Genomic DNA, 144,179 nt, shown 5'->3' on the forward strand with positions numbered 1-144,179 from the left:
ACACAGGTACTAATACACGAGGATACATTTATTAATACATAGAATATGCATGTAAACCTAACAGATCTTATCGTGAGGGTTATCAGAATACAAAAGATATATATTCATTCAGTTACGAAGAGTTACACATTCCAAGAGGACATACGTTCAGTATATCATTCATTTAGACCGTTTTGTAATTGAACTTGGTTACAACTTCTACATTAGATACTCAAAACAAGTACATAACTCTTAGGAATTAAATTGATATCAACTGGTTGGGATTACAATTGAATTCTTGAGCAGTAATGCAGTGAAGTTGAATACTCATCCAATCTCTGGGGATTCAGATCTCCTGCGGGCACAAAGAAACAGTTGCAGGCTTGTTGCTGTCCACTCCGTGCTCTCTGGCTCCCTGCCAGGCTGTGCTGTTGCAGCTTGGTGGAGACTCCTGTGATGCTCTGCTCTCTGAAGACCGGCTAGTTAGTGTTGGCTTTGACTAGCGAAGTTTGTGCACAGGAGCAAAGTTACTGTGGGTCCCAGCAGGTCAGGAAGAAGACCGGTTCGTTCCTGATGATGCGCTAGTTCTGAATACTGATTCAGCTGTCCACCGTTTCGACCAGTTCACGAGGCTTGCTGCTGGTGCTAACCTCGGGTGGATCTTTTGGTTACTCTCTGGCAACCTCCGCTGGCAAACTCCACAAAGTTCTGGCACTCGGACACACTGGCCGTTACGTGATTGTCTGGGCTGAGTCTCAGGATGGTCAGGAGGCGCGCTGCGAGAATGTCCTGCCCTTGGGAGCCTTTCTGCTCCTGGGCCGTCCTGCCATGGAATTGTTCTTCCCCTGGAATTCTCCTTTGAATTCCCTTTAGAATAGTCTCTCAGGCCCTCTGTGTTGCCTGTTTTTACCTGGAGGAACTTCAGCTCGTTCATTGGCTGAAAGTTTCATGGGCATCAGAAACCCACGTGGGGTACTCGGCCCTACCAGTCCCTGATTGGTTGATCAAGGTGAGATATGAGTCACTCACTCCTGACACCTAGGAATGCAGTCCAGATGTCCATCTGGCACTCCCTAGACAGATAGGCGCCAATGGATGACCATTGATCATGATAGCCAGGCTTAGCTAAGTGCACCCCCATTTGGGAGCTGTCCCTTATCAAAAGAAAACATCTTTAAATCAGCCTGCATGAATAGTTTCTCTGTGGCTGCACCACAGAGATGAAGAGAGAGATGGGGCCTCATTTGGGAAAGCACAGCAACACTTTATTCTGTCTTATTAACAAGCATTGCCGCTACAAGTGCTATATATCGATATTTGTTGTAACTGAAGAATGAAAATGTTAGTTTACATACTGTAGGTGGGGCCAAACCAAACAAGGCTTTTTGTGCCACCTGGCGGCTATTTGAAAATTTATTTATCTCAAAGATGCATAACATTTATCCAGTTCTTCAGAGCTGAGCTTGTCCTTCCTGGTGAAGTCAAACTAAAGATCATTGAGTTTTCTTATAGTCAAATGAGAGAGGGCATGATACCAGCTCCAGTGGCATCTCTATCTTTTGAAAGTCAGAGAATTGCTGAAAAACAAATCACTGTGTAAAGCATTACAAATGTGCTGTATGTATCTGCATTCTATTGTGTGGACTTTCAAGTACCTGAGCTTTGAAAAATGAGTGAACACTGCTCTTCATTTGAACTGAAAATAAAACACTAAGTTTGACTTTGAAAGCTTTGCTGCTCATATAGTTTGTGTACAGACGCATCTTTGTCTTGCAGTTCATATTTAGTTCATTCAGATATGCCAAGATATCCACATCAAAAGCAAAGTCATACATGGATCTTAAAATGCTTCATTCAGGAAAATCATTTTTTGTCCCCTGCACTTCAAGAAAAACACAAACTTTTTCTCTTATCTGCCACTCTTGTTGCAAAATCTTTCCTAAACTGAGTCAACTGACATTTGTAGGATAAAAGTAAATCCTGGTGCTCAGTGTCTTCAAGAAGGGAAATTACTGAATTATGTTCACCTCCTCCTTTGGACTTTGCACATATTTTTTTTTACAATATGAAATGTATTTAATTGGGAATTTTTGCCATTGAGCAACACAAAATTTAATGCCAAAGGGAAAACAATTTTACGGATACTTCTGAATTAATTATAAATATGAAACAGAAAATAACTGAATACATAAGTTTTCATGCCCTTGCGTCACTATTTGGTAGAGGCAGTTTGGCAAAAATTAGAGCTTTAAGTCTTCTTGGATAAGCAACTTGCAACTTATTCCCATCTCTGCAAAATTTCTCAAGCTCCCTTATGTGCGATGGGGACCATTGGTGAACATCAATTTTTTACTCCTGCCACAGATTCTCGATTGGATTGAGGTTCGGGCTTTGACTTGCCCACTCCAGAACATTGAGTTTTGTGTTTTTAAGCCACTCCAGTGTGGTTTTGGCTGTATGTTCTGAGTCATTGTCCTGCTGGAAGACTAAACTTCTCCCTAAGTCCCCAGACACATTTCAGCAGGTTGTCCTCTATGACTTCTCTGTACTTTGCAGCCTTGCCTCATTTTGCCTTCTAGCTTCACAAGTCTTCCAGGTCCTGATGCAGTGAAGCATCCCCATAGCATGATGCTGCCACCACCATGCTTCCTGTTGAGGAAACATTGCATTTAGCCTCATCAGCCCAATCTTCTTCCACTTGGTCTCAGAGTCTCCTACATGCCTTCTAGCAAACTGTAGTCATGATCTGATGTGAGCCGTTTTCAACAATGGCCTTAGTTTTGCCACTCTCTCATTGAGCCCACATTTGTGAAGCACGAGCAATTGTTTGTCACATGCATAGTTTCTCCCACCTCAGTTATGGAAGACTGTAATTCCTCTAGGGTTGTCACAGGCCTCTTGGCGGATTCCCTGACTAGTTCTCTCTCCCAGGATACTTGGTTTCAGAGGACACCCTGTCTCTAGAGTTTATAGAGAATGGTACGATAAACAAAAAACATCCAGTGAGTGGCTATTCTGTGAGCAAAAAGAGGTCAGAGGAGAATAGCCAGATTCGATTTCTGCTGCGACATGCAGATGGTAGGTCAGAATTTGGCGTAAACAGCATGAATCCATCCTGCCTTGTGTCAATGGTACAGGCTGGTTGTGGTGGTGTGGGGAATGTTTTCTTGGCACACATTAGTGCCCTTAATACCAATTGAGTATTATTTGAATGCCACAGCGTACCTAAGCATTGTTGCTGACCATGTGCATTCCTTTATGGCCACTGACTACCTGTTTTCAAATGGATAGTTCCAGCAGGAAAATGCGCCATATCACAAAGCACGTATCATCTCAAGCTGGTTCCACGAACATGACAGTGACTTCAGTTTACTCCAGTGGCCTGCACAGTCCCCAGATCTCATTCCAGTACCTTTGGGAAGAGGTGGAATGGGACGTTCGCAGCATGAATGTGTGGCCGACAAAATCTGGAGACACTGCTTGATGCTATCAAGTCAGCATGGACCAAAATCCCTAAGGAATGTTTCCAGCACCTTGTTGAATCCATGCCACGAAGAATTCAGGCTGTTCTGGAGGCAAAAGGGGGTCCTACCCGGTACTAGATAGGTGTACCTAATAAAGTGGCCACTGAGTGTACTTCTAATCAATTCTAATATGCATGAAGATATATACCTATAATTGTGGAAAATAATTAAAAAAAATAAAAAGTTTAATCTTTTGATATTTTTAGTAATTGGCTATTTAACCAAGTGTTACAATTTCAAATAGCTGGTGCTGGAGGATGAAAAAATTACACAGGCCAGATGTGGTCCTGGGGCTGTAGTTTTCCCAGCTCTCCTTTAGATTGTGAACATGTACATATAAGTCTAATATTCTCAGAATTCCATCTGTTTCTCAGGGTGATGAAGCTGCACTAATGAGTCATATATTACAGTAAATGCTTGTAATCATCATAGGACCATTACAAAATGATTAAAATGACATTTGAATGAATACTTTTCTTTTATGAAGAATAGTTACAGTTGTAGGAATACAGGCCTCAATAGTTTCTTCACTTGTCAAATGAGTATATAAGTAAACAACTAATACATCCTGTTTTACTTTTGGGTAATGAACATATTTTAACAAAAGCATTCACGTTGTGCACAATATCGGACAACAAGGCTGGTCAGGGATTCATTCATGCTTTCTGACATGGACTTTCTGTTATTGTTGAAGCATTCTATCCATCTAACTGGCGATGCAGGATGACTCATGATAAGAATTACTTCTGCAGGCATCTACTGCATTTCGATGTGGCAGGTGTGTTCATTAACACATCCTCATGTAAGGGGGCAAGACATACAATTAATGCCCTACTGTAAGTCAACACACTCCTTCTGTACCCTCTGACTAGTGACAGTATTTCTTGTCTGTACAGAAGAAAAGTAGGGTTAGTATAAGTTTAGTGTGTGATGAAGTTCAGAGGTGTCCTCCACATGTCCTCCATTGTACCAGTACATGTACCGGTTACATATGACAATAAAGTTCAAGTTCAAGTTCAAGGTACCCAACAAATTACAGGGGACTTTCTTTAACAGTAAACTGGGAATACCCCCTGACTGAAACCCATCCAACTTAGGAGAAAACTTAGTTCTACTTTTTTTAAACTACTTTTAAAAAGCAATCAACAACTAAAACGATTTTTTCCAACTTCGTATTTAGAAATGTAATCCTTTACACAAGTTGTAAATATAATTAATTCAGTTAAGAATCCCTCTCACAGTCAACTAATGACACATTATAGTCAATGCTTAAACAAAATATACAGTTTGGGCACCGTATAGATTAAGCTCCATTTCCAACAAACATATTTAATGCTTTGAGGAGTCCTTCTTTGATACGTATTGCTACATAGACATATAATACAGTTCTTTAATCCCCCCCCCCCCCATTATTCTATGATTTAATTTTCTTTTTCTCTATTTAAACCATATGCACACAAACACTCACATCCAACATTTTGAGTTCCCTCCACCTCCCTCCTCCTCTTTCTTTAGCGTTGCCTTTGCATTCAGGTTCCCCCCTGTGGGGTAAGTGAAGCTCCCTTCCCCGACCTAAGGTTGGCATCACCACCTTAACCCCTTCTGGAGAGGTTCTCACAGGATGAGCCAGAGGGGACCCCTGACCTCACTGTTCTCAAGCCACTCTAACTTGCTAATTCTCCTCCTCTCAGTGCCCTGAGGGCCTAGCCCAGTTGCCAGACAGCACCTCCAAAGTGACTCTCATCGAATCAGGGGGGCTTCTTTCACTTCCTTCTCAAGCAGCCTTTTCTCTTCATTCTCCACCCCTGGGGCAGCACCTCTCAAAGTGATTCCTCCAGTCAAAGGGGTCTCTTTCTCTTTCCTTCTCGACTGGGAATGAATCCCTCAAGAGGCAGTGCCTGAAAGCGACTCTCAGTGAGTTAATGGGTCTATCTCCTCCTTTCTATCCTCTGAAGGCCGAGCTCCCAGTCACGAGGCAGCCCCTCTTGAGTGATTGTCAGTGAGTCAGGGGTGTTAATGTTTTCATGACCCAGAGGCTTCTGACCAACCACCCTATTAGGACCACTTGGGTTCCCAGCATACCCAGCACAGTTCCAGGAGCTACTTTTCTGCACTTTACTATCCCCTGCTACCCATTACAAAAATGTAAGTGAAATGCAGCAGCTCTTCATCAGAAAATGTCCTAAAAGAAGTACTGTATTTTTAATGTCATCCAGAGCACAGATGACCTCCAAAAGGACAAGTTGTTTTCATGGATTTTACATTTAATATTAATCAAACTTGTTGCTTGCCAAGAGAGTTGGCTTCTGAATTGAGGAACCCCTTAAAACCCTGTTTTTGCAAGGTGTAAAAACAGCAACTAATAATGCTAAGTAACAAAAACAGATCTAATCTTTGAAATAATGTATGAAGTTAACTCTTTGGTTCATTTTGGTCCTGAAACTTATTTGTTCAAAAACTCTAAATTACAGCAACAGATTCTAATACTTAAGTATCAAAGGCATATTCAAGAATTTTGATTTCAATGAATTTTAGTTCAATTTAGAAATGCCATGTTCATAGTGTCTTAATGATGAGAGGGAACATGCTAGTGTTCATATTTTTAAATTATTCCTTGAATTACAATTCCATGATATGTCAGAAAATCAAAATCATGGCAGCTTCATGGTACTACTGTATATATTGTCCATACTGTGGGATTCCGGCAAGTGGGTTAAGTTTTTTTTAGCATAAACATTTCAAACTTTAAGTGATGTCTGTGTAGTTAGGCACAGCACGGGACCTCCCTTCCATCAGACTACCATTGTGAGCCTGCAAGACTAGGATGAGAAAGCGATTACCCCCAAAGGGAAAGCAAAGTCAGTAAATGACTAAAAGAGACAGAACTACAGAGGAAATGAAAATAATTGTGAATGCATTAAGGTAAACAGCATAGTGGCTGCATAAAACTAAACAAAAACAGCATAAATCCATCTATCATTTTTCTAACCGTATCATCCAATTGAGAGTCATGGGGGAGCCTGAACCTACCCCAGTAAGCAACAGGCACAAGGCAGGGAACAGGCCTGGATGGGACACCACTTCATACAGGACAGACAGACACAATCAGACAATCACACTTGGGCAAATTTTTCCAGAAAATAATTAACCTACAGTATCATTATGCCTTTGGAATGCGAGACAAAACTGGAGCACCTAGCAAAATAGCAGATAGCAGACACCCCAAAGCCAATAGCACCCCAAGTCAATAACCTGGTAATTAATTCAGAGATCAAAACTAAAAAACAATTATTAACCTTCTAAACCTTCTTTTTTTCTTATACAGGCATCTTCCTCTATATGTCAATGAGGACATTATTCATATAATTACAAATTCTTGTCATTACATACAGTATGTCTTTTACACATTAAGTAGCTTACTTATGCTCCTGAAAAGAGATGAGATACTGTACATTTTTTTTTCTTTTCTTAAAACATTACTTACATATAGACTGTTCTTGAAGGTCTACTTGGAAAAGTAATTACTTTATCATTTTAAATGTAGGTGTTTTGGTTTGAATTCATATACCAGTACATTTAATTATCATTTTTAAATTAATTTGAAATTAAAATGCTTCTCATCTAGTCTTTATTAAGTCACTGTAATTTAGAAATCTTTTTTCATATTTTTGGTATTTGTTTATTTAGGTGTTTTTTTAGTAGAAAATGAGTGCTTATGCCACTTTAAAATTTAAGGTTGTAGAAAATAGTTGAATTTGTGGGAATATTGTATAATTATGGTAAAGTCTTTCATTTGCACTGGGTATATAGTCAAAAGTGAAGTGGGGCTAAAATTCAAAAAGTTTTGGGTACAATATTTTTCAGTTCATTAAAAATGTTATTATTCCTAAACATTCTAGACAAATACCATCTTGCCTGACAACAAAATGCCCAAGAATATTTCAAATTCAAAACATTCTCCAGTGATTTTCTAGTGAACGTATCAAATTCAAATCAAATCAAAGCCTAAAGCATAAAGATAATTTTAACAAAGAAGATGAGATGCCTGCCTATTTTTTCTATCAAGTGACATAATTTATTTGTATTCTTTGATTCATTGCATTGTATTCTAAAGATTGTTGTCTAGAGACTGTAACTGCATGATACAGTATAAGATTACACTGTTTTGATACCATAATTTCCAGTTGCTTAATAACCCCCGAGAAGAAAAAAATATTTAGCTTGCTTCACTTGTATTATGCAAGCACAGTACATGTACATATTACGTATGAGTACTGGACTTTTCTATTTGTGAGTAACCTTTTTATAATCTTAATTTAGGACATTCAGTATGTCATCAGTAATATTAACAAGTATCAATTTGAACAAAGAAATTCCTAAATAAGGAAGACTAATAAAAAACTTTATTAATACTCTTAATTTTAGGCACAGTTAATTTGTTAGCATTCAATTAATGTGATTCACTGGACTTCCTGCATAAACTGAGATGGTTGTATGAACAGAATTCCAACTCACTTTGTCTTGGGAACCTCTTTACTTTAATGAATTAAGATTTTCACTAGTAACCAAAACAAAGCTTCTGGTTTGCACTTCACAAGTTGCAACAATTTTTATCACTAACAATATTTCAAACCCCGTTTGGCTAATTTTATCTCAAGGTTGGTATCATTTCAGTGACAATACAGTTAATATGTAATGAAATGGTGTCCCCGTATAAGCACAATGGCCGCCTGATCACCTTTTTGCTCATTAATTTCAAACTGCCTTTGTCCTGGGAACTTACAGTATACGTTCATTCAATTAAAACTTCCCAGATTTTTTCATTCTTAAACCTGCTTCAGATTTGCAGAAGTGTATCCCATATCACACAATAGTCCTATACAAAAAATGATTTGCCCAGTCAACCCCAAACATAGGTAGATTGGTGCTTGCTTGTAAACCTGCCTTCCAAACTGACTTGGAGGTTTAGAATGACCTTTTATATATTTTTTTTAGATTTAAAAACTCCTTAATTCTGAGGAAGGAGGCTTTTTTTTAACATAGCTTGCCACTTCATCTCTTGAATGTACAAGGTGGAATTAAGAACTTGTGCATGCTCATGCATGCACTGCTGAAACACACACAGATGGCCACTTGCCATCTGCCAGACTCCACAGTTCATTACAGGAGCAAGGAGAGCTGTTTTGTATTAATAGTTCTGCAAGTGTGCAGGAACCTGGCAGGTTTCAGGGTTTGCTTTGGTAGAACAAATTCACCCAACATGTGCTAGATTGACAATGTCCAATAGGTACTCCCATTCACAGCTGGCTTATTACATACAGTAATGTACTATAGTCTTCAATCCCCCATTATCTGGAATTATGGAGTTAAACCTGCACTCTAAATTAGTTGCTCCTGGTTGAAGCCTTTAACAGACTTGTATTATAACCTCAGCTAGAGAAAGTGCTACTTTATCTCCACTGGTGTTGGTTTTGTTTGGCTATCTTCAGCTAGCTACAGTATGTTGCAGTGGTCACTGTGCTTCATGAAGTACCTGTGAGTTTGCAGGTTATCTGTTACTGTATATCCATCCTTTAGCACGGTTAAGTACAGAACCATGTATAGAAACCATTTATTACAAAATACAGATACAAAAAAAGCCCTAAGCAACTGCACTGTGAAAACAATTGATTATTATTTTCTTCATCATTATTATTACAAATAAGTACAAATTACAATTTACTTGAGATTGTCTGCCTTCAGAAACTAAATGCACATTTGTTTTTCTCAGTTATTTTCCCTCAATGGTTATTAACTAACCTTATCTTTTTTGAAGATTTAACTACTATTACCTCCAAAGAATTAAATCTTCACAGTTACATTTACAAGATGGTCAATATGAAAAAGTCTCTTCAAATACCAATAAATGTATTTAAAAGTTGCCAGTATCTGCAAATTGCAGAGTGGCTCTTACCCACTTATTCTCATGTAGAGATTTGACATTACTTGAAGCGAAGGCAGCTGTCTTCTTAAATATCAGATTGGCCTATAGAGCTTCATAAAATAAAATGGTGGTACACGGACTAGCTGCACTTGAGGGTGTTCAAAAAAGTGTTTTTTGAAATGTTATAAATATTTAATTCCAGTATTTTCTTTTTTCCATCTGGTTGCTGATTCCACTATATTTTCACATACTGTACCATTAGAGGAGACAAAGGTTTTATGTATCAAAATCATACTGTAATGGGAAAGGCCATTTCTTTGTGCAGCAAATTTCTCTTGTGTAGCAAATCACTCACCCCCCAATTATACCAATTATATAAGAATTGGCATGGATTTATATGTCATAAATTCTATCATGGTATGCCTTATGCAACTTCTGCAAGCACTCTTAAGATAAATACTTAATGGACTGTTGCTATGGTGATTTTTTGCTGTGATGATCAGTTTTGTTTTTCCTCATTTTTTGCAATTCACATTTGCCATTATGGAAAAATCAAACCGTTTTCTTAAGTGCTAAATGTATTTGGTTTGGTAGAGCTTCTGAAATAATTAAAAAAAACAACAATGAATTGTTCCTAAGACTACATAGTTACATTTGTCTTACAAGGAAATAAAGCTTGTGGACAGAATTGATTAGCATTGTTAATACATTTGAGAATAGCTGCATTTGGATTTGTTTTACAAAGCTGTACATCATGTACAAGTGGCATTAGTACATCTGTCTGTTCCAGTCAAGAATGATTAAGATGAGGGCTGAAGAGAATCTTCTGAGTGAGTAGTGACTTCATGTACTTATTCACTTTGTCCAATACAAGGTCATGGGGGACCTCGAGCCTATCCTGGCAAGCAGTAGGCACAAGGCGGAATATGCGCTGGACAAGACGCCAGTCCATCGCAGGGCACACACAGACACACACACTCACACCAGGGCCAATTTTACCAGAATCTAATTAACCTCCCAGTAAGTCTTCAGACTGTGGGAGGAATCTTGAGAAATATTTGCACTGAGTAACTGGGCAGCCAGATTTGTTAGGTGAAAAGAGGGTGGAACCTTCAAAAGGTGGTGATGAGACATTCTATATGCAGCATTCTCATGAACAAATTCAGGAACTAGTTGCATTTGTGAATGCAGACAGGAAGGGGGTTGCTGTCAGACCCTCACAAGTCGTCCTGACAGTGACACACCAATATCTCAGGGTGAGACCACTTGCAACATTGGTAAGAAAGATCTAATACTTACAGTTTAAGTTAAAATAATGATCTCTTTGTAATCTTAGTAACAGCCTAGGTCGTAGCCATGTTAACCATTGGTTAAGAAGGAAGATGGTTAATGGGGGGACTGACCAAACGGATTTGACCAAGTGAGGAATTTTTCCATTGTTTCTGTCAGGTCAAAAGGGGAAACTAGGCGTGCCTTCATTGGGACTCACATTGAAGTGGAAAGGCAGCATGATAATAGAGCGGTCCGTTTGCCATATAGGGACGAATATGTGCAGATTTCCCCTCTGCGCTACCAATCAGAGGGGATCTGTTACACAGGGATAATAACATACTCTATAATTTTAATCCAACTTTTGTCCTAAAGCACAGCATGATTTAATTTATTGCAGATTGTACAGCATATAGAATTTCTGCATTATGAAAACACTTCAGGATATTCAGTTCAGAAACAGAATATTTGTACTGTATTGTACAGTACCACCTTACCCAAAAGCAATCTCTGTACACTTTGTTCTTCTACTGTACACTACATGGACTAATCTTATTTGTAGCCCACACTCTACTTCTGAGCTGATCACATTGTCTTTGGGATATGGTGGCCTGAAAGAAATATAGTAAATGTGAGCATTCACGGGCCTAGCTCAAGTAGTTGCTGCAGAAACCCATAAACTTGAACCATTTCAAACTATAACATTTCCACCCACTGTGTTTCACATATTGCAGATTTTATTCTATTGAACCATCAACCAACACATATTGTTGTCTGTTGTTTCGAAAACTGTTCACATTTTTCCGATAGTATAATAATATTTAACATTCAATTTTCAGTGCACAATTTCAGTGTGGTCTTCGTCTATCCTCCAGCAACTGCTAGTATCCACGAAGGTGTAGTGATACAAAGCCCCACACCTGAAGAAGGCTCCACAGTCAAGTCATTGTGTTTCTTTTCTTTTCCTTTCAGCATGGAGTAAACCTTTTTGATTTTACTGGTGCATGCAAAAATGATTCTACTGCAAACACCCATAACCTTATTGGACAATACAGTTGCTTTAACTGAAGTGTTTTGAGTCCCCAACCATAAAAACTGCTCCAGTCATAAGGAATCTACAGTAAGGTCTTCTTTTAACACTTAGCAATGACTAGCAGTACAGAAACAGTAATGGATACAAATAGAGTATGTAATAAAGCATATTTAGATTTTCATAAGGCTTTTGTTACAGTTCATCATAAAAGATATATTCTCAAACACTTCAGGTGGTAAGCATTCATGGAGATGTTTATTTGGATTGAGAATGTAATAAACAGATGTATGCTCAGATCTGGGTTATGTAACTAGTAGATACCACACAGAACTGTACTAAGCCCACAACTATTCCTACTTTATCAATGATCCAGATTCTGGTCTAGTTAATAAACTAGTCAGATTTGCAAGTGTTGCCTATAGTGTAGAAGCAGCAAATCAAATTTGTGGTTTTTATGACATAATGTCACTTGAGCTCATGATTCTGTTATCCCAAGAAACAGTGCTATTCAAACAATCAAAGCTTATCTGCACAATATCTGTCCATCCATTAGCAGAAAGCTGCTTATTCCGTTTAAGGGACATGACAACCTGGAATCATTGGGCAACACAATGGGACACATCCATTGCAGCACACACATACTGTAGACATGCACACAAGGACAAAGCTGGAGGAGAACAGAACATCTGGAAAAATTCCATTTGAACACGGGGAAACTCCACCCAGAGGTCACCCCACTTTGGATCTGAACCCAGAACACTTCATCCTGCATCAGTGTAAAAACAGATATATTTTACTGTCATTATACAAAGATATCTGCTGTTTTTAACTACTTGTACCTGTCTCATTTATCCTGTTCTCAATTACATGGCATCAGACTCTTCCAATTTGAACTAACTGACAATAGATCCAATTTGGAAGAACCCAGTTATCAATTGTAGTTTGTTTAAATTAACAAAATTTAAAAAGATAGTGGAGACGTGTATGGTTAAGATATAATAATTAATCAATAATCATGCTACACAAGAGCACCACTTATGCAGCTCATAACTAAGTGTTAAGCACTTTTGTTCCATCATCTAATATCTGCTCAAAGTAAAGTATAAATGATCCATGTGTATAGTTGAGCTGAAAAAATTCCTGGTAACTAGCACAGCCAATGATGTGGTGCATGAATGTATTTTGTCTGGAGCTGCATGCCACAGTGTGTGGTCTATTAGAGGGAGAAAAGTAAAACGGTCTCCGTTGAAGCCAGGTGGCTGAGCATGGGCATGATTTCCTTGGGTCAGTTCTTTGCATCTGACCACTGTCAATTACTTTCTTTCTATGGGTTTTGGTATGCATTAACTGCAATTTCCATTAACTGATTAATACAAGGTGATTATAACAAATTTACATTTATCTTATAAAACTGTAAAATAATAGAATAAAATCAATGACTCACTGATTAGATTCTTGGGTGACGTGGGTAGGTTTTCCTCTAGGAATCCAGTTTTCCTTCAACTCTAACCAACTTCACAGTCCGTGCTCTTGAGAAGCATGCATGTAGCATGATGCTACCAAAGCTTCCACCAGCACGCTTGATAATTTCCAAGATATTGTTTCATTTTCAAAAAGAAAAATACATCGTCATCAGACTGCCAAACTTTCACCCTGTCACAGAGAGTAAGCCCAATTGCCCAATGAAGAAACTTAATTTCTGTCTCTTGTTCTTATCCTTATTCTCTTGGCCTCTTACCATTGGTGAGGAGAATGCAGATTGACTGGAAAACCAAGATCTTTGTCTAAGAACCCAGCTCCTGCTTCATCAACGTGTTTTGGTAAAGCGTCAGCATTACTGTAGCTGCTGTGCCAATCCAAACTCCGCCTGTGGGTAACTAAAGCCGGTCCAAAGCCTGGATAAAGGAGGGGGGTCAGTCCACTGCCAAGATGCCTTGGTGCCGGCGGAAAACCGGGGCCAAGGCACCAATGAAAAGTATACAACTGGCCGGGACAACGATGACGACACACCAACTCGTCAACCCAAAACGCTAGCTAAAGCTGGCAACATGGAATGTTCGAACTGGACACCACATAGGACAAAAAGAAATAATCATCCGCGAGCTCCTATGATGTGACATATTGATTGTGACATTAACTGGATTGAGGCTAACTGGATCAGGAAACATGCGCATGCGAGTCCTGGATAGTGATGATTGGATGCTCCTATCTTACTCTGGTAGTGACCAATGCATCGAAGGTGTTGGTTTCGCGGTCGATCCCAAAGCAGTCAACAGTATCCTCTCGTTCCAGCCAATGACGTCAAAGAATCATTCTACTCACAGCTCCGGAAACCCCTGGATTCGCTACCAAATAGAGACTTAGTCATAATCGCCCGAGACCATAATGCCCATGTGGGCCACAATCGTCAAGGCCAAGAACACCCTGGGCGACATTCTACCATTCGATAACTCTGGAGGGAAAGGTTTGCCAGAACTTCTTCAAGGACTCCTGACAGTCATTTTCCATGGCTTCTCCGAACTCCTCCCTTATCCATGCCTTCACTTCAGCGACCACCACCACTGCAGCCCTCCTTGCCTGTCGAAACCTTTCAGCCAAATCTGGAGACCCCCCCCCACACACACACACACACACACACACACACACACACACACACACACACACACACACACACACAAGCAATGCACAGAAGGCTTTCCTTCGTCTGTGTGGGTCCTCGAGTTCCCACCATAACAGGCACCAAGCATGGGTCAGTTAACTTTCACAAGATAAGGGATCAATGTTCATTATCACACTGTAACTGTTAAAGGAGATTCTAAGTAGTTGGTTACATTCTAGGAATTGACAGTTAAAATGTTCTTACTATAATTTCTCTAAAGGAAAAAGCTTATAACCTTAATCTGAATTAAATGTATGAGTGACCTTTTAGTCAGTACAAGGCAGAGTCTTCATCAGACATACGCACAAACACAAGTAGATAAACTATTCCTCAGCTCTGAGGAGAGTTCTGGTTTTGATTAAATTTGTCTCTTTTGTAAGAAATATAATTAAATGCAGATTTTGTGGTTACTGCTTCATTTGTATAATATGCTGTTTCTTTTTGCAGTATGAATATCTTTACTCCTTGGAATATAGTTGTCCTCTGTTATAATGTCCTCTTATGAGTGCTTAGATGTTGTACACATTAAATTCATGACAAAAATTAATAAATATTAAAAACATTATTTTGAACCTATACTGTAAATTATAAACAAATATGAAAATATTTGCTTATTAAAGATTTCAAACTAGACACATGATGTAAAATTACAGAAATAAATCCAGGTAAAGGTTTTCGTAATACAGTATGAACTTTTAAATTGTATTTTAGTAAAAAAATGAAAATAGATGTTTACTGGTTAAAATAATTTCTGTTGTAGTTTTGATTTCAATAATGTGTTACAACAGAGGTATGCATTATGGGGTATGGAGTGATGCATTAGCCGTAATGCAGCCATTATTCTCTTATAAGATATTATAAAAAACTTCTCCAATAGAATTAAGAAGCAACAGATATGCAAGACAGGGGTGTAATTTAGAAAGAAAACCATGCTAAACACATTTTTCTAAAAAGCATCTCATCTGCCATTACTGGACAATGCTGGGATGGAAACACTACCAACACCACTAGTAGTAATAACCTGGACCTCTGGAGGTGTCCAACCCCAGTACTGACCAGGCTCAGCCTTGCTTATCTTCTGAGACCAGGCTGCAAGGCAGCAATGTTACTACTGTGTAGCAGATTTTAAAGCAGCTTGTACAATTATAATTTTGTTTTGAAAACAGCTTAACTTCAATCAGCAATTATAGCCCAATTACAGTCATACCGTTTGTTGTTTTTCCGATATGAAAGATTTATTTTCACCATTTTCCGCAGCAGTTTTCTCATTTTGCAAAGATATGTTACTTTAAACTACAGAAATATGTAAATAAGAAAAGATTCAGAGTTTAAAGTATATGAGTTTAGGTCTGATTAAAAAATTCTGCACGTCCCTTAAGGTCTTGATAGGTAATTATTGTGGAGTATAGTACAACAACAATAATAATAATAAACCTCACATGGTTTACATTAAGAATTTGCATTGTTTTAATTGCTTCTTAAATGAATAGATGCATATTTTGGGACTAATTACCTGTTTTGTAGTAATATAGCTCAATTTTTCTTAAAAGGCAAAAAATAATGCAAATGATTCCCAGTTTTCAAATGTTCATTAAGGATTTAGAGATAACATTTAAAACTTTATTTGGAAGCCAATTAAATTTAATATTAAACCATCTTTCTTGCAAAATTGCTTGTACAGTATGTACCTATTAATCACATAAATAACTGCACATATTAATTGTATAATGGAACAAGAAATAGGTGTATTCCTTTTTTGCTGAAAAAAGAAGAGAGAAAACAACGTTTCAGCTGTGAAGCCTTCAATGTACTGTATCATGTGAAATCACTTCACAGGGTAAATTTGCATACTACAGTATACCTTGTGATATCTGACCAAACATATTATAACCTTGCCTTTTAATAGGCAATTTTATTATATTATCAGGAGGCTTGCAATGTAAAAGCATTTGTTATCTTTCCATACCAAAAATTAACATGGAATTAAAACATATTTGATATAGAACCCTGGATGCAAGTTATTCACTTTTAACAGAGCAATTCATTTTTAAAATAAAACACTATTTAAATTACTCAGATTCTTGGAATCAGTAAAGACTCAGGTTATGATATAGAACTCTTTGTGAATCATACAGTCGTGGGCGTTCTTTTCCCCTTTACACTGTCTTTTTAATTTAAACACTTTTTGAATTACAGCACAATGTATTCCACCCAATCATGTCTGGACATGATGGGCGAGTATCTATGCAGTGTCTCCACATTTGTCTTGTAGCAAAAAAACAGTTTTTTGGAAGAAAGCCAAGTTTGATCTCTCTGTTCCCTTAATAAATTACATTAACCTTCAAATAACACTTTTAATCGAATTGTTTTATTTGTAATGAATATTTGAAAACTAGGAATCATCTGCATGATTTCTATGCTTTTGATCCTTCCAGTTTCTTAGGTTTTAATCTGTAATTTACTGCAGGTCTTGAAAAAGCCACCATTGATGCATGTAGAAAAATGGTATAAAGACAGCTTATTGTTTTTCTTCATCTAATGTCTTGTTCCTAGTAAATGGTATGTGTTATATCACCAGTATAGTCAATTAATTTCATGAAGAAGCATACTTAAAATTCATACAGAAATAAAAAGATGATGAACGTCACAGTGGTGAAGTGGTTAACATTGCTGCTAGGCAAAAGTCAGGCCCTGGGTTCATTTCTAGACCTACAGTAGGTTGCTATCTACTTGGGAGTTTATATCGTCTACCTGTGTTCTTTTGTAGGCTTTTGTTGGGTGCTCGTTTACTCAATCAATCCAAAAATACATCAGTAAGTTAATGGCTTCTGGGAAAATTGGCCCTGGTATGTGCGTGTTTGTATGTGTCGGTGTGAGCCCTGTGATGGCCTGGGGTCTCATTCAGAGTGAAATAATAAACTATTTTACACAGTGCCTTTGAAAGTCGCTTCTCAAAGTGCTTTACAGGAAAAGCAAACAGTTAACAAAGGTAGGAGATAAAATTAGCACAAATAAACACCTGGGATTAGAAATGCAGTAGAAGATGCAAGCAATTGACAGTCACCAATTAAATTAAAATTAAAAAGCCTTTAAGAGGAAGATTATTTTGAGTCTGGATTTGAATGTGCTTAGTGTAGTCGGCTCTCAGATATCCTTGGGGATAGCATTCCAGAGCTTTAGGGCATAACAAGAGAAGGCCTAGTCACTCATTGAATGTACATTAGCTTGGCGGATGGAATGGTTCAAAGAGGTTATTTGCAAAGAGATCATTGTTTAATTGAATTGCAACAGCATGTTCCAAGATTTGTGCAACAAAAGGTAGGTTGGATATAGGGCAAAAATAGTTTAGGTCGTCCAGAGCCATATTTGTTTCTTTAGGCACAGGAGTAACTGCAGCCATTTTAAACACTATTGGTAACACTCCAGTGCTCAAGGACTAATTTAATAATGTTGAGAACAGCAGAGCAGGTAAACAAGATTGAAATAAAGCAGTAGGAATGAGATCTAATAAACAGGTGGTGGATTTAGGATGCAATAACGATTTACTAGGGCATGCAGTGTCAAGCTGAGAGAAACTAGAAAGAGGAGAACCAGCAAAAATGGGCATGTAAGGAGGAGGTGTAGTAGTACAATGCGTGGTGGAGAGAATGTGATGCCAGATGTTGTCAATCTTAGAAGTCAATAAAAAACTAAGAAAGTACTGCAAAGTTGGGATTAAGCAGGTAATGTATTAGGGCAGTTAGGCTTTAGCAATCAATTGGTGATAGAGAACAGGTATTCAGGGTTGTTTTGGTTATTCTCAATGATATGGGAGAAATAGCTGGATCTAGCAAACCCTAATGCATTCTTGTTTTCAATCAAGTGCTTCTTATAAGACTAAAGATGTACATGCAGGCCAGAAAGAAGCCACCTATGTTCTAGTTTGTGGGACATTGCCTTCATTGAGTGCAACTGATCAGTATACCATGGGGCAGAATGAGTAGAGAAGACGGTTTGAGTTTTTAAGAGGAGCTAAGGTATCAAGATTAGTTAAAAGAGAGCTATTGAACACTTACACCTTGTGTTCTAGAGTAACAGAATTAGAAGAAAATGAAGGCATTGATGAATCAGCAAACCTCCAGTATATGGTCAACTGAGCACTAGTTGAAAAAAGCAAAAGGGTGAAGAGTATGCGACAGGGAATTCTATAACAAAGAGAACAGCCAAATTATTACAAAGGCCTGGTTCAAAATGAGTGGGGAAACAAGAGTCACTTGCGATGACTTAGTCCAATGTGTGACTTTTACTGTGAATTGGATTGAGTGCAAGCTGTTTGAGACAAAAACATTCAAACAAAGCTAGAAAGTGCTTTGCTAAATTGGAAGCTGTGAATCAAAATGAAAATTAAAATCACCAAGAAAAATCTTATTAAATCTGAACTAATACAAAGAAAGTAAATTAGCATACTGACCTAAAAAGGTTTCTTTATGCTTGGTAGAATCTGTAAACATTTACGATTGATTGTAGAATGGGGAACAGAGATTTAAAGGGAAACTGCAATGTTATTTTTATACTTCAGGGTGCAGCAGCTAAGACTGTAACACAGACCTGTTATTTTCAGTTGAACGTCTTTTTAGTGAGAACTTTTCAAAAATGCAATTATTGGTTGTCAAAACAGTTAATTTGATGTTTTGTGTAATAGGAGTTACAGAAGCCTATTAGAGCCACACAATTAAACAGTGTTTATTGCATTGAAGCAAGATAACATGACGTTAAAATGAGATCGTGCTGCTACCACATAGCCAGTTACAGGACACTTTTCATAAATGTATTACTCTGTTGCCTACGTCTTGTGTGCGGTCCTTTAATTGTTTTTTGTTTTGCATTCCTATATCTCTTAACAATCATGTCTGTGAAAACCGACACAGAAATACTATTTCTACTCCCTTCAGATGACATGTTTCCTGCATTTTATTGTGTAATTTCAAGTTCAAATGTATTTGAAGCAAGCATAGGCTAAAAGCATTTTTGTGCTTAAATACTCAAAGATCCACCAACAGTAACAGTAAGGCAACACTATATATAAGTCTTGTAAGTCATCATAAATGTATTATTTTCAGTGTTTAAAGATCAGGCAAAAGACTGTCTAGAGTACATGTTTCTGCGGTTTCACATAAAGAAAAATATGTTTGTAAAGCAGTGTTATTCCTGCTTTTGAAAATGGTGAAATGTTGAAAATCCAGGAATGCTTAGTCACAGTATACAGTTCTACATGTATACAAAAGGCATTATGTGTGTGACTGGAGACTCCGTTTCCAGGTCACCTGGCACACAGGAGGTATCCACGTGTACACACACATACGCAGACATTTCACTATCTAAACAAAGGCTGTAAATCTGGGTTCAAACGTAAAAAAAATACCGGGAACAGCTTGTTTGCTCTGTGGTCAAAACTAAACATTAACTCAAACCAAACACCTGTTTTTCTTTGTTTAATAAGTGAAATAAACTAAATTAGTGTTTAACTCGCGTGCTTCAAATAAATACCTTATTTTGATTTCTTACCGGCAAAATGGTTTCTCCCTCCACTTGTAGGACCCAAACCTTGGCCTGGCAACAGGGGCTGGCTTAGTAGTGCCTGTTCCAGGGTTGCGCATGTGTGGATCGATTTGTAAGACGATACCATTAAGAGGGTATAGTATTTTCTTTAAAATATTAATGTCCATAAAAGGAGTAATGACATTTTATTTTTGTTAATAATATGTTAATTATTTAATGGAGTACTCAGTGGAGAAAGTTTTAACACTGTCGGCTGTCCCCCTTGGTTAGTTGTATTTTTCACTTTGTTTTTTGGGGGTGTGGATTATGGGAACACAGTTCCTCAAAATAAACACCATTGCACTTCTTTGCAATTGTGGCTGTGTCATCATTAGTGCTGCATTCCATCTATGCCTCAAAAATTTTGAAGGATGTGACTGTGACAATATGCTTCTTTTGACTAATTTGCTCAAAGAGAAGTAAGGAGATATTTTTTTGTTGTTAAAGATAATTCTACTTTAAGTGAGACAATATCATTACATGAGATATACAGTATATACAGTATGGCAAGATATTGATACATTAGGCAATATTGTTTACATAGTAATTATCTAATTTTAAAGCAATGTTATCTCAATTAATCTCAATATTAAATGCTATAAGTATTGAGTTTAAATGTAATATCATGTGTAAATGCAATTGGTATCTTGATTAAACACAATATAATCTTGTTTAAAATGCAATAAATGTTTTCTCTGTCGTGCTAATAGGCTTCCGTAGACCTTTATGAAAAAGGTTGTTAAAAATGACTAATACTGTGATGAATAAATACCGTTATAGGTGATACGAGTCTTGTGAAAGGCTTAACTTTAGGTTGTTTCAGTAGATTAAATATGTTCATATGTGTCTGTGTACAGTATATGTAGACTTTAATTTAACTGACAATAAGAGAACATAGCATATACAGTAAATCTTTAAAATATTCACATAAATGCAGACTATTACAGAAAACAAACTACTACTGTTCTCACTTAGGTTCTGAAGGCACTCTTTATGTGTCTGTATCAATTATCAAAGAAAATTAAAATAAGTGTTACTGTATATACTGTACACTTGTACAAATTCAAACCCAGGACCCCCAACTCAAAAACAAATAAGACTTGGTGCTGCTATTTGCCATGCTATTACTATTAAGATTAGTATATAACATTTTGTACCCTTTTAAGCAAGAAAAGACATCTAATTTGTCAATCATTGGATAGATACTGATCCTATTTTGTCCTAGCCTGTTGCAAGATTCCACTTTTTTATGGAAGCCCTCTTTGGGGAGTGACTGGGATATTATTGACCCATCGACAGTTTCTTCCATCTTGGCCACTGAACTATATGTACACTTTTCTTCTTGTTCTTCTGGTCTGTTTGAAGGGATGGCCTGCTTCAGTCAGTGTCTGGGTGGTAAAATGCACCATTTCTTGATGATTGAGTATACTGTGCTCACAGTGATGTTCACAGATCAGATCTCCTGGCCTGTGTTTGTCAATTACGTTATCCCTGATGTGGTTTGAATGCTTATTGGACCTTATGATAGATCTTTGCTTGAAATGATCTGCAATTTCCCTCACGGGATCAATAAAGTATCTATCTATCTACTGTACCTAACCAAGGAACATTACCGAAAAAGTGTGCATGTTATACTGATTCCATTAATCACGAACTCCTCTCACCATAGCAACCAGTGGAAACATAAATTGATCATGCTGTTGTACTAAAGCTGCAACTGCCAAAAACCCTGAAGCACTAGGAACATAACAGTTGTTTTTATTCTGAAATCATGAGAACCTCTCTTGCTTATAGCCAGAGACCATAGACTAATTGTGTGGCTCGTTACGGTAATTATAAACACATGAATTAATTTAAGTCAGCCACAGAAAATGGTCTGAATATTTACAGAGCGGTGAAAACATCCCCTCCTTCCCAAAAGATTTGATTATTTAATAGACATATTATATTCGAGTAGTCCTTACAAAGTCCTAATAGTTAATGAAGCTAACCTTATTTGACAAATAACAGTTACTTTTTCAATTAAATAATATTTATTTTAAAAAGCTCAAAATATCATGAATGCAGCAAAAAGCAGCAAAGCAGCAAAATATGAGTCTGAATATTTTTGCAATGCACTGTACATGTGACAAAGTCTTACAAATATGTATACAATAAAAACATATTACTACAACTTATTATAGAGAGGGCCAAAACTTTAAAGTAATAGCTCATACCATTGTAAAATAAAATTATAAAAATATTCTGATCCAAAGTCCAGTTCATGTTTGTTAGAAATAACAACAATGCTTGCAGCTTTGAACAGGTTTAGCCGGTTTCCAACTTTGCTCTGCAGGTTCTTCTGTTGCACTTGAGCTGAGGGTGATCTGGAGATAATGCCATACACGCTAGCATGGAGCTTAATAAGCAGTTCCATACCAACTCAATTGACCCAAATAGCCTCAAATTAGCACACAGGGCACAACACACACAGTGTTTTTCTGGATAGCACCTGCCAGGGAGCAGATTGCACAGTCAGGGTGGCACATTGCACAGAGAGAGACAGGGTGACGCCATACGAAGACAGAAACAGCAGGAGAGGCACAGAGAGACAAAGACAGGAGACTTTAAACTTGTTATATAGAACAATTATATAAAAGACTTTATACAACAAACATTATTCCTCAAGTACATACAGTATACAGGGTTACAATGTCTATCCCCTCATATTCACTGTGGAACATGTAATGTAGCAGCATGTAATATACTGTGAACAGCAATGAGGTGAAGTTTGAAAGGACTTGTTCTGTCACAGAGCTACTTTGGTTACTGTGAAGGCCTGTTAATATTCTTGCCTCCTACATACACAGATCTCTGGCATCCAAGGTCTCAGTGGCAGAAAAGGTGAAAAAATATGTACCACCAAGAATGATCTCAACCTTTGTTCTGGAAGACAGGTTGAAGAAAGGTTGTAGCACAAGGAGACGTCCAATTGTCTTGGTCTTCATGTTATTATATTACTGTATGTCAAGATGTGTGTAGCAGCTGCTCCACAAAGATTTTTGTACAATAAAATGTGCTACACACAGGTATCTCTACCTCCTTCAGCAAAAGTCCAAATATATCTGGAATCTCCACTTTATGATCTGTCATGGAGTAGTCATTTACAGCTGGTTGTGAAGCACCTGTGTAGAAGCAAAAGTGCATTTTGGCAGATGTAAAATGTCACCGGGAGCCATGGTAGCTCAGACAGGAAGAGCATCTAGCTCCTGACTGGAAGGTCCTGGGTTTAATCCCAGGTACAGGCAAATTATGTAGCTTGCTCTAATTCCTTCCAGATGGCTCCCAGGTCCACTCAGCCTGCTTTCCAAATGAGTACCAGGGGTTAATCCTTCTGGGGGTAATAGGCTGACCGGAGCATGATGCTGACCACATCACCTCCACCTATAGTGTTGGATGGTTGAGAAAAATGGTGGCCCTTGCTCCCCATTCCCCCATGGGCCTTTATGGCCTGAAAAGGGGACCTAACCTACCTATCTATGATGTGAGGCTCTTTTTAGGATCTGTTCTGTTCCACTCTTTTGGTAACTCTGAACAGTATTTAATAAATAAAATTACTTCAGGTATAAATTACAATTCAGAACAATTTTTGTAGCAGAATAGAATTTTATGTCACAGAAACCTCTGCTATGAAGTGTGACTCCATCCTCATCTTTGATCAAAATCACTGTCTATCACAGAAGTTATAAACACAGTTTATAACAGAAGTTCAGGATAGATCCTAATCTTGTACATTTCCTCTCACCTGCATATACTGGAAAGGTCTTGCATCTAGGACTTCCTTTCGCATATCTCTCTCACATCCTCCCTGCCTCCCCATATACAGTACACCCTTGCAGCAAACTCCCTAGCTCAATCCTCTCAATAGTGAGGATGGGAAGGGAGGGTTTGGGCAGCCTATCCTCATTTACTGTAGGTATGTCATACCAAATCCTTTATACATATCCGTCTCTCTCATTCATTAGAACCTAAGCACACTACTGAAATAGATGTTTTTTAGGTTTCGGTAGACCTCTGATGCTCTTTTTTAAGCATATTCACCTGAGGTTCACTCTGAGTTGAACCTTGTCTAATTTTAAGGAAATAATTAGAAAACAGAAATAATTAATCACCTTCACTAAATCCCTTAAGTTGTATTAGAAACATTTAAGCTTTCATAACATTAATGGATAAAACTGATTTTTTTATGATAATTTAGATTATTTTATGCAAACACACAAATCTCCACTTACAGGATACAGTGTCACGCCACAAAGTGGTTCATGGACATTAAAGAGGATATGGTGTGGGGGTTGTGCTTTCCAAAAAATTTTACTTTATTACAAGAAGCAGAAAACAATAAGGCACAACACTGACAAGAGGGCACAACTTGAAACTAAACATACACGGATTCTTTATTGAAGATGAAACATCTCCACTGTAGCATATTGGGTTTTTGAGAAAGATTAAAGATAATGTTGGAGATTATTAATAATATACAGTATATATGTTTCAAAAAGTCAGTGTAGTAATAATAAGAACAATATTGTTCATTACCTTTCTAATAATAGCGCTTCTGTAACTTATTTTTAAATTTAATTGCACTGGTAAGGAAAATACATGCTATGTAAGTTCACTCATATTATTATCTTCTATCATCTTTATAGCAGATGATCAGTCTTTGTAGAGCAGAAGGGATAACAAAACTGCAAATTTGTCAGACGTAGTTGTTGGGTTAACTTACCGGAAAAACTGAAAAGTTCTTTACAAAAACAATTTCCTTTTATCTCCTTTTTTCATGGTTTTGAAAGTTAATAACCAATGAGTTCAAAACAGGCAATATTAAGTTGTTGGTCTATTGCTTTAAGTCTAGAATGAAGAAATAAATAAGGGTATGGATTGCAGAGATTGAGGAACAGCCTGCTGCTCAGGCATTAATTGCACCATTATCAGTTTTTCACAGCTGTATGCTTAATGAATCCTTGCATGCTTTTGTAGTTTTTGTTGGTAGTATCTAGATATTATCATTTACAGCAATCTGTTTGGAGGCTGAGTGGCAGCATACTTATTACATTTTTACCAGTGGGTCTAGAATTTACAATCAACACCATGACAGTGGAGATAAAATGGTCTGGTTACAACCTATTAGGATTAAGGGTGCACAATGATGTCCTGTATATCTTTAAAGCATATCGTTTTCATTCAGCAAAAGGCTGAAAGAAATGGAAAACAAAATGAAATTGAATACCTAATAAACTGCATGCTTGTAAAATAAAAAAAATGTTGACAGGTATACATTGGCACAGGAGATAAAATATACAAAATAGTTGTACAGGGTAAATGCAGTGTATTTAATCTGTTCGTGATCGATTGTTTATACAATTATATTGTGATATACCTACTTACACTAAAAACACAGTTGACTGTTTTTATACCTAATATGCACATATAGAATTTTAACATTGTACATTTGACAAAGGAGTTACCCTTTTTTTTCATTCATAGACTCATTAATTAAGGTGTCCTGTCCGATATCTTTTCTATATATGGTAAAGAAAAGTAAAAAGGACTTGCATTTAAAGTTCTGTAAATAATGAACAATTTGAAATGTTTTTCATAAAGGGTTCCTGTTTTAAACTGAGAATAAGCATGTATCCATCACACTCAATTTTTGCTTCTTTATCCTTCAGCTATGTGCCTCAAGGAGTACTCAGGACTATAAATAGCAACTGTCTTCAGGTTGCTGAGGAAAAGCTTTTTGACTTGCAAAGTTAATAAATAGACTGACACTTGTGCTGGTGCACCTGCAACAATGGAGCATAAGTCTAATGGTGAAATTGCCATTGTAATTCAAACAATCTTTGTACTTTTGACCAGTGTGCGCTGCCTGTACTAACAAGACACATAGATGTGTATGCAATACACATTTAGAACAATTATTGTTTCCAAACGAAAACCAGAAATGTGAAGTATAAAGGAGAGACTAAAAACGGTTTCTCCACCAGTGCCAGCTCCCTGTGTAAAACCATGACAAGCTAATAATACAAAAAAAGATTGGAGTGAAATAGAAATGAAAAAGCAAAGAAGAGTTTGTGATAGTTTTGGAAAAGTGAAGAACTGAATTGAAGAATGGCAATAAGTTAGACACACAGCAAGAAGAATTGATCAATGGCAGACAAAAGAAATTCTAAACTGGATCCCAAGAGAAAAATATTAGACCATGAAGAAGGCCTCAGGGAAGATAAAAAATGTATGTTTCACTGAACTGACGTGCATGCAAAGAGATGAATAGAGAGCCCTGTAGAGGGATCTTGGGGGCTTCAGCTAGCAGTGGATTGAAAAGGACTGATATTGAGAGAGCAGCAAATATTTTGTTAACATGAAAAAATACATTTTACTGCAATTTAACCTTAGAAAGATGTGTTTTTGATTGAACCCTAAAATTATGATGAAAATGATATACAGGGGTTCGTAACCATAGTGTTGTTTTTTAAGTCTGTAGGAGGATCATTGAATAATCACGCACATCCGCCTCCACAGAGAATATAAAAGATAATTAATAACAATAGTGTTATAATGACACTGACATTTTTCACTTCTCATTTCTGTGGTGACTGAATGTGGGAGCGGAAAATAACTCATAATGCCTTCACAACAACTAGGTTGTATCACCAAATTGTAGATGAAAAATGATAATAATCTCAGAAATGTATACCAGAGGTAATGCATAACAGATCTTTTTTTGATTAAAAAGATTCTTTAAAAAAATACTACGGTATATACTTGATATCTACAGTACGGTCTCAGTCTGAAACATGCTAGTGTAGCTGATCATTTGAATAATGACAACAAAGTTAACTGTTAATTTTTAGCAACTGTTTTTTTTTAAAACAAGAATGGAATTAATAGTTGGATGCAATTTAGAGTTCAAACTGCATTATACCTGAGTTTGTTTCATGTCGTAATTAGATTTAGTGCTATACTCTGAGGATCTTCAACATTCTCCTGTTAAGCTTTCATCCACATACATATATTAATGTGTCTGAAACAGATGTTGTGTCCAAATTTGAAATGATTTTTTGAAGTTCAAGCTTCTTTTGAGGATCACATTAGTAAAGTGAAGAATTTCTTTTCTTTACTTTTCATTTTGTGTTGAAAGTTTGAAAGTTAATTATCTGCGTACTTGATAGAAAATTAAGATCACTTTTATCTAACACAGAATATGCCATTTGGTGGTATGATGTAGAAGTATTTTTGTGATATGCCCAGTCACTTTTGTTCACATTAAAATCAAGAAATACTTTTGCACTGTCTGCAATCTGTTCACTTTTTAAAAGGAAAGCCTCAAAACATCTGAGGTGTACAACTAAATTGGTAATCAAAGACTGTGTAAGAAACGTCTTGATGACGTTAAAGGATCAGCTACTAGCAAATAGACAAATAAAGTCGACCAAATGGCTTGCTAATGGTTACTGCCATATGTTATTAAAGCATTTCTCAGTTTTGTCAGTACCACATAAATTAATGCACATAATTCACACAGACATGACTTAATGCAATTGGCTCCCCTGGGTTTAAACAAACAGCTTCTTTTTTATGGGAATAGGTACGATATAAAAATCAAAAGTGAAATATTTTAACTTTTATTTCCTGCCCCATGATTACTGAGTTCTAGTACAGAGTTCCAGTGATATATTAGATCTCTATATGATTGTCACTATACGTTGCCCTAGTCCTTTCTGAATTTATAGAACTGAGACAGAACACATTGTATAAGATAAAAAAACAAAAATATAATACTACTGTATAAATGATAAATAAATAGTACAGATTGAATAGCATAGACAGTTTTATTGTAGTGCTGCTTAGCTTCTGATGTGGGTTCTGAGGAAAAAGACTTAATGTAGGATTATGCTTCTGCTATTCAGAAGGTACAGTACTTTCTTTAGAACAGTGTGTGCCCTTTATGTTACAGAACAAGAAAGTATACTACAGATAAAGATGAGGCAAAACTCCAAGCACACCAACAATATCCCCATTAAATACCCACAGCGCTAATTAAATGAGTCCAGGAAACACCCCCTGCAAATACCCCCCCCCCCATAGACTAAGACGGTTTTATAACTAGTTGGTCACATAATTTTAAAAAATATATTTTGTATCTGGAATCAATCCAGAAAAGAGCGAACAGATATATTTTGGGGCTTAAAGGAATCTTCTACACTGACAGGGTGAAAGAATTATACTTTTTAAATCTTGAACGAGATTACAAGGGTAACTGACCCTTGGGTTTAAAATTTTCAAAGGAAAGTATGAACAGTGAAACATAACACCAGAGAAAGTGGAAACTAGGATTTCGAAACCAAAAAGAGACACTTCTTCATGCAATGGTGGTGGGAGCATGGAACAAATCACCCAATCATGAAGCCAATACTTTTGCTTTTTTCAAGACATGTCTGGATGAGATCCTTGGTTTAACGGGAGCCGGTCCAGGCTCCCGCAAAGCGTAGTTCAGGACCCTATGCAGATGGTATAATCCGGAAATAAGTGGAGAAGGACATCCAGGGAAGGTACAGTAGGTTTGTGCGTGTAGACAGACAAGGAGGGTATGACGACGGTGATCCGGTGCTTGGGGGGCATGGCAAGGGCAAACAGGTCCAGACAGTCTGAAAGGGGGAATCTGGGGCGCAGTCCGAAGTCCAAAACCGGGGGATCCATCCAAGACAAGACACAATTAAAATCCAGAACGGGATCCGGAACAGGGACAGGGAATAAAACAAGGTAACAAGGCCAGGTGCTCCGAGCCCCGGACTCAGATGGTCAGGACGCCGTGATGAAGCCTATGCTGTCAGGTCTATCCTGGACCCGCTGGTAGGTGGGCTTCCGGGCGTCCATCTCCCAATGCTGGTCCAGGAATAGCGAGAGCGCCAAGCTTAAATAGTGAAACAAAACAGAAGGCAGGTGCACATAATCAACTAAAATATGAAAGGGTCGGAGCGCCCTTAAGAGGAGGAATGCCAATTGTGACACTTGGATCAATTACCTACTAGCTATGAAATAGCCTACATGGGCTGAAGGGCCTCCTATCATTTGTAACTGTTCTTATACTGTATGCAAAAGTAGTACGGGGGGCCTCTGGAGTGAATCAGCATGTCATCTTTCAAAAAGCAGGATCAAGTAAAGCTTATTTCTGTTAATAGGTGCTCTAATTCCCCCAGATAAAGCTGCTCCAACCCCTGTGACACAGCCCCAGCACTTGTTCTTGTGGTGTTTAAAGTATCTGCAGATCACCTTTACAATAAAAAGCCAAACAAAAACATTAGATAATTTTTAATATGTGCAGTATAGTGGATAGACTCCTAAAGTTAACTAAATTTCCAGCTTGCTCTGATGCTTGTGCTCAGACTGGAGGAATCAAATCACACATGAGTACACATCTACCAAAACATGCATTGTTGAGTTGCCTACCTCTTTTTACAATGCTAGGCCCATTTCGCTTCAAGTTAAGTTAAGAATCCTTAAGACTTGCCAGACATGTGAGAGCTAACAAGATAAAAACACTTAAAGCAGAATGCACTGTCTGAAGCGCACCCCTTATTTTACAGAGCAAGTAAGGAGAGATTCAGGAAAGAGCTCAAAAAAGGGAAAACTACATGTACAGCAACAGCATATTCCTTACATACTTCCCTTAAATACTGTCCCTTATATACTTACAGATCAAGCAATAGGAATCACTGCCAACAAGTGAATCATACCAAAGGTGGCTCAAATCCAGATGGCTTTGGTGGTGATTGTTCAATTGTACAGTATGCTGCTGCTTCAGGAATCTTGGTCACTGTCAGCTAATGACATAGTTTGAACTTCACTATAGGACCACTGGACTTGCACTCTGCACGATCACGTTTACTGATTGAACAAACTGTGTATCCTGCATAGCAAACTGTAAATAATCAACACTGAAACAATTGGGAATCCACACAACAACTTCTGGCTTCTTCAGAGAATGAACTAGTATACATACTGTACTGTATATTAAAGTGGGGAGCTGTGTAAAGGTTAATTTCACACTAAAACAATAGAAAATCGGAACATTTGAGCTTGAGCTTTGTTCAGGTGTGGTACTGTAACTTGTTCCCAAATATCTTATGTATGGTACAGCAGCACAGAGGTCAGAAGTTTATTCTCAATACAGTATACAGGTATATCTTTTTGTTTCAGGAAGGCATTCCAGGTATGAAAAGTAACTATTTTCATAGTTTAGTGTATATGTTCTCTGAATTTGGAAGATCTCCAAAGAAAGAGAGATGTGTCTCTCACTAATGACACTGTAAGCTCATAGGTGCCCAGCCAGCCAGGAATACTGTGGTTGATTCAAGTTGAAACAAACCTGGCAGTGCTCTACCTCTTGTACACCACTGCTTTGTGGATCCTAGTCACACTCATCCAATGGCATCATTCATTGATGTCTGGACATCAACTATTTTAACTAGTACATGTATTAGCTGAGTCACCTGAGAAACACAGAGATTTATCCTTAAAAATACAGGAGCCCTGAGGTAACAGGTACAGTACATGTCTTGTTGCATTACTTAATATTTTTCTGTAAGTCTTACTGTATTGCACCTTGTCAACTTTCTTCACAAGCCTGTGTACTAACTAACTGGGTGAATTGACCAATCCCGGTATTCTGGTTACTACAGTACTTGCTTTTTTGATCTCAAAGCTTCATCAATATGTTACTTAAATTGTATCTGCATCGACAGCCTTGTGCAGTGTTGTGTTTATTGTAGCAATAATATTATCTACATTATTGTTAAATCCTGTGCAGTATAATACCACTACCTCTTTTTATATTTATCACCATTGTTTCCTCCTGAACAGTTTTGTACCTATTTATAATTGTACCTCTATATCCTGTTCCCATTGCTTGGCAGTTAACAGTAAGAACAACTGATAGAACCTTGAAAAGCTTGAATTGATACACTTGTGATAGTGCTCACTTGTAAACTGCATAATTTCATTGTTATACTTGCAATTTAATGTGGTGTACCCAGGGAAATTATTTTTTGGGTTCTAAAATGACTCATTCGACTGCCTTGTCAAAAATTGTGAAATGTGTTGAGCGTTCAGATATTTTTTTTTATTTTCACCACAGTCTTTCCAAAAGTAAATCAACACTTGGAAAAGATGGTGTGAATGAAATACCCTTTAAAACCTATTCCAAGATTCAATCTATCCTCCTAAATCGTATTATTTTATGGAGATTACTGCAGTGTTTCTGGGGACTGAGGGTGCAGAATGTGTTACTTTATCTACTTTTCATTACATGGCAATGCAAGCCTATCAATATTCCCTTTAGATAGTGATTTACAAACTGTAACTATTTATAGCTTTAGAACAGCTATCCTTCCTTCTCATTATTAAACATAGGCAGAGTGTGTCCCATCAGATTATTTGAAGGCAATTTCAAAAATGAATTTTGGGTCTAGGTTAAACACTTTTGGAGAGGGCATGTCATGATCATCATCTTCAGGGACGAGGCTGTTAATATAAATCTTCAATTTGTTATATCTGCAAAAGACAGGCAATTTCAAAGTATCCTTCTATTACTTTTTGAGTAAAGAAGGTTTTTGCAAAATGTAATACGCAATCTGGCTTTTCTTTTTAAGAAACTCTAGATTATTCCATACAGTTCCCACAGTTTAACTTTATTTGGCACCAGTTCCATTGTAGTACATCCCAGTAAAACAGATTTAATTTTGTTCTTAAATTTTCGCTCATACTCATGAAAGATTGCCTTCAAGTGAGTCAAAACTGAATACTGAAAGATTGCCTTCAAGAGAGTCGTAACTGAATACTGTACTTAAATGTTTAAATGATGTTTTCTCTTGCCTTTCAGGTATAATTCTCACCACAACGTTGTTTGGTCCGCTTCTGGGATTCTTAATGGGTGCTATGTTTACCAAGGTTTATGTTGATGCAATATTCATTGATACTGGTTCGTATGACACATTTTGATTCTCACATCTCTACATTTTTGGTTGTCTCTCTGTTTCTGTACATACCATCACAAGAAAAATGTATATATTGACTACAAAGAGCTAATGCGTACTTTTATCATGTTTGACTCATTTCCATATTTGACTCAAATAATATTAATATGAATACAAATATTAATTTAAAGCCAGAAGCTATATCACTCTGCAACTCACAATTGGCAACCCATTGAAGCTAAGCAGGTGTGAGCCTAGTCAGTACCTGAAGGGGAGACCTCCTGGAAAAAACTAAGGTTGCTGCTGGAAGAGGTGTTAGTGGGGCCAGCAGGGGGTGCTCACCCTGCTGTCTGTGTGGGTCCTAATGCCCCAGTATAGTAATGGGGACACTATACTGTAAAAAGGAGCCATCCTTCAGATGAGATGTAAAACTGAGGTCCTGACTCTCTGTGGTCATTTAAAAATCCCAGGGAGTTTCTCGAAAAGAGTATATGATTTATAATGAATACTGACTTTTGTATGAAAAGGTCTCTTATTTAAAGGGTTTAAAAGGTTATTTAAAGGACCCTGCCATTCCTGTTTTGTGTCACGCCCTGTACACCTAGAGGGTCCTGTTCCTAGTTCCCTGTGATTATTCATGTCCTTCCGGTGTGTCCTGTTGTGTAGCCTATTTACTTCCTGTGTCTGCTCTGCTCCTGGCTCAGCATTGAGGGTACGGATGTCTTGAGACCTGCCTAGTACCAGGTCGCCTCTTCCGAGGCCTGAGGGCATATGTTTCTACCCCGACATCGTCCGACCCCCTGAGCTCAGGCTAACCTCCGTGTTGCTCGTTTTGCCGCTACGCATAGGGTCTCTACTGCTCTCCCTGTCATTCCACTGCATGCCCTTTCGACATCTGTGACATTTTGTTCATTCTTATGAATGTATGGTACAGCAGCACAGAGGTCAGATGTTTATTCAGCCAAACGGGGAACCAAAGTTACTGTATTGTACTTTGTTAAATAAAGTGTTTTGATCAATAACTATATTGTGAACACCCACACACACATTATATTCAAGTAATTAAAGAAAACAGTTTTCATATACTGTATATTCACATCTGTTTTTATATGTTGCTTGATTTAGGCAGAAATAAACTGATAGGTACAGTAAGTTGGTTGACTAGCTGTTGATGGAGTTAAAGTGTTAATGCTTTCCATTTGAATGAAAAACAGGGAAATATCTTAGACGGTGTATTATGTTATGGAAAATAACATTCATGTAAAGGCTTACTGGGAGTTTATCTCTTGATGAGGGTGTGGGGGCTATACATGTAAGAATTTGTCTCATTTTAATTCTATCCCTATTCTTGTAGAGAAGCTCGACATCACGACGGATGATCCCCGATGGATAGGTGCCTGGTGGGCGGGCTTCCTGGTCTGTGCTGCCCTGCTGTTCTTCTCTTCCTTGCTGATGTTCGGCTTCCCCCGAGCCATGCCCCTGAAGCACTACCCAGAGACAAGGCTCTCCAAGCTTCTGCTTCCCAGCATGGGGCCCCAGCAACCAGGAAACCCTGTGTCTGAACACAACAGGCCGAAGGAGAACAGAGAAAGTCAAGCCTGCTGTCACCATTCCATCGGTACAATATTTGTCTTATAGTAAACCAAATTACTGAATATATTCAAATGAATAGCCTTATACAGTTAAGCAATAGAACTATCTTTATTAAAATTCTCCAATACCTTTGTTTACCATGTTTCCTGTTGATACAGTCTGATCTACAGAATACTCGCATACCTCTGGGTTTCACATGGTAAGACTATCGTACGCAGCTGCATCCACCAGGTGGGGATAAAGGTGTGGACTAGGAAATGTAATCTACAGTACATACTGTCATTCAGACAGTCTTCATCTTCATCAGTCATTTGTATACCTGGCTCTCATTATTCAAGGAAATTGTCCATCTATATGGAATCCAGACACTGGTACCTTTTACTGCATATTACCTGGAGGGTATTAATATAAAATATTATTATATTTAAAATATTATGTTATCGGAATAACTTCACTGTAAATGATAATAATTATTACTCTTATTATTACAGTGAATGTAACATAGTGATTGCAAATGTAATTATCTTAAATAGTTAATGTATAATAATTATATTGTAATATATATATGAGTGCCTAATTATATATAGTCATTTATAATTTATCTACAATAATAATATTAATTTTAATTAAATAAAATAATGTCATCCATCCATTTTCTAACGTGTTCCTCCAGTTCGGGGTGTGAGGGGAGCCAGGGCCTATCTTCGCAAGCAATAGGCACAAGGCAGGGCACACCCTGGATGGGATGCCAGTCCATCGCAGGGCACACAAAGACACAAAAACAAATACACACACACTCACACCCGGGCCAATTTTCTCTGAAACAAATTACCCTACCAGTATTTATTTTTTAACTTTAAGCGGAAACTGGAGCATCTGGAGGAAACCCGCGCAAACACAGGAAGAACATACAAACTAAACACAGATAGCACCCCAGGTCAGGAAATGAACACAGGGCCCCAGTGCTGTGAGGCAACAATGCTTACTACTGCACCACTGTGCCACATAAGCATAAATAATTAATAATATAATAATAGTATTGTCTCAAAAATGTTCAGCTGTTACATTTTTCATCTTAGGAATTTTGGGGGATTGTCAGTGGATACATATCCCATTGGTCTTTTGATGGAGAGATGTATGAAATTCAACTTTCAGATGTATACTGTACATTAGCTCTACTGTATGTTGTACTCTACATTTTGTTTTTTTTTATTTTGTTAAAAACAAAGTTGTTCAAGCAATGTAAAATGATAAAATCATCAGTTTAATATCATTTTTAAAGTGGAATTGAAATTCAATAAAACAGTTATCAGAAAAACAAAAAAAGCAAAGCAAAATAGTTTTTTCAAGTTCTAAAGAGTTTATTTATTTATTAATTTAAGCAGACTCTTCGATATTTTGCAGAACTATAATTAATCATGATTTACTTAGCTGAAGATGGATCACAGGATACAGTGAGAACAAACAATTTCTTGAATTGTTAGAAAGAATAGTAAAGCTATTGCTGATGAAACTATGGAGACCATAGTTCAGAAAATGTGTAGCAGAGGTGTTTTATGAAGGAATCTCCACTGCAAAGGTGTAGTTTCTCTAAGGTTACATTACATTTTGTTTTGGTCCAGTGTAGCATTACATGAATCTGGAAAGCTTGTTAGGGTCCAAAGATACTTGTAAATGATTGTGATCAAAAGGTGAATTCAACAACTAAATATGTAGAGATGAGGTAGCCAACATTAATCTTCTATGTGGGAGTAAAATTATCCTAGTTGAAAACATTCCTTCTCTTGCGATGCACACAATTTACTTTTCAGATGTTAGAATATGGAGTAGAATTTTACAGTTACTTCACAGTGATAACACGTGGTTCCTAGTCTTGTAATGTTAAATATCTTGGTAAATTGCAGCTTTTCTGTATGTACATTTATGTACTACATGGAAAATTTCAAGTTTGTACCATGATGCCACCTTCTGGTATAACATAAGCACTTACAGTGTACTTCACAGAATGTGAGCAATACTGTATGTTTGTATTTGGTAAGACTTAATCTCTGTAAGCAGAAAAACAAAATGCTTCCTTAACATTTAAATATGAGATTAATATTTATGTTTACAATGTTCAAAGTCAATTTGTTTCCATAACTTGTTAGTTTTACTGTTAAAATACATGCTTAGATTTCTAAAAAAAAAGGTACAATCAAGTGTTTAAGCACACACAGAAGTAAGACAGGATTTATTTTGATAAATGCATTGTAGCATGTCATGATTCTAAGAACTAAGCTACACATCATTTCATTGAAATATACCTAGGTCATATTTCAACAGTTTTGACATTTTTCATGTACATGATGTCTTTTTCAGAAGATGAGAGCCAGTTTTAACATCTCAATATTGATTTTTTCTTTGTATAATATAAACTATATATATACAAATATAAATGTGTATATTTGTATATTGTATACAATATGTATATTATATTAGTAAGTAAACTAGTATACATCCAGAGAACCTTAGTTAAAACTTAGTTCCACTTCTGATTGTTTCCTCACTTTTAATGTGTTTCTCATTTCAGTTTCCCTTTTATCTTTTGGGACAAATGAATGAAACAATCTCTCCAAATGCAATAAAATACAATAAAAAGTTTCCTCTGTTGTAAGTCATTGTCCAGCAAGAGTATTGTTAAGTGAATGTGAATAGATAATAGATACTGTTTAGAATAACACACAAAAAGGAAGAGATTTTTTTCTAGAACTTTACAAACACTGTACACTCCCGAAATATATAAAAAGGTGACCACTTTAAATCTGTGAATCATCAACATGTGTGCAAAAATACTTCAAGTATTCAAGTTTGTGAGTACCAATTGAGGCAAGAATGGCAGCAATAAATAAGAAAATGTAATATTAATTATAGAGTATATTAACATTCAATTATTGAAAAACAAGTATAATTGATATATTGTTTGTCATAAAACAGTTCATTAGCATTAATTTTTATGTCCATATAATCTATTTTATATTAAAATTAGCTGTAGCATATTTATCAGTGCTGTGATATTTATCCCCTGTAGAATTCAGCTTAACTGCACTCATTTGATTTATATGTTTTACTTAACTCCTCCAAAACTAGTAGTACATAAGGCTCATGAATAAATGCTCAGAACCAACTGCTAATGCTGAAAATTGTTTTCCTAATGGTAAATAGTTGTGCTAGGCTTTAATTTATTTGCATTTAAACATACATTACTGTAGTCCTGTCTTTGCTCAAACATAGAGCATAAATCTGACTTATTGATGAACACCACTGTATATTCCAGCAATTGACTGTGTGTAATGTAGCAGCATTGCAATGGGAATTGCTCCAGGCAAGCACTAGTTGAAAGAATGTTGATGCTCTTTCATGCTTCTTTATTTTCTGTGAGCATTCAATTTCTATATTTCCAAAGACTATATGGGTATGCAATTCATAAATTAAAACAATTTCAGTTCTTCAACAGCCCAGCAACCTAAATGGCAGTAAGCAAATCTAAATTTACCAACTTAAAATGGTTCTACAAAACTTACAGCTGTTATTGAAATTTTAAAGGATCTCAGACACAAATTATAGAAAGAAGTACAAATAACTAACACCTAATGGAAATTTAATATTGCTTTGTGACATACCTTTCTTCTTCTCCTCAGCCATATTGAATGTAACTAAGCAGCTGTTCAAGAACCCAGTATTCACATGTATTGTACTGGCTGCCTGTATGGGACTTGCGGCCATTGGAGGGATGTCAGCATTTCTGGGAAAATATCTGGAGTCTCAGTTTGGATTAAATGCCTCTTATGCTAATCAACTCATAGGTATGCTAAAAACTTTCTTTTTGATCTATGATGTGTGCAGTCGGCTTGTGTATTATTTTACTGTGCATTCCCCTTGACAGATACAGTGCATACTGTATCTCATTGTGTGAGGTGAATAAGTGATGTGTCACCAGGGAGCTGAATTCGCACTGTACCAACCTTGCATGCTTTCAGTCTTATCCACCGAACTGTTTTCTTCTTTGTTGAATCATGCTGTTATGTAAGGAGGAACACTTTTCTGCATTACTTTTTTATTAAACTCTGCCTCAATGTTGACACACTCCCGTAGTTCAATGTCAGCTACTGTACAGTATATACTTTATTAATGAACAAATTTCAAAATGTCATTACAATAGGTAGCAGATAGATTATCGCTTTGCAAAGAGAAAGCATCAATAAAAATGTGATACTGTATATTTCCATCTACACATGTCGATCATTATCCTCATTACGCAATGACATTTTTTCAGTATGATGAAAGGCATATACTTTTTGTCTTTAGCTCTTTTTTAGAGGTCAGTGGAAATATCCATGTATCTCCATATGTATTATATTTTACAGAACAGCATTTGAGGATAAATTTATACATTTCAGATATGACCTCAGGAAAAGCTGGTTTTAAATGGGTCTGCACTGGTAATTGATTTGCAAATTGATTTGAAAAAATCTAGTCTGATTAAGATGGCACATGGTCATGATATTTTTAAAAGGTTTTGTTTTATTAATGTATAACTTGTGGAACATTGAGAACATTTTCTGACAATTCTTTAGGAAATTATAATTCTAATATTTAAAAATGATACAAAGTTTTTTCGATGATCCCATTAGTTTCAGTTCATTGAAATTCTTCAGTACTGTAGCTATAAAGTTTACCAATTAACAAAAATGAGTAAACATAAATGAGAATCACAAATGTAACAAAGTAACATGATCACTATGATTTACTTAAAACATTTTAATTAAAAACATTAATTCTGATACAGAACAGTAGTAAAGCATAAATTATGTCTAATTTAGTGAATACTGTACCATCTTAGTTCATCTCTTTTTTCTCTACATAATTATTTGTAGTTTTCAGAATATTAAAATATACTGTGATGAGAATGACTTGTCAGTAAAATTCCAGCAAAATGTCCTCAATAGTATTTTCTTTAGGGATGAAAGTTTAATTTCCATAAAGTAATAATGTTATTCTGATTCTTGTTTTCTTAATAATGTCCAGCTGTTCTCATAGTTATGACTGAATTTGTGTGAAATATCCCTTTTAAAGCTTTTATATCATCATAAAAATAGAGTAAAGCATGGTGACATCATGGGTAAGGAACAGGCTAATAGGAATGAGACAGTGAGACAATAAATCATGGTAAAACAATGGGATCAATTGCTAATAAAGACATGATCTATGCTTGTTAAAACCACAGAAAAATTGCTGGAGGGCTCCTGTTGAAAATGTGCTGTAAAGAGAACAGATTTGTTAGAGGCATGAGAGACTCATTTGTTATATTTATCCCTTTCTGTAAAGGAATTGCAGCCATTCCCTGTGTGTGCCTAGGGATGCTCCTTGGTGGATACTTGGTGAAAAAGTATAACCTTACCCCTGTGGGGATTGTTAAGCTTGGAATGACTGCCAACATACTGTGCTCTGCTGCATTTGTGTTCTTGCTCTTTCTTGGGTGTGAAACTGGACCAGTGGCAGGAGTAACTGCTGGCTACAGCAATGGGTAAATAACACAGTGTTTAATGCATGTAATGTATGTCGTTTAGGAAAAGCCAGGCCCAGGTCCTCTTTACCTTATTACTTTTCAATTTTGTTATGCCCTGTGTGTCACATTGACTCTTAAGGCATATTCTTTTCAGTCCCTCAAAAAAAAATGTGCGAGAGGGGAAGGTGCACAGAACTGTTACAGAAAAAAAATTGAAACAATGAATAGCACAGGTCAGATTCACTATTTTTTGTGCAATTCTGGTTAGGAGTTTGTTCCTCCTTAAGTTGACAGCACTGCTACCATCTTGTAACCTGATTTCACTTGCTCCGAGAAGCTAAGCAAGGCTGGTATTTCTACATACTGGGATGAGAGACTTCTAAGGAAAACTAGGTTGATGCTGGTAACAGATTTCATTGACCAGTAGATGGCACTCTTCCCTCTGCACCAGAATTTCCAAATTGATGCCCAAATAAGCTGTAACTGTAGAACTTGCCATTCTTCAAAGGGGAGAATAAACTGAGGTCCTGAGTAAAGTAGAGTTTATCATATGTACACGTACATTGGAATTCTTAATCACATTGATCTCTTGGTACATACACATACACACAATGTAGACAACAGGAACAGTAAATATGCTGTGGAACAATAAATATGTAGTAGTGAAACAAAAAAAAAAACATGGTAGACCATGCAAAAAGTGCGTAGTGCAGATATATATTTTAGGCACTGCAGTTAGTGCAGTATGAGGATGCATACTGCAGTGGGATAGAAGCTGTTCTTGAGTCAGTGGTCCTTGCTTTAACAGTGCGGTACCACTTGCCAGAGCGCAGGTGGCAGAATTGTTTGTGGCCAGGACGGCTGGGATCCTGAATGATGGATTGGGTTTTATTGCAGCAGCGGATGGTGTGGATCTCACCATTGATGGTAAATCACATTCTATAATCCACTGTGCCGTTGCCACAAACCTTTTGTAGTGCATCTCTGTCATGCATTGTACTATTGCTGTACCACATTAATGAGGACACTTTCTATGGTGCTGCAGTAAAAGTTCCTGAGGAATTGCTTTCTCATACAGCATTTCTTTAAGCATTGCAGAAAGTGCAAGTGCTGTTGTGCCTTTTTCAGACTGGCTACAGTGTTGTGAGTCAAGTCAGTGGAGATCTGCAGGCCGAGGAACCTGAAGCAGCTTACAGTTTCCACTGCTGTGTCACTTGATGCTGATTGGGGCACAGCTCCCTCTGGGCCTCTGGGTGTCGTTTTGACATTCAGGGCCAGATTGTTGTCAAGGCACCATCTTGCTCCACCTCATTCCTGCATGTTGACTCATCGTTGTTGATCAGCCCAATAATAGTGGTGTCATCTGCAAACATAATGATGTGGTTGTTGCTGTAAGTGGCTGTACAGTTGTAGGTGAACAAGAGTACAACCTAGGACTGAGACAGCAGCCTTGGGGAGCTTCAGTGTTTAGGATCGCTGTAGAGGAGTTATTGTTGCCTGAGGTCTGCCCATCAGGAAATCCAGTATCCAGTTGCAGAAAGAGTTACTTAAGCCCAGATTCCTTGGAACCAGCTTAGCGGGAACAATTGTGTTGAAGGCCGAGCTGTAATTTATAAACAGTATCCTAACATAGGTGCCCCGCTTGTCTACATGTTCTAGGGCAGTATGTAGTGCTAGAGATAGGGCATCATCACCTAACCTATTCGGGCAGGAAGCAAGCTGAAGTGGGTCAAGGCAGTTTGGGATAGAGCAATTTATATATGACAAGTTACCTTGGTCTTTTTGGGCAGTGGCACATTTGTGGTTTTCTTAAAGCACTCTGGTACAACTGACATGGACAGAGATAGGTAACACATATCTGTATACACAGAAGATACTGTAACTGGTCTGCATTGGGTTTTAAGGACCATCTGGGCCTGCTGCTTTAGAGGTTTTCACTCTCTTAAAGGCTCTACGCACCTCATGTTTAGAGAGCTGAAACACAAAGTCCCCTGATTCACTGGGAGCCCTGATAGCGGGCTCGGTGTTCTGACCCTCAAAACGGGAGTAAAAGGTGTTCAGCTTATCTGGTAGAGATGCTTCAGTGAAGGAAATACAGCTGGTGTTGCCTTTTTAGTTTGTGACAGCCTGAAAGGCTTGCCACATGCGCCTTGAGTCACGAAGGAACACGGGGGCGTGGTCAGACTTCCCGAAATACGGCAGTGAAATGGGGCGGTATGCTCCTTTAATGGTGGTGTAATAGTGATCCACTGTGTTATTGCCTCTAGACTAGACTACATGATTATTAAAGATCCTCAATGGCTCTACTTGTAAAAATAAGGTGTTAACTTTGGCAATATTGTTAAATTCCACTTTGGATTTGCTCATCCTGACCTGCATCAGTTTATTATTTATTATTTGCTTGGCTGACGTCTTTAATTCAGTGATGAAGTAATGTCTTGTTTCTCCTTCTGATCAATTGTATAGTGGTGCTGCTGGAGCAGGTTCATTGCCATGAACTGCCCAGGTGGGTGTTTCAGTTCAGTGTTGGATTAAGTACTTAAATACTTAAGCACAAAACACTTGCTTAAATTCATGATTGTATTGTACTACTTGGGAAAGATATTTTGTACTATGTGTAGTGTGCTCTCATGAGGCACCAGTTCTGTAGGGTTTTGGGCATTTACTGGGACAATTATTAATTGTAGCAGTAAGTCACAAAATGATTATTTTAGTGGCTTTAGAATCCAACCATGCGGTATAACTCAAACAACGCACACACACAGGTGCTAATACACGAGGATACATTTATTAATACATAGAATGTGCATCTAAATATAACAGATCTTATCGTGAGGGTTATCAGAATACAAAAGATATATATTCATTCAGTTACAAAGAGTTACATATATCAAATGGACATACGTTCAGTATATCATTCATTTAGACTGTTTCGTAAATGAACTTGGTTATAACTTCTACATTGGATACTCAAAACAAGTACATAACTCTTAGGAATTAAATTGATATCAACTGGTTGGGATAACAGTTGAATTCTCAAGCTGTAATGCATTGAAGTTGAATACTCATCCAATCTCTGGGGATTCAGATCTCCTGCGGGCTCTCTGGCTCCATGCCAGGTTGTGCTGTGCGGCTTGCGACGGTGCGCTGCTGATGCTCACTGACCGGCTAGTTAGTGTTGGCTTTAACTAGCAAAGTTTGTGCACAGGAGAAAAGATGACTGTGGGTCCCAGCAAGTCAGGAAGAGGACTGGTTCGTTCCTGATGAAGTGCTAGTTCTGAATAGTGATTCAGCTGTCCACAGTTCCGACCTGTTCACGAGGCTTGCTGCTGATGCTAACCTCGGGTAGATCCTCTGGTTACTCTCTGGCAACCTCCGCTCTAGACTCTTAGAACAGAGGAAAGTTCTGGCACTCGGACACACTGGCCGTTCCGTGGTTGTCCGGGCTGAGTCTCAGGATGGTCAGGAGGCGCGCTGCGAGAATGTCCTGCCCTTGGGAGCCTTTCTGCTCCTGGGCCGTCCTGCCCTGGAATTGTCTCGCACCCCTGGAATTCTCCTTAGAATTCTCTTTAGAATAGTCTCCAGAATTTCTCCTACAGGCTCTCTGTGTTGCCTGTTTTTACCTGGAGGAACTTCAGCTCGTTCATTGGCTGAAAGTTTCATGGGCATCAGAGTCCCACGTGGGTTACTCAGCCCTACCAGTCCCTGATTGGTTGATCAAGGTGAGATATGAATCACTTACTCCTGACACTTAGGAATGCAGTCCAGATGTCCATCTGGCACTCCCTAGACAGATAGGCGCCAATGGATGACCATTGATCATGATAGCCAGGCTTAGCTAAGTGCACCCCCATTTGGGAGCTGTCCCTTATCAAAAGAAAACATCTTTAAATCAGCCTGCATGAATAGTTTCTCTGTGGCTGCACCACAGAGATGAAGAGAGAGATGGGGCCTCATTTAGGAAAGCATAGCAACACTTAATTCTGTCTTATTAATAAGCCTCGCCGCTACATATGTATGAAAGTTATGAAAATCTATAGTACACGATTTGACAAAAAATGTTTCATAAAAATATGTTTTTATTTTGCTAAAAAATGGCAAAATAAACCCCTTGTATTTTCACATCTTTCATTTTATGGATTCTTACTGGGAATAACCATATGTAACAGCAACTGCAAAGTGAAGGCTGCTAACTGAATGTTGCTTGTATTATTTTTAACATTTTCATCAGACATCAAATGTGAAAATTTTACACAGTTTTGTAAGACGAGAAGAAAACACTTTTAATGAGACATGAGAAGCCTGTTATCCCCACTTTGTGTTCAGTTTGCTTGAATTGTCTCTCAGGCAGAGGTGGGGGCATCATTGTTATTTACAATCTTCTTTTCAATTTAAGTCCCATTACTGTACCTCTTCTTTTGAGTGTCTTGTTTTAAATGTCTCTGTTCACCTCTCTACTATCATTGCCACAGTTTATAGACCACCCAAACCTAACGAAACCTTTTTTGTTGAGTTTGTTGATTTACTTTCATTTTTACGCCTCTGATTTAAGAGGATCTTTATTCTTGGGGTCTATAATATACACATTGATTCAAGGTCTTCCAGTTTGGCTAAGGATTTTCTAGCTCTGTTGGGATGTTTTGATCTAACTCAGGTTTTTGCGTAACCCTACACATAACAAAAGACACACCCTAGACTAAATCGTTGCAACTGACTCTTTTGTTTCCCACTTCTCTTCCCTTGATCTAGGCCTCTCTGACCACTTAGCTATTCTTTTCAATCTGGAATTACCTGTTTCTAACACTTCCCCCTCACGCTCTGTAAATTTCCACAACTGGCGATCAATTGATCAGCCTAGGTTTGCAAATTCTGTTCTGTCCTCCTTATCTTGTTTCTCTTCCTCTGATCCTCTATCTAGAGGACATCTTTTATCTACCCTTGACACCTTTGCTTCTCTAAAAACTCGCACCATCTCTTTTTCTCGCTCCACCCCCTGGTACACTGACCACCTGCGATCCATGAAGGCACTCTTCCAGAAACCTGAGTGTAGGTGGCATCTTTCTGGCCTTTACATTATCAGGCTAAGAAAGATTACTTGTCTGAATATAAGGATATGATAGAGTCTACCAGATCCACCTTCTCTCACGTCATTGAAAATAACCATAACAACCCCAGACATCTTTTCTCCACTATCAAGAGACTGCTAAAGCCTAACTGCCCCGCCACATTACCTCCCTCATCGCAACTTTGCAACACATTTTTAGATTTCTTTAGCCCCAAGATCGACAATAACTCTCTCCATAACGCATATCATTCCCCTTCCTCCCGGCTTGTCTTACTTTTCTGGTTCCCTTCTCTCCAACTTCTCTCTTCTTGACTCTGCATCCCTCAGTAAACTAGTTTCACACATGAAATACACCACCTTTATATTAGATCCCGTTCCCACCACTTTATTTCAGTCCTGTTTCACTTCTCTCTGCTCCCTTGTCCTGAATATAATAAATGAATCCTTGAGCACTGGTGTTGTAGCAATGGTCCTCAAAACTGCTGCCATTACCCCCATGCCAAAAAAGCCTAACATGGCTTTGGACAAGCTAAATAATTTCTGCCCCATCTCCAACTTCTAGAACGTGCTGTCACATTTCAATTACATGACCAACTCATTGTAAATAACCTTTTCGAACTCCTCCAATCTGGCTTCCGTCAACTTCACAGCACAGAAACTGCCCTGGTCAAAGTCACTAATGATCTTATAATAGCTTCTGATTCTGGTTCTCCCTCTATCCTCATTCTGTCACTTTGTCTCTCTTGCTGGATTTCGGTCTGAAATTGGTCTTGTTATGTCTGGTGTTCATCAGGGCTCAATACTGGGTCCCCTACTTTTCAGCATTTACATGGTTCCACTTGGTTAGCTTTTAAGATCATAAGGCCTCAGCTATCATTCTATGCTGATGATACTAAAATATACATCCATACCAAACCTGACACTGACGTGGCTGTCCCTATTCTATTTTATTGCATCTTTGACATAAAAACTTGTATGACTCAAAATTTCCTTCATCTTAACTGTGAAAAGACTGAAGTCATGCTCATTGGCACACCTGATCAACTTTGTAAAGCCAATCCTGTAACCCTGTCTATGGATGGTACTGTACTTGAGCTTCAGTCTAAATTGAAAAACACCTGAAGAAGGCTCCACGGCCGAAACGTTGTGTTTTCTTTCTTCTCTTTTCAGCATGGAATAAACCTATTACTTGTTCCTTTGCAGCCTACACATGCTGACGCAGCTACCCACCTGAACTAAATTGAAAAACCTTGGGGTGATATTTGATTCAGGCTTAACATTCGACCCACATGTTCAGCATATTGTTAAAACATCCTTCTTTCACCTCAGAAACATCGCTAGACTACGCCCTATGTTATCACTAACTGTGGCTGAAAAGCTGATCAACACATTTGTCTTCTCCCGAATTGACTACTGTAATGCTCTACTGGCTGGGGTATCTAAATCCACATTGAACAACCTCCAGTATGTCCAAAATTCGGCAGCCAGAATCTTGACCAGGTCTAGTGCAAGTGATCACATTACTTGTATCCTGGAGTCCTTGCACTGGCTTTCTGTCGAGTTTCGTGTCAACTTCAAAATCCTCATACTCACCTAAAAGGCCCTACTCTCCGTCTCGCAATCTTTGCTCCTCTGATTCTGGTCTCCTAACTGTCCCCAAAGCCCGTCTACACTCTATAGGTGACAGGGCCTTCTCCTGTTATGCCCCTAAGCTCTGGAACTCTCTCCCCAAGGATATCAGAGAGTCACCTTTTCTAAACTCTTCCAGATACAGACTCAAAACCTTCTTCTTTAGAAGAGCCTTTATTTAACTGGTTCCATTCTTTACCCCTCTGCTCTGACTGTATTTAGTACCACCATCTACTGTCTCCTCTGTGTATTCACATCGTGTTTATCTTGTGTATTTTTATTGTTTATTTTTAATTGTTGCTGCTGTTGTCATTCTGTAAAGCGCTTTGAGAAGCCACCTTTAAAGGTGCTATATAACATAAAGTTTATTATTATTATCACTGTCACTTTTTTGAGCTTCTGGAAAAATAAATCGTTCCACAAACTGTCACATTAGACTCAGAAGGCTATTTATATTACCAAAATCTGTGCTTCTTTAGAATTATACTGTATATTTTAGTGTAAGCATCTTTTTTAACATTGCAGTCTTTCTGGCAACAGAATCCATACCATGTTCTTATAACCTTCTCATCCATTTTTGCTGCTTCACCTCTATTGATACACATTTTGCACACATTAAACTTGAATTGATTCAAAAGTTATGGAATGGGTCCAAATTTCTACTTCTTAATTCTGACTCATGGTATTGTATCTGTTGTGCCTATTTTCATAATAATCCTCTGGAAAAAAATTGTCCTAAACTATTAACACAAATTAAAACCTGACATGTTGCTTTGTTAATTATTTTCTTAACAAATACTTTTAAACAAATAAACAAATAATGTTTAATATCACCTGGGAAGTGTCAAAGTATATTTTAACTCTCCATATTCATTCATTTCTATACTTTGTTTTAGAACTGCAATGAATTTCTGCTTGCAAGTAAACTAAACTTTCCTGTAGGTGGTGTTGTGTTCTTGTATGGGATGTGGTAAAGTAAAGCATTAAGGCACAATGATGATAGGAATTCAAACAACTGCAAATGAAAAGGTGAAATGTGTTACACAAACCATACAAAATAATTTGTTATGGTATTACACATGGCCAATATAGTACCATGAATGTAAGTAATGTATCTATAGGCAAAAAACTATAAAGTCAAAGGTTTCATTACTTGCACAACACTTGATTGCAACTAAAATAAGGTTCCAATTGAATCTAAAATTGTTACCAGACTATTTAATGTACAAAGGTTTCATTATGTATTATGTGTATGTGTCTACAGGGCTCTGCTCTGGATATGTACAAGCAGCACATATCAGCAAAACATGGTTAAACGTGGTTAAAGTTTTAAATATTTTTTTTCTGTTTTGTTTCTCTTTTGCAATTGAGTGTATATTACTACTTGGATAACTGATTGCCAAATTTGCAGCTGAATCACTTGCTTTCTCAATCATGCAGCTGGACTTTGCACTCTGATATTTGTCTTTATCAGCAAATTTAAACAATTTCAGTTTTGAATCCCATTGTTCTCTCACTTTGTTGGGAATTATGTAAATATTATTTCTATAAAATATACTTACATTATTATTATTAGTAGTAGTAGTAGTAGTTGCTATTGAGCCAGGGAGCTGCTCTAAGGGTAAAAATGGTGTGGAGAGATAGAAGTGAAAATGAACTGATAGTAAACAATCTAAGGATTTCATGTAGTTGTTTCTTGAAAGAAGGCAGGGTCTCAGATTCAATTCTTCGATGATTTACTCTTAGCTAAAATCTGCTCGGTGCTTCAAGCAAAAAATCTTTTAAACTGTCACAATCCACTCTTCTCTACTGCTACCACATCTATATTTTCCCATGCCATTTCCCTTAAGTTCTCTTTCAGTAGTTTGGACTAATTAAGACAGAGAAAAGGCGTGATTCAAATTAGTAAGCTCTTGCAGGGTAAAGGAGAATGACAGCTGATCCATAAGGATGGGGTTCTTGGAATTCCCCTCTTTAATTAAGGATGATAATTAAGGATAAAGCAGGGAACTGCTGCAAGGGTGAAGATGTGGTGAAGAGAGGGATGGGATGTGAAAATGAAACACGCAAGCGAGTAAGCAAGAAGTGTGATATTTATTTGAAGGTGTGATATTTAGATGTGGGGGAGATTAGGGTTTGATGTTCTCCAGATTCTTTGTTTAAACCTCCATATTCCATTATTAGTTTTGTTAATCATAAGGAGTTATAGAAGAGATATTTAACTAATAGACTTTTTAACATGGGGAGGGTGGTGTCACACCCTCTGCAGCCTGAGGGCGCTCCTACTCTGTCCTGTCCCTAGTTTCCTGCCTGCTGCCCTTCCAGTCCCTCTCTTTCCCTTGGGCTATATATCTCCGGGTCTTGCACACTGCCCTCGCTCAGCATTGACGTTCAGATGTCCTGAGACCCGCCTAGCACCAGGTCGCCCCACGTCCGCTACCTGACGGCATAGGTTTCTATACGGCACTCCTGAACTCTTTGCACTAATGAGCCCGGGCCTTTTTCCCGTTCCGCCGCTACGCAGATGGGTCTTTATCTGCTCTCCTGCTCCTTTGGACGTCCGTGACAGGTGGAGGGCCAACTCCAAATTTGTACTCATTTCTGTTCACCTACACCAGTATCACCTACAGTATACACTTCTATTTTGTGTTCTTGCTGCACATCCCTCCTGCTCTGCAGTCTCCGTCTGTGCAGCAGTTCCTTCATTCATACTAGTTAGAGGTGCATTCAGAAGGGCTCATCGTTATAGCAATGTGGTAGTTTCCCAAGTGACATGAGTTCAGCCACACAAAAATCAGAATGACTTACGTCTTTTTTATGCATCTAAATTGGGATTGTCCAAGCTCTTGAAATATCTTAAAGGGTTCATATGTACCTGCTGATGTGATATTAAATGCATTCTCTTATGTTCCACGATCCTCAAATTATTTAATGACGTGTAGTGTTCCTTTAAGGAAATTTACTTTTCCACACTGAAATGACAATTGTTTTCAAATTGGTCAAATCATACTAATTCATTTGGGGAACTTGAGAAGTATATAAAGGTATTTAATAATTTATTTATATGTGTACCTGTATACTATTGGAACTCTTTTAATCTTTGTTCTGTCAAATAAAAGCCTTTTGTATTGTAAATCAATAGTATCCAATTTCCTATTTTCTTTAAAAATGGTTCCTGTTGTTATTTTTCATTAGGGTATATTTTCCCTATTAATTCCACAGTAAATTATTGATTACTTAATCTTTCTTTAGGAGAAGTCCATGGAGTAGTTTAGTTGATATCTTGATGTTTCTGACAGAAAAGTAGGAAGGACAGGTCAGACTTATTAACATGTGGTTTCAGGTGGGCTTTACTTCAGCTGAGAAAAATCTGACCACAATTGGGCTTCAATGACCGTAGAGAGAGTTTTCATTTTCAAGATCAGTTCCTGGTAGATAATGTAAAAAAATAAAGTCTGAGCCATTAAAGGCACTCACTTGAGCATGCTGATCCCTTTTAGCCTGTGCATCTAACTACTCTGGCTCAGATGGAACCCTGCAGCCCACATAGTCTTTAATCTGCCAAAACACTAATGTTCCCACCTTCCTCATCTCTCTACATTGGTTTCCCAATAGCAGCCCATGCCAGATTTAAAACTTTAAGGTAACTGCACCTGTATACCTCCAGACCATGTAGAGGCTGTAGTTTCCCACAAGGGACTGAGATTGGGTACCTCAAGCCAGTGCTGATATGCTGCATGTCCTGGGCCTAACTGTTCTCTGTGCAGGAATGACCTAGTTGCCACAGTCAGAACTTTCTGACTCACTCATCATCTTCCATAAGAAGCTGAAAACTCATCTATTCAGGAAGCCCAGAAACCCATTACTAACCCTTACTGACTGTACCCCTATATCACTACTTCTGTCTATCAAGCTGCTCTGAAACTCCTTAGAACAGTGCAACATGTTAGTACTTAATTAATGCCACACTTACAGTGGTTGTAGTTTTATCATTGTGTTATGCTACTGCTTGACCCTTTGCATCCTGACCCTTTGCATCTTGACTGGATGTGATTGTAAGTAACTGGATAAAAGTCTCTGACAAATGATAAAAGTCAACTTAAATGATAAAAGTAAAAATAACCTAAAGTCTCTGACAAACATAATGTAATGCATTGCAGCTGTAAGCTCAGATATGAAAAACACACAACTTCAGTATTTCAAATCATGTGGATAGAACAAAAAGTATTGATAAGTTTGCATTGATATAAAAATAGGAGAATTGAGTTACACAAGGCCCGGATATACACCTAGGTGTTCTCACTGCCATATTTATTCAAGTGGTAAACTACTAAGTTACAAAATATCCTACAGTATATATACCTAAAATACTTTAACAAAACTACTCTCATATCTGAGGCTGATTCCAGAACTAATTTTATTTTAAACTGAGAATTTACATTAAATTGATATTTTAAATTATTTACAAAAACTCTAACCAAAGAAATAAGAAGGAAATGGTTATGTATAGTGTCAGAAGTAAGATAAGATGTGGAGAAACAGCATTATTTTTTTTACAGATTAAAGTGAGAAGGGCATCTTAACTATCTGACCTTTAAAGCATATGGCAGAGCTTTGTGTTGTCCAATTTTCCACTCCACTGACAGATTCAGTGACTCATACAATATTCAGAAAGATTTTCTAGAATAAGGTATACATTATACATTCACAGTCGTTCTTATGTAAATGATTTCTTCAGTACCTATGAATTAACACAATGCCTTTGCAGTATACTGTATATCTGTCCATAATATTCCATTGAGATTTAGCCTTGGAATGGCAAGTACAGCAGATTTTAAAGATCATTTGGTTGTTTTCAATGACTAAATGTGTTATGATTTTAAATTAATTATATCCAATGACATGCAGTTTTGTCATTTGCAGCTTATTAAGGCTTAGTGAAAGCAAATTCTAAATGGTTGAAGCACATTAGTACCTACTTGTTATGGATTGATTGCATCTACTGTATATAGCACTCTTCATCACAAAGCATTTTACATACTGTATAAGTGGGAACCCACTTCATCCACTACTGAACTGCAGCACCAACATGGATGGTGCATGGCAGAATTCATGTGGCAGCAGCACCAATACTCAGGAGCTCGGGTACAAAGGGGAGAAATTACTTCACCAATGCAATTAAGGGGGGAATTAGGGGAGGCCAAATTGAGCAATGTTCAGTATAAGTGGAATTTTAACTTATAGGACAACAGACTACAGTTATTAACAGTGCTGTAGGACTTTTAATGCCCAAACATTCAGGACCTCTGTTTAATTTCTCGTTTGAAGGATGGCACCTCCTACAGCACAATGTCCTAGTCAAAGTAAATGGGGTGTTGTATTGGAACTTCTGATCCAGAGAGAAGTGTTGCACATCCTGGTTTTCCAAAACCATCCAATATACAACACCAAAGCTGCAACTTTATTTTCCTTAAATCTCCCATCTCTGTACTGTACAGACCCAGCATCATTTAATTTCTGAGATCACACGAGATCAGGCTAGAAAGCGATTGCTCCGCTGTCAATACTGTGACAAACACAAAAAAAGGTGCTTTACATTTTTTCAGTGAAGGGATAAATTACTGTTCAGACCTCCCATCATGTTCTTTAAATTGTCTCATGTTTGCTTTTGTGATACATTTTTAAATGGAAATCTCAAGGTGTGTGATAATTACAAATTCTTGAATTGCAATAGAATTTCCTTAGGGAATGAATTAATAATTTTATTTTCTTTCAGTAGTGAATGGAAACTTCCAAGGAATCTCACAGCAAGATGCAATGAAGGCTGCCAGTGCAATTTTGAGACGTTAAATCCTATCTGTGGCTCTGATGGCACTACATATCTCTCTCCATGTTTTGCAGGATGCATTGATGCAGTAAGACATGTGCTTGTAATCCATTTCAGATGTAAACTGCCTGTGACATTCATTTGGTTAATGCATGTTTTGTATGAAAATTTATACTGTATATGAATAGTTGCTTCCCATTGAAATACTAACTTTGATTTCTGAATTGAAAACTTATTTCATTAGAAACACTGTTTTCATTTCATAGTTTGACATGTCCAATGATACTATGCTGACAGTTGGAAGACTAAATGGTAATTGGGCTACCACACAAATTTAGAAAGTTACTCACATACAGTACAGTTTAATCTTACCTATTGGGGATATTTCTAAATAAGAAAAAGCACATTTTACTGTTGTAGGCATCCTCTCATGACACACCAGTAAATGTAGGGGTTTTGTGCTTAACTGGGACAATTATTAATTGTAGCAGTAAGTCACAAAATGATTCTTTGATGGCTATTAGAATCAACCTTGCGGGATAACTCAAACAACGTACACACACGGATACTATTACATGAGAATACATTTATTAATACATAAAATGTGCATATAAACATAACAGATCTTATCGTGAGGGTTAGCAGAATACAAAAGGTATATATTCAATCACGAAGAGTTACAAACCAAGAGGGACATACATTCAGTATATCATTCATTTAGACCATTTTGTAAATGAACTTGGTTACAACTTCTACACTAGATACTCAAAAGCAAGTACATCACTCATAGGAATTAAATTGATATCAACTGGGGTTGAGGTAACAATTGAATTCTCGAGCTGTAATGCAGAATGTTGAATACTCATCCAATCTGTGTGGATTCAGATCTCTCATGGGCACAAAGAAACAGCGGCAGGCTTGTTGCTGTGTCCAATCTGTGCTCTCTGGTTCGGTGCCAAGCAGTGCTGTTGCGGCTGGAGAGAAGTGGGAGAGATTCCTTTTGTGATGCTCTAGCAGTGGGCTCTCTGAGGACCGGCTAGTTAGTTCTGGCTTACTAGCAGAGTTGTGCACAGGAGAAAAGTGACTGCAGGTCCAAGCAGGTCACCCTCTTTAGGCAGGAAGAAGACCGGTTGGTTCCTGATGTAGCGCTAGTCCTGAATCCTTAGATTCAGCTGTCCACAGTTCCAACCGTAGCTCACTTGTTGATCAGGTGAGCTTTTGCAGTGGGTTCATGAGGCTTGCTGCTGGACTAACCTCGGGTGGATCCTTTGGTTACGCGCTGGCGACCTCCGTTCTTGACTCTTAGAACAAAGGAAAGTCCTGCTACTCGGACAAACTGGCCATTACGTGTTTGTCCGAGCTGAGTCTGAGGAATTACCAGGAGGAGCCCTGAGTCTGAGAATGTTCAGGTGGCGCCCTGAGGAAGCCCTGTGCTGCCTGTGTTACCTGGAGGAACTACGGTGGTTCATTGGTTGAAAGTTCCATGGGGATTCAAGACCCACGTGGGGTTAACCTGCCCTACCAGTTCCTGATTGGCTGATGATGAGTAACAATGCACTCTGACCTTAGAGTTGTAAACAACTTGGGATGACTCTCTCTTGCAATCTCCCAGACAGTAAGGCGCCAGAGATGACCATTTATTAGGGTTGCTGGAGAATCTCAGCTTTGGGAGTTGTTCCTTATCAGGACACTCTATCGGCTAGAAAAACACCTTAAATGTGAACCAGATGGAATGGCCTCTCTGTATCAAGCACCACTGAGATGAAGGAGAGAGGGACTGGCAAGGGAGCAGCAAACTTAATTCCTGTATTTTAATAAACCTTGCCGCTACACTGTCAATCATCATTTTGATCATCTGAAGTAGTGAAATAAATTTATGTTATAAAAGTACATTTCTAATTACAGAAATGAATTGTGATGACTCTGTTTTCTATGTGTGTTTGGAAGGAAAGCTTCCTTTGATCATATCATTCAACATAATATTTGATTGCTTATTAAATATGCAAATCACTGTCTAAAAAATGAAATGAATGTATTTACAGCTGAAAATGCAATAGTATTTATGTAGTCTGTGAAACATTAAATTCTTCAGTTTGTGCCATTAATATAAACTGGAAGCCTTCAAAGCAATTTCCGTACTTAATTATCTTTTGCTAAATTTTCAACTGGGGGAAAACAGCTTTGAAAATTACCCTGTAAAAATAATACAGAGCAGGAAGTGTAGATGAAACTGAATGACTAATGGAGTTTATAATGAAAGTTCGGGAGGGATGACAACAGCCACTTTCAATCAGCCTCAGCTGCCTGTAATTTGTAATCAATCATGATGTCATGATGTCATTTCCCCATCTAAATATTATAAATCCAATATATTATTCCCTTCTCTCCCTCGCTTATATCTTTGGTATCCCATCCCCACCCCATCTCCGCTACTCTGCATAGGGGTGCTCATCCTATGGCCAGGACCAAGCAGGTTAAGATAAATTATTGTAACTTAAAACACTCAATAAGTCTTTTAATAAGCCTAATTCTTGAGTGTCGTTATTCCTGTATTTGGATAAACTGATCTATTAGCCCATTTCTAACCACCATAGCTATTTCTATAGATAGAAAAGCCTATTTGGAAAGCACTTGCATGCTTACATCTTGACTCACTGACTTCATCTGGGCCAATTACCATTGCTCTAGAAGCTCAGAGATTAAATTAGTGCAATATTTAAAACCAATCATAGAGGAAAGGGCAAAGTGGTCCTGGCCATTGAACTAGCACACCTACGTACATTTCTCCAGCTTTTCAACTGAGAAAATCTCAAGAGTTTGACACATTATAGAAAAGTATTGATGGAATAATGTAGAGGACCAAATTGCACTCAGTAACTTCACATTTTACAGATCTTTAGATTGAAGGAAGGAATATAAGATCATGAAATTCACTGGAATTCAGGATGGCTAATACATTACATGCCCTATTATGTTGTTACATGTAATGTTGATATTCAGTATGTGACAGTAATTAATGTGAAGGGCCTTGTTTTTCCTAGAATAACTGTGATTTGCCCTTATCAAGGAATTAATAGAAATACTTTTCAGACTGTTTATTTTTGTTTACCACTATTTGTCCTGTCTTCGAAATAAGAACATAAAGGCTACAAACGAGAGGAGGCCATATACTGTAGCTACAGTAGGTGTTAATCTAAGTACTGTATTTTGACCCTAAGTATCAGTACCAGCTTTAACAACATAGATGCATAGCTTGTTTCACACTCCCACTCCACTTTGAATTTCAAAGTGCCTTTCATTCTCAGTTTTAAATATGCTTTGACACAATGTCCAGTTGTGGCCTTTGGTTTGTGTTTCATGGTTGATTCTGGAGATGTCCATTGGTTTGACTTGGCCTTGACTTGTAAATACTTGAATCAGATCTGCTCAGAGTCTTCTCTGTTTAAGACTAAAAGCCTTTGTCTTTTCAGTTTAGTCTGTTAAACATGGAAATGTATTTGATTGCTTTTGTCTGATCTGTTTCCAAAACAGTAATACTGTAGGTGCGCATTATGTGTCCAAATACCTATAGTCACAAGTACCTTTTTATATTAATATTTAATATTAGTAAATGTATCTACTGTATGAAAACATCCAGAAATAAAATATATTGAACTTATTTGTAATTTTCAGTCAGAGTAACAAACACAAATTGCAGTTACAAATCCAAATCTTTTGAATTTGTCCTTTAGCTTCTATAGAGTTTTTTTTCTCCTATTTTTTTTCCTATTTTTCTCCTATTTTGGTATCATCTGCAAGCTTCAACAGAATCTAGATCACTAAGTTAAATTATAAAGAGTAATATTAGTATACTTTTCTGATTACTTTGCCTCAATTTGAACAATCATCCCATGTATGTACGCTTGTTTTTTTTTTAAATTCTCAATCCAAATACACATATTTGGCTTCTACTATTGTACCTGCAATTTTAAATGAACGTGTATTAAGGATTTGAGGAAATTTATCTAAAGCTTTCTGAAAGTCTAAATATACAGTGCTGAGTAAAGGTTTGTTAACCTGCAAAAAAATTATGGGAATTACAATTTCTTACCACAGTCAACCCAGTATCAAAGTAAAGGAAATGGAATAACCAGTGTAACCTCCAACTGGGGTTGTCTTGATCATGATCCTCACACCCCAAAGCATCTTGTTGAAAACATCTCCCCCAAGGCCCTGGAATAGCTGCCAGCAGCTGGCGCTAAGTGAACCATCTCTCCAGCCGCTGTTTCCCAGATCAGCTAATAAAAACATATCTGCGTTTAAACAATGGTGCAAGAGAGACATGTTGGACTTGCCACAATGTCAGTAGAACATGGAATGGCTGGAAAACCGGATCTAAATAAAACAATGACTAAGTCTGCAAAATATGTGGCACGGCCTCCACTAATCAGACACAAGCCCCTGCTACTTCCCACAAACGCCATCACACATCCTAATTACCCAACCACGCCCCTCGTCCTGCACCACAACACACTACTTAAGGGCTCCTCACCTGCTCCTCCTCGCTCAGTATTAAGTTAACCCTCACAGAGCTCCCTTTGCTAACCTTCTTCTCCTGACAAAAGCTTCGTCTTGAAAAATCCCGGCTACTAGACCCATGCTTCCTCTTGACCACGAATATTGGCTATGTGACGTGGCTAAGTAAACCCGGCTTCTGTTTTCCCGCTTAAGATCTCTTTCTCTCTTACGTCTTGTATCAAGCACTGCATAGGGTCCAATCCCCTTTGCTGAGACCTCCAGTAGCTTACAATATGAGGCAAGAAAAATCATGTTTTAAGAGCAAAGAATGTGTTTCTTTTATTATGTGATCTGTGAATACACATTAAAAAGGAATCTAAGAGCTTTCTTTCTATATTTGGATTTTCGTGACGTTAGCAGTCTAAGAACAGTAGTTTGTGATGATTTTGGATTTGTAATAAAAATTTAATTAACATTTTTAATGTTATGTTATAATAATATCTCTCTATAGGATATAAATCTAGTCTAAAACTTTTGTGACTAAAAATGCATGACCAAATCCAAGACCAGATTTAATGCCATTCATCCTCTGTCTCCCTGTCTTCATCTCTACTCTCTGACTTTTCTCTCTCCTGTGTCCTCTTATGATGTCTTTCTGTGTGTCTTAAATGTTTATCCTTCAATTCAGATTAACCAGTCTGATTTCTTAAGTATTAATAATATGATCAATTAAAATAGACACAAAATTATCCCACCAATTAAATTACAAAAGCATCTTTAAACCCTTATTTCTTATACAGAGGCCAGTTATAAGAAAGATAAGTTCATTATTATACAACCCAATATAGATAAAGTTTAATAATGCTTAAAGATACTCACATTCTGGATTTAGAAATCTTAAAGATAGTAACTCGCTAACAATAACACAGGTAGCAGTGTGAATAGCAATAGTGGTGTACCTTTTCGGAGCATACAAAGCACACGGTGAGACTGAAATTAATATTTTACAGTCTTGTAAAAGTATTTGACACATCAGAAATATAGATAAATAAATTGTAATTCATATTAGTTCCTTACACACAGGTGAATTTATATAATTATATCTTTCTTATTTTACTTTTTTTTACTTTAAATTTAAATATTTCAAATTTCTAAATAGATTTTTAAAATCTTTTTTCCTCAAATCAAGCATCTCATTTAACTTGATGCCCTAGGTGACCACCTGGTATACCTACTGGATATGTAGAAGCTGTCCCTGCATCTCTCACTCAGACAAAAAGCACTGACAAAAAAAAGGAGACAAATACTCACCCTGGAGCAGTCAACCCATTGGTGGTATGAAGCAGTTTTGCTATTGCAAACACAGGGAATTTCACATTTCTCCTGGGTACTGAGAAAGTCAACCCAACGGACCTTTTCAGAATCAACAATGAAATACAGACTGAGAACTCAAATGGAAGTGAAAAAGTGAAGTGTCTTTAAAACTGAGAACAGTAGGTGCTTTCTCACACAATGGGTTGCGGGGAGTTGTTGTACAGGGTAGGTTCACTGCACAAAGCTCTGTTGACAATATTTTCTGACCAAGCCTCCTTAAATTGTTAATATAACCTTCCAGATGCAGATAGTTCATTTTCCAATATGATAAAGCTCTCTCCACTACCAAGAACACATACAGTATAAACATTTCTTTCTAAACTTTAGGCTCATGTGTGAAAGGTGGTCACAGCCCTTTCTAGGCCTGCAGGTGTTTTCATTGTATCTTTTACATCTCAATTAATCCATATTACTTCCTCTACCACCGGCACCGATATAATCAGCCAAGCAATGCATTTGCCAGAAGAACCTTCATGATGTCACATAATAATCTCATTCACAGAGTCATGTTTTTATTGACTTTTAATAAATTCACCCCACACACACACCTTTTAAACCTTCCACGGCACATGTACTCCGGATTATATGTAGGCGCCCGTCATTAGATCCTGTAGAGGAACTTATTTCTAAAACTAATAATATAATTCAATTATCTGATCATGTAAATGACTAAGCCCTTTCTCAAAGTAATTTACTCTCTTTTAAAGTGACAGGAAGGGAAAACAGAGCTGCATACAGAATAGAATTTAGAAAAGAATTAGCACAGAATTTTCATTTTCTAAATTCTTTGCATTATCATTTCTGACTTTTGAATTAAAAATGTCAGTTTCACTTTTCCCTTTAATATAAGACCTCTCTTTAATATAAGATTCTCCTTGGAATCTTTGTTTTATTAATTTTGAACATTATTACTGAACATAATAGTAATTCAGGTCAGATTACAGTATGTAAATGGATAAAAATATGTTTTTTCAAAATACCTTTTCAACTTCCACTGTCCTCTGGCTTTTAAGTACAGATAAATGCAATCTGACCCAGAGGTTAGCTTTTAAACACAATGTAATTATCACATTATTAAAAATGAGAAGCAGAGATGGAGTTCTCTTAATCATGAATTTTAAGGTAACCATTAACCTTGGATTTATTTTTAATTAAAAACATAAATGAAACAATAGTGCTGAAAAAGAACATGCATCCTGAGTTCTTTTGTGTATGAACAGTTGTTGCCATGGCATTTGATACTATGATAGTATTACACACTTATGCCATTGCTTACTGAATGTCTTTTTCTGAGCAAAGTACTTGAAATGAAGTGGCAAATCTATTACAACACATCATATATTGTATGTTGAAATAAAGGTAATCTGTATTTGTTGAGAGACATTTTTTATGTTTTTCATCAACAAAATTATTTCCCATTTTTAACATTCTGACAGAAAATTCGATTATATTTATACAGATGAACACAGTTTACTCTTAAATACTATTGGTGTATTCAAACCAAAGAAGTAACAGGTGATCGTTAGTTCAAGAAATGGTTGTGGTTGTAGGCTTGAGTTCTCTTTTTCAATTCAAGTGATTCGACTTATCTTTCTGTGTTTGCATGGGTTCCCAATGGGTGTTTCAGTTTCCTCCCACCATAAAAACTGGTCCTTGTGCGAGTGTGTGTATGTGTTTGTATCTATGTCTGTGCCTAGTGATGGACTGGCATTAGGGTTAGGGTTAGGGTTAGGGTTAAATGGGGTGAATTCTGCCTTGCGCCCGTTGCTTGCTGGGATACGTTCTGGTTCCCATGAGACCCTGTATTGGATAAAGCAGTTAGAAAATGGTTGGATGATTTGATGTATCCAAAGTAATTCCTGCAATTAAGTAATTAAGATCAAGAGTAGAATGAAAACCAGAGGTTTCTCAGGACCTCAAGGACTAAATCTGTCAGTGGTCTGTGTCAGGCAGGACTAGCTCCAGTCTTAATTTCATTCAAACCCAGCACTCAATGGTCAATTGGCATTGACTTATTTTATTTACCGACGTATCCCAGAACCTCAGTTGCTGCTGATTTAAAGAGGTCTAGAAAAGCTGCAGACTTTACTGATATCTAAGTAATGTAAAATTGAATAAAAGCGCAAAAGAAAGGTCCCAAAAAGATGAAACACAAAGAGATTTAATAGGTTTATTCCATGCTGAAAAAAAGAAGAAAGAGAACACAACGTTTCGGCCGTGGAGCCTTCTTCCCACACCTGAAGAAGGCTCCACGGCCGAAACGTTGTGTTCTCTTTCTTCTTTTTTTCAGCATGGAATAAACCTATTACTTGTTCCTTTGCAGCCTACGCATGCTGACGCAGCTACCCACCTGAACTACTACCACAAAAACATTTGACTCATGTTGCTTGCTAGGCTGCCTGTAGCTTATTGATCCAAAGATCTAAACCAATCTTTTCTTGAACGATCCCAAGGAAAATGCTTTAACAACATACCTGGTGCCTTTAGGACTGAAGCACCTCTTTTCTCAATTTCCTTTTGTGTCCTCATATCATTGTTTTACAGCAATTTATGTAATTAATTTGTACCCTCTATATAGTTTCCTCTTTTCAAGACTGAAATAGTGAACATATTAACTGGTCTGTGTTAAAATGGCATAATTCCCATTAATTGAATTTCCACAGTTTAATGAAATATCTGCATTTCAGAACATTTTTATTGCTTCCATCTCAAATTCCACAGCAACTAGAGACTACAGTGGTAATTCAAACCAAATCAAATAGGTTTATGATAATCAAACTAAATTATGTCAAAGTAAATGTAGGGTTGAAAACTAGAACACCCTGTGTCTCTCTAGGACCAGGACCAGGATTGATGGCTCTGTGTTAGAATGTTGCTTCGTGGAAATTTTGGTTCTGATTGCACTGCCTGATACAACTGTTGTGAGGACCTTTACAATCTAGCCTGGTGTCTTTCTTTCAAGATATGGGCAGTAAAATAACTGCTTTCAAAATACAGTTTATGAGATTCACATTATCATTATCTTGTTTGAGCTTTAGCTGAGAAATGAAAATGACTGAGATGTTTTAAGCTAAATATTTAAATGCAAAATGCATGAGGAAGAAATAAAATGTGTAAATGCCTAGCCCATCTGTGACTGTATCTGTGGATTATCTCTTTCAGAACCTCACATCCTGTGCCTGTATAAATTCTGGAGTTGCTTTACATTCTACTGCCATTCCAGGACAATGTCCAAGCTCTGGCTGCCAAAGTACTTTTCATGTGTTTTTTACTGTATTTTGTGCTGGATGCTTCATTGGAGCCATGGGACACACTCCAACAGTAGTTATTCTCATTAGGTAAGATCCCTTTATCCACTCATCCACTAATCCCTAGTTATGGACAGTTAATAACTTAAGCAAAGTCACAAACTAGAGGAGGCCATTCAGCTCATCTACTGTAGCTCAACTGGTTGCTAGTAGTTAAGTGTTTAGAGGATCTTGTCCTACCGCCACATGTTTCAGACATCCACTGCCCTCTCTGTATAAACATTCCTCCCATTCTTTGTTTTAAATGCAATTCTCTATAGAATCCAGTTGATTGGCATGCCCTTAAAGATTTTAAATACTTGAACTGTCCCTTCTCCGTCTACTCTGTTCATTACGTAAAAGATTCAGTTTTATCCTGTGAGTGTTAAACATAGAAATAGCTGCTCTTCTGTGGACTGACTCCAGAGCTGCAACATCTTTAAGACATGTACAGTTTATGCCATACAGTGACGACAAAGATGAACATTTGCAGAACCGTGTTCTACAGATTTGGAGGGCTTCAGTCCTAAAAACGTGAACTCAGTGTGGTATTGCATAGTGCAATTTTTTCAGGCCCATGGGAAGTGCTAATATTGTTGCAGCTCAGGTTTGCAAACAGCAGTTTGGAAAAGATATTTAGGAGCCTGTTTACTAACTGATGGCAGTGGATGTTCCACTAAAAGACAAGTGCTGTCTATTATACTGTACAAGGTGGGAGCAGGTTCTTCAGCATAGACTACTACCACCGCCACCTAATTTTCAATGTATTATTGAAGGCTACCTCATACTGACCTGTTAGATATTTGTCAGCTTTTCACAAACAAGTCCTTAGTAAACAAAAAAAAAACTAAGAGGATGCAGTCAAGTGCTTTTTCTTGTATGTGGTTTTATGTCTTTAGTATCAGTGAGTTGCGATATACTGTATGTGTGGACCTATCCTCATCTTCTTGTAAGTTGTTTCTCTAATTTTGAAGTGTATCAAAGTATCACAGTTATGAATATAGAAGTATTTTATTTTTCGTTACTTTGATGAACTAGTGTAAACATAACTACTTTAATGAGTGACTACAGAACTACATTACCACAGAAATTTCACTTTTGTTTTTCCTTCCCTTAACACATAGTGTACAAATCCTTGCTCCAACCTTCATTAGCTCTGAGTACACATCAATGTAATTACCGTACAATATCTGGATAAAGATTATATTTTTTCAATTTAGTTTGGTAAATTCAGTTTTAGACACTGGGAATAATCACACTGATTGATTTCCATTTGCCAGGTAGTATTAAATTCAAATGATCACCTTTTAGAAAGTCTCCTCCATAATCTGCTTACTGTACATGACTATTCATAAAATGCAATTATCCCTTAAAAACCCTCTTGCAAAGGCTCCAAACAGCAGAGATTAACTTTTAAATAAGACACCATAGATCTAGCAAGTCTTTTGTAGTTCTTGCCTACTTAGGGAACTCCAGGAAGTTAACACATAGTTATTCCCTGTTTTCTCTTGCCTGCTGTGAGCTCTGATATATTTTTATTTTAATTGTTATGAGAATTGAATTAAGCATTATGCATCGAAAACTTGACTTTAAAATTAAAGACCTTCCAGTTTTGCCTTCTCCTTGTACTGAAACCTGTTCTCCTTTTCATGTTTTGAATTCGTAACTTTATATCTGTGCCGCTTTAAAATCCTAAAACATGCACTGTTTTTAGAACATATATACTGATGGAAAAGAGAAACGCAACATTTTATGGATTACAAATATTGTAGTTATAGTTTATGTACTTTCATAAAAGTTGTCAATTTGTTTTAAGCCCTCGGACCAGCTATACAGCTTGTGCAGTGAAGCACTGAAACTTGCCAATCACATGAAAGCTCGTTAGGTGCGCTTTTACCCAACGAGTTCCAGGTGGAGCAATGCCTGATCAGGTCACCTTTAAAAAGGCTTTAATTCAAAGCTTAGGTCACTGCAAGAAAAAGGCCACACTTAGTTTTCTGTGCATTCCATAATTCCTTGAATGTCACCAGAAGAAAGGGAGAGGGCCATTGGCATGCTACAGACAGGCATGTCATGTGCCAGCATTGCCAGACACTATGGAGTAAGCCGCTCCACTGTGTCCTGACTGCAGAGAAGGTTTCAGCAGACTGGCAGGACAGATGACCATCCAAGATCCGGTCGCCCTCGAGTGACCACACCAGAGCAGGACCGACCCATCAGACTGGTCCATCTGAGAGATCGTTTCAGATCTGCCACCTGTACTGCTGCTGAAACTTCCGGCAGACACAATGCCCGCATCAGTGACAGGACAGTGAGGCTCCATGCTGCTGGCCTTAGAGCAAGGCGACCTGTCAGAGGCCCTCTGCTCACACCCGACTGGCTTGGGCCAGACAGAGGGAGCGATGGACGCAGTGGCATCAGGTCCTCTTCACGGATGAGTCACTCTTCAGCCTCTTGCACACAGACGGGAGGGCCAGAGTGTGGAGGAGGAGGTGTTGCATTTCTTTTTCCCATCAGTATATATTTCAAATATAAAAATGTCCAGATGGAAATGAAAGATTACAATTTTATTGTTTCAATTATATAAGAGTAACATAAATGTAAATTTAATCATGTAATATGCTGTGTCATTATGTGACACCAATGCACTGTAACACAGACCTAATTCAAGGTGTACAAAATGAACATTGTGCATCTTTGTAGTGCAACCATGCCAACCATGAATTCATTTATGGTAAATATTAAAATCAGGTTCTAGAATTTGGAAAGCAGAACAGAGTGGATATGTAATTATTCATCTTTGCACATCCGTATTATGAAGTGATCAATTTACATTCACATATGATTACACCAGATATTTTCCAAACCATACATGATCATTGATATCTTTGGAAAAGTGTTATACAGTATAACTGAATTAAGCAAGAAGGGTACACAGGGATAAAAGTACTTAATAAAATTAATCCCTAAGAATAAACAAATGTGTCTAAAAATGTGCACAAAACAAAAAACAAGCTGTGTGCAAATGGGAGAATTTCAGAGGGTGTTTATCTATTGTAAAAACAACTTTTAGAGTCTAACAGGTTCAGGAGCATACAGTCTCACTCTCACACATTAGGGAACAACACCTAATACTTTTATAGTTCCATAAACCTAACCCTAACAATGTGATTTCAATGACAGAAATGGGAACTTCTGAGATATAGTGTGAAAATGCTCCCATTTCCCTCAAAACATGGCCATGCAGAAAGCACATCTTATTTCTTTTGTGCATAAACAAAATGGCATCCTACTTTTCTACCTTACAACATATTTTAAAACAGGATGGACTTGTTCAATTGTATTTAAAATACAAAAGTGGCTTATCAGTGATGTAGAAATAATTTTCTTAGACAACGTCCTGTTGATTATCAGATGGGTGGGTTAGCAGTTGTAAACATTCCTGTCTTGTAATAGACATTTTCAAAGTTTTTATATATACAAAGTATATATCAACGTCTTTCATCTGGATATAATTTTTTTAGTCTTCAGTATTGTATAAAATACTTATTAGGGTTCATAAAATAATATTCTTCCTCCTTAACTGAAAATTAACTGACTTAACCTTCAGTTAATGCTGATAGTAAAAGTTGATTGATTTAACGTATTAAATACTTAAGAATATAAAGGTTACAAACAAGAAAAAGTCATTTGGTCCATGCAGCCCATTTGATACTATCTTTCAATGGGTAATCTGTCAACAAAGGCATTTATACTGGACTGGACTGAAGAACTAGTTAATTAAAATGTAGACCCACTGAACCACACATTACATACCCATTGCATAATAGATACTGTCCACTAGGTACAAACAGAAGTTTACTTCATGCAGATAATGTTATGTAAGTCTTGAATTGTGCTTTAGCTGGGGTAGGCAACCCCAGTCCTAGTCTGCTGCATTTGATTCTGGTTTTCATTCAATCTCAGACCTTAATAAGTTAATTGAAGTAATTACGTGGATAAGAAGCACATTCAGCTGAGTGTTCTGGGTCTTAATCAGGTGCTAATTTGAAAGTGCCATTAAAACCTGCAGGAGACAGATACTCAAGAACTGGGGTGGCCTAGTCCAAACCTTTATCTTTAAATGAATTCATTGCAGAAATTTCATAACTATCCTTCATTCTTAGAGTATATTAATGTTGATAATTATTTAGTTGTTTACATATTATTTTCTGATTTATGTGTGTGGTCAATTTCACTGAATAAGTTAGAAGTTGACATTTCAAATTTGAGACCAGTATTGAGGGCAGTCATCTTCAAACACAAGTTATATGTGTTTTTAAAATGAAGAAGAATTCGGGGGAAATTGTTTTTCAGATGTATAAAAGATGTGAAAAAGTAATGTATTTGTGTAGTATAAACGTATTTCAAAGATCGTTTTTACTGATACACTTCTAAAATTATTTTCCCCCAGCTTCTTGTTAATTTTTAAAAGCTAATCCCTTATTAAAAGTGATTACATTTTTAAAGTAACTTTTCCTAATACAGCTTAAGACTCCAATAGCCTTGTTGAAATACAATACGTCTGCAGTGACCTTCACAAAGATCTGATAATAAATAATCTGATATAACAAGCTCAGTAAATCTAACATGCCTAAGAAAGTTTCCAAAAACAGATTATTCAACTTGACAACTTTTATGTAATCCAAGGAACTCATCCAGCTGTTACTTGAAAGAAGCAATTATATCATCTTCTCCTTGTAGTGCCCTAGCCCTCATCAACATAAGTGGCTTTCTGGAGAAGGATGGACGGATTACTACCAGTTTAAATTCCAATTTCTCCCCTTTGGCACACACAGCAGTGATGTTTCATGAGCTTGGGTTTGAAGTTATCTTTTGCCTTATCATTTCATTCTTAACACAGTTAACCAGAGATTGAGTACCCTTCTCAGAAATACCTCTGTTTGTTCTTTCAGGGCCGTGCCTCCCCATTTTAAGTCATACGCACTTGGAATCCAGTTTCTGTTGCTCAGGGTTCTTGGTGAGATTTCTTTGTAGTCTTTGAACGATTTCACAATTTTGTAACTCAATGTTGTTGGTTATATATGTTTTGACAACAAATATAATTCATTTTTAATTAAACATATAAATATAAACCTTAATTAATATGAAGGGACTTTTCAATAGTCCATCTTTTAATAGTTTTTTTTTTTGTGATGGAACAAGTAAAGGTTAATTCCATGATGAAAAAAAAGAGTAAACACAAAGTTTCAGCTGTAGAGACTTCTTTAGCCTTATTCTCCACTGCTGAAGAAGGCTCAACAGTGTCTCCTTTCTATTTCTCAGAGTAGAATTAAGCTTTGCTTGTTCCTTTGCAGCCAATGCATGCTGACTCAGTTCCCCACTCACACATGCTGTAGCTTTTACAGTCAGGCATCACTTAGTTGGAAACCTTATATAAGCTTGTTAATTGCATAAATAGATTCCGTGTAAAAAAAGATAGTGAACATTGTTTATTATAAGAATTTATAGTATAGTGAAATATGTACTAGTAATGACACATTTCATGTTTATTTAAATTAATTTTCTTTTCTCAATAAATGTGAAGATTACCAGTAGTTTAGTCAGTGGTGTGGTTAAGAATAGATTGCCTTTCTCACATTTCTTAATCTTTATTTTCCCACAGCCTTTATCCCAATGCCTCTAGTGTTTGGTGCAGCAATTGACTCCACCTGCCTCGTGTGGTCAGAATCCTGTGGGAAGCGTAGAACTTGCTCTGTGTACAACAACGAAACATACAGATATCTCTACTTCAGCATCTGTGTGGGACTGAAGACTGCAGCTTTCATTCTGATGACAATGGCTGGTCAATGCATTAAAAGCAACCCCAAGAAATATCTTCAGGGAGATGAGGACAGCACTGAAAAACTGACTCCCACGGAATTGTTTGCGTCTACCTTGGGATTGGACACAGTAGGAGGTACAAAATCAGCTGCCGCAAGGACTACATTTATTTACCACCTAGGAGACAATGAAATGTGTGAGAACATAGAGTCTGTCCTTTGAAACTGAGATAGAACATTGAACTATACCAAATTTGGACAATAACGTAGTAAAAAATGAACACTGAAGGGATTCTCTGAGTTCGGTAAATTCCATCTGTGACTGGAATTTAGTCCAAAGACTTTCTTAGAGAATTTCTTTTGATACTCATGATAACATATTCCTCACACTAAAAGCATCTGTGTGGGACTAAAAGGCATATCATTGATAGTGTGTATATCAATGTATACTGTTGCACAATGAAGATGCAACAGTTTTCCACCAATAGTTCATTGGCAGATAGGTTTCGCGATTTTTCTCAAGAAAGAATTATTTCAAGCCATGTGATTTCAGAAAAACTAAGTAACTGTAAGTGCTCATTAAAGCCAAACGTGCTGTAATGAGTTGATTACAATCTGCATAAACAGTCGTTATTAAAAACAGTATTCTATTTAACATAAGAGCAGTAAAATATACAGTACTATCATCTCCTACTTTAGCATAAAATTTAGCCCGGTTCCTGTCAGAATGATGTAGGTTTCTGTCAGTAGCTGTCTAGAAAATAAGATGTCCTGTCCCAACAGTCAGTAGACAGAATCAATAAAATCAGCTTTGTGAGGGACAGGCTACATCATAGAAAGCAGTAGGTCACCACACAAGCCTGTCTGATCCATCTGCTTAATTGTTTTCAAATTTCAATGACTACAGCACGAGACATTCCAGTAACACACACACATTATCAGAGTGGCTGCAGATTGTCATGTACATAAAATGATTTTTAATTTAATCTGCACTAAAATTATTGGAGGACATTCAGGAGAAACATCACAATTACAGTTACAGGAGCAAGTGAGAAATTACATTTCTTCTATGGGCCAGATAAAATCTGAGGCGGAAGCAAAGAGAATTCTGAAATGTTTTCTTCACTGAGTACACCTTTGGTGTAGGTGGGGTGCAACCTTACTGCTCAGTGATATATTGACAAAGGTCTTGAATCAAACCATTTCTCCAAGCCAGCTCATAAGAATTGATATTCCAGTTGAAAAATGCAAGACCACTATTGTGTGATTATATTGGCAGTACATCAAAGAAGTATTTTTGGAATCCTGTAGTGGCTGAATCTTTCTCCTGATCTGAGTCCAGTACAACACTTGTGGGACCAAGTTGCAACACCATCAAAAGCAGTCAACTACCGGCTGACAGAATTGTGTGACATCTTACAGCACCATTCAGAGGCTGACCAAGTCTATGTGTCAGCACTGTCAGGAATGTATAAATGCACAGGGATCCCATAAGCAACACTAACTGTTTGCTTGCATGTTGAAGTGTTTTACATTTCCTACTTAAAACCTCTCATGATTATTTGACAAATTCATTACTCAGTGGTGTAGTAATTTATTTGTATCAGCTTAGTTTTTCATAAGAAGAAAGAGGGGAAATGTTTCTTTACAATCAAGTAAATGCCATCAAAACATTAAATACATGCCAATCATATTGTAATCTTGAAGTACTGTAAAACTTTAATTTTATTTGTTTTTCTCTTTGCATTTCCATGTTATTGTCACTATAAGTATGTAAGTAATAGTACTGTATATTAATAGTATACATAAACATTAGCAAAACCCAAAAAGAAACAAAAGGTGCTGTGTATTCCATGTATGTAACAGCTTTTTAGTTTCAACAGTGTCCTTGATTGCACACTGGAAATGGAAGGTTGATCATTACACTTTTCTATAAAAGAAAAAAAAATAGAAACTAATGTTAAGGAGCTGATTATACAGTATATACCTCCTTTACTGGGAATTAATACATTTATTATTAAACACATAAATCAGCTATATACTGTAAATCTGTCTCCAGAGTGGAATTCCAATATCAGTTGATTACAATTGCTTGTTGGTATAGATTCTTTGTTCTGGTGAGACTGATTTGCAGTTGTCGGATAACTTTCTAATCTGTTGATATTAAATGCTGTTGACAAGCCATGTGCAAGAAAAGCTTAATTTTGTACAAATTGTGAGCTACAGTAACAGAATGGCTGTAACATGCAGGTGTTATACTGTACATTGAGTGCATTTTAAGATGTTCAAAGCACACAAAACTCTTTATAAGAGGTATAAAATATTGTAGAACTAGGATGTGAATGTATTTCCTAGTCTGGCAAATAACACCTAATAGAATCATGCAGAGTACAACAACAATGGCTAAATGTCCTATCATGACCACTTACCACCTACGACTAATCGGAAATTAGACACATGCTGCTGTAAAAACATCTGTCAGGGAGCACTTCTTTTGAGATGCGTGACTCACCATGATATTTAGCTCAACACAGCCCCTGCTGACACATTCTAATGTCATTTCTAGATATTTTAAGGTTTGCTTCATTTATCGCAAAGCTTGGCTGAGTGGAAATCCATGCACTGCAATAGTTTAACAACAGGCACTTTTAATTATAGGGTAAACAAAGCTGGTGACTTTTGATATTGTGTACAGTATGTGGAATGATAAACTGTTTTGAAAGTCATGAAACACATGAAAATGTTTTGAAATAAGACATTTTTAGCAATATTGAGGATAATGAATTTATTCTCATTTTTACAATTACTAAAGATATGTTTACAAGTACAATAACGTTACTTCCATTGCCTGTGGAAATACAGTGCATTATTTTACTTCATTGTATTGGAGAATATATTGTATAATGTGAATGCCTACAGGAAGGCATTACCATGTGTTTACAGTTTAATTCTGTTATATTCCTGTGGTCGATTTTATATTTTGCATCTGCGTGTTTTAAGATCAGTGGATAAAAGACTGTAGCTCTGCTATAGTTTGTATTGTCAATGTGAAATGTAGCATTGTAATGAATTAAACATGACAGTTTGCTGTTTTGAAGATGCAGCAAAACCTTTGGTTTTGTCGTGTGCTTCTGTGTGCAAATCAATGGATATTAATTATGTAAATGTGAAAGTTGTTTCCATTTTAATTTGGAACAAAGTGGAGAAAGCCTGAAGGCATGTGTTCAGTGCAAACAGAATAATGGTTTGTCCTGATGAAGATCTCTTTTTCTGGGTGAGTAACCTTACACCACACTTTGATAACACAGTATGAAGATAGAAAGTCCTGTAGAATCCCACTCTATCAGGACTTTGCAAGAAAACTGTTTGGTGGAGAAAGAGATTTTGTCAGCCCCCATTTATGAAGGTGAATATGTAGTTCAATACGCATATTAATAACGTTATAAGATGCCTGTAGCTTAATAGGTTCATATGTGAACAAGTATCAAAGAATAAAAGTAGTTTCTTTGAATTTGTGGTGTAGGGGTATTGTCTCAGTGTTTTGAAAACAATGTTACAGACTCAAAACATAAGATGATGTACTATCAAAGGTGCTGGAGAAAATCCAGATTATAATTATCCATCCATCCATTTTTTCTAGAACTGCTTCCAATTCAAGGTCGCGGGGGAGCAGGTGTCTACCCCAGCAAGCAATGGACATAAGGCAGGATACACCCTGGACAGGACGCCAGTCCATTGCAGGCAAACAAAGACACAGAAAGACACACACACTAATGCCAATTTTCCCAAATGCCAATTAACGTACAGGTATGTTTTTGGATTGTGGGAGGAAACCAGAGCACCTGGAGAAAACCAACATTAACACGAGGAGAACAGAAAAACTCCAGGCAGAAATTATTACTGTTGTTGTTATTAAGATGACCTTACTAATGATTCAGATTAATTTAAATCATAACTTTCGCCTACCTACGATTTGCAAATTGCAAAACTTAATCCTGATGACAACATTTTGTTTGCCAAAGGCTTCTTTTTTACACCCAGTGGAATTAATTAATATTAATTATTCTGTATGCACTTCATTATTATTTCAAGACTTTGGAAAATTCCTGCAAAATATTCCACAGAGGCAAACATGTTTTTCTGTTTCTTTGACTACATTTAACATTGCACAATGAGTTGGACCAAAGCAGTTCAGGAGATGTACAGTAAAAGTATTTCTGATGAGATTTTAGACAAGATGTGAAGCATTGAATAAACTTCAGTGTTAGCCATTATTAACAATTTCATGCCTCTATAAAGTACTGTCGCAAGTGAACAAATCTACACATTCAGTACACTTTAATTGACTCAGTTCAAAGACAAGATTCATGCAGAAACGTTTAAATATTAATGATGATTCTAGTTAATGTCATTTTGTGCACATTTCAAGCCTGGCAAATCTAAACCACATTTTATGCTTCCGGTTCGAGTCACTGTTTTTTTTAAAATAACTGGATTGCACGATGATGGATCACTTCTTTCTATTTAACATACAATTATTATACAATCAGTTAACCCAAACTACAGCTTTTTCAGGACGCTTTATCAATAACTAGATGCTGAAAAAGTGTATTAAAAATATATGTGCAATACTAGCAGGAGGGTAACATGCAACACAGTGTGAGAATTTGTTTGTGACTTACCAGTTTTTTATTTTATACTGCAATTTTGGGGGGAATACCAAATTGCTAATGTTGAAATAAATCCGGCTCACTTTTTGAGCTGACATGAGAGACATGTTGAACACATGCATAAACTCTGTGCATGTGTTTGTTGTTGTTTAATTAACAGTTTATTATTTTTTGAGAAAGGTAAAACAATGAACAAAAATCATACTATATGGATTATATACTGTATAAGAAGCTCATATTCAAACGTAATAAATTATTTAAGTAAAACTAAAGCACTTGTCAGATCTTCAAGCATCAACAGTAGACCGATAAATTAGATAGAGGACTGATGCATCCTGTACTGAAAATCCAGAAAGTGTGTAGATGCATTGGAAGCTCTAGGGGTTATTATTATAGGGGGAACTATTGTACAGCCAATCAAAAATTACACTGTTCACATATGAACCTACCCAGCTACAGGCATCTTTATCCAGTTCTATGTCTATCACAACAGAAGAACGTCCATGGAATTGTGCAGATGTTTGGTTTATTGCAATGAAATAAAAGACATTAAGTGAACAAAGTGCAAGTAGGTGTTATAAAATAGGTCTGTTATTCACTATTGTTCCAGTGCACAACTGAAATAGGACAAATATAAAATATTTCATGAGTGTACATCTGATAGAAATCCCACATGGCCCCTCAAGCACAATTAGCACACCAGAGTCCTCCGAAGGTTTCTAGATACCTTTTGACTGTCTTAGCAGAGTATTTTGGATTGTTATGTCTTTGGAAAAAATCAGAGAGAATTTATAAAACTGAACAAATAACATTTGCACAGTATTGTAGGTCTGCTAAAGGCAGTGGGAAATGATTTTCTCCAGCCTTGACTGAGTTTTTTCCTGGCTTCTTGTAGTCACAATGTCAGTTTTAATTGAAGGAGTCCTTTATTGTTTAACTTTGGGGCATATACTGTATGTAGTGCACACACATATACAGTAGTTACAGCAAAAAAAAACATAAGGTCTTTTGCGAGATGCTTTAGTTCATGTTAAAGGAATGAGATTAAGCAGTTTTTTTTTACAAATCCTAAAACACACAAGATTGCATCTCACTAAAAATTGTTGTGTACAGTTTTAAACAAATCTAGTTTTCTCACATCACAATACTTTTGAAGATAGATTTTACAATTACATCAACCTATTGGCAGTTATTACATTTATAAACGTAATATTTTGACATATAAATTAAATATTTTAGAATGGTAGGTAGAATTTAATAAAAACAAAACTACGGAAACACATGACGCTGTGTACTGCATATTTCATGTTAATTAAAAAATGCCTGTTTAATAAAGATGAAGTCTAATTCCCAATAAATCAGATACGCCCTGTGTGTAGAGTAATGTGCTTCTACATGATGCACTTATTAAACCTGACAGTTCTGATTAAATCAAAGCACTAAAGCCTCTCCCACAGCTATACAGTAAATTTACAATCACACAACAAACAGAATGTAATGGACAGAGACGACACTTCCAGCAGAGGGCAGTGGAGGCTGTTTTTCTAGGTAAAGGCACTATGAATCCTTTGTCCCAGAAAAAAAAAAACATTTCACAGACCAAATATTCTGCATAAAACAACCACATGCAGTCCACATTTTCAAAATAAATGGTATTATATTTTTACAGTTAAGCAATTTGTGACTGTATTGTTAGCATTGTCTGTGTTAACACGTGTTCTTCACTACCTCATTTAAATGCCAATTATTACTGAAAAGCAATGTCTTTTCCGTAATTGAAGCTAACATTTTCTGACTTTTCTATGGTATTTTTTTCTTTAATCAAAGACATATTACCAAATTATATCCTTCCTAGTCCTTAAATAAAAATAATAAATATAGCAAAATGGGTGACTCTGGTGCTTTCATAGTCATCTTATTTACAACAAATGCAACATTCAAAGCTAAATCAAACATCATTTTGAGAGTATATATGTGCTCACTTTTCTACTTTGTAACTTTCAACTCCTGGGTGTGGTTCCAGTGACAAGTTGTCTTAATCAACTCAAGTGTGTCTACAAGTATCTCTGTACATATTGGAACATTATATGGTGTATCCAACAAACTGTAATTACACACATCACATGGACAGTACAGGGAGTGCTCCTGTACTTTAAGATGCTGAAATATGCTTGAGTTTAAGCTACCCAAATATACTGTACATGGGACACATGACACATCTTGTTCTTCTAATTGTATTGTGCGGGAAAGAGTGTGAATTGTTCGCTTCTGCCTATTGAAATGAAGGTTCTGCTTTATACACTAATTTTCTGGTTTAGGGTGCTTTTATCTCCATATAGACACTCTATAGAAATTGTGGAATTATATTATGCATGATACCAGAATTGTAAATGATATTTAACTATAATATAAGCAGTATGGAATTTACAATATAAACAGCTAAACCAAAAAAAAACAGAAGCATGAAGGATTTACAGAGAGTCTTTTTATCTCATCAAATCATATAAATTACTGTCATTTTAATTTTTTCTGATACGCAATGCATAACTTCTATCATTATTTGAAATAGAAAGAGATACAGAGCCAAAAGGTGGACTTTTAATTACAGGTACTCAGAGGAGGCTAGAAAAGAGATAATTAACCCTTATGCATTCTCAATATTAATTCTACACAAAACCATGGATAGGACTGTGAACATTAACCTGTCAGACAGCAATACGCAAATCCTATTATAACTTGTAGAAACCACACCTGTTACATATACTGACAAGCCATAAAATGAATTTGAATTATTTTTTCTTTTTTCTTTTCTCTTTTCAATGGTGAGTAAAAGTGAAAGAAGAATCTTAGATTTATGTAAATGTGCATTTACAGTAAAAAATAAATAGTTAATTAAAAATGTAAAAAGCAGTGAATTTTATATTTTTTATTTACCATGTTTCTCTTAAAGACTAAGAAGCATTAAATTGTGACAAATGCTATAACTGTAGGTTCCAATAATCATTTTCAGTAATCTCTCAGTATATACTGTATACCACATGTAGCAAATATTATAATTAAACAAGGTTTAATTAAGGTTTAAACCTTGTCTAATATGCTTCTTTGTTGTTTAGAGTGTATCTGAGTACCCTTTCTTGTAATCTTTTACACACTACCCATATACTGAAGCATACTCAGGTCTTTACACTGCAAACAAGTTTTCAAAGTTTGCACCAGTAACAGAATTACTAATTCTACGCCAGAAATGACCTTAATCCAGAGCAATGTCCGATCAGAACTTAATCAGGTAATCCACCTCAAAGATAAAGTTCAAAAGCCACAGACTTATTAGTATGCCACTGCAATTATGAAAAGAAATTCTGGTGGATGTCCATTGACAAATATCTTCATGGTATTCAGTTCGCGTGTATTATCCAAAACTCTTATTTCAGTATATATCGATCAGTTGATAAGAAAAAAGGACATTAAACTTGATAAAATAATGGTAAATTGAGTATGTTGAGTAACAGACTTTTTAAGGGAAGTCCCTGCTCTTACAATTTAAATACTTTAATTGTTACGGATCCAGCCAGCAGCAATTAACCTACTACTTCACCACACGCCTTCCTTTACTATTTAAACCCTCTCCACACAACATTCCATGCTCAGTATTAGATAAGTATTCCTCTTCCTGAGCTCTTGGCTCCTAGCAACTCTCCCTGACTGGAAAGCCCTTTGTGACTCTCGTGGACTCTGACCTAAGAGCCCATTTGACTATGATTTTGCGTACCCACTTCATTGGACTTGTTTTTGCCTCCAGATTTTTCTCTTTTAAAACCCGCATAGTGCTCTGCTATTTTTCCCACTCTAACATTAATACTTGAAATATGACTTTATTAAGTTTAAGGGAAAAAATGTGAAAACATGTTGCATATATAAATCTTTATAGCTTTAAAATATGAAATAGAATTGAAATTCTGTCATCAGCATTTCAAACAAAATAAAATTATATCTTGACAAAGAACATAATATCCGCTGAAATGTGACGCTTAGGAGAGGGAAGGGAAATATGCGATAGAAATTATTGAAATAAAGCATAACTAAAAATCTTCTTGGCACCACAAAAATGTTCAATAAGTTGTTTTATTGAAGAACAACCTATTTAAACAGTTGTACACCAAAAATAATAAAAAGAATTACTGTAGATGAATGACTGTTGTTTGTTGCTAAGATACTGTAGCTCAAGAGGTACTTCGCATGGTGTGTAGGGTGCCTAGTTCAGTCACTATGGGTCCTGGTCTTGGCTTCTAATCAGTTGCCAATCAAAAATATTGTCTGTGCTCCTATTTTGTAGAAGTTTATTTGAATTGCTTATGAAAATAAGCGTATCTTATCTAACAAAAAACAAAGGATGTCAACAAAGTGCTCAATCTGTAATTAGCAGTTCTAGAGATGTACAGTAATGGTAGAACTTCTGTTTATCAGACATAAAACCTTGTGTAGAGGACCGTGGTGCTCAAAGGTTGCAATACATCAGGGTGCTGTAGAATCAGCTCTTAGGAGCTTTTGACCTTCCAGGACAAGTAGACTACAGTATTCACACAGAATAGGGAAGCGTAGTTCAGATATTAAAGTGCTACTTTAAATTTGAAGATAAAATATATACTGTAAGTGTACCTTTCTGTATAGCTCCAGTATACTACAAAATGTATCTAGTGTTTCTAGGAAGGATTTAATTTATCTTTTATCTTTTTAGCTGTCTTGTAAAATGACAACTTTCTTCTAAAGGCCCTCTTCCAGTGCTCCAGAGGTCAGAACACATTCTGCTCCAAGTGCTTTTCAGCCAAGACAAAACGTTGCACATAACCGTCTTGCTATCTGTAGAGGGGCATGCCATTAATTCTTCAACAGCTGACATTTACACGGTGGAATCATAGACAATAATAAAATAACAAATAGCAAAAAAATGAGACTGTACTTCTATGGTTTAAGAATAAATGCTATTTGCAAAAATCACTCAATATTTTTTTCTTCTAGCTACTACAAAGGTAAATATATTAACATTTGTGCTTTAAATGATTGTCCAACTTAACAATTGATGCCCATACTGTATATACCAGATAGACCCCAAAAATGTACTACAGAAATGTAAAGGCTATTTTGAAAGACAATAAGGAAGAACACAAATGAGGGTAACTCTACTCATCTAGTTTGTTGGCTTGCTAGAAGCTATGTGATCTGGGGATCATATTCAAACATGTCATGAAGGAAGCAAGGATATCTACTTCATCTTTGTTATTGGTGTGACAACATTTGGGGCTGGGCTATAGAGGAAGTATACTTTTGGCCTAGAGTCTTTAGAAGCCTCTACCCTTTATAATCCAATCTCTTTAAAATATTATTTCCCCTTTTGCAAGCCGGGGACTATACAGTATTTGCAGAGAGACAAAGGGATAATTGAGAGCTCATTTGCTGTCAAAGCCGCATTAGGTATCAGAGGTTGGCTGCCCTTCTCGGGATTTAAAAGGGCGTTGCAGAGACAGGTTACTTGCTCTTTTTTTGTTTGAAAGGTTTGCAAATCTGTTTTTCTTGTTTTCAATTTTTCTGGAATAACTAAGTAAAAATTAATAGTGGTTGCAAGGTTTGTACGTGCAGTTAGTGCCCCAAAGAGGGAGCTAGATTTTGACTTTTTTTTATGAGGAAAAGTGAGGAAAAGTTGATTTTTTTCAGTCCTTAACAACCCTTTTGTTTATAAATAGGGCATCTTGTTCTGTGTTTTAATACACTTTTTTCTAGTTTCCACAGCTGCCCATTGCCTCATGTTACATCATGAATTCTCAAGAGGTGTATTGGGTTGACTCTCAATGCCTTTGAAGATTGTGAAACTTTCAGAGATAATCAGGTCCTCTCATGTTCTTCTCTTGTCAATACTAAATTTTCAAGTTGAACGATGACATTCTAGCATTGCCAAATATCAGAACCTGAGCAAGATTAGACTTTGTCAGTAGTCAGGATTTCTGGTACAAGGAAAATCAGGTTGCTGCTATACATTTTGTTGGTGGACCAAAAAGCAACATCGCAATGGGTTACTTGGTGCTGTGTTAGGTGTTGTACTGTAGAATGTGTTAGACCAAGGTTATGGCACCGTTTGTAAATATATGGGTACCTGCATATTCTAGCTAAATTAGCACTCTGGTCTTTCTTAATCTGGCCTAACTAATGTTGTCGCTTAATTCAGTGGGTGAAAAAGTTTTTCCATTTTTTTCACGTGATCTGTGCTGCTGTTGCATAATGACATCACCCAGGTGGTCACAGTGCTGTGGTGCTTGAATTGGGTCTCCTAAAATATGTGAAGCACTTTGAAAAAATGTTGGGATGTTATATGCATAAGTTATATAAACACAATAATTATAATTATTATTAGTTAACCTGTCAGAATAGGACAGCAATATCTTTTTTGTAATGTTAATGAATTGTATACAACATTTTGATTGTTGTATAGTCATAGTCATAGTGTATTGTACAATTTTAACATTACATTTCTTGATTTGAATTCCACACTTTTAAACTATACTGTTTATCCCAACATTCCATTTACCTTTTATAGTAAAAGCTTCTTCCATATTGTCTGGAGAAGACAAAAACAATATATTCACATAGACATTAAGGTCTTTTCATATACTGTAAATCAGCGTTTTTCATCTTATATCTGTAGGTAATGTTTTTGCTACCTGCACATAAAATTCTGAACTTTAAATTAAATATTATCGTCCAGGTCTTTTGTCAGTCTTGACGTTGTTTAAATGTTGTGATTTTCCTTATCAGCTTCTACAGTGTTTGCTAATTTTCCCATTTTGGTATAATCTAATAACTAGTTCAGTAACTATACCAGATTAAGACCACTGACATAAATTAGCAAGGGCAGTGGCACTAATACAGATCTCTGTGGCGCACCACTAATTACATGACTTAAATTTGAGCACTCAGAAATTGACAATTTCCTAGTCCAAAGACATGCATTAACTTGAATCTTTTATGAGTAACATCATTTAAAGGCTTGTGAAATTACAGTAAATTAAACATATCATATGGTTTGCACCCTGTGCAGCTGTTACTTGTTCAAAGGATTCTACCTAGATTTTCTTTTGAAAATCCATGCTGATTAACCCGTAGCCTCATTTTGCCATACAGATAATCCTGTAGTGTACTTCTAATTATATGTCTTTAATCTTCCATGGAATAGAAGTAAGATTTACTGATCTATAATCATTATGTTCGATTTCCTCATTGTTTTCATGAATGGGGGCTATATTAGCAATTTTCCAGTCTGGGTTTAACCCCTGTCTTGAGTGACTGCTGGAAGAGTTGCACTAACAGCCTATGAATAATATCTCATGTTATTACGTACAATTGGTAGAGTACCAGCAGGCCCTGGAGATTTGCTTATTTTAAGTGCTCCTAGTAGCTGAAATACAGTACTTCTGCCTCTTCTTTCCTATTCAATTCAGAAATTTGTCTTAGCTCATTTAGAGCTATGTCATCAATGCTTTCCTTAGTTAATATGAGTAAAAGATTAATTTATTAGCCATTTGTATTCTTATTTTTGTATTCTTATTTCTGAGACACTTAATTTATTATTTTGCTGTGTAAAAATGCAAAATGCAAAAAATATTTATATCAGCCACATTAGATACTGCTCTTTTAAAATCTTTATATAAAGTTCTTTCTTCTGCCATATATTTTTCTTTTATTAAGATATCTGAGCCACTATATTGACACCTTTGACCTGCTCTTGGAATGAATGTGTAAATCCCATAACATTCGTGCACTGATGTGCGTGATGATACTGACAAAAGAAGACAGTGTCACAAAGCTGTGTTTTATTTTAAATTTCTAACGTGGAAATTTCTTATCAAACCTTTGAATTTGGAATGTTAACTCAAACTGAATTTGAACTTGACTCCCTGCTATAACCCTCATACATGATGCCCAAAGACATACTAGATACTTTTGAATACTTATACTGTATATTTTCTGTGCAATTCAGCTGTCTGCCTATTTTAACATTCTACACCTCACAGAAGGAGGGCAGGTGATACGGGGGCTAGTAACAAGTAAATTGGGCTGCTGATTTGTAGAATATAAAGGATACCATGACTGGTTCAAATCCACAAAACAATGGGTTGTGCCACCCTTTGGAGAAAAGACTGATCACAGCCGGTGAATGACATAGACAGGCTTGATACTTTATGGTGATGTGTGGACTATAGGGCTCAAACTGTGCTGCAGATGTACATCATTACTGGTGGAGCCACTTGAGACTTCATTCTTCTGCATTTTGTTTCCTTAAAACTGAAAGAGGATAGTGTTGTTAGCAATGCATTAAGTAATGACCTTTGAAACTAGAAGCATTAATTAGATTAATGCTTATGGGGGAATAATTTCAGGGTTACTCTTATCTTTTTCTTGGAAAAGAGAAATTACAATTTTAAACACTGCTAGAAAGAAAATGGTAGGATTTAATTTTTGTTGCTCTTAATTATAATGATAAAATAATGTTGTTACATACTCACATAATGAAATCAAGACAGGTGCTTACCTCATGAAGCCCCCCACAGCTTTTGTGAGATGCTCTGGAGAAAACTTCTATTTACCAAGGTGGCAAACATTATTAAAATATTACTTATAGATAATCACACATCTTTAAGACCAACAAACAAGCTGTGAAATATGACCTATTGATGTGAAAGCTGAGGATATACAGACTCTGACTAATACAGCAGGCTTAATGACAGGGTTTGGGAAAGGTAAATCACAGAACACACAAGGGACTTCCATGAAAACAAGCTAGGCACTAATTAAGAAACCAGTAATTCAATATTCAATTAAGCAGCTGCAAAAGTGTTGCACAGCACATGACTAATTGTGAGAAAAACAGAAATCAACCTGAAACATTCTCCAAGCTCTGTATTTCTTGGTGCCCATTGATGGCAGAATCCTTTCCTGTCCGTGTGAGATTTTACTAAGAAAACTGCTTTTAAACAGAAAAAAAACATGTTTAATGTGTGTGAATATACAATAGCAGGATTTTACAAAATCCTTCCTACCAGTTATAATAATCTTACTGTTCCATTAACTCGGCTCTGGAATGAAATACACATTAAAAGCAAAAAATCCATCCCCAGATTTTTCATACTAACACATTTTTTATACGTCCTTAACTTCTTAATTTATTTCCTGATTATTTAGAAAATAACATGATTGTTGTAAATTACAGTCTGCTGATAATGATACCGATAGTGCTATTGTGTGTGGCTCGGCATGCAATATGCACATCAATGCATAATAGAATTCTAGAATGATCATTTATATGTGTTAGGCCATTTGACCAATTAAAGTCAAATTTAAATTTTGGTAAGCGTGAGTATTGTTGTAAACTATTGATTATTGCTTAATGTAGTTTATGATGACATTTTTTTGTAGAATGCAACTTACATTTAATTACTCTATTGGGATTTAGGATAATGTTGCAAGTACAAGTACAGTATGTTCAATTTGTTAATTGGATGTTCAGAGAAAATGGATAGGATGTTTGTATTCTTGTGTGATGAAATGTTACATTGTTGTGCGATTGGAGATGCTTAAATAGACCTACAGTATGAACTCAACTTTTTATGGCTGCATCTATGGAAACAATTACATCCACAAATCCTTTTTGGTAAGTCTCTACCAATATTGCTCACTGGCTTGGTGTCATTTTCCCATTTGCCCGTTCCTGTTCATTTTGTTCAAGCTCTCTCAAGTTACTTAGGGATAGCTTATGGGCAGCAGTTTTCATGTCTTTCCACATATGCTCAATATATTTCAAGTCACAACTTTGACTGGGATACTCAAGGACATTGACTTTATTATTCTTAAACCACCCCAGTGTATCTCTGTGCTTTAGATAATTGTCCTGCTGAAAGGTGAATTTTTGTTCCAGTTTTAGGTGTGATGCAGGACTTCCTTTAAGATTTACTGTACCAGTAGTTTGCTCCATCTATGTTCACATTAGTCTTTACAAGCTTTCCAGTAACTGTTGATGGAAAGCAGATGTACAGTATAACAGCATGCCTCACAGTACAGATGATGTTGATTGAGTGATGTTCTATGTTGGTTTTGCATCAGATATAACACTTTGCATATACAGTATACCAAAGCGTTTTCAGTTTCCTACGAGCCCCCATTGTGGGTTGAGCGGGATATTGTTAATCTATGGACATTTTACCCCCATCACCACCACTAACAAACTGTTTCAGTGCTTTTGGCCTCACTGTGGCATCTCCTCACCTGTTTCCTGCTCCCTGCTTGCCAGCTGCTCAGGTTGGGGAAACAGCCTGATCTAGGGAGTGTCTGGGTACCTTTCAATTTTTAATCATTGACTCCATTATTTTCAAATGTTCTGTATATTAAATATTTTTTAAATAGGTCTTATACCTTCTTAGACCTTATCAAAATCTATTGTGTTATCAGAAAAAAACACTTTTGTTAAAATCTTACATACAGTATCAAATGAAAGAGATGTCTATACATATCGAAATATACAGTATAACATACTGTATACATGACTAGTAAGCTAAATTAAATCAATTTAAAATATTTTTTTCCAAGATGAAGAGAACATGTGCATTTTTCATTAATGAAGCACAATTTGTCATAATGTGAAATTGAGTTAGACATTGTTAGAACCAGTCAATTAGTCTACAATTCTTGATTTCTTAGTTGGTTATTTCAGTGACATGCTGTGCCACAAGAATAAGTTTTGATTAAATAGTTTGGAACTGCCAGTTTAAATGAAGCATGCATAAGACGTTTTGGTGGGAATTTAGAATTGAATTAGGTCTTATGTAGGATTGTAGTAAGCAACTTTAAGGATATTTTTACTGGCCTACAGCAAGTTTTAATTTTGACCTTGCATGTTCATCAACTAGTACTGTAAGTCTCTCTTTCATGCATGATTTAAGCTTCCAAACACTCTTTTTACTCATTGCAGTACTAGAAAATGAAACAAATGATACTAACTTTCCTCAGGTTTTATTTTTCCAACATAGTTGTTTAAACACCCTGATTGAAAACTGCAAAAGTAAAGCTTTTATTTGTAATATGTTAATTTTTGAAAGGAAAAGATGATTATATACAACGGTTTAAGTAAAATAATAGAGATAAAGAGATGATTGCCACTCAGCTCCAAGGTCAATGAATACATCTGTGAATAGAATATGGCTTGAAACAAGTTGTATTTGATTTCTTGTGATGTTAAGCTACAACTAAATTTGCATTAACTTAAAAAGTTGACATACTGTACGAGGTTTATTTGAGATTTATCCTTTATTTATATAAAGGATCATTATTATGTGAAAGCAACTATGAATTTGAAATAGTGATTTCTTAAGGTGATGAGCTGCAATTGCATTTCAGTCAACAGAGAGCTTTGGTTTCCATATCAAAATGGCATTGGACATGAAAAGAATACTCGTGCACAGACTAAAGATGATGTTCTTCAAAAAACAGATTAAGAAGACTGAAAACATTCACAAAAGAATGAAAGGTGTTTGAAAGGCTTAAACACTAAACATAAATGAAAGAGTTTTGCCCAACATAATCTATGAATCAATAAAAAAATGAAGAAAGACAAAATGACTTTAAGGACACTTCAAGGTCTGTAACTGTGCGTACAGTATGTCAATGAATGCTGCATTGAGTACGTTGAGCGTACTTTTGCGCAGACAGATAAATTAAAATTCAACATACAAGTGACCTAATGATCAGTGCAAGTCTATAAAGATCACTACATGAGAAAGTGGACACCTGCAGTGAGTTATTTCTACCTTCTGACGGGACGTGAATACATTCCTTCGTTTCATTATTACCATTAATCATAACTAGTTTCACCTTGGAACACGAGACCAGAGCATTAATGATGCCACTCAATCTCCCATATCACCCATACCCCGTTACCACTATCAGTGGGACTTTTTATACATTAACACTGGAAAATGTCACCGAAACAACCTTTTTTGCAGCCCAGCCAGTGAACTGTTTTTCTGCTCCATGATAATGATCAAAAGAAAAGTGTAGAGTTAAACAAAGAAATCTAATTATATTTAGGGGTGTGCAGTTTTACCAGTCCTGCACCCTGGACCTAATACCTTGCAGACTGCATTCTCTTCACAGCTGTGAAGAAGTTACTCTGAAGTTGACATTTTAAAATTACTTGGTGACTTCAGTTTCTTTGTGAGAGAGTGGTTGTGCAGCATTCAAACAGACCCCAACACTTAAAACACCTATACACCTTTTACAGTGGTTCCAAAGCATTATGGCCAATAAAAACTGTTGAATTGTGTAGTGATGTACTGTACAATGAGATGCCATACTTCCCACTGCCATGTTCAATATACATTGACCACAGTGGCAGGCCATGTCAGAAAAGACATATTACAGCTGATCTTCCAAAATATGCCATTTAAAGCCTCTAATCACTGCCAATAGAAATTGGGAGATGATCAGGTAATTGAGGAGATCACTAGTGCAGTGAAGTGTTTAGAATTGCGCATTCTTGTCAGGAATGGTAGAGTAAAAAGAACGTGTACGGGGCTAAACGGGAAGTAGCCAACTCTGAAGCAAGGTCCAAAAACACTAGGCAAACATCCCAAATCCCCCCAAAACCCGAGCAAAAGTCCAAAAACCGGTAGAGGGCAGTAGAACGAGGCAAGAAAAACCAGGAAACAGGCAAAGGTCAGTAAGCATTTTTAAAAGAAAGGCGCTGGAGAAATAGGGGCACTACGGAAACTCAGGGAGATTAACCACAATAATGAGCAGGGAAGAGGGGAACTAAACTAGCGAAGGCAAGGAAAAGTGATAGTCTAATCACTGACGGCGTGAGCGTTTGTGAAAGCGGGTGCGCGTGGATATGTGGGAATGCGTGGAATGCGAGCGCGTGGGAATAAGGGTGCGTGTGGAATGCGTTACAATTCTCGCATTTGTGAGATAGATAGTAGGCTTGGTATATAAAGGGTCTCAAATTAATATAGCTGCGGGTGGTGGCGGCAGCAGTTCTGCAATATCACGCCCGTTGTGAATTTCGAGTGTGGTCAGATTACTTGAGCCACGTAATATAGGCTGGGGCGAGTCACAGCTTCATAACCTGTTCATGGATGGCTCAGGATGAAAAATAAATTTAGCATATTTTCCAAACTTCCAAAAGTTCATTAGAAGATGTTTATAAAACATTTTTGCTAATAATACATTCATTTAAACAAGCATGTCTTGCTGAACATTTCCAAAATAACTTTAGATTTGACATGCAAATTGAGTGGCAGTCCTGTTGATGTACTGTACAATAAGGTTTTGTAGCGCCAGTAGCTTTTATTACTAGCTATAGTGTGAAACTGCTGAGAATCTAGTCTGCAATAACCTATGTTGCAGCAGCAGAGAGGTATGCCTTTTTTCTAAAACAATTAGGAATACAAAAGATTTTTATTACTTTTGTTCCTGATACTAGATGCTGAGTATTTCACTTCAGTGTTCAAGGAAGAAGCAAGGTTAGAGAAAGCCTTTACTCTTCACAATAAAGAGTTTAAAAACTTTTAGAAACAATTCTTCAAAAGCTGAAGACACTACTGATTTTTGAAAACCTAAGCAAAAATATATATGGTATATTCTGTGAGCAACTGCTGTGGTAGACATACAGCAAGTTCCAAGTTTATTAGGAAGTCAAAGATAGTTCTTGCTTTCATTTTTGAGATGACAAGAATATTTTCACTTACAGCATCATGAACTCTGTAATTCACTGTTGTCTGTAGGTTTATCACTGTTAGTTTGGTGACCTGATATTAAAAGTATATATTTTGAAAAACAAAATTAAGCACTATAGAACTGAAATAAAAAGCTGAATCTATCAGTTAAAATCATATGCTTATAATAGGGCTAATGCTGTTTTTAGCACAAGTGTATCTCTACATTGTACAATCAAAGTATAATAGAAATATAGTCAATTCATATACTGTAGTTTTTCTTCTGAACTTTCAGTACTGTGATGATTAGTCAAGGTAGCATGGTTCCTGCTACATGTACCTAATTATAATACTCTGTGTTCAGAAGAAGATATTTATTTCAAAATATATCTTTTGCAATACAGTTCATACCCACAATTGTTTATTGTACTAATATTGCTTTCATAGAAACAATTTAAACAGCAAGTGCTTGGTTTGTAAAATGTTCTAAAAATATTTTACATTAAATTACACATTAATTTAAAACATTTCTTCCAACTCTCTGGTGATCTGGCCTATTGATTATTTTTTTCTACAGTTTCAAATTTAATATTATGGTTTATATTCAATACACCACATAAACAAAATTTAAGCTTAATTTGCTTAAATGTTCAGTAGGCGAAACAAACTAAAATAACATAATGAATTTGCCAGCATTAATTAATAAAATGTGCAGTCAATAAATATTGAACTCTAGTATTCCACTATATAATATTGTTGCAGGGAGTACAGACTGAGGTCATGTGGTTTCTTTCATTGTCTATGTGTTAGTTTGGTGGTGGAGAAATAAACAGACGCTAGCATACCAGACAAAGATGTATTAAGCAGCCTAACCCAAGACAAAAAAACAGTTTTTTTCCAAATTAGTTCAAGCTAATATTTACTGTACAACAGGGTTTTTAAGGTTTTGAAACTGATGTACAACCTCCACTATATTCTAAACTTTGACCACATCAATAGACTCAGCAGTGCACTGAAATCTTTATAAGAGTACACAAGACTGCTTTGAAAAACTAAATTGTCCCCCACAGGACTTCCTGCCCTCTAAAAGGATACTAAAAAGAGGGTAACCTCTAATCACTAAATAATACATACAAATAAAAAAGAGTAACAGAGTAACAAACTGCCTGACAGATTTAAAAACAAATCCTACAGTAAAAATCTGTATAAATATTGAAATACAACTCACTTACAACGGACTATGACCTCGCAGTGCCTAATACTGGCTTAGTTCTATGTAAAATGTGTGAAGTTGCTCAAGTTTACTTGACTTTCACTACTTCTATCAGAGACTTTTTTGTTCATTCTTATTCATAAACTCATAAAATCATTTCATAAGCCATATAGTCTCATCTGCTTAGAAACAATGTGATTTTGTCAAACATTGTTTACATTAAAACATTTTATGTTTAAACCTGGGTTTACCTCTTAACCTAATTTTGCAGCATTTAGAAAAAAAACTTTTAAAAGCAGCATCAATGGAAAAAGAGAAAAACTAATTGAGATTGAATTTTTAAAAAAAGTATGTATGCACTGTGATTTACTTCTTAAAATAGATAGCATCACAGTTCAATCTTACACAGTAAACAGTAAAATTATCATTCCCAGCATTTTCCGTACCATCTGGTTAATGGTTAGTACCATCTGGTTAGTTTATCTTTACATGGTCTTGTGAGCATAAACCAGAATTATCCCACAAATTAGCAGTAACATTAGTTGACAATTTCGCTGCATCTTCTTTGAGAGTAAGCATGCACTTTCAAATGTACAGTAACTAGGCAATCAATTTAGATGGGGGCTGGGTGCTATGTCTCAGACCAGGTGTTCTTTGCTGCCTTTATGTCTTAATTAAATTGAAATATGTACTGTAAAAATGTAATATACCTGTTCTGAAACCTCTGATTCTGTGTACAGGGATGTATTGTATATCTCTCTTCCATACATAAATACAGCACATTAATTAATGTTATTTAATTTGTGTCACGGACACAGACTAAAGTTTTGTTATTATAACTACAGTATCATCTCTATACACATGAATAAAACAAAACTTATTGTGATGAGAATTCTGCACATTTGTGCTAATTAAGAGGTTTGATACAATTTCTAAGGGCTTTATGTTATTCTAGTTAATAGAGAGGAAAAGTGTAATTTATGTAAATTAATAGTGGGAAATAACACAGTGTAATCTCTGTATCAGAATCGGCATCTGTTATCCAAAGAAGCTAACAAACAAATACCTTGCTAGGGATGTCTTTTAACAGATTTTGAATTGATACAGATTCTTAAAGAAAATGTAAGATAAAGCTGCTAATCACATTTCCCCAAGGCACTAAAGCATTGAGGAGAGAACTTTAAAGTTGCCCCTGAACTGAAGGGAATTAACCTTAAATTCAAGCATTAAACATTTTCTGAATTGCTAACACAATGACCGGTGAAATATGAATAATTTACCCTAAGAGCTTAAATTTAACTCTCTTGTTGGTGCGATGGACTTGCAATGTGAACAAGAGACAGGCAGGCTGACTGTCACGGATGTCGGAAGGGACAAACCATGAAGAGGCAGGACAGTACCCCCCCCTTCATGGGTGGCTCCTGACACCCATACAAATAAGTGAGCTGCACAGCACTGGGGGAAAGAAAAACCTCATTTAACTGAAAGGAAACCTCTGGGAGTCTACAGCTGAGAGCTGCCCCTTCCTCCAGGGTATAAACCTTTATTAGGTAGAGGAAGGGGGGGTCAGGTAGAGCTCTGGAGACTTAAAAAAAAGACAAGTACACAAGCACAAACAAAGACAGAAATAAACCTGGGAGACCAGGGTAACAAATCTCAATTAACAGATAGGAACCACGAGTTCCACAACACAGGGGTCAGGGGGACCAGAGAGAAGGGGAAACCAGGAAGTGAAAAAAAATCAAAACACCAAAGCCCGGGAAAAATACCGCAGACTGGGCAAAAGACACGTTCACATTCTATCACTGATATCAAAGTGGACAGGCTCACTCACAGGCACAGATGTCAAGAAGGTGATATCCAGCAATTAGAAAGGAAGAGGAAAAAAGGCTCACCACCCTATCGCTGATATCGGAATGGACAACCCGAGGAAAGCCAGGCACACGGCCTGCTCAGAGGCACAGATGACCAGAGTGATATTCAGCAATGAGGATAGGAGGGCCAGCTCAACATTCAATCACGGATGCCGGAAAGACAACCTGAGGAAAGCCAGGCCGTAGCCCGCTCACAGGCACAGGAGTCAGAAAAAGCATCCCGCGATATGAATAGGAGAGCTGAGAAACAAAAAAGCCCAGAGAAAAAAAAACTGCAGAAAAACGAAAGACGTCGATCGCGGGGTCAGTAGGAGGCTCAGCATTCTATCACAGATGTCAGAAGGGACGAACCGTGGAGAGGCAGGAGAGCGGAAAAAGACCCATATGCGTAACGGTGGAACGGGGAATTAGCCCAGGCTCAGCAGTTCAGGAGTCGTATAGAGACCAATGACCTCAGGCAGCGGACGTGGGGCGACCTGGATGCTAGGCGTGTCTCAGGACATCTGAATGTCAGTGCTGAGCGAAGATGAATGAGAGACCCGGAAATATATAGCCCCAGAGAGAGAGACACCGGAAGGACAGCAAAGCACAGGAAACTGACAAGTTTCTGGGGATATGTGTACAGCCTTCATCTGCTCTGTGCAAGAGCAAGGCCTGCTGCCATGAGCCCAAGAATTGGTAATTCAATATTGCGAAAACATTAAAGTAAAGTAAAGTAGTAAAGGAAGTAAATAAGGTGAGAGCTTTAAAAAAGCTACATATGCAACCATCTAGAGTGCACTTCAAAACCCCTGTCAGCGGAGCCAGGATTCGACCTCATTTGTTTAATGTGGAATGACTATAAACTATCAAAACAACTGAACTTGTTTATATTATAATATTAAATTATATTGTTGAGGTATACACCACTCAAAATATGTTTATATCATTTGTTGCAAAACAGTGGTGTAAATAATTGCATCTAGATGATGGCAGTCTACAACAACTGTAGTTGATATCTGATTCCTAGTCATTTCTAATAAATAAAACATGCAAGTTGTGAGGATAAAAATAATTTTAATGTTGTTACAGTGAAAAACAAGGCTCACAAACTGGTTTGCAAGGACAAATCTCCGTAGTTAATATTCACATGCAAGTTTCACAGCCTAGAAAAACACTTCCCCTCCTCTTTTTATTCCCCCTTGAGTATAAACAGGAATACATTTCTATCCTTTTATTCCTAGCACTTATTGATATGAATGTAACCACAAGAGTCGCCAGTATAGCCTTAAAAAGGTAGCATTAGGAAACAATTGCATTTTCCTAAAAAAACATTTAATTAGCATGTCATAATACTCCATAGATAATACATAAAAGTAAAAAAAAACACAAATCAAAATCTTTAAAATGCCAGTGGTTTGAAGACCCTATGTTTGCAAAGTTAATGACATCTGAAAAATTGTGTCAAAAATTAATAGACATTTAAATAATAAAGTGAAGGTTGTAAAAAAATGCACAAATCACATTTACCAAAATGCAAAATTTTGACATCTTTAAGTGATTTTGTGATCAAACATAGCTGAAGTTCTAAAAAATGAAAACAGAGTGACTATCGAGCTGTGAGCTAACTCGTTTTATTGACAGTTTCATTTTCCATTACACTTCAAAGTGGCATTTGTTGCCATAGACCATAAAAATGGTTGTAAATTGCTCCAAAGCCATAAAGCAAGTTTTAGAGCACAAACAGATTTTGGTCTCTGTTTCTTTATGCATCAAGGATTATTAAAGAGTTGCAGTCCATCCCCAGTACTCGCCACTACGAGGAGACAATCCAACCATCAAGGTGCAAGACAGTTCTGTGTCAGATCAGAAACGTTACGCTGAACATGCAAATAATGGCTTCTGAAAACTCAAGTGAAAACTGTCAAGTACAGTGATAGCAGTTTTCTAAACTGAAAAGTGTAAATAGCAGTATTTGGTGTAAGAATAAAAAATGTATAATAGTTTACATATGCATGTACCTACTGTATGAGGCTCTGCATGGCCATCATCTAGGTGCATGGCTTGGCACCTCAGTACCTATCTGAACTATTATCATCCTACTCCCCACCTCACAACCTTTGCTCTTCTAATTCTGGTCTCCTAACTGTCCCCCAAACCCACCTACACTCTATGGGTGACAGGACCTTCTCCTGTTATGTCCTAAAGCTCTGAAGTTACCTTCTTTAATCTTCAAATCCAAACTCAAAATCTTCTTCTTTAGAAGAGCCTTTACTTAACTGGTTCTGTTCTTTACCCCTCTGCTCCTACTGTATTCTCATTTTGCATATCTTGTGTATTATTTTTATTGTTGTTGTCATTCTGTCAAGTGCTTTGAGAAGCCACCTTTAAAGGCACTATATAAAATAAAGTTTATTATTATGTAAAAGAACACAAGACCAACAATCTCCAGATCGCTCAGAGACAGTAAGGGAATATAAAGATGCCCTTAATAAATATTTAAGACTATCTTGATTTGTCTGACAATCACACACAGCTGCTGTACTTTAAGGACTCACTGCACCACCTGGCAGTTTTACAGTCAGATTATTTGCAGTGATGACTAGCTGCAGTCCATGACAGTGCAGTACCTACCAAGGTATACCTACCGACAACCCACGCATTCTAGATGGGTGCATCTGTATGTAAATAAAGTGAGGTATGCACAGAAAATAAGAGAAAGGAAAAAAGATTTAGTTAAGGAAGGAATAAAGATCAGCTGGCAAGGCATTTTTTAATAAATCTAGTATTTTTAAAATTGTTTGCTCTAGCAGGACAATGTAAAAGACCAGAGCACAAACTGCTTCCTAAAGAATTTATATTTATTTTTTTGTATTCTCTTATGCTAATGTATTCAATCTTCTGCTGCTGAATTATATGGGTATAATGGAAGTGAATTTTAAGTGGCATGTTTAGGTTTTTGTGCTTACCTGAACACTCAGGATTGTGTGGAAATACTGTTGAAATGACTGAAAATCATGTATTATCCAATTTTCTTTCATCCATTGAAGACGTCAGAGTGTGAATTGTTTTATTTTGCTTTATGTTGTGATCGATTTAAAATTTGTGTCAAAAACAATAAAGAATTCCATAGCCAGCAGCCATTTCCATGAAGTGGATGGATTGGTGTCCCGTCCAGGGTGTACCCTGCCTTGCACTTGCTGCTTGCTGGGTAGGCTGCGGCTTCCCATGACACCATATGGTATAAAGCGGTTTGGTAAATGACATGACATGACAACAAAGAACTGTACTTAACTTCAGAATCAACTGTAGATCTACAACTGCAGTTAAAGCATCTGCATTAACTTCAAACTTCAGAGGTTGTGGAGGGGTCCCCATTACCTGCAAAATGTTTTGAATGGAGTGTCCAGAAACGTTCTGTGTAAGTGCAAGGAATTATTTAAGGAATTAACATTACAAAAGTAAGATGCAAAATCTCATATCAGTGGACTATATACTCTCAGGCAAATGCTGTAAACAAAATTGCTAAAGAGAAATATATTTTAAAATGAATGAAACAAAGTTGTTGTTTTTGTTATTCCCCAGTGAAATGAGGAAAATACATAACATGTACTCTGTTCCATTTTATGGCCTGGGATCAAAGTGATGTGTTAATGCAAACTAATAATTAATCTCCTGTTATTCTCTCTTTCCCACAAAGGTGAAATATTTTGTCAACAAAATAAACTGAAAAACACACCAATTGTTTTAGCCTTTTAACCAATTGTTAATCTAAGGATTTATAATATAATAAAAAAGCAAAGCTTTTTCACATTATATATCATTACATAGTTCAGTTACGGAAATTAGTGCTACCAGCTATGGTTAAATATTTTTAAAAAGATCCTTTATCCTCAGCGGCAGTGAAAGCCAAGGTCTTGAAGGGCACACATGTAAACAGCAGCCACACGACTGAGGATAAATTTGAGAGCAAAGAATATAGGAACACTGCATGATGGGAACAGGGCATTGATCCCATAACAGCTTGTCTTTTTACATATACAGTAAGAGATTCTATTATAACGTCAAGTTTAATTTTGAAAGATCACATCATATTTGACTCCTCAATGTGGCCTAGTAATTTATTCCATGCATTAATAATTATCTATTTAAAAAAAGTATTATCCGTCGAAAATATACTTTCAGCAAGTTTCCATTTATGTTCCATTTTAAACTAACAAGCAATCCTTATTTAATCCGCTAAAAATTTTAAATATGTAAGTCAAGTCTTATCTTAGTGTTTCCCTATGAAGAATACAAAACATTAACTTTCATCAATCTGCCCTCCTAATACACACCCTTTCACTTTCTCAATTTTTTTCTATTTAAATGGCAAATTAGCTGGAGTAAAGGATCTTCTGGCACTTATTTTGAAGGCATGAAATTCCCAAAATAAGGCTTATGTGAGGGGATTAAATACTACTTCATTAATAACAAATCTTCAGTGATCCTGTCAGCTCTTTGTAATGACTATAACCATGTGAAGTCATGACTATAATTAATTTGAATAAAAAAAACACCCTATTTATTTAATGTATGATGATTTAGCTTGTTTTGGCACTGTTTCCTTAATTATTTTAATTTTATTTTAATTTAAGTGCAATCCAGACACCATGGAAAAATCGATACCTCGTAAAACTTTGATTTTACCTTGCCATTGTCTTCCATGCAGTTAGCCAGGCTCCATTAAAGACATTTCCTGAAATTTTAGACCTTCAGCAAGTGAAGATGTTGATGATACTGTAAGCACACATTCACTCTCATTAAAAAGTAAAACAAATTTGGACTTCACTCTGAGGAAAAAACATGTTATACAACGTACAGTACTAATGTTTGGCACCTCTAGAAGCGGAATATGTTAAGATTTTAAAAAAATACATCTGATGGGCTCTTATTACTGGGGAAGATGTGCTGCAGGGAAGCAACATCTCAATATCAGACTTCTAACAGTGTTAATATCAACTTTCAGTTTTGGAACCATAACATGAAATAGATGACACAATACATGTTATTCTTCTGGCTGCTTTAACAAGCACAGTCTTTTTAACAATCCCACAGTCTTAACGTGGTTTCATGGTGTATGGCTGTTAAATCTACAGAATCAGGATAAGAGTCTACCACGAACAAAAAGGACTACGACATCTTGTGAGCGATTGTTTTGCCATGTAAAAAGCATAAAAAAATAATGTGGGAGATGAAAAGGAGAATCTTGCCACAGCATGACAAACTAAGCTTCTACCTATGATATGAAATCAATGCACTGGATAGACATGAAGAATTTGTTGCAGAAGTGCATGCTCAGATTCACAGACAGTATTCTATATGATTTAATAATACTTTACTCAGGTTAATCATTTCTTGTGGACAATGCTGTGATGAAACTGCCACTATGATAAGTATCTGCTTGCAAGCCTGTGTTAAAGAAATTTAGCATCAAGCAAGCTGTGTGCAAAGACTCTGAATCTCACTTTAGGATATACAGTACATCTGCCTACTTGGAAGGATGTTTTCAAATTTTGTAATGCTTTTTACAGTTAGACATTGTGGCATGACGCGGGGGTGTGCCCAGTGTGGAGGCGGAGCCTCACCTTTGCAGTCCCAGCTGTCCTGGCTTCTAGAAGATGAGCTGCAGCTGTACAGGTCCTGTAAAGGCACACTGGACATGGCCCGAAGAGGCAAGCAGGGCCACCCCTGGAAGGGGTAATTTTTACACCGACAGTCGCGGAGGGAATTGTACCCGCGTAAGGCGTTATTTTTCTTTGTCTTTTCTTTTTGCCTGTTCGGTCATGTATTTTCACTCTGGCAGGCACACCTTTTTTCACACACTACACTTTTGTTGTGTTTCTGCCTTACGTGCCCTGCTGTACCAGACTGGACACCAGTACATTGGGTAAGTCCAGTCCGGTTGCCAGTGTGCTAGCTGTTCTACTTTTTCCCAGGCTTTACCCTGTTAAATAGGGTAAGCCCAGCCTGGAGGTCGCGATGCACAGCGGTACACCTTTATTTTTGTTTCATGCTTTTTGGGTTATTTTTGGTCCCTGCTAAACTCATGCCAGTGCGTCCGTCCCTCAGTTAGGCGCGTTGACTTTTTAGCAGTGCTCATACGACTCCTCCCACTCCGCACTGTCCCACACATCAACATGGTTTGAAATGTTCCTGATAGCAACAGATGGACAAAATGAGACTTCTCAAGGAACGCATTCCAGTATGTCCTATGTTATAGAAAATACATAGTGTAAGCACTTTTAAATCAATTTATTTGTAATTTGTAATGGACGGATTCTTTTATACTTATCTTTCTGGAATTCATTGCTGTTTATGTATCAGTAAAAGGTGATAAGGACATATACATTTTCTACTAAAACAGCTGAGCAATTAGCACTGCTTAGGGCCATTTACTTAATGAACAAACATTTATTTGCACAACATACTTAGAAACCTACATTTTTTTTCCACAAAAGAAAATTATGCAGGAAAAAGGCAGAGCTTACAAAAAGCTAGGAACGACTGGATCTAGAGTCAGTAAAACAAGCTCATACTATATAGTATGCTTACTTCAGAAACATAAAGTTCAAGGTTTAAAATGCATTCATCTCTAAAACAATTAATTCATAGTATATAATAAACGGCCTGGTATAATGTAGAAATTAAGGAAAAGTAAAAAGGTGCAGAGAGCTCTCTGCAGACTGCCCAACAGGACCAAGATTCAAATATAGAAAAATAATGTACTGAATAACAGGCTCAGCCGAAAAAAGACATTTATAGAAATTGCTAGATTGGATCTTAAATCGATTAGATTCTAGCAAGCAAAAGGGCCAAATGGAAAAAATGGCATACTTTGAATTTTAAAACGTCTTATGTTCTTAACAGCCGCATTTGGAGACAAGAAAATCCCTTGAATCAAACATAGAACAGCAATAAAAACCATGTTTTTATTGAATCTGAGCAACACTGAAACAGTAACAACTTCTACCAGCTTGTTACTTATTGGATTCAACTAGATTTCAAGCCTGTCAGATTGATTGTATTTGCTTCATTTCAGTAATGTTCTTACTTTTGGCACCATGTATTTGATTGATAACTGAAGGATGATTTAGCATATATCTTTTCTATGACCATGTTCAGTGCTAAAAAAAATAAAACTAAAATTAATTTTAAACAAATTGCATAATGGGTACAACCTTATATAACAAAAACAATGATGCATACAACAGTTTGAAATGTTAACTTGCAAATATGCATTAGTGAGATAATATACTATGGTATGTGCTGGGTCAAGAAAATTATAGTTCTGCTTTGGTAAAATGTAATCATAGTTCAAGAGTAATAAGACAAATTAAAAAGAAGAGTCTACAAATGGTGATAACCTGTATTATTTAAGAACAAATGCTATGTTTTTCACGTGTAGCAATAAAATGAATAGTTTTATAATGTTTGCATATTCTTGTGTTCCCATGGGTATTCTCTCAGTGCTCCAGTTTCCAGAGTGTATGTTTGTGTGTGACATGGCATTCATCAAGAGTCATTTTTAGTAGTCAGTGGATGAAACCTTTACTTGCACATGATACAGTAGAATAAGGTAACTGAATGCCTACATTTAAGGGTTAATGTAAAGCTTCACACATCTGAATATTTTCAAAACAGATTGTACTATATCCAACAAAAATGACATGGAAGAAATTGGCATAATTGCTATTACCAAGCTAGTGCTCTGTAACTGAGGCATCTAGAAAACTTAAAGAATGAATCAACTTCATGGGAGACACAGTGGTGCTGCTGTTAGAATTGCTGCCTTGCAGTGCTGGGGCCTTGGGCTGAATTTCTGGGGTGCTGTTTGAGTCAAGTTTGTATGTTCTCTCTTTTTAAGCATGAGTTTCCTTCAGACATTCCTGTTTTCTCCCACAGTCCAAAGACATACATGTACTAGAAGGTTAATTAGCTGGGAAAATTGGATAGGAGGAAGTCTATACACGTTTGTGTCTGTATGTTCTGAGATGGACTGGTATACCATCCAAGGTTTATCCTGTCTTGCACCTGTTGCCTTCCAGGATAGGCTCCGGGTCCCCTGCAACTCTGTATTGGATAAAATGGGTAGAAAATGGATGGATGGATTGACTTTATTAAACCAAACAAACATATACCGTATTAGCTAGTCTATCTAGTAAAAGTAATGTTTATAGGAGTCATTTCCAAAGCATGTTCCTTCATTCACAAAATGTATCACTGCAATAATAACCCTTATTATTAAAAGTTATTTGCTTGTAAGTTGTATTTACAAGGCCATATGTAATGTTTAGGATACAATGCCTAGCCCAGACATAGACTGAAAGAATTCTTATTTTTTGCTTAAGTGAATGTTTATGCCAATGTTTCTTCTTTTTTAAAGATCAATATGAAATTGTTGATGACAAAACGTATACACACTTAAGACTTGTACTGTTTTTTCAACAGTATTTCCAGTAAAAAAAAGTCCCATCAAATCAGATTTCTATTGGAATGAGTAATTTGCCTTTATCTTGCTCATTCATTTGTCTCAAAAGCCGTATTGATTAGATTTGAGCTTTCCTTTGTCATGTCCTTCTTATCAAGCTTCTGTATAATGTATCTCACTCCCTTCGTTGCCTGGGGCTTATTAGTCCCTACTGTAATGATTTTATTTTTGCTCATGTGACCAAATAACTTATCCTCAGTCTTCAACCATCCATTTTCTAACCGTTTCATCCAATACAGGCTGGCAGGAATGCTGAAGTCCATCCCAACAAGCAATCTGCACAAGGCAGGATACACCCTGTATGGGTTGACACTCCATCTCAAGGCACACACAGACACAAATACACACACACACTCACACCAGGGCCAATTTTCTCAGCAGCCCATTAACCTAACGGTATATCTGCTGCTGTCCTTAACAAAACAAGGCCTGTGAAATGCGAGGAACACTCTCATCCGGCAAACGCAGAATGGGGATCGAGGGGGCTGGAGGAGAGGATACTCGCGTGCCTCAAAAGGAAGATGAAGTGTGACGTTGCCAAATGGGGTTTCTCTAGGGCAAGGGAGCGCTGGAAAGGATTGTGGGCCCTGTACTAATGGACAAAAGCAAGTGGAAGGGCTTGGGGGGACTCTTTAGTTGTGCAAATCTGGCCCCATCATCCACTTGCAAAGATTGATAATGGACAATCACCCCGTTCTGAAAGTTTTTATTGCATGATTAGGTTCATACCTGGATAGAATGTTTACTGATTGTAAGAATGTTTGCTATTGTGAGATGGCATTTTGGAAATACAGTTTATTTTGATAGAGAAAAAAAAATAGTATATCTTTGGACTGTGGGAGGAACCTGAGCACCCAAAGGGAATGCACACAAACACGGAGAGAACTGTTTCTGCTTGATTTCCAAGCAGAAAACATCCCAGGAATTGAACCCCAGGCTCCATTGCTGTAAGGAAGCACTGTTAACCACTGTGCCACTGCCCACCCTTAATTTCCCCTCAATTTAAATTCATTCTAAAATGCCTAATAAAGCTTATTCCTTTATATTCTATGCATCAATGCGTCAACAATGAATTTAACTCCACAGGCTGATAGTCAGGTTTGAGCGAAATAAACTGTTTTAAAAATATTTTACATAACTTATATACTTCCTTTAGGAGCTGATTTTCATATAAATTTGAGAATTATGGATTCTACTGTGTGTGTTTGTGTGTCATTGTTCATTGTTTCATTGGTTCAGTTGCTTGTAAGTTAACCATGCTTTGCAAACTACTCTACATTTTATAACTATTTTTCAGAATGTCTGCATTTTGTTTAATTCAACAATATTTTCCCATTTACTGGTGTGCTCAGGGGAAAGTGCAGCAAGGGGTCATCAATCATAGTGCAATCAAGATAAAAGCATACTGATGCATGGGAAGCCTGTGAGTTAAACTATGTATAAGCTTGGAAAACCATGGTAAATCACAAACCTACCATGCATGTTCTTAGAAATAACCTGTTATAAGTGTTGTATTCACAGGTGCACAGGTTGTACTTAAATTAGCCATAGCTAAAAAAAAAGCTTTTTTTCAGGCTTCATCGATATACTAAAGAACCAAGAGGAAATATAAATATACTTCTTACTTCAAGGGCCGGAGAGGATGCAACATTTCTGAAAGATTTTCACATACTAATAACATCTTGAAAGAGAATGTAGATTTTGTATTAATGCTGTTGGTTTCTTATAGTCATAAATCTTTCGGATGCAAATTTCACATTAAATCAAAGCAGTGCTTCTAGATATAGACTACTTAGAAGAATCAAACCATGTTATGATGAATCTCATGGTGCTTTGGAAATAAACCTGGAGGCTTACGAAAGCTGCATCCTGTTAGTATCTAAACAAAAAAAATTTTACTGTGGTAAAACAAAGTAACACTTAATCACATCATCACATTGTATGGAAGATCCCTACTTGTGGCAATGCGGCTTTGGGGATGCCTGCACATAAACCACTCAACGCAGCTGGTAAAGCATAAAGATCTGTGAGTGGCTGCTAGGCTTAAAGTGAGCATTATACACCATTAGCCCCAGGGGAAACCTTAATTAGACTGGATTATACAAAACCAACTAATGTTGATGTTAAATACAAGTTAGTATTTAGTCAGACACAGGTGTTACACCACAGTGTCTCTGACCCCATAATTGGGGTGTTGGTTTGGAAAATGTGATTTATAGGAAAGCAAGCTACTGATCCACCAGCAACATGTACAGCACCACCCTTCAGCAGCACTCTTTTACAATGTCTCATCCCAATTCTCATCAGCACAGCCTTGATTAGCTTTTGAGTTCTGATACTGTATGATCAGGCTACAAGATGGTAATTCTGTTGCTGTTTCTTTGGGGTTCTTCACAATTAAAGAAGCCAAAATATTTAAAACAAAACAAAAGTATACAGTGCTCATCTTTCTTAATTCACTAATGTAAAAGACAGTACCATGTCTAAACACAGTACAAAACAAATTCTACACAGTTTACACCAGGCCTAGAAAATCAGGTTTCTACCATTACCTTTTAGCAATATTTTTCTTTAAATGAAAATTGTATGTTCTGCATTTTTGCTAGTTTCTTCTTTTGTTAATTTACATACCTACAGCAGATGGCTTTTGGTGCTTGTGTCTTCAGGTGAATCTTAACGAAGTGTTTTGGCTCTTCTCACTACACCTCCTGGAGAGTGTGCCAGCCAGGTTGTCAGGCTCAACTAAAGCTACAGTAGGTGGCTGAACCACTGCCAGTCCTTCTTCTGCCACAACTATTGTGATCTTGAATGTCTTGAATTTTTTTCATCATTTTCAACACCCAAGAAAGTTTGTGTTTGCTGTGTTCTTCTAGGTTAGTTACATTCAAGAAAAAGGAATTGGGGCACTAAATTGTAGACCAGCTAAGAAGATGAGACTGCTTTGGTGAAAAAAATTCATTCAGAAGAAATATGTAGAATATACAGTATGAGGTAATGTTGCTTGGCAACCTTGGGAATAACTAGGCACAAAATGTATTGTATACATGATTTTGTAAAGCAATTACAAATGATAAATTTTCTAATTACAAACTGCAGCATGCAATATTATGCCCGGAAATAGGTATTTCTGAGTAACATCTCTACATTTTTAGAATAGTATAAGATTCAATTCTAAACCACACAATGGGACTGGTTTAGAGAAAAAATTCAAATGCAGTCTGCTTGGCTAAAATACGGTAAAATTATTGATCTCATTATAACTTTAGAAATTAATAATTTAAATGTATTTATTTTTTTAAAAGGATTGGACTATCTCAGTTTTGTCAATGCAAGTATCAGTCACTGGACATTTCTAAACTTGCATCTCCTAAGATCTGGGATTCAAATGTTTGGTATTTCTAACACCTTCTCCTGGAAACTTGTTGGTTTTGAACTGCCCATCTCTGACTGACTTTTAACAACGTCAAGCAATAATTGTTATTTAAGAGAATGTGATGCAAACTTTTATTACTATTACTATTATTTCAAAAATAATTTTTTCAAAATATGTACAGCAAGATATGCAAATTACCAATGCACTTTTGTGATGAAAAGTTGAAAACATAACATAATCTTTATTTTTGAAGAATCTGTATTATATTATTAAATTTTAAGGATATTTAATTCATAAATCATTATTATAATTTAAAGAAGCCAAGAGAAATCCTTTTCAACACAAATAATCTTCATGGGTTTATCATTTTAATTTTTGTGCCCTTTTTGTATATCAGTAGTTTCCAAGCTGTCAAGCTTAGTCAACTGTTAAAATTGTTGTTTCCAAATGTCAAGGCTTTCTGGATAACAAACCCTGATACAAGGAATTTTGTACATTTTCATAAATAGTCTCAGTCAGATTGTCTGCTTGTTGGAGGATTTTTGTTTATTTTAAACCAAATGTTTTGTTCAGTTGCATGTAGAAGCATTGTGCCATTCCATTCATCTGTAATGAATATCCCAGCAGTTCAGCTGATATAGTAGAAATAGATTTTTTTCTAATCCCAGAAGTCACAGAGCCTCAGTTTAAAGTTTGTTGGTGGTACTGTATGTCCCCTTTGATGCTGTTACATTTTACATCCGTAGTTATAAATGTAAGATAAGAAACATGATGTTCTTTGATAACAGTAACTTAAAGTGCACTGGCAGTTGAGCTTTGTTTGAGAGGACACCTGTCTTCCAGAATCTTTCTGTATTGTCCAATGAGATTAAGTTTCCTTTAACATGCTTTCTAAAATCTGAACCGAAGAATGTTAATGACCCAAAGCCTGTCAGACATAAAATCAAAATTATTATCAGTTACATTTTTTGTTTAGCATCTGAAAATAGCATTTTCTTCATGTCTAGAAAATTGGAGAATACTGAGTTATTCATTAGTAAAGAATTTACTGTACTTGTATGTACTACATAACAGCATTCTGATTTTTTATATATTCTGACAAATTCTTAACATTCTAAACATTCTGAGAATTTAGATATTGACGCTATAATGCTCTGTTAATACATTGCATGTTATAAAGAACATATACATGGGATTTTCAGCCAATAATTCTATGTTATTAAATTATTTAACCCATGCAAAGTAGTGATCTGAAACTAAACTTTGAATTTCCCACTGCATCATTGCTTTTAAACACAGAACCTTTGCTGAAAGGTGTAACGTATTGCTAATGTTTCTTTATATAAATTGTTACATTTTAATTCTTTGGAAAATGTATGTTTTCAACTAAATTGTTGTTGGTGCAAATATGCATGACTATTTAGAATACTTACTTATATAATCATTTCCAGACATACTGTATCAATCATAATTCGTAAAAAGATGACACATTTTAATAAGTAATGACCCATGATTAATTTCCATTCTCTTCATATCTGGATTTCATTACGTTTGTTTTTTCACCATTATTTCTTGTGAAAACGTTAGATATTTTCTTGTGCTCTGCTTGTTCTTACAGGTGAATAAACACACTGTACTTATGTTCACACAAAAGTTTTTTTTATTGGAAGATAATTTTATTAAGGCTGTATTAACGTTTATCCATTCTTGATACCAACTTAAGCCAATATCCCTGCTGTAAGCACAAATAAGTAAGCAATGCCACAGCAGTACTGATACAACATAATGTTTAAAATAACAAGAAATCTTGACGCTTTGATAATCACTATTTTTGAAACTGTAACTTAGCACTTGAACTGTATTATTAATAATAATCATTGACATTTTGACTCACATGATATACAGTATTTTTTGCACTGCTAGGGTTGTCACACCATTCTTCTACGCCATGATTAGTTGTGCTATTGCCACAAACTACACATAGCAATCAGTGTCTGCAAACGTAAACCCTTGAACTGAAAATATTCATAGAAAAAAAAAGTCCTCTTTACTTTCAATGATAAATGATTGTGAGAGTCCAGGGTAGAGTCTCACAATGACTGGACTGTTGGTTGTTCGGAAATAAATGTTCCCTGCTCTGCTCTCCAGGCAGTGATATCAGTTGGTAGCTATTCTTCTGTTTCAAGGAAACACTGTTACGGGACCAATCCAATATTTGATTAACCCCGCATGTAGGGCATTGTGTAGTCAAGCCTGTCTGGAAGGAACAAATGCATGTGTTTGTTTCTTAGTGACAGTTATAGACACCACAGAATATAACAGAGCAACTCAAAGTAACAGAGAAGTTTTAAGCTTTCTCTCAACCGTTTAAGAGCTAAACCAGAGGAAGGAAATACCAGAAAATGTCAAGAACACTTGCAAGCCAACAAACACCCATCTATCCATTTCTAACTGCTTTATCCAGTACGGTGTGATACACCCTTGACGGGACACACAGAATCGGACACACTCACCCCAGGGACAGTTTTTCCAGAAGACGATTGGCCTCGCAGTATGTCTTTGGACTGCAGGGGGAAACTGAAGTACCTGGCGAAAAGTCACACAAACACAGGGAGAGCATACAAACCCCACGCAGGTACAGTAGCACCCCAGGGCCTCAGTGCTGTGTGGCAGCAAATCTAACCACTGTGACACCTTGCCATTCCCCAGGCAAGAGCAATTAAATAAAATGTCAAGGACTTGAAGTTGACAGTTTGATTTTGTCAATCTTAGTATTCCATTTCTTCTATATTTTAGACAGGCAGGTAATGTAGGTGCATGCTTTGTAACATAAAAAGACTCAAATCAACACAATGACCATACTTGTAGAATAAAAAGTCAAGCCTTGTGATCTTGTCATTTTACACAAATAAAAGAATAAGGAGCCTGAAAAACTATTACCAAAACAACAGATTTTTTTTTACAAAAAAGGGGAAATTAAGTTAGAAAGAAACATCCCGTCTTCATCTCCTATTGTATCTCAAGCTAAACATGACAGAAATGTTTCAATCTGTATGCTACCTAGAGAGGAATTCACCAATGAAGTCCTTACAGATTCAATTCATGAACTAACCTAAAACTAATATCAAACATGACATTACCAGCCAGTTGCTATAGCAACAGTAGGAGCATTCAGCATCTGAGTCAACTTACATCCACCTCAAAAGACCTTCATTACATGGGAGACTCCCTTGTTCAAATCAATAATTTCCCATTTGAATGAGGCCTACTATTTGCAAATACTAAAGAAATGTAAGGATTAACACAAAGTCTGCTTGAACTGCACTAGAATACATTTATTTTTTCTACGGTGTCATACTCTTACCCTATCGTTTATCTTGAAAACAGTTTCTTTTTAAATAGGTAAAAAAATTTAACTGGCTGTTACATTGAACTATCAGTGATTACATGACAATAAAAGCTAATTGTATCTGCATTGAGCAATTCTAAGGAAAATTATCCACATTGAAACAAAGTAAATGAAACACATAGCCAACCCTATAAAAGCACAGTCACGTAGATGAACGTTAAGGTCAGTTTAAAGGGAAGTAGTGAGTGAAGCAGCACTTCTGAATTTAAAGGTCATTGAATTGCAGAGAAGAGAAGGTCAAATAATTAGGAAACCATTTGAGAAAAAAGACTTCACCTTTCTTCTAAACCACAAAGCAGTTTAATTTAAGGAAGATAGGAAGATAGGAAATAAGGAAGTCTGAGACGAAAATGAAAATGTGGGGAAGATTTGGGTGTTTCAACTTTACAATTGTGTTATGTATTTGGAAATGTTCTACAAAAAAGCAAGGTGACACTTTCTCCAAATTAGCACAAATTCTGAATTTACACATTCCATAAAAACTCAAAGACCTTCACAAGGTCTTCATGTGTCATTTCAGTTTTATTTGATCAAAATGTATAAGGAATTCGTGCAAAAAATGTTTTAGTTATGTATGTACTGTAATTGGGTAAAAACATTTTAATTAGGAAGAAGTTCATTGATGTATTCTAAATTGCTAGCTTCTAAAGGCTGTGGCTGTGTGTGAATTATTCTTTTTGTATGGATGGTAAAAAACAAATTGATTGGAATTATTCTGAAGGACAAATGTAGAAAAGAATGCTCAAAGAGTGAAATGTTTTAGAGAGCTAAACATACTGTGCTTTCCAACTTAAGTAGAAGTCATGAAGAGAAATGCAAAGTCTCTTCTCCCTTAAGGATCATAATAGGACTGTTTCTTAAGCAGAAATGCATATACTGTAGTCTGACTAGACTCTAAACTCCATGACCACTATTTGTGTGCAATTTGGCAATAAAGAAAAAAACAGCCACAGAACATAGAATGCTGGAATGTAGAATGATGAGGCTCTAAGTAATCCACGGTGTATTCCGCATGAACCACATAAATGTGTGATGCTGGTAGACATTATTAGATATGATTTGTGCAATTTATGTATTTTAATCATTATAATGGGTTAAAATGGACTACTGCACAGGTAATAAACCTGTGAAAAGGAAACCTCTAAAGGACACTGGAAACTCAATATGTATAGCATGTATAGCCTTAACACAAACCTTAGAAATGTAAAGTAAAAGTTAATGCTGTCATGCCATCCTGTATCAATCATGAAAGAATGTTGAAGGTGATTGATAATGTGCAGGGCCATAAGATCCATGCAGTTCTTTTCAGTTTCAATCATGTATCATTTGTCATGAAGCTAGCTTTTCTGGGCAGCGTTTATGATTTCAAAATAAACTGCTCTTCTATATTTATTACACTGTGTATGATACCAAGTGATATTAAATTCAATATCGAAACTAGTTAGTTATATTATTAGGAGAATAACCACTCGAAATGACTGTATGAAGTGTATGGAGTGATTAAAAAAGCAAATATAAAAAACAGAGAAGAATGATTCTGTAACCTTTACATCAAAATTATGTGCAAGTGATGCATTCATCTGTGTTCTTTGAGCTAAGAGATTAATCATTTTAGTTATTTTTGCTCTGCAAATGATTACAGGAGTTCATGATTTATGTTCCTTTGCAAGGTATCCAATCTTATTCAAATGTTAAAGACCTAGAACTTGATTGTGGTGTTTTCCGTTTTATTCATTATCATAATTATGACTACAGTCCCGAAAGAAAAATAAAACTTTAAATGACAAAATATCACAAAGACATAATTTAGTAATTTGGTCATCAGTTTTGTGAGTGCACATACTGTAGGTTTAAATTTCATTTGCAAATGAAATTGTTAAAAAACTAAGGGTGTTACTGGTTATGATACTCAAGATTTCTTTCAAAAGACATTCATTTTCCTGTAGGAAATGAAATGCTATTTATTTAAAAATGTCTTTTCTAATACATTTTGAACTATGCAAATATGGAGCTTGATGGTATGCTTTATATTTTTTCCTCTGCAGCCAGAGATATACAGTACTATGTTTCATTAACTTCCAAAATTATAATCAGTTTCTTTAGGAAACCATTTTTCCTTCTTTTAGGTTTTCTTTAACTTTTAAATTTTAATTAGTTTTAAACTTCTTTTCTAAAGCCGCTTAGAATATTTATTTCTCCATTTCCTACAATGTTCCTCTTCTTCTGTGGTACTTGTGCTCCGTATTGAAATTTATGATTATTTAAAAAAAACTGGACATAAAAAAGCTTGAAAACAACACATTTAAACACAACACATCAATCTTTTTTCAGAGATGTTATTCTTTTTTTTAAATGCACAATTTCAAAGAAGGTACAAACACAATGGAATAGGAAAGAGGTCTACCGAAAATACACTCATAAATATTCTGGGAGGTTGTTTAGCAGGCCGGAATTCTATAAATATAAGCAAGTAGATTTTATTAAACTATACTGTATACAGTATGTATTATATATGCAATGCTCTCTGGATTTATTCATACTGCTAAGCTGAAACGTCATATAACATGAAAAGGGGATTGGATTATGCGTCTTGTGTAAAACAGTTCTAAAAAATGTTGTTATTGTAATAGCATTGCAAGGAGAAAACCATACTTGTCATGAAAAATGAATTGAATTCCAGAAAGCCACATTGATTCACACCTCAACAAAATGTTTTAAATAAAATCCAGCAAAAGAAATCAACAGTAACATTCTACTCTTTTGAAGTAGAATTCGTCATTCTGTTAGACAATATTTTGTTTCTATTTCATAGGTAAGAGTGAATACATTGGGATTGCACTTTATATATAGCATATACTGTATACAATTAGCTACTGTAAGTTAATGTTTTAATACAGTTTGAGATGTTTTTGGTAATTTGATGCATGTGCATTTAAAAAAAAAAAGATGTATGATCCTCCAGGCTTTAACAACATGGAAAAACCAATGGCAAGATTTCTGTCTACATTATGAGAGGCATAGAAATAAGTGTTTAAAATAGTAGTGTGACAGATCTTCTGATGTGGTCGAAAACAGCTCAGGCAGAGGCAGAAAATACTTTTCATGTGAATACATTAATTTAAAATACATGCAGTGAACTAAAATCTCGCTGTACTGACTGAATGCAATCAGTTTTGGAACAGGAGAAGCTAATGTACCTAAGAAGGGCTCTGGAAAGAACAGATTAATAAACTCTCACATCTTTAAACTTTCTTCCCACGTGTTTTACATAACATGCTATTCCTCTGCTGGTTAGCCAGTATGGCTTAAAAATCCAGCTCAGCAACTCAGTTAATTACTTTCTCACCAGACAATTACCTATCACATGGGCTTTCGCTATTGCATACAGAATAACATGAGGTACTCTGCTTAAGGTAGCAAAGAAAAACTCTCAAGAATCTATTGTGGGAATGAGAAACAGGACATATATTGTCTGTCCATACAGAATTGATTCCTGGGCCAGTTTGTGCATTAGATTAAAAGCATATTATGGTTAATAGCACTTGGATTTCTGTTTCTCAAATCCATTAGCTTGTCCAAAAGTAAAAATACAATATCTCTAATAATAAAACCTTCCATTGTATTCTTTATTAGTCAGCTAGACTTTCAGTCTGGGTCTATAACTGTCTCTTAACTAGATTAACAAACTGCTGCAAAGAACCCTCTGGTGAAAAAAAAAGGCAAAAAAATTAAATCAGTTTACACAAAATACATTGTCAGAAAACGTTATTGATTTTTAAACTTACACGTTTATGTTAAATATTTCTAATAGGTATTGCTAACTGGTATATCCAAATTAGAATAATGTCAGATCAAACTTGATTTACATTGCCTTCATGTATTTTTATAACAAAAAAACTGAAGATCATTTGTTTGGTATTGTTATAAATGACAAAGGAAATCAAACAATTGCTTTGAAGTTAGTATGACTTATTCTGAAGTCTTATTCCACAATGATAAATTAAAGTATGTCAATTCTGTCACACACAGAATATACTGTAAAACAAATACATTCATCTCCCATGTCAGAGGGGTCAGGAATGAAAGTGGTCTCTAAACATAAGAATTCAAGCACTTGAATTGAACTACTGTACTCGAACTCTGTAAATCAATTATATGTGAGTCTTATTCACTTATATCTCCTAAGTGCTGGAAGCTAAATCCATTGTAAACAAATATCACTCAATACTGCCAGAGCATAAAATAGATATTAAGAATTGTACTGTATACTGCAAAACAGACCACAAAATACTGATACCTTTTGGTTTTTAATGATGAACCACAGCATCTCCTCCAAAATACTGCAGACGTATAAATAGCATGTCCTAATCACCCTTTCTGATTTGTTACTTCGGAAACATACATACGTACAGTAAATGGTGGTGGCATCGTAATTAAACTGGGGAGTAGAAATTAATAAATGATGCTCACGTCCTAATCGAAGACTGTTACCACTGCAGTATTGACACAGAATTGTCTCTAATATAACTCAATCATTTGCAGCAGCTGTTGGCATTTTATTTTAATGCAATATAATTCTTGTCTGCACTGATCCTGGCTGACTGACAACCTCCTGGGTGATTAAAGAATCATTTGGAGACACTGGTCTGCATGCTTGCCTGATCTAAACCCCAACACACATGTATGGAATTGTCTTGGAAGACGTGTCTCATCTCAGCAACACCTGCAACCATTACATTGCTGTTTATTGCTCATCTATTGCCCATAGAGAATAATACAATGGAATCTCTCTCTTTTATCAGGTCTATAGTCTCAGGAACACCTTTCAGCATTTAAACTACACGTCTAATGAAGTGTTAAAATCACTTTGTACCATGTGCCTATATGAAGCGTTTTAAATGCTTGAGCGAATATCATCACTTTTAAAGGCTCATTCGGGACTACTGCATGTCTCATGAAGTGCCCAATGATCAATAATTCAAAGACAGTTCCTGCATTTTAGGCATTGAAAATTAGCATTTCTATTTCATATGCATGATTTTTTTTATCATACCTTCAATCTAGATACTTTCCAGGCACACCTTTCTGGTGCAAAATATATCCATCCTGTTTTCCAATTATACTTCTAATTCAAGTGTTGTATTGTCTTTTTTGTACTTGAATTTCCCTTAATGACTGTAATACAGACTGTAAAGAAAATGATTTACAGTATTTAATGATACTGTACATTAAATAATAGAAAGAAATTAATAGAAATTAATTGTTCAGTATATTTTCAGAATAGAGAATGTTGGTTTGTGTTTCACTGTTAATTTTGCTGAATTGCAGATGGTTAATTTGTATTAATAGTGTCTTCTAGAATTCTGAATACAAGAAATGTCTCCTCATAGTCTTCTCTGTTTAAAGACTTCCTTTGAATCTTTGAGTGGTAATAATCTATCCTATAAAAACACGTTATTCTAAACGAATTCTTACTTGTGCACTGTAGAACTGTAACAAAAAATTAATTAGTTTCTACATATTTAACTTTATAACCTATTTTTTTTTCCTTTATTGCTGCTCTCTCATATAACTAAAAGGCTCTCTCATATAACTTTTTCTAAACCGCTTCTTTAACCTAATGTTTGTTATTTTAGATTTGTACTGTAGTTTGTTTTTGCTACCTACACATAACACTCAGTACTTGATTACATCAAGGTGACTGGGGAGCTTTGTCAGCATGAGGGCTGCAGCTGTTATTTCCATGGTGAACACTGGAAAGAAACAAAAAAAACAACACCTTGGCCAAAAGGAGCTGTTGAAGGAGAGATGGTATCTGGGGCATCGGGCAGCTGGACCTGGGATATGGGTGGAAACGTTGGTGGGAGATGGGTGCTGACACCGTGCCAGGTACGATGCCAGCAGAGGAAGAGAGGAGGAGAAAGAGACCAGTTGTCACTGCTGCTGGTGCCTGAATTGGTTCAGTGATGGCAATGTGGGTGGGGACATCAGCAAGGGCTGTGACCAAGGAGTGTTAACTTAACACGGACTAGTGCTGTGCCTTCTGATCAGCACGGTGGGCTCCTGCGGGGGAAGCAGGAAAGGAAGGGTTGGATGGATATAGAGAAAGAAGCCTTGCTGGGTCTGAAGGCACATAGTAGATACAGTATAGAAGAATAGAAATAAACTGTACAGAGTCTCTGGAGGGGTCATGGGAGAATGAGGCAGGGAGGGAGAGGATGTGCAGGGCCTTGGATGTGGTTGCACTTACTTACTCAAGCTTTGGGGGTGGTGTTCGCATTATCAGCAAAAGGAGAAGGGCATGTATCATAGTTGCTCCACTGAGCGGGTTAATTTGTGTCACATGTCTAAAATAGTGAAAACCCATTTTTTTGTAGAAATAGCACAGGAAAAGATAACTCCCTCATCATTTCAGGGTCCTTTTCAAGCTAATCCTAGTTCAGTTGGGAATTCCTGGATGAGGCAATGAGGCTGGTTATGCGCTGCATGACCTGACCTGATCAGACCTGGAATCTGGATGTACAGTAGATCACCAGATGTTGTGGTGGACCTGAGAGATAGTGGAGCCATAGTACTGTAGGACAGGAACGGCTGGGAGGTTTAGCAAAAATGCTTTGTCAATACAAGTACATCACATGCTCCCGAATCAAATACATATATTACCAATACCAATTTGAAAAGCTTTTAAAGCCATTTAAGTTATTTCCTGCATGCTATCAAAATTTGTTCTTATAAAATGACATCTGAAGACTTCTGCTGTGATGTCATACGGTTATGAATGAACTGTAATTGGGTTATGAGGCACTGTACTGTATCTCATGTTTTGATGGCTGAGCTGGTGTTAAGAACTTACATTAATGAATTTGTATGTTGTCATGTATATTGGTAATTGTATCTACTTAAAAATACATTCAGTTTGACAATTTTTGGGGGTTCCAACATTTTATCCTGTGTTGATTTTTAGGTGTTCATTCCTTGTGCACAACTATTATTTAAGAAAAAAAACTGCGTATCACTCCTTTATATGAAAAATACATATTTTATTAAGTGCCCTTATAAACAATAAATAAGCACTTACTGTAACTGGCATACATGAACATTTCTGACTTACATTATGTTTATTGTTGTGTTTTTTATTGTGCTTATTTGGCTGCTAGACGCTTATTGACCTGAGCTGTTTCCTGAAGATTCGACAACATGGCTTGGCAACTTTCTCCAGACACCCACCACCTTTGTGTAAATTAGTGTCAACTGTTCCAGTCCTAATTACTATTCCTAGTAACTTCCGGTTGTGCACAGGTGCTATTTAATTGCTACTGAGCATGAATTCACTAGGCTGACATTCAGTAATTATTAGAATCCTGAATACCTTTGTCAAGTTCCTTCATAATCCCCACTGCTCATGACTGGTGAGAATCATCTTCAGTCTAATATTTCCAGACTTGGAATCATTCTGGTTATTCTTGAGTTCTTTTTACAGCAGTAATTTTGACTGTGTGCTGACCAGGATGTTACACAGTAACTTGTATAAACCTAATATTATTGAACTCTCTTAATGGCTTCCCCAAAGTTTCTGTCAGAGACAATGATGAGAGAGAGAGTCTTTATTATCCCCAAAGGGCCAATTGGTTTACAGCAGCACACAGTATAAAGAAAGCACAAAGAACATATACAGTACATGCACAAAAGAATCATCTGTTGAGCAGTGGGTATAAATAAGAACTTTAACCTGTATGGTTTTGAATAGGGAGAACTGTATGTGTGTTCTAATTTGAGGAATTCATTAAAAAAGGGGTGAAGGGGCTTCTAGAATGGAATTTGATTTAAGCAAAACATGTAGCTAATAGGCGTGGGATTGGGCCATAAGATCAGCACTAATAGCTTTCTGACATACAGTAGTTTGACACTATTTCCCAATTTGTTCCTACTTATCAGTTTCATGTTCCCAAACAAGCAAATCGCAATAAAAGATAAAGCACATTCAAAAAAGGATTGATAAAACATGATCAATAACAATTTATCAACTTTAAAATGTTTAAGCTTCCTCAAGAAAAAAAAAATGAAAATAGAAATGGCTCAGAATTCAACTTGCAATACAGAACAGTGCTCAAATAGTTAAATTTCTTTACCATCTCCACTGATTCACTGCCGATGCAGTTTCGAGACTGAGGGATCTTCCTTAAATCAGTTGCCAATACCTTTGGTCTTAGTGACATTCAACTTCAGTTTTGTTTACATCAAGTGGAAAACTTATCTACAGTACAACTTGACCCATTCATTTGCATGCAGCAAACTAACAATAACATTATTGTTTTTTGAGCCATCTGCAAATTCAATTACTGTATGTGTCAACATAAACTCCTACATCCCTTTCTAGAATGTCTAGCTTAGTGCCTCCCATCTGACATTTGAATTTCACTCCTTTAAAACTTAAAAGTATTACTTTATAATTTTCCACATATTAAATTTAATTTACCACGTGTTTGTCTCACAGTTGTGACATTATCTGCATCATGTTGTTAGATTTTCATCTCCTGGCATTTTTTTCTTTACTTTCTCTATTTCATATACTCATTTTTTCCTCTGACTATTAGCTGAAAACCATGAATGGTGCTTCACCATTTTGGCATTCAATCTAATTACAGAAAGTACAGCCAAGGCTGTAATTGTCAGGAGAGTTGAACAGTTGTTTTGTGGAAGATAAAAAAAGTGAGCATCACTGTGGAGTGTGAGAGATGGAAGAGTTTTGAATAAAATTAGTTAATAAAGAAGAGTTGTAAATATATATACACTTCAACTTTAACACTCCCAACACATTATGAAGAGTGAAAATTAGGATATTTTTGTTCCTAGAAGTGAAATCTACAGTACGTGCTGCATTTACTTGTGGAAATGTTTTTTTCTTGTGTTTTCAAGACTTCTTTAGTGTGCTAGTCCTTTTCAACGACAATCCTGAAAATATCTGCTGGAACATGAATTCCTTAGCTACTTCAAAGCAAAACACAGAAGGGTAATTGCCTATCAGGAGTTTGATTATGAAATTTAGAAATTCTAGAATGCAATCTATCACAGTACCCTAAAGCAGGAGAAAGAGGAATCCTATTACTGAAAATATTCAACCAAGTGAGTACATTGTTATTGTGTAATGTGAGTCTGAACTGGAAAATGTCTTCTTGCAGTCTCATTCCACCTGTTGAATATGTCATATGTCAAACGTATTAAAACTGTTTAGTTTGATCCTATGTACAGAGCAAGAAACCTCAGTATCAGGATATCTGCAGTGTTTAACCTACAGAGCAATTGTACATAAATATGGCTGTCCTCACCATTCCAGCCTTTAAATAAAGCATGACTTTTAAAAATGTGACTGTGACATTTAACAATTAACATAGTCATAGCAACACTAATGAAACTGAGATTTCCATGCAATTGTAAACCCTGTGCTTATCCCATTTATATCAGTCATCACTCAACCCCAGTCACACACCACAATATTAAATTGTTTGAAATGCATAACTTGGAATAGTAAAGGCAAAAATTCACTACAAGAATATCTGCAATGTGTTCAGGGTAGAAAATTATTGGAATGACTACCATGAAAATTATAATCCTGCCTTCTGCCTAGATCTATTTTAAAAGAAACTGACACAGTGTCTAAGCAGTAAATTTAATTTATTTCCATGAGGTTGATTTTATAAGCAGTGATACCAGAGAAAGTGAGTCATTGAGCATGTTCTAAAAAAGCCAACCTGGATCACAATTCAAAACTTTTTCTCAAATAAAATTTATGTTGCTGTGAAGCATATACAGTAGAATTATCTTCAATAAAGTCTTTAACTGCATCCCTAAGAATATAATGGCTGTTGGTAGAGGTTAAAAATCAATATTTCTCAATACCTTTAAGGTTTAACTTGAAACTGTGAAACATCTCATTTTGGAATGATACAGTATGTTATCAAAACACAAGCTGGGAAAGGGGGAGGGATGTTGTGAAAACCGATCAGTATAAATCTGCAGAAATTCACACGGTGGTCTGATGTAACTACCCATGGACCCGTGGAAAAATGTCTTGTTGAAAAATGAATTCTTTGGCCAAGGGGTTAAATACACTCCATATACCTTGCCATACCCAGACTAGACACACAATTTCTCAAACTTGAACATGACAGAGATTGGAGATGCTTCACCTTCTATTTCACTTCTATTTAAACATGTGGTTTGTGACAGCATTCATATCTACACCAGGAATGGTATTGCATTCAGTGAATCCAGAAGGATTTTGGGCAGGACACCTGGTTTGAACATTGTAAAGTTGTAGGATTACAAAGCCACCTCTCACTACTTCACAAAACATTTCTGTAAATTAATTACACAGATATACAATTAAAGCAATTGAACTACTGATTCTATTTGGAATCTGTACTCATCTCTAGAGTGTGTATATCATATCTGTGTACCATATGTCATGTGAAATGCTTTATATTTTTGAATCCCTACTTTTTGTGTAAAAATGTCAAATGATGCAGACTATCAACTACAGTAGAAGCTCATGCTCAATGTAGCTGTAACACTGCTCATGTTTTTCATATTCAAGTCAGATTGGTGACTTTCTCTTTCTTGCAATTTGGGTAAATCACATAAATTGACTATAAAGTGTCTTTCTTAATATACTCAAACATATAAATAATTTTCTAAGTATTTCAGTATTTGGCCTAAAGTTAACATTAAAGGAAAACCTTTGCCAGCTATCAATATGAATGATGATCAAATACCTCAATGACCAATTTTATTTTCTGTCTGAGATCAAAGAGATCTCTAAGATCAATGAAAAGATAGACTCTTTAGATTGGATTTAAATTTACTTTCATAATGGGATATTTAATTTTTTGAGGAACAATACTTTTTCACATCATTTTTACTCCTCTACTTTCTAACATTATCAGTATCAGAGTTGATATCAATTACTAATTACCTATTACCTATTTCCCTATTTTACCTTAATAATAAATGAAGACTAGCATTGGCAATCAGACTGTAGTCCAACACTTGACAGGCAAACATTTCTGAAAATGTTGTGTCATCCATTAGGAATACCACTGAATATCCAAGAGAACCTCAATTTATTCACAGCATTGTATTCTGTTCCAAAGAGAACAGATGTTGTGTAACATTCTGAACAGCACACAGGTAAGTGTAAAGCCAAGCATTAGTTCATCCAAAACAGAGAATTGATCAGATCCATGGCTTTGAAATGGCAGACTGAACTAAATGACTCATAATACTGTAGTTTTGGAACAAAAGTCTTTCATTTCATTGTTCATCCAATTTCTAATTCTAATTCTAATTCTAATTCTAATTCTAATTCTATAATTGTAGTATACAGTACAAACCATTGAGGATTACAGAATGTTTTCTAAATCTTGAGTGACTGTTCCCTTTGACATTTTATTGACATACTTCTGTTATTTCGTATACTTTGTATTTGGTTTTAGGTAGTTTTGTAGACACACAAGTGAACTTGCAAGTAGAAGCAGTCTTCATTTTTATGGTACATTTTATTGTGGGCATTATGATTAAGACACTGTGTTCCTAAATATTAATGCCAGTTAAACTTTGTTCACTCCAATGTCACTCCAGTGTTAGTAAACAATGACAAATTGTCTAAGAATTTCATCATTTTTAATTGAGTCCTTTATATATTGTAATTATATCTAATTTAGACACTTTATATATAGTGTAACATTTTTACAAATAAAGTTATGGCATAGCATTTTTACAAATTGGAATGGTATCTTTATTATGCCAAAAGTCATCATACCACAATACTTCATAAAGCACCCAACTCCTCCAGTTCCTAAGGCCTCCAGACAGCCTTGGTTCAGCTGGTGCTAACTGTTCCTTGGTAGTACATTTCATTCCTGCCAGTCCTCACAAACAAACTACCAGATGGATGCCTGTTCAGCACCTGTGATATTCTCAGTATAGTGTAGCAGTATTCACTCAAGCATCCCTAGCTTTTTGAGTTCCACAGGGATGTAAGCCATCTCAATCTGTTACTAATGAGACCACCCCTATGGAGTTCTTACTCTCCTTCTTTCCAGACTGAAACCTACAGTATATACAGTACAGACTAAAACCGTTTGCCTCCTAGCTGTTTTTATAGCCCAGAGGAGGTGCCTTTCCCGACAGTTCCTTCTCCCCACATGGAATTTCACTCCATCTAATTCTAGAGTATAATTATGAGGATGAAATGATTACTCGTTCAGACTTGCTGTGTCACATTCTACATGTTCTCCCAAGGAACAGACAGCCATCCTGGCTCAAAGCCCCACCGCTGGGCGTGCATTTTGAGCCTAGATGGTGGCTTTCTCAAACATCTATCTCACAATATGTTAGAATGAAAATTGCCCACATATCCAGTAGAATATGAATCATCCTGCACATCTATACTAAAGTGTAAGGTTTGTAAGGCAACAAAGAACTTGGACAGTCATGATATAGTGGTGTGGATCGAGAATGGCTTACGCTTAAAAAACAGATTTCAAACATTCTCTGAGATAATAGTTCTTGTTGTTGAAATGCCTTGTTGTCAAGGATGCTCAGGTGAATTTTTGATACCATCATATTACAGTACATTAATTCAAGAAGTTTGCCGAGGAGCTGCTACCCATCCTGACAAGCAACAGGCGCAAGGCATGATACACCCTGGATGAGATTCTAACCCATCTCAGGTGTTGAGTTTTCATGCGAGTTATTTGACAAAAATTCAAGTTTTTGAAATACTATATAACTTTTAATGATAAATACAGTATAGCCTAATGGTTTTAAATGAGAATAATAAGAACATACACAAACCAAAGGTTAAAATAAGCAAGCAATCTTGGAAATTAGATCAACGTTGTCAATTAAAAAACTATTTTTCGAGGTTTATGGATGCTGAATCCAAAAAAATGTATATTTTCTGTTAGATACACTAATTCTACATTGAGAACATCCTAATACATTTTTTTGCTTTCATTACACCATTTAATAGCCTGCAACAGCCACAGACCAGGTTTCTCCAGGTATTCAATTTCAAATACTAGCTAGAATTAATTAGTGGAAAGATTGCTTATAATCATACAATAGATTATAAAGTGCTTATAAGATGTGGTGAGATGAGTTGAAGCAGAAGTAATAGATTGAGCTAAATTTCTTTAAAAGCCTCAGGGATCCCTTTCACTATTCAGATATGGAAAGCCATCTGAATTTCTCTAAAGGCCCCAGAGCTAGATATGCTAATCTAATGTCTTTGTAAGCTTTGACAAGTTTCTGCCATATTTAAATGAATATGTATAAACTCATTTCAACATAAATAACCTGGATCATGTGGTGCTATGAAACGCAAAACATGCAATGTATACTCTTAGATTTGTGTTCAGAAAGATTACAACCACTTAGAAAGGGTATCTCCCTAAGCAGCTTTCTCTTATCTCATTTGACTTGGTGAATTATCAAAGAGATTTCAATTGCAAATCCTTCTTAACACAAATCACGTCATGACAGGTGGATTTCGGTACAGCAGCTGCTTGTCTGAGTTTTGCTAACTTCCATTGCACATTTTACTAGTACTGGACTAATTCTTATACAATGCTGGAAAAAAACGTTTTTGAACCCGAAGACAAATGGGAAATTTCTAGGTTTTACCATGGTAGCCTTCTTGAATCAAAATCAGGCTTTATCTCTAAGTCCACTGGGATTTATAGTAACCGATTCTATGTCTTTAGAAACAAATTGATGTATAAATTAAACAATAAGTAATTAAAATGTGAAAAGGCAGGTCTACCCCTAGTTTCATTAGCTCAATTAAGGAAATCAGGTGTTAAATTAGATAGATTTTGGGTGCTGAGTTTGGAAGGGCCCACCCTATATAAAGATCAGCAATGTTTGGCTTCTCCAAACAGTTGTATGGAAATCAGTCATCACACAATCTAAGGAAATTTCTGAGTACTTCAGAAAAAGAGTTATTGATGCTCATCAGTTTGGAAAGAGTTTGAAAACCATTTCTAAGGATTTGGGGCTCCACAAATCAACTGTCAAACAATGTACAAATGGAGAAAGCACAGTACCATAGTCAATCTACGCAGGAGCAGCCTCTCCTCAAGAGCGAACTGGAAGATCATTAGAGAAGTACAGTAACAAAGACCACCCACGTAACATCTAAGGAACTGCACGCTACTCTCACCATGGTAAAAAATCATAATCAGGGAAAAATAGAGGCGCGATAAACTGGCTTAACTCTTCAGTCAGGTTGTGCGTATAATCCATTATGATCTGAAGCAGTCCAACTACAATGCACTTATGTTATGCTGATTATATTCATGATGTTAAACATGAGGTTTAAGATGATTACATACGTGTATATATATAAATTATGATCCTTGACAAGATCATATTTTCTGTTTTTCTTAAGGCAAACTCTGAGAAGAAACAAAATGGTATTGGTGGAATCAGTGAAGCTATTGAATGCAGCCTAGTTCCACAAGGACTACAGGAAGTCTTGTGAATCAAAGAGTTGAAAAGAAGGCACAGCATGATACAAAGACTACAAATGGGAAGCTTGCTCTACTAGAGCTTTTGGAGTGGAATGACACTAGAAGATCTGTCTTTGCCTTGTTTTATTTCTCAGTCATGCTGTAGGTGCTAGAATATCTGAATTTGCTATGTTACGATTCACCTTCCCGAAGCAAGGATTCTTCTGCTGCTACAATGTATTTCTTGGGACCTATGAAAACATTTTCCCATTTTCCTAAACTATAATTTTAGATGGCAGGGCTAACTCACTACACCATCATGTCAGCTACTAAGCAAGTGAAACCTGACAACAGAGTCTGTAAAGTAAAGTTGCAATTGTTTCAAAGCCACAGAACGTGATGTTGAGGAATGTGTTGAACACACTCAAACATCTGTATTATTCTCCTAATTGTTCTGTGTAACCACTTCATTGTTTTGCTATAAACAAGGCTGAGCAGGCTAAGTAGATTCAGAAAGGGAATATTGGTCCATTAAGTTTATTGAGCGTATCCATAGCTGAAAGGGAAATTCACAAAGTCATTTACCCCAAAATGTCATTAGCTCTATTGTTTCTGGAAGGGGAAAACAATAGTTAAATGACATTGGAAAGGGTTTCTGTATGACTTCAGAACTCCGGCTCTGTTAACCATATTATTTTGGTGTTTTAATTTTAGTTTTACTTTCCATCATGTTTAATCAAACACCAAAAGAAAAAATGATTGCAGTAAATTAGTCAGCTGTGCCACATCTATCCTTTAATTAAAAAAAAGATTATTTTAATTTCCCGTTTTTTTTATTCCTAATTTAGTTTGTGGAATACTACAAGTAAATATTATTATTTTGTGTGTAATTAATAGATGAAGAAAAGCTTTATACAGGGTTGTTTTATTGCATTGAGAAAATATTAATTTAAATAACCAAACAAAAACCATATCTTAGAATACTGATTCGTGTGATTGTCACTGACATGTGGCATAGAATAATCGCAAATTAAAAAAAGAAAATCTATTTATAACAGGCCATATAAAATCCTTGGGAATTAATAGAATTAATGTACTTCTCTGTAGTTTCTCCACAGGGATATACAGTATATCACAATATTGCAAACCTTGTGTCATTCACAATCTTTATTTTGATACATTAATACAGTAGAAATAGTAAACGTACCTTTTGCAGGTACTAATACTTTTTAAAAAAACTTGAAAAACTCATTCATCTCAATACAGTGAAAAATGTATTTTTAAAAAAGAAATGTAAAAAGAAGTGGGTACTGTGGGATAATTATTATTAAATGGATTCGTTATTTTAAGTGTTTATTACATTTAAAAATCACCTGTTGAAAAAAAGATGAGGGCAGAAATACTCATTTCATGAGCATTCTGAATAAGATCAACTGTAACTCTGTAATGTAACCATAAAAAAACAGTAAAATGGATTCAATTAAAGAATTTGTATTGCATAATCTGCAACTCATAAGTAGTTTTGGACATCGTTATTTTTAAAGTATAATCCAATAGTTTTAAAATCAATTGTGTATGGAATTAGTTCTTAAAATATTTTTAAAACATCATTTTTTACAGTAAAGTAAAAAAGGCTTTAATGGAGCTTTAATGGATTACTTTTAAGATCTTTACCATTCCCATTAGTTTTTTTTTTGGTGTAAGGAATAAGGAATAACAAAATATTATTAATGATACTGAGTCACAGCAGGGCCGGCTTAGGCATTGGCGAACTCGGAGACTGCCTAGGGCCCCACGGCCACCAAGGGGCCCCCTCAATGCGCAACTCAACATATTTTTAATTAGTACATTTAAATGTCAGTAAAAACTTCCCTAGAGTGGCTATTTCTGTTGCTGCTGTGGATTATCCTAATGGAAGACCACTCAAAAAAATGACCAATCATAATTGAGTACGCAATGTTTTTGAAGCACAGAAAAGGGGAGCGGGATAGGCGACATTAAAACAGAGGTATGCCTATTAGTTGTTGTAATAATGCACAATATGAGTAATAATGTAATAATTTCTATTTCATTTGATTTTGAGTTGGTCAGACCTACGTAACTAGCAAGCGGTACTAATGTCATTTGTCATGACATTTTCTATCTATACACATAGCCTCCTTGTGGTGTTACTACAAGTTAGCTGATTCACATTTCCCACAGATGTACACATGCTGTGTGGGTCAAATCACTAGCTACAAATTGGCACTACACGGCCAAACAAAAGCGTGAAAGCGAATGTACAGTGGAAAAGATTATTATATGTCATCATTATTAAAACGCAATGTTTTCCTTGTGGTTTCTCCTGTATTTAATTAAATGTGGGGTTACTTTAATATTGTAACGCATATGGCCGGCATTGCAGGTTGTTCGAGCCGGCTTACCAGCGCGTTGACGTCACCACCCTTCCCTGTGAATAGCATGGACCGCAGCCATCGGGCTGAGGGGAGATTTCCCTTTAGCTCAGCTGGCTGGGTTCCTGTTGAGTGATGCCGGAGGCCCAGGTTCGAGTCCCCAGCGGTGGGGGGCCAACCTGAGGAGGCAGTGGCGAGGGCGCATACCCATGTGAACCCGGGAGCGCTCCAGTATTAATTTTTCAATGGAGTCATTTTTTGCCCACATTTGGCAGTAATAGAGATCCTGTTTATCATTATTTATTGTTATTAATGCTCCTTTTATTACTTTCAACGTTAAAATACTTCATCTTTGTAAAATGTGTGCCTCGTTATTTATTATGTTTTCTTTCAATCTGGTTAAAAAAAAATTCTAGTTATATAATTCATTTATTTGATCGTTCTAAGTAGTAAAATAAGGTTTGTGTTGGCAGCTGATGATAGTAGTGTATACGCAAATCATGATCTGGAGGGTCCTGAGCCACAGTTGGGGATTTGCAAGTACACTGGAAAATGGGGCACCCTATGTAAAAATACAAAACAAAGTAAGTACCATGGCATGAAAACATGATAAAAGGATGTAAAAGCTTTCTATGTGTTAGGCGGAAAATCTTGGGGGTTGAAACAGTCAATGAGGCTGTGCATTTAAAGGAAAGTGCATGTAAAGGAAACAGCATTGATTAAATTAAGTTAAGGTTTACTCAGGCCTCCTCTGAAACAAATAAAATGAGGGTCATCTTACAGGTGATGAGAAATTCAATTACTCACACAATTTAAATTCAGTCAGTCAGCAGTACTTGGGATTGACTTATTTCTCACACATATTAGAGAGAAATTGTATTCTGAATTGTGCCTGTATGCAGCCTTAAACATCAAGGTCATGCATCAGACACATAAGGAGAATAAATGTATCTGATCTACTTCAGGAAAAACCAGAAAATAAAAACATACTGAGCATATTGTGATTTGAATATAAAAGCAAGTAATGACGTAATTTATAATTTAATTAATATTTAATAGCACAACATTCAAGACAAGGAACTGTTGGCTCAGTTAAAACAACAGTATACAGTATACAGTAACATTATCTAGAAAGGATATGAAGATGAGTATTCACAACAGATCAAACAGACACAAATATGATGGTATGCTTAAGACGACAAATTGTGCCCAACAGCAGTATGGCAATGAAAAGCCAACAACACCAATTACAACTCTAGTAAACTTTATACTGCAAGATTTAGTTTCTTATTCTTTATTTTTCCCAATGGTAGTTCCTCTAATTTCTTACTTCATATACAGTATGGGACACATAGATCAAATACCAGTCTTCATACTGTACATCCTTTAATGTTGACTTTCACAGCAAGATAGGATTATGTTTTATAAGACTTTGCTGCTGAATAAAGATATATGGTGCAAACTGGTTTTTGCAGCATAGTGAAAAATACTGATTTATTTCACCTCTTTCTGTCACTTTCAAATTTGAGGTCAGCAAAAAAAAATCTTAACAAAACTAAATTTAGCTCATTGTTCATTGTGTGTGATAAGTACTGAAGAATTTGTATTTGTGTGCAAGTCCATTAAACTGTATTTTTAATCAGAAATTAAGCAGGTTAATTTTCCAAAGCATTGGTTGTTCTAATACTGTAGTGAGACACTTTTCACACTTTATATTGAAAACAAATTTTATACTGGCAAACTGTTTTCATGTAATATAATACTCATTAATATAATAATAATAATAATAATAATAATAATAATAATAATTAATATCAGTGTATTGAATTGTATGAATTAAACAACGCTTTTTAAGTATGCTTGAAAATATTTTTCCTTGTAGTCTGAAGTCATCAGGGTGTCCTCAGATCGTACATTTTAAGGTAAATTAAACTGGAATACAGTTATTCAACTCCTATGAGATTCAATAATGCATATTTCCTAGAAGTGGCCGATATGTGAACTGTACAAAGAAGATACAGATGAAAATGCAATAGTTATATTAGTGAAAGGTGATGTCACCGCCTTCTGAAATTTCTTGAAAACCTCTGAAAACATGACAAGGAAACAAAATAACTAGACATTTTTCTCATGAAGAAAGACATTTCAGAGTAAAAGCTTTTTTAAAAAATCTGGAATTGTTTAGTTTACTTGTGACAGCTATAACAGTCCACATAAGACAAATCTATCATGAAGAATGTCTACATACAGCATCTACAAGACTGCCCTCAAGTTATGCCACTTGAAAAGTAAATAAAATTGAAACTATGAGTTAGTAAAGAGGTGGGATTTAAACAATGCCAAGTTACAGCAAATGATCTGACCATGAGGCAACATTTGAGTAAGTACTAAAAAATAAAATAAAGATCCCAGCTCAAAACCCTGTGGAAAAACCGTCAGATTCATCTTAAAACAGTCAGGATTTCTACATTAGCTTCTAAAAGCAAAACAGGAGAAACATTATTCATTTCTATGAATATGTTTTATGTTAAAGATCAGCTATTAATAATTTAAAAAATAATACAAATCGTATTGTTTGGTTGTTAACGTTAATTTCTGCTTTACAACAGATGTTTGTTAAACACTTTGAGTATCCATTACAATCAATATATTTATTACACAGATATCTGCTATGTAAATAAAGCCAGTGTTGTATTTTATGTTGTTCTACACAACAGTCTGATGTTTCACCCAAATAAACCCAAATAGTCCAATAAATCTCTGTCTTTAGTAACCCACTGAAGAGGTACTGTATATAATACTGCCAAAAACACACACAATGTTCTGATTCTGTAATCTACTTTGGCATTGCTGAAAAGAGCAGATACCAATTTGTAAAGAGCGGATAATTTTCTACTTAGAGAAAACAAAAAATGACTAAAGCGTGGTAATTTTATTGTCAGAAGAAATCCATTACCATCATTTGTGAGTTTAATCATATTTTATTTAGAGAACGAGTACTGTAATTTCAAGAGTGTTTGTTTCAAAATTCCAATCGCTATGGCTTAGTTAAAAAGTAAGAAAACAAACTGTGAAATGGCATTTAAATAAACAGGGAATATCGAATATTCTGAAGAAATATTCATTACCATGGCAGAGCATTTAGTGAATATAATCTATATAAAATATAGTTTAATGATTACAGTACTGACTTACTGTACATCTGGCACTGAACAATATTTTGTCATTTTACTTAATCGAGATAATAGCAAAACAGTCCAGCATCTTCTCCAACGCATCTGTGTATTGAAGTTTGCACCTTACAATAATACACATACAGTACATAACATATAGTGCCTTCCAGTTGTATGCATACCCTTGAATAATGGTCTTGCAGTCTAAGTAACATGTCTTTCTAAAAAGTTATACTGTAAGCTTAACAGCTTTGCACAGAGCAGAGTCTTATTTGTCATAAAAAATTTAAGTCCAAAACACATGAAGGTCATATTCAATCTCACCCCTGTAGTACGTAGTTCATAAATTCTGGCATGAAATACCTCCTGAAGTGTGCTATGAGGTTCTGGCACTTCTGAGGGAGGATTTTTAACCATTCCTCCAGGCAGAATTGGAGTAGGAACCACTAATTGAATTGAAATCTGGAGACTGATTTGGGCAGTCAATATTATTTATCTGGTGTGTGATTAATTATTTCTTTTTAGATATTTTGGGTCAAAAATTTCATTTTGGGGGGGATTTTTTTTAAGCTTAAGCGTTTTGGCAGAGTGAAAATTATGGTTTTGGCCAGAATTACCTGTTAAGTGTTTGAGCTTGTATTTCTAACAGACTTTACAAAGACCAGTGTACAGTCCTCTGTGAGACAAGCAAAGCAAAAAATATTTTTTTGGTAGAGGTATTTACAGGGTTAAACATAGAAGTCTCCAGATTGAAAAGGGAACCTTTTGGAATATGATAGACTGCAAATGGATGAATATTAAGTATCTGACTGAAAGTATTTCTGGTCATACCACTTAGGTGTTGGCAGCTGTGCTGTCAAAAAAAGCGAAGGCTGATTTTTCAAAGCACTTGACAAGACGTTATTTTAAATGTATGCAAATGAATGTGATTTAAACTTTTTTTTGATCCGTTGAATTATTATGTATTGAAAAAACTTTCCCATGCACTTGTCAGTAAGATAATTCCCAGAAATGATGTAAAAGATGGGAAAACACAGCATAAATCACATAAATACAAAAATATGAAAAGCATTATGCATAGGAAGGAGAACAGAGGAAATATGTTAGGTGTAACCCTACAAGACACTGTGGGATTCATAAATCATGTGTTAAAGAAAAATGATAATCCAGAATTTTTAGATTGTGATTACATACTGTAGATTAAGAACAGAAGTAATGATTATTTTATGTTTTATTTCTTTTTAGTGATGGGTGCAGGTTTGATAGGCATTATGTTTTTCCTATCAATTAGAAAAAAAAGTATACATTTTGTATTTGTATATGAAAATAGAAGCACACAACAATTGTTCTTTACTATGAATTAATTTGGCTAATGCTTATAGTATCTAAGGCAACTTCCTTTTGTACCTACAGTATTTAAAGCTGATTATTTATGGAAGCAATTAGGTTGAAATACTTTGTTCAAGGGTACATTAGAAGCATTTCACTTGGAACTTAAACACTTTCAAACCTTAAAGTTATGAGTCCAGAGCCCTGTCCACTGCTACACAGGCCCTACTGGAATTTACCCAAAGTAACACTATCCACTATTTTGTCTTTCTTCCTATAATCCATTGAACAAAGAATAGCATATAAAGGGACGCTCTGAAAGTAGTTGCACCCAATTGCTATTTACTGACATTTGTGCTGCTTCCTTTGTAGGATTTGTCAGAAGGGCTTGAGTTGTCTTTTGTCAGCCCTTTTAAAGTTTCATATACATTTAGAATGTCCCTTTAAACAAAGCATTCCTGGCATAAAGCCAAACAGTTTCACTTAGAATGTAATTTAACACACGGTATTCACACACTATACTGCTGTGTTTGCCTTTCTTAGAACTTGTTCTTCAGTGCTGCAATGTATCTTGTCTAATATCCTAACCTTGTAAACACATTTTAGTAAAGAGCACAAAAAACTTCAGTTCTTTCATGAAGGATGTAGACTCTTCCTTTCTGCAGTTCAATACAAGTTTGAGCATGGGATTTGTCTGGAAAGTGCTAATGACCACTGATTACTAGGAAGCAGAAGGAGACAATGGGGATAAGCGGACGTGGCAACAAATCTTGTTGACTAATATTTACATGGAGCAAGGAAATACCAAACATCTTATATATCCGTTCTGTTAAGTGTATTACCAACTTTTACATGACAAAAAGGTACTGCTGCTGTTTTCTGTTCCTCTGGCCATGTAGTCTATACTTCTTGCAATGCAATGTTGTATATTTGCTAAATGTGCCACAACTGTCTTCTAGAAAGAGCAGTTATATTTGTATTCAGACTTAGATCCAGATTCAATACTTTATTGCCATGTGAACAAAGTTGAGCGGAATTTGCCCACATGCAGCCCAAATAAAAACAACACTCATTACCATATGGGTGGGTAGCTGCGTCAGCATGCGTAGGCTGCAAAGGAACAATAAGTTCCTTATTACTATATAATGCTTGCAGCTTCCAAGATCTACATATTGAGATGGCTAATGACAGAACTGAACAGTACGGCATTTGATACTTTGAAACCTTCTCCCTGAAGGAAGAAGTTTTAAAAAGGAGCTGGTGAGATAGAAGAGCTTTCCATTTGATGGCTGTAAAAAATAGAGGTAACAGAGGGAAGATCGCATCCAATAATCTTGGATGCCATGCATGCAATTCTTTCCAGCGGGTTCCTCTCTTGAGCATTGTATTGTTATTATCGAGAAGGTGACTGCACACTCAGTCACAATTCTATAGAACCTTATCAACTGTCTTATATATTAGTACAGCCTCTTATTTATTAATCCTACTGGTATATTAATCTTACAGTAATACAGTCGTTCAAGAAAAGCTCAAAAGTGTGCTATAAAGAAAGTAGTGTGCTTTGGCTCACAAGCTGCTGTATATAGTCCATCCATCCATTTTCTATTTTATCAAATACAGGCTGGGAGGTAAACCAGAGCCTAGTGGGTGCAAGGGAAGGATACAGCTGGACTGGACACCAATCCATTGCAGAACACACACAGACACAAACACTCACACGCTCACACAGGGCCAATTATTCCAGAAATGACTTAACCTACCAGTATGTTTTTGGATTCTGGGAGGAAACCGGGGCACCTGGAGGAAACACAGTCAGAACATACAAACTCTGTCCAGATAGCACCCCATGTCCAGAACTTAAGCGAACGCCCAGCTCTGTGAGGCAGCAATGCTAACCACTCCACCACCATACTGCCCACTGTATATAATCCCTTATAAGAGTTTTAGATGATCAGTACAATAGTAATCCAACCTAATAATACTGACCTCCTACCTGGATCTACTAGTTGGATTAAACACCAATGGAAAAATAATTCATAACTTTCTAGCAGGATGTTTAATAAATTTTGGTATTACACAGTTGATCTAATCCCAAGCCTTCAACAAGTAAATCAGAGTGATTGTTATACCTGCTCAGTTTAAAAAATAAGACATTATGAGAAACAACACTGAGTCTTGGGTATAATCAATCTAGTGATACAGGCTTTGATTCTATCTCTTATTTTCAATGATGGATTGATCTAAATATTTAGTTGATGGGTGATTTTTTCAATGATTACCAGTTGAAGATACTCAGAAAATATTTATGGCTCTTATGAACAATTATTCACTGAAAGACATTTAGGAAGTGAGCAGCACATTGAGAGAGCAGAGTGAAAAAACAGTACACAAAGCATAGCAGTGAATGAGGGGCTCCTGAGAGACATCAAAACAGCAAACTTATACAGTGACTGCTCTAAAGTGAGTGGACTATAAAGTAAACGGATTATACTGTATATCAGTGTTTTGTCAGAGGGTGACAATGATTTGTTGGTTTTATTTTGAAGGTAGTATACTTTGTAATTACAATAATTAAATAGAACCAAATTTGTTATTGTGATATATAGCTCTAGTACAATAAGTATGATTCACTAATAATCTAGTATAATTACTTCCCAATGTATTGTGTTTTTCAAAGTGAAAAGCAAACTTTTCCCCCTTCAAATCCATGCTGTTTTCTGACAGGGAAATTGGTGTTCTCGGACAGAAAATCCAATCAGTGATTAATGGTGAACTACTGAGTCATTTTGAATTGGGTTTAACCAATTTATTTTTATTGCTCTGTATTTTTTACCACATTGGGAATGGTCAGAAGACTGAAGATTTTGGACATTTTTTTTAAATCTCAAATTGAATCTCTGACTAGTAGTTATGACCCATATAACTGTTGACAAGGAACCTCAAAATATTACTCCCATTTACAACAAGATGAATAAATTAAAAAAAAACTGAAATGGTAAATCATAGAAATACAGTATGTGGATGCATGAAGACATACTGTCTTTATTTTCAATTAGAAGCTCTTGACAAGTCTGATAATTGCTGATTATTATCATATTTTCATTTTGACTGAAGTAATTAACTTTCTTTTATTAATGGGATTTAGCTTAATACAGTAACACAATGAGGATTGAAAAGACATCATTTCAAATGAACATCAAAGCTTTAAAGCTAATAATCTGACTGGCCAATTTTCTGCTTAACCATCTCTGAAGACCCAGTCTTTCTAACATGATTACCCCACTGTTGTACTGACAGAAATGAGCAAAAGCAAGTTACTTTTTATACAGTGCTTATTTCTTGATATAAATAGAATGTTTACTGTTTACGTTTCCATGAGAATATGAAGCAATTTAGGTAACCAGGAGTGGGCTGCCCACTTTTTAACATTAGCTAATGGAAACACACATATTAGCAGACTGCGTTAAAGACTACAGTATGTGCATAAAAATATTATTCCTGATTCAGGGGCCCTGATTCAAGTACTCAAAATCTCAGCCTCTCAGTTCTTTAAGTCTGTCATTGCAGGACATTTATTTGAGCCTGGGAATGTACAGTATGTGGTTGCTCTTCTCTGAATTTATTCCAGAGCAACAGTATCTTCTTTTGTACTACGGTGACCAAAATTGTACACAACTTTCTAATTGATTTCTTACTGGTGTATTGTATAATTGTAACATAATATTCCTTGATTTAATTATATCCTTTAAACTACAGATTCTGTTTACCATTTTGATTGTCTACTTACATTGTCTACAATATAATTCATTTCTACGTGTACACCAAAAGTCTTTCTCCTACTTATCCTTTCAAGCTTAGTGTTACTCATTTCATATTTACAGTTTATATGTTGGTGCCAGGTGTTTGTAGAGTTCTGAATGTGGTCTGAATATTTTCAAATATTTTGTAGCTTCTTTAGTATTTTCTAATCCTCCTATTTTGGTGTCATCTTCCAACTCAACCCGTTGACTAATAGAATATCAGAATAGAGATCAATGATATAAATCAGTAAAAACAGTGGTCCTAATACAGACACCTGCAGTATTTTGCTAACTACATCACCCCAGTTTGAGCATTCACCAATTATCTATAACCTTTTTTACTTCCATTTAACAAGTTCTTTATCCATGTGCATCTATTTCCTTGAACACAATTTTGAAATTAATCTTTAATGAAGAATCATATCAAAAGCCTTCTGAAAATGTACAGTAAATATATAATTAGATATAGATAGTTACAATTATTATTTCTATGGCCTTGCATGTGATAGTAACACTTATTTGTGATTGGTAGGTTGTGACTCCCTTTTTATAGATGGATACCTTGACATCTGGGTAGTATTGCAATATTTAATTTTCATATCATACAGTAAGTACCCAATTCGTTAAAGGACTAATGATGGGCAGCCTTGGTAGTATGTATGCAAACTGTACCCTTATCTTAAGTTGTCAACTGTGGCGACCACAACGGCCAAAGTCATTTAAAAAAGGTCTATTATTGAGAGCTTTGGAAGATGTGATCCTAGCTTGAATAAATAATATCTTGGCTTTTGAATAAAGAATAAGAGTTCTGGAAAGGATGAAAATAGAAAGGACAGAGCAATCATGGCAAGGAAATTATGAGGCAATTGCGAGAGCCCTGTGAATGCAGTGTAAAGTACATCGCCTGCCAATGAAAAAAGAGTTTTGGAAGTCAGTCATGTCACTGCATAACTGATAAAGCCTGAGAAGCTGTGAAAAAGGCAGAGAGTTTTTGGACTGGTACTGTAGGAGCTATATAAAGGAGATAACTGTGTATCAGTCAATTTGCAATACGCAGAAACTTTCTTTCCCAGGTTGTTGATAGAGTGACTTTTGACTTCACTTACAGTAACTATATTCCATCCAATTCTCCAATTTACTGTCGACTTATTCTTCACCAGTCTTCCTTTCCTGCACATAAACCTCTCTATCAACTACCTTTTCCATAGCTCCACAGTGAGACTTCATCAGTTTTTATTCTATACCTGTGGTTCATGTCCTGTCTGTGATACGGCTTGGAGATTTAGAAAGTTAGAAACTGCACTCGACCTCAGTGACAAAGGTGGTGTGGCGGGTCCTGTGATTTATATCAGTCAATAATGGGGCAAGTGTTGTACTCCAATCCATCCCCAAGATAACAATATTCCAATCTGATGAGGAATAACATCACTCAATAAGAAAATGTGTTTAGGAATCCTTATCAAGGAATTAGGGATAAGAAGCTTTGACATAACCCATGGCTGTGGGCTATCCGCCTGACCATAAACTGAGAAAGTTTAGATCACCATCTAAAAAGAGAAGTTAACCAAGAGGTAGCTGCAAAGGTGTAGATTGGGTGGGATGCATGAGAGAAGCAAGACAGAGAAACTTACTATGGTATTTCTCATTTTTTAACAAGTGACATTATGAAGAATTAAGAGTTTAAAGGACCAGAGGTGAAGAAGACCTTGGTTGCTATCATGCATTCCAATGTTTTGTTAAAACCTCCATTCAGTTTAAAACGGGGTTGTCAATACTTATCATTTTACTTTCATTCACTGTCTGAAATGAGTTCATGTCTAATTTTCTCCCTTCTTTTTATCAAAGGAACCATACAATAACTACTTCTATACTATTTTATGTCAAAGTTAATTTCTGTGAGCATATAATGAAAATCATATTAAATGTTAAAAGGCTTTTTTTTCCTAGTTAGCTCCATTGTCCTTATTTTAGTATTACTAGTGCTTGGCCTCTTTGTTATTTTTAGATACCCTAATTTAGCACTTCAGTGTAATATGACTTTTGCATATCCTTTGAATAACCTTTCTTTTATAATATATATGTTATTTAGGATATTAAATGAACAGTTAAAAAAATGATCATCATTTCAACTCAGAAAACTGTCACTTCAACAGTGAAGTGCACACAATAACCCTTTTAAGTAACATATTTGACAGTGTTAACTGGCAGTTTCATATCAGTTACTCTACTGGTTTGTCGTTTAAAAACGGAAGGTACTGTACAGTAAATACACACACACATAAGAGAAAGCTGTGTAACCTGTACTGTTGCCTGCGTCAAACTTATCAGAAAAATCCTATTTCATGGTCACAGCTATCTTAACTGAAGTGAATGCCTTCTAATTATCTACACAACGAACCAAGATTGCTGATCAGAAAATCAAGGCTGGAAACTCAGACGCCCCAAGGTGCAGTGCTCAACGCTGGCAATTTGCCAATACCCTCAAGATTAGGAGCAATGTTGCTTGCTTTCATTGTGATGTAGGAATATCTGCTTCTGCAATCACATGCAGCAACCCCAAGGAAATCCTATTACTCTGCCATTAAACCTATTCTGATGCTGAACATACCGCGCCTCCTTAAAATAGACTTTAAAATTTGCATTTAGAGGGTGTTTCTGCTTCTTTGGGAAGTATTAATGTCAACATTATTCGCCTGCATGAGACACTATCCGGATCTATTTAAGTGAATTGAGATTTTTGTGTCAGCATCATTTTTGCTGCATAAGATTACTGTTCTTCCATCATAATTTCTGTATTTATATTTTTAAATCATAAGAACAGTAAGTATTCAAAATATATTTTAAAATAGTGTTAGAAATATGATAATCATATAACCCCCCAAATTGTAAAAAGATATGCCAAGAATTTACCTGACAGTTGTGTAACAGTGTGGGAGTGGGAGGAGCCATGGCAAACACCAGACAAAGCCCCATCTGAGGGGCCGAGGCACCAGTGTGAGGAACTGGGGAAAAAAAGGAGACAGAAAAATGTACTGCCTTTCACAGTGGTGTCCAGGCTGGACTATCCCTATTTAGCTGGGTCCAGACTGGAAGAAAAAGGAGCATGAGGCCGAAAACAAAAGAAAACCACCTGCCCTGGTGAATCCTGGGACAGGAGAAAAGAAAAAAAAGAAAAGAAAAATAAGCAAAAACGAGGCCTTCATGCTCTCTCCACAATCCCCTCCTGGATTGTTGCTGGAAAGTTCTCCCCTTGCGGGGGTCCTCCTGGGAGGTGCTCAGTGCGTCTTAAAGGGCCCTCACAGCTGCGCCTCGTCCTTAATCAGCAAGGACAGCTGTGGTCCCTAAGGCAATGTGTCGCCCTTAATCCAGGGCTCCATCTCCACACTGAACATTCCCCCGCGTTATGCTACATATTCCCCTGATCATGAGGGTTTCCATCGGCTGATCGACCAATTCCAAAGGCCACTCCCCCCTCTGAAAAACAACCACCACCAGGGTAAGGAGGGTGGGACGTGAAAAAAATTACCCCTTTCAGTGAAAAGGAAAAAAACAAACAAATGCCACTTTACTGCAGGGTCCAGGCCAAAATAAAATAGGAAAAAATGCTTTTGACAGTCTAATCCAGACTGGACGGAAAAAGGGGTCCACTTTTGACAGCAGGAAAAAGTGGGTCCACCTTCGACAGGGGGAAAAAAGGGAAGCCGCCTTTGACAGCAGGATACATACTGGACTGGGGACAAAAAAGAAAAAGGCCTGAAGCCTGAAGCAGCCGCAGTGAGAGTACGTTTTGCTGGGCCGTGATTGCCATCAGCTATAGAGCTAGTTTCGCATTCTCACATGGTGGTGAAGAGGAAAAAAAAAGAAAAAAGGTTGGTTTGCTAACCTCTTTAACCGCAGCCCCATATTGGGTGTCAAATGTAACAGAGTGGGAGTAGGAGTAGCCATGGTGAACACCCCATTTAAGGGGGCAAAGGCACAGGTGTGAGGTTAGCAAAAGATAAAAAAATTCACTGCCTTGCACAGTGGCGTTTAGCAATGTCCAGCCAGTCTGTTGCTGGGAGGTTCTCCCCTTGTGAGGGGTTTGCTCGTTCCTCCAGGGAGGCGCCCGATGTTGTTCTTAAAGTGTCCTTAATCAGCCAGGACAGCCCTTAATCCAGGGCTCCATCTCCACACTGAACAGATCCTCGCGTTGTACTACAATAAGAGGCACCCGAGTTCCTATGTTCTCTGGTTCAACTATGGCAAACAAAACAGTAAATAAATGAGGCACACTGGGTTACACAAATATTTATTAAGAATGACACCAACATAACATAAAACACAATATACAGCATAGAAGTTACTCTTTTTACAAACAAGGCATCTCAGAGGCCTGCATCCGGACCAACCAAAAAAAAAAACAACCCTAGACTACTAACCCTTAACAGAAATAAACCTGCATCATATATAAAATAGCTAAATCTCTCTTCCTGTAAGCATGGATGCTCCAAAGTGAATGGAAAAAATGCATCCACAAACCAAATTAGAACATTTTTAGCCTGGGGATTCTTTATGAAGGAAATCGGAGTTTCAAAAAAATAAATGATCTTAAAAAGATTCAACTAGTCTTTAATGTTTAGATGATTCAAACAAGGTCCTCTTGCCTGGCAAGTAATTCTTCTACTCCCTCCTTGTGTGTCTATCTGTAGTTCCTCTCTCCTGATTCTACCCGTTTTTAATCCTGGGTTTCTGAACTGTTGATGATTCTGAATGGTTTAGTTAACTAAGGTAAACCAGATGATTCCTTTTAATCAATGTGTCTCAGACCCCTTAAAGTTCAGCAAACACCTCGTCTTCCATCCATTGTTTTTACTTCCCTTGAAACCCGGAGAACTTCAAATGTTGACACTTTCTGAATGTTCACCATCCCCCATTAAGCTGTAACAATAGTAATTGTAATTATCATTTGTTATGTATTAAAGGGAGAGATTATTTGTGAGTTGTCTATAACACATTTTTTTAACAGCATGGTTTACAATATTATTTTTTAGAAATTTCAGGTTTCTTTCTATGCAGAGAACTTATCATGAAATATACAGTAGATATATTTGAAGAACCAGTCCGTGTGTGAATACACCCACAGAAACACGTGTATTTTTATGTCTTTCAACTGCATCTAGCCAAATTATCATCTAGGGGTTAGCTTGTTCTGGGCCTGCTGCATGTAAATTATTTCTATACTGCTATCACAGTTCTCACTAATCACTCTCTTGTTCACAGTCATTACAGTGTTCTACCATACTTTCTCACACCATTAATAAGATTTCACTTACAGTGTGCTGTATACTCACACCCTGCAAAGGCTTTCTTATGACGCTGCAGTGGAAACACACTGGACCTCCTCGTTGCTGTTCAGAGGTAGACATCCATGAGAGCCAGAAGTTCTTGCTTTTCCGGCTTTCTGGTCTCACACATACCCCACCACTCTTCTTTCATTTGATCAAGGAGGCAATCAGACACCCTCTTCTACTTTCTGGTTTACATTCACAATACACTGTTTCTCACAATAGTTTCTAACTAGCCACAACACTACCAACAATCTTTTTTTCCCCCTTTTCCCTGTTCCCTGTTCACACATTTCAATTCTCACTCTCCCCTGGACTTGATCACACAGGAGAGGAGATCCACTGCCATGGGAACACACTCAGGCAGCAGACCCTCTCTGCTTCAGGAGAGCTTTCACCTAAAGATGTTTCTCTTTAAAAGAAAATTCAGACATGCTGTTTTAATAGGGTGGTTCACAGCTGTAGCTAATTAAGGCACCAACTCCCTCCAGCTGTGACCTCCCAGAGGAGCACTGGCTGATGGCCTATCTCATGGATTTTAGGATCACATGAGCTGAGAAAGGCGGGAGGTAGGAAATAAATTAAGGAACTGCAAATGAAAACTGTAACAGACAAATTGGGGAGTGATAGGAAAGGCAAATATTGAGCTATATTGGATTTATTTATGGTAACCCTCAATTCATCACAAGGGGAAGTGAGGATCCTGATCAAGCTGTGTTCCTCACAGCTCTCCAACAGGATAACTGCACAATTCAAGGAATAGCAGGGTAGTTTTAATGATTATGTTATAAAGGCAAACAGTTCTGCTCATGTTTCAAGAATACGTTTTGTACAAAGCACCCCATGTTCTGTTCCCATCTGTAATCTATTGTTATTGCTTTCCTCAGAGGCATCTGTACCATGCTCTTTGCAAAATCTGAGCATCTTTCATTTGTAACACTGAGGTTCATGGATGCCCAAGCCAGCACAGGGACTATTGTGTATCTGGGTATGTTCAAATATACCTTAATTGATCTCAGGCATCTTGAATGTACCTAAAGACATTTTATAATCAGCAACTTACCATGCTTGATAGCTTTTTTGGATTTGCAGATGTATCTGCCAAAAAAGCAGGTCAGTCACAGTACACTACCTACTGTATACAGATACTAAATGTGTATCAACAAAATCAGAGCAATAATTATTAAACAAGCTTAATCACTAAGATAGTAAATCCATAAATTCATCCATCCACCCATTTTCTAACATCTTTATCCAATACAGGTTCATGAGGGAGCCAGAGCCTATACTGGCGTAGCGGCAATGCTTATTAATAAGTCAGAATTAAGTGTTGCTGTGCTGTCCTAAATGAGTAGTTCAGGTGGGTAGCTGCGTCAGCGTGCGTAGGCTGCAAAGGAACAAGTAATAGGTTTATTCCATGCTGAAAAGGGAAAAAAGAAAACACAACGTTTCGGCCATGGAGCCTTCTTCAGGTGTTCTTTCTTCTCTTTTCAGCATTGAATAAACCTATTACTTGTTCCTTTTCAGCCTATGCATGCTGACTCAGCTACTCACCCATATGGTAAGAAGAAGGCTCCACGGCCAAAACATTGTCTTTCTTTTCTTTTCAGCATGGAGTAAACCCATTACTTGTTCCTCTGTTTCCTAAATGAGGCTCCATCTCTCTTTCTCATCTTTGTGGTGCAGCCACAGAGAAGCTATTCATGCAGTTCTGATTTAAAGTGTTTTCTCTCTGATAAGGAGTAGCTTCCAAATGGGGATGCGCCGAGCCATGTCTGGCTATCATGATCAATAGTCATTCCTGGCGCCTATCTGTCTGTGAGATTCTTGAGAACATCTGGATTGTGGTCCTAGATGTCAGAGGTCATTGTGACTCATCACTTTGACCAACCAATCAGGAACCTGCAGGGCATGGTAACTCCACGTTAGTCTGAAATGCCTGCTAAACTTTTGACCAATCATCACCTGTCTTGGTTCTTGTTTAAAGGACAATGCACAGCTCAGAAACTTTGCTTCTCCCGCCATTTTCACACCCTTAGACAATCACATGACAGCCAGTGATGTCTGTATAGGGACTGGAACTTTGTTTCAGCAAATTGTCGGCCTGGGGAATGCCCCTACGTAAATTGCTAGCCAACGCCAACATGGAAGCCTCGCTTGATCACTGGAGTATACGTTTGGACTCTTGTTGACAACCTGAATATGTTTTTATTCAGCAGCAGCGCTACACTGGAAGCAAACCGAGTTTCTTCCCCCTAAAGACTGACTAGCTCAGACCCACAGTCACCCTCTGTGTATAGAGACGTTCTACTAGTCAACCGGGCTACTAATAGGTCCCTGAGAGACACTGTTGGGCGTGTCGCCACAGCAGAAATCTCTCCTCCTTATTCGTCCAACTCGGAGCAGCACCCCGACTAGTTGGCCGGAAGCCAGAGAATGCTGGGAAGACGCCTATTGAACGCCGCAGTGATTGGACGCAGCCTCTAGCTGGTCTTTGGCGTCTGTGCCAGGAAATACGAATCCATATCTGGATAAGTAAACCCAATGTTCTACATTGCATCTCGAGAATTCAATTGTTACCTTAACACAAGTTGATATCAATATGAGTAATGTATTTACTTTTGAGTAGCTAATGTAGATTGATTAACGATAGTATAGCCAAACAGTATACTGAAGCATATTCTCTGTGTCTTTTGTGTTTTGCATCTCTTCATGATTATATACAGTACCTTGCACTTTGATAACCCTCACTGTAAGATCTGCCACCTGTATCCAGGCAGGCTGTAATATGTTTTCTGCACAATTTATATATTAATAAATATATTTTGTTTATTGAATCCGCATGTGTGCGTCACATAGCGATTGATTTTCTAATAGGCATAACGAATCACCTCGTGATTACTAAATTAATAAATTGTCCCAGTAAATTCAAAAAAACCCCTACACTGGCATACAAATTCCATGCAGATTGTACACTAGGAATTGGATCCAGCCTGGGTTGCCTCAATGCTTCAAGGCAGCAATGATAACCATTGCACCACCATTCCACCCCTTCCATAGATGTGGACAGTAAATTTTAAACAGTGCATGATGTTGAACCTAGATTCTTAAAGAAGGACTTGAATGATACAGTACATACTGTATGGGGAGAAGCAAATTATGCTGTATTTTGTTGTTGTATTATAAAGCTGAATCTCTACTTTAATTAATGTCTTTCAATAAAATCCTTGGAGGGTTTTAGAGAAATACACTTCTTTCCATTATCTCTACATTTTGTAGGTTTTCCAAGGAAAAGGACATGGGACGAATTGAAATGAGCCTGTAATTATGTTGGTTTGTCTACTAGCCTGCATTATGTTTAACTGTACTACTAATTATTAGTTTCTTGGTTTAATTCATGGTGTGGTTAATTAGGCAATTGTTACTTCTTTTGACTTCTTTGTAATAATTCTTTAAAGAGAATGCTTTTTTTAACATGGATAAAGATTGAATCTCAAAGTACTAAGTGTATAATATTTTGATTATGAAACTAGGGACACGAAACTGAACAAAACAGTTTATTGTACTAAATAAATAAAAGGGCAAACTTGTTACCAGCTCTATTGTTTTTTTAAGAACCTGAAATTAGTGGATTATTTTGATAATATGAATAATGCAAGGAACACACAACAAGACATTGTACTAGACACTTTATCTCGAATGCAAAATGGTGCTACAGGTACTAGGGCTGAGCAGAAAAGCCTATGCAATCATACCTCCAAAAAAACTTTCTCAAACAAAACATTCAAAGTGTCCTTTTATTTTCATTAATGATTATTTTTGTTTTGGCTCACATTTTCAGTTTATGCTGTAGGAGTTTAAATACACTTTATTTCACTTTAAATATTCCATATACATAGAAAATCAGATATTAATATTTAAACTTGTAACATTAACCATCTGGTTTACCGCCTACTCAGTACGTCCAGCATTTCTAGTTTGTTGCAAAGAAATAAGAAATCTTGCTACCATAAAAACTTTCTATCCACTCAATCCTATGTTTTATTTTGTAGTGGAGGACGCAAAAACACAAAAACCTTTTAAAAGGATATATATATATAGTATATCTGAAAACCTGTTCTGATTGACCTACAGCTCTAACAGCTGTGACCTTGCAACCCGCATAGAGCCCATTCCCTTATTTCTGTGCTGTGGACCAGCCTCACAAGGGCCACCTTTCCCAGAAGCCAGTTAACCTACCAGTATGTCTTTGGACTGTGGGAGATAACCAGAGCACCGGGCAAAAACCCATGCTAACACTGGGAGAACATACAAATTCCATGGAGATAGCACCCCAGATCTGGAATCAAATCCTGGGCCCCAGCACTGTACCACTGTACCTTCTCACAGTGCAATCCGGTATTACCTTATTTGAATGATTTTTATCTTACTGTTTTTTTTATAGCTATTCATATTGTATACAATGGGTGTCAAAAGAAACAGCACTCTACAGTATGTATGGATATACAGTATGTTACTAGGAAATGAATTATATGGATTCTAGATTGAATGTTTTTAGTGTCATTTAATCAATCCTTCTCAAGTGCAGTATGCTTGTCACACACTGAGATGACTTTGTTAAGTAAACTGATATAGCGCTAACAATATTTCACAACATTAGTAAGAGCTGATTGGGTGATGCACAGATTTAATCTGTTGAATGTCAATGGTGGTGAAAATGAACAAATAAAAAATAAAAATGGAAAAGAACCAATGTGCCCCACTTGACATGTTGGAAGCTTGACTAAATAAACTTAAATAGACTCGGCAGTGGTTAAGCCAGATCCTCATTTATGATTTAAAAATTGAACAGATAAATAAAGTTTCATAAAAGTATAATGTATACAACTACAGTATGACAGACAGACATAATTATAGTGATGTACTAGTGTGCAGAAGGCAATTGACAAATCTGATGAAAATATGATTGTAAACGAAAAACAAGAAACAAAAAATGAAAAAATGAATGCCATTTTAATGACTCATTAGAAACTAATGCCCTCTAATGAGGAGGGCAAACATTACACTTGTATGTCTTATTTGAAATTCTTTTAATCTACTCTGAGGAATTCAAGAATTTGTAATTTCATTCATACAATAAAAATCCAAATATTTTGAAAAATCCCTTTTTATTCCTATAATGTTTAGTCCACAATCCTAAAAAAAAAAATCAACCGCTGACTTGCAACCTCATGCTTATTCCGTTTAAAAATTAAGATGCTTGTGTGCCCAGTAGCCTAGAATTAAACAATCACTAACAACAATAAGAAAGAAGGAACCGTGGCCAGACATACCATTAATCCCATAGAAATAGTGAGAAAGGAATACAAGTCTGATGTTAACTAAGAAGGCCCAGCAGGACACATTTTCTCCTTCCCAGAAGACTGTCAATTTACCATGTGACTTTTATTCACTGAATAAAAAAGATACAAAATGATGGCTTTTAACACATTGGTGGAATGAAGGCAAAATAAAATAATGACGCATAACCAACCGTATTCAGCCTGCACACATAATTAAAACCTTTATAGCCTTTGTCATCTGCTTTCTTCAGTACAGATGATCCAGTATTTTTAATTCAATGGGATAATTTATTAAACTGTTCTGCTCAATTCAATGGGATAATTTATTAAAATTTTGCCTGGAGTATTTTCTCTCTTAGAGCAGAACAATTTTCTTCAAAATCCTTTCAAAGAAAGATATGTTGTGAATATACAAAGGGCTCCTATGGAATCAGACCATAGAGAAAACACATAATATAGACAAGTTCTTGATTCTGTTCTATTTCCCAGGAGAATTTACCCATGAATACATATTTTGTTATTATATTCATAAAAGGAAAATCAAAGGGGCTCTGTACTTTTTATTTAAAATTGCTCTATGCAATGTGATAAAACAAACAAACAGCAAATAATATTCAGTCTAACAAGGAAATGGAATAATTAGTGACATAATTATTATATGGTTTTGGCAGACCATGTTGGACAGGCCTGTAATACCAGTCAACCTGTCATGAGAGGTGACTCAGAAGTCACTATCATCTGTAAATAGACATACTACATGGTAATTATTTAATGAATAAGGTTATTGGTGGTGAATAATACTAACTGCTATTCAGTATTGCCATTGTGGGTATTTTGTACTTAAATACTTCGAGTCATCTTGATTAATGGTGAGGTCTCTCACAAAAGTGTTCCGAATATTTTAGAATATTTTATTGCCCTCACTTGGAATATTTTATATTATTTTTAACTATTAAATATACTTTACCCAACTCCTTTAAAACTGATGGATTGTCACACTACAATTTATTCAACACTCCAACAGTGACTAAGTTCACAAGGTTTACTTATAAGATGTGGAAATTCTCAAAACCAAATTTGCTATACAGAACAATGCAGCTAAGAGCTATAAAGCTTTCTCAAACTCAAAACAAGTGACTGATCTCCATGGGAACAAGTAACAAAACCCGTGCCTCTGGCTCCCTCTAGTGAGCAGGGCAAGTCTCCATTACAGTGCAGGCAGAATCAGAGTCTACCCCCTCACTACACAGCCTACAATAAATAGGATGGAGAGCAAAATTATGCATTTGCATTACATTACAAAAAGACAAAACAACAATATAAAACTAACATGTTAGTCTTGAATACATACTGTATACAGTATGTCCATATGGATGTGTGCAGACTATGTTAGGCCTCAGAAGAGGTCATGAGATGAAGCCAGGAGTTTGTCTTCATCACACTCATGATTTAGGGAATTTTAAGTGTAATACAGTTAAAAAAACAATGCTAATTCAAATTTGTCTTTTATAGCATTTGATCCATGAGGAGTTTACAGATGGGCAATTACAGTAGGTATCTGGGAAGAAATGTCAGAGTAGGAAAAGAAAGAGAGCAATATCCAGATGTTAGCCACATGGAGGTGGCTATAGAAGGCACATGAGAGGAAATAAGAAGGAAATGAGGGTAAGGAAAAAATAAGGTCATTTAATACCTTTCGCTAGAGAACAGCTATATAGACAGAGGGTTCTATGAAAAGAGAGAGCTTCACCATGAAACTTATGGAGGAGTTGTCTAACACAGTAATAATGTTGCTTTATTAGCCCTACACAATTTCTTGCATTAGGAATTTGTCTTTTTTCACATACCCCAGCTTGCTCCCTATGAGATACACAGACAGGGAGAGAAGCTTGGGGTCAGAGCACAGGGTCAGCCATTATACAGCACCCTTGGAGCAGTTGGGGTTAAGGGCCTTGCTCAGGGGCCCAACAGAGTAGGATTCCTCTGCCAGCTGCAGGATTTGAACCAGCAACCTTCCAGTCACAGCCACAGATCCTTAGCCACAGAATCACCGCTCCGCCCTACTACTAAGAGTGGTGGGGTCAGATACTTGTAAGATGCTGAAACGTTGTGAAGCATTAGAACAGAAAAACTATAAATATGTTCAGAGAAAAAAACAAAGTTAATGAAAAACTGCCTTTTTTCAAATCAAATAATACTATCAGGTTATATAAGCTGACTAAGCTTGCATTTCACCCATTTGTAATACAGTGCATTTATAATTGTCCTGACAAAACTCAAATGAAAATGTTTGAGGAAAAAGGCAGAAAATAAATCAATAAATCTGTCAACAATTCAAAATGCCAATTTCTACATGACTTATTTACTTACATTATATCTACATTATATTCAATATTTTAAATACACAGTTAAATATAATTTTCAAAAAATATATATTTGCATTCACAGCATTTCTCTGTCAAGCTCTAAAGGGTATAATAAAACAAGTTCAAGCAACAGCTTTGGGAATCTATGCTTTAGTGTACTGTTGTCTTTAAAATTATTATCTTTAAAGTCAGAAGAGGTTTCTGATTCAACATTTTGGATTGCTTTTGCCATCTCAAAGTTGAATGTAAATGACACTCTCATGTATGCTGAAGGATGGTGAAAGGATGCGGTGCATAATAGTGTTCTATTGAAATTGAAATTGCATTCGAAGTCTGTTCACATAAACCATGGTTTTATGCTGGATATGTAGAAATGCGATACTTACAGCAACCTTCTAATGTCCATCAGTGAAGTACTATAAGGTGAATATTGCTAGTCCTTATCAGTTCTTCTAAGGTTCTGTAGAAGCATATACTGTAGATGGATTTTAGCTGCCTTGAAAAAGTCAGAAATCAAATACTTTTTGTAGATTCCTTGCTTGCTTTCACGTACAGGAGGCATGCTAAACTGCCTATTTTAAAATTTCTTACCCAGTTATTAAGCCCATACAGTACATCTACCAAAGCACATCAACACAAAAGTGTAGCCTAGTCAGTATCCTAATTATCCCTATGATTACAATAGGAAATGGGTAATGGCATATCAACAAATGCTTGTATTGTATACTGTACTTAACCTAGCTTTTGGATTACTCTTTAAACTTTTGTGGAAAATGTTACATAATTAGGCTTTATTAGAAGGATTTCTATTGGCACTGGATATTCTCTTAGCCTCTTTAAGAGGCTAAGGACATAGTAGACCATAGTTCCAGAAACTATTGTGATAATAGAAAATACAAAACTTTTCAAAGGTTCTTGGAAATATCTCATGCTTGCTTTTCTTAATTAAAATTACTTATGAATGCACAATATATAATATAATCCTATGGTTGCAGTTTTTCTTCTCTTTTTCCGAAGCAGAAGAAACATGTTCTAAATATATAAGAAAGGCAGAAAGGAGGTGTGGTGCGTTGGACAACTTTTAGGTCTATGGCCTGGGGCAACAGCTGTGTGAAATCTGCATGTTCTCCCTGCATCAGTGTGGGCTTTCTTAGCCCCAGCCCCTGATTTCCTCCCACTTTCCAAAGGTATGCTTGCCGTGTTAATTGGAATCTCTGAATTGGCCTGCCACTGTGTGTGTTGCGCAATAGACTGGAATCCCATCCCAGGTGTATAGATGGATGGTACACTTAGAGGATTATACTTCCAGGAGAGTCTCCAATCTGATATGACGCTTACCAAGAAAAAGTGTTTTTCTGATAATGGTTGAAATGATGGAAGGATTTATAAAAAGAAAGAAAGAATTGTACTGTATAATACTACAAATGATATAAAATTGAAATGAATATTAAGATTAATATTATTTCGGTCTCGCGGTGCTCAGGTGGTTTCAATTTCAGACCTGCGGTTTTTATCTGACTGGAGTTTTATCTTCTCCCTGTTTTTGTGTGGCTTTTCTCTGGGTGGTCCGGATTCCTCTCACTTTCCATAGACATGCTGGTGGGTTAAGTGGCTTCTGGGAGAATCGGCCCTGGTGTGAGTGTGTGCTGTTTGTGTCTGTGTGCGCCCTTGCAATGGATAGGTGTGTATCCTGCCTTGTACCTGTTGTTTGCTGGAATATCCTCAGGATCCCTTGTGACCTGGTAGTGAATAAAGTGGTTAGAAAATGGGGAGTTGGATGAATTTTAATTCCTGATACTGGCATTTGTATATGAAATAAAATTATTCAATAATGTATTTGGCATAATAAATATACTTGCTTATTAATTGTTACCTCTTCTGGGTTTTTATGGCCTCATTCTTTTTTTTAACTGATCAGAATTTATACAGTACTTTAAACAATAATGTACATCACTATCGCATACAGTATCACTATGGAGAGATGTTCAGCAATATTTAGTATCAGGGATAGCTTACAGTTTCATAGTATTTTGTAGCATTCTATCTCCAGTATATCATAGCATACAATAGAACTAGAAAATTAAATATATGTATGTCATTGTATTATTTTTGTGTTTTGGGGTGACAAATGCACACAGAATTAGGGAGTTTACCAAGAGGTTGGGAGGACAACAGTGTATAATCATATGTTTTAAACCAGAAAAGATATAACTACATGTAGATTTCTTTTTTGCAATTTTTTCAGAAAGCCAAATGATATAGTGCAGTTGATTTAACCACAGTTGTTTGCTGGTGAACTAGCATTATCAGTTAAGGTATCAAACCATTTAGAGAAGCGATGTATCTTTTTAGTATGAATTCCATGTTTGAAATTAATTACAGTATTAAAAACATCAGCGCAGCACAGTGTAAGGGTTTCAGGAGGATATTCTGAGAGCTAAGAGGTTACAGGTGCTGTCTAAACTAATGAGTCTTGAGCAGGTGTTGAAAGGTGGTCAGGAACTAAGCAGCTCTGATTCTGAGGGT

The 144,179-nt window shown here is 36.4% G+C and overlaps 1 protein-coding gene across 1 annotated transcript; it reads left to right on the plus strand.

Annotated features, from left to right (window-relative positions):
* The first annotated feature begins 14,113 nt into the window (after positions 1-14,113).
* On the plus strand, positions 14,114-66,837 carry LOC148837545 (solute carrier organic anion transporter family member 3A1-like). Its single transcript, XM_088911122.1, has 6 exons — positions 14,114-14,192; positions 33,330-33,593; positions 37,246-37,410; positions 38,963-39,131; positions 39,922-40,040; positions 66,458-66,837. Exons 1-6 carry the CDS (start codon positions 14,114-14,116, stop codon positions 66,835-66,837), a joined length of 1,176 nt encoding a protein of 391 aa, XP_088767248.1.
* The last annotated feature ends 77,342 nt before the right edge of the window (positions 66,838-144,179 follow it).

The sequence above is a fragment of the Atractosteus spatula genome, chromosome 3, assembly GCF_055471065.1.
Source record: "Atractosteus spatula isolate fAtrSpa1 chromosome 3, fAtrSpa1.hap1, whole genome shotgun sequence".
Classification (NCBI taxonomy): Eukaryota; Metazoa; Chordata; class Actinopteri; order Semionotiformes; family Lepisosteidae; genus Atractosteus; species Atractosteus spatula.

Coding starts and splice junctions, on each gene's coding strand:
- LOC148837545 (XM_088911122.1), top strand. CDS start 14,114: ATGCCCATGTGGGCCACAATCGTCAAGGCCAAGAACACCCTGGGCGAC. Junction 14,193..33,329: donor CGATAACTCTGGAGGGAAAG/GTTTGCCAGAAC, acceptor CTATTCTTGTAG/AGAAGCTCGACATCACGACG. Junction 40,041..66,457: donor TGTGGATCTCACCATTGATG/GTAAATCACATT, acceptor ATTTTCCCACAG/CCTTTATCCCAATGCCTCTA.